This window comes from Mytilus edulis, chromosome 13, assembly GCF_963676685.1.
Source record: "Mytilus edulis chromosome 13, xbMytEdul2.2, whole genome shotgun sequence".
Taxonomy (NCBI): domain Eukaryota; kingdom Metazoa; phylum Mollusca; class Bivalvia; order Mytilida; family Mytilidae; genus Mytilus; species Mytilus edulis.
Genome location: NC_092356.1, coordinates 67,420,250 through 67,564,428, shown reverse-complemented (window position 1 = coordinate 67,564,428; position 144,179 = coordinate 67,420,250). Strand labels below are relative to the sequence as shown.

The 144,179-nt window shown below is 32.8% G+C and overlaps 9 protein-coding genes across 11 annotated transcripts; 1 reads left to right on the top strand and 8 right to left on the bottom strand.

The window, feature by feature from the left end:
* Positions 1-28,876: 28,876 nt before the first annotated feature.
* Positions 28,877-35,431, bottom strand: LOC139501746 (uncharacterized). Its single transcript, XM_071290888.1, has 3 exons — positions 35,321-35,431; positions 34,259-34,400; positions 28,877-29,742 (listed from the first exon to the last, which is right to left on the bottom strand). Exons 1-3 carry the CDS (start codon positions 35,405-35,407, stop codon positions 29,294-29,296), a joined length of 678 nt encoding a protein of 225 aa, XP_071146989.1. The 5' UTR covers positions 35,408-35,431; the 3' UTR covers positions 28,877-29,293.
* Positions 35,432-49,027: 13,596 nt separating this feature from the next.
* LOC139501689 (proteoglycan 4-like) lies at positions 49,028-51,965 on the bottom strand. The gene is made up of 2 exons (XM_071290837.1): positions 51,840-51,965; positions 49,028-50,641 (listed from the first exon to the last, which is right to left on the bottom strand). Exon 2 carries the CDS (start codon positions 50,610-50,612, stop codon positions 49,050-49,052), a length of 1,563 nt encoding a protein of 520 aa, XP_071146938.1. The 5' UTR covers positions 50,613-50,641; positions 51,840-51,965; the 3' UTR covers positions 49,028-49,049.
* A 16,860-nt stretch (positions 51,966-68,825) lies between these two features.
* LOC139501394 (uncharacterized) lies at positions 68,826-77,244 on the top strand. The gene is made up of 4 exons (XM_071290446.1): positions 68,826-68,961; positions 70,080-70,207; positions 74,809-74,950; positions 76,286-77,244. The coding sequence occupies exons 1-4, from the start codon at positions 68,874-68,876 to the stop codon at positions 77,173-77,175; spliced, it is 1,248 nt and encodes a 415-aa protein (XP_071146547.1). The 5' UTR covers positions 68,826-68,873; the 3' UTR covers positions 77,176-77,244.
* Positions 77,245-81,805: 4,561 nt separating this feature from the next.
* LOC139500492 (uncharacterized) lies at positions 81,806-83,866 on the bottom strand. Its single transcript, XM_071289231.1, has one exon. It carries the CDS (start codon positions 83,864-83,866, stop codon positions 81,806-81,808), a length of 2,061 nt encoding a protein of 686 aa, XP_071145332.1.
* LOC139500491 (uncharacterized) lies at positions 83,866-85,929 on the bottom strand. The gene has a single exon (XM_071289230.1). It carries the CDS (start codon positions 85,927-85,929, stop codon positions 83,866-83,868), a length of 2,064 nt encoding a protein of 687 aa, XP_071145331.1.
* A 68-nt stretch (positions 85,930-85,997) lies between these two features.
* On the bottom strand, positions 85,998-86,741 carry LOC139500490 (uncharacterized). The gene has a single exon (XM_071289229.1). It carries the CDS (start codon positions 86,739-86,741, stop codon positions 85,998-86,000), a length of 744 nt encoding a protein of 247 aa, XP_071145330.1.
* Positions 86,742-90,727: 3,986 nt separating this feature from the next.
* LOC139500489 (uncharacterized) lies at positions 90,728-93,348 on the bottom strand. The gene is made up of 2 exons (XM_071289228.1): positions 93,187-93,348; positions 90,728-92,689 (listed from the first exon to the last, which is right to left on the bottom strand). The coding sequence occupies exons 1-2, from the start codon at positions 93,199-93,201 to the stop codon at positions 90,728-90,730; spliced, it is 1,977 nt and encodes a 658-aa protein (XP_071145329.1). The 5' UTR covers positions 93,202-93,348.
* A 1,825-nt stretch (positions 93,349-95,173) lies between these two features.
* LOC139500488 (uncharacterized) lies at positions 95,174-101,808 on the bottom strand. Its single transcript, XM_071289227.1, has 5 exons — positions 101,805-101,808; positions 100,887-101,138; positions 100,080-100,310; positions 96,776-97,027; positions 95,174-95,733 (listed from the first exon to the last, which is right to left on the bottom strand). The coding sequence occupies exons 1-5, from the start codon at positions 101,806-101,808 to the stop codon at positions 95,351-95,353; spliced, it is 1,122 nt and encodes a 373-aa protein (XP_071145328.1). The 3' UTR covers positions 95,174-95,350.
* Positions 101,809-110,175: 8,367 nt separating this feature from the next.
* On the bottom strand, positions 110,176-132,953 carry LOC139500865 (short-chain collagen C4-like). Of its 3 annotated transcripts, none has more exons than XM_071289760.1 (4): positions 132,771-132,908; positions 130,623-131,055; positions 128,461-128,538; positions 110,176-110,920 (listed from the first exon to the last, which is right to left on the bottom strand). In XM_071289760.1, exons 2-4 carry the CDS (start codon positions 131,029-131,031, stop codon positions 110,439-110,441), a joined length of 969 nt encoding a protein of 322 aa, XP_071145861.1. In that variant the 5' UTR covers positions 131,032-131,055; positions 132,771-132,908; the 3' UTR covers positions 110,176-110,438. The 3 variants fall into 3 exon arrangements, with proteins under 3 accessions (XP_071145861.1, XP_071145859.1, XP_071145860.1); XM_071289758.1 differs by lacking the exon at positions 110,176-110,920 and adding an exon at positions 126,907-127,750 and having other exon boundaries at positions 132,771-132,953; XM_071289759.1 differs by lacking the exons at positions 110,176-110,920; positions 132,771-132,908 and adding exons at positions 126,907-127,750; positions 131,562-131,831.
* Positions 132,954-144,179: the final 11,226 nt, after the last annotated feature.

The following is a 144,179-nucleotide window of genomic DNA, read 5'->3' as shown; positions in this document are numbered from 1 at the left end:
TTCAAATAAGGTAAGTAGGAAAAAAAATGAAAATTAAAAAAAACTTTCCATATTCTCGGTTCAATTGTTTTCTGTTTATAGCTATATATAATTGATTTATTTTGATTTAGCAATGGATAAACAAAATAATGGAAAATACTAGGCAGAAACAAACAATGTGTCTTTAAATCTCACTTTGACGCAAATAGATTCTTTAGAAAAACCCATATAAATTGGACCCAAAAAAAACCCCATTTTTTTGTTAAATAAAAGCAGCCAGTAGAATTGTGAAATTTGAAAACAGTTGAAATTGGAACAAAAAAAGAAACTAGAGGCTCTAAAGAGCCTGTGTCGCTCACCTTGGTCTATGTGAATATTAAAGGAAGCAGATGGAATCATGACAAAATTGTGTTTTGGTGAGGGTGTTTGTACATCTTACTTTACTGAACATTCTTGCTGCTTAAAATTATCTCTATTTATAATGAACTTGACTCATTAGTTTCAGTGGAAAATGTAAGTAAAAATTTACAAATTTTATGAAAATTGTTAAAAATTGACTATAAAGAACAATAACTCCTAAGGGGGTCAATTGACCATTTCGGTCATGTTGACCTATTTGTAAATCTTACTTTGCTGAACATTATTGTTGTTTACAGTTTATCTCTATCAATAATAATATTCAAGATAATGACCAAAAGCAGCAAAATATCCTTAAAACTAACAATTCAGGGTCAACAACCCAACAACGGGTTGTCCGATTGATCTAAAAATTTCAGTGCAGATAAACGTTGACCTATTAACAATTTTACCCCATGTCAGATTTGCTCTAAATGCTTTGGGTTTTGAGTTATAAGCCAAAAAATGCATTTTACCCCATGTTCTATTTTTAACCATGGCGGCCATCTTGGTTGGATGGCCGGGTCACCGGACACATTTTTCAAACTACTAACCCAAAAGATGAATGTGGCCAAGTTTGGATTAATTTGAACAAGTAGTTTCAGAGGAGAAGATTTTTCTAAAAGATTACTAAGATTTACGAAAAATGGTTAAAAATTGACTATTTTTCGCAAATACCCCTTCTTAACATGATATATCTGTTAAATATAGTTTAAACAAGAGTGCACATGCCAAAATGTCTCGCCTTCTTTACTAATCATTGAAAATAGGTTGATAGTCCTAAATATAAAGCTTTATTACAAAGTTCTGTTACTTAAACTTAACATTTAGCAAGAAAATAAAACAGTGACAAATGAACCATAAAAATGAGATGAAAGTCAGATGAACCATGCCAGGCAGGCAGAAAGTCGCAGGCTCAACAAAAATCAAGTTATATAGAATAACCATACAATGTCTCGAAATATCAATGTTATTTGTATGAGGCTTAGAAACAGTTAGAAAGCAAGGCTGTGCCGAGCATTTCTACCTGTTTCGAGCCGAGTACAAATAGCATTGATATTTCGAGACAATGTATGGTTATTCTTTATATACTGCAACTTTTAAAACTGTTCTAAATGAAATATTTAGGGTAAAAACATCATTTTCTTATTTGAAGCGGAGGGACGTAAAATTTGCACGAACCTGTATGTTTTATTGACGTCATAAATAAAACTCTACGGAAACCCATTGTCAACTTCATAAAACAGGTGATATACGGTCAGTGACTGTATATCACATATGAATATACAGTCAATGCAATTTGACTGCTCAAACAGGACAGCTGCAGTATATATATCTTTATTAGCCACTTTATGATAGTTTCAATTTACTTTATTAATAATAAATGTTTAACAGGTGTTATTGTATTACATTTTAGGTCACATCTCTGTAAAAAGAAGTCATGATGGCTTGATAAAAAAATCCAGAGGAAGAACAAAAAATGGTAAAAAATTAAGAAAAGGAGATGTAATTTATTACTTCAATAATGATCGAGTAAGTATTCACTGAAAACAGTTATGTGTTTTAACTTTTTTATCATGACATATGAAATAAGCAGTTTAATTGTTTAGATCTGTATTCAATGAATACAAGACCATACATACTATATATAAAACACTAAAGGCTGAGAAAGTCAATTCCCTGAACAGCAGAATGAAGTGACTTCTAATGCTCCAAGAGAGTAATCAATTACTGCTCCTAATTTGGCAACCATCTTCTTACTTAACAGTTGTACTAGTATTGTACTGATATTTGTATGGTTTATTTGATGAAAAAAGCAACATTTGTTAGTGATTGCCTTGCACACGATAGACAAGTTTTTATGAACAGAAAAGATCATGTAATAGTCAAAAACAATCTATTATAATGCAATTATTTTGTAACAATTGTTCTTATTGGATGACAGCAAGCGTAAAATTCTCTATCTCCTTGTATGTAACTAAGGAAGCCGACATTTTGAATTTCGGAATATATTGACATGTTATTTCTACAGTAATAAACAAAAAAGTCACTTGTTGCGCCTAAAAATCTTCTTTTTATTAAATTTTATTACATTCTGAAGCGGCACAAAAGCCAGAAAAGGCCCGGTGTTTATGTTTGACGCCGGAAGCATACCTATGACGTCACCTAGTGAAGGGACCAAAGAAGATAACATTTTTACACTGAAATAATGATTGAAATTTAATTATAAACTTGTTTTGCATTAGAATAGAGATAACTGTATTGTATTTGAAGCTTTTCGGACGTCCATCGGTAGTTTTACTGTTGCGTCGCCAGGTAAACTAAATTTGCGACAGTAAAACTACCGATGGACGTCCTCAAAGCTTCAAATACAATACAGTTATCTCTTAATTGTTTTAGATCAATATTTCCAAAAATTAAGAATCCTACAGGGAAAAATATCTAATATAGATTTATGTTTGTATATTTTGCAGGTCAAATTTGGTGAAATAATGAATATTTCTACTACACTGATAGACATTTCAAGAATGGTTAAATTAGATGATGAAGATAGAGTATTTAATTGTTATAAACTACGTAAATCATCTGATGAATTATCCTTTGCAATTGACGATGTGCAGGACATTGTGTATGTTGTGCATGATTGTGCTAGTTGTGGATGTTGTGTCATTATGACAAGGAATGATGGAAAAATTTCAAGGGTTTTCAAGCACAAATTAGATCATCCTGTTTTTTTAATAAATAGATTTAAAATGAATTTTGACCATAAATTGTGGTGATTTTTGTCTCTTTTTCTTCTGTATAGCATATTTTTGGTTGATAGACACTAGGAATCATTTATCAATAATAACTATCAAAAATATTTGTGTTCTGTCTGTATTATTTCCATAATTGCTTCAAAATTTAATAGTGTTAATTTCTTTCTTTTCACAAATTTGTTTTTTTAACTGAATGAATTGTTAAAAATTTGGTGGTTAAATAATAGAATTGTGATTGGTGATTTTGTCATAAACATAGATTTCCTGTTTGAATGGTTTTACACCAGTAATTTTGGGGCCTTTTATAGCTGTTGGTGTGAGCCAGTCTCCATGTTGAAGGTCGTACATTGACCTATAATCGTTTAATTTTTTAAATTGTTATTTGGATGGAGAGTTGTCTCATTGGCACTCACACCACATCTTCCTATATCTAAGCCTTGGTAAAGTGTTATGGTCACTATTTTTTTATAACCTTATTCATTCAAATATTGAAGATGCTACCAATATTATACAAATATAGCCTTTGTATGAGGTCAATACAAGGATATATTGACCTGAAAGAAGTATATTGACTGAGGACACAATTCTATGAAGACTGATTTAATAAAGTATTTGCATTACATGTATTTATTATAAATTTAACATGTTTTGGCATTGCATATAGTATAGAAATTATAAGAAGAAATATTTATTATATGATAGTTCAATTTTCATTATGTTGAGAATATAGAATTGAATTAACCTTAGTTTCTACAGAAATTTATATTTTTAGATTTGATGTATTGTTGAGGGAATGGCATTTACTGGACATGCTGCATTACAATTTTTCTATAAAAGCATGCATGAACAGTGAAACTTTGAACAGTTGCTTGCTATGTTTTTTAACTTAACTATGTGCGAAGTGAAGATAATTTTCATTGTCAAATCAAATTCTAGTATGACTAAAACTCTGCCTACATTGTGTTTGTAATATAAACAGCCAAACATACAACATGTACATAGCAACCAAGTTGATCAAATTTATCTTGCAAGCATAAATAGAAATTATCAAAAACAATCTTTATAATAGTTGTTACCAACTGTGATTAGGTTTTAACCTTATTGTATCAAGTTTGTACCAGATTAGATCGGATTGCTTGAAAAAAATAATATAGATGATGACCTAAAATGAGTGTACATTTTCAACAGTTCTAAACATCTTTAACATATGTTTGTAAAAAATCATTAATATTTGTTATTCAATGTGATGAATCATCAAACAGATTGTAAATATGATTTCTATAATATATGTATACTAGCATATAAATATGTTCAGTAACAATTGGTGCAGTTGTAAATTTTAAGAGTTCCCTTCATGCAATGTACCAGGATATATACTTCATACATGCTAGCTTTGGACAAATTACAAGTGAAAAGAATTGCAACTTGGTAAATGTTTATATAGAAAAAAGGAAATCTGTACATGGTTTAATCATTAAAAATCTTACAAATGAGCATATAAATGAGGCTGGCATTATGTTATTTTTTGTTATGAAATAATCAGTATTGGCAAAAAATATTATTATTAAAACCACAGAATTCAAACTTAAGAGAAAAACAGTCCCAGTCTTAAGTTACCTGTTCAGGTTAGGTACCACGTCATCTTCCGGATTCACTTCTTGTTGTGATGGCATGTTAAAAAGTTAGCTCGTTAGTGCATATTTGATCAGTGTAGTACAAAATGAGTAGTTGTTTTTATTCTTGTCCCAATCATGCACTTAACTTGCCACTGGATAACAATACATCCACACTAAAGTCGTTTTTAAAGCAATATAATTATACATTTGTAATTTTCAAGTCTTGGTAATTATGTTTTGACTTTACCTAAGCAGGACACAGATAATATGGTATTATCAAATATAATGTAAGTGAGGCATAAAGCCGAAAAAACTATATATAAGAAAATTACTTAAATAGCTGCTGAAGAGATAAACCTGAAGCAAAGCAAAATCAGATATAAAAAAAAAACAGCACAAAAAAATTTAGAATGAATTACAACATACATAAAGGATGGAAACATACAATATGTCAAAGAGACAAAAAATTACCAACCCAAATGTACAGTACAACCCAAGACCAGCAATATCTTGCTATTAAAACATAATTATATACTTTATTGGGTTTTCAGTTTATAGGATTTTTTTTAATTGAGCATCGATTAAGCATTAAAACATTAACATTTGGTTAGGAAATATAACATTGTAAATAACATAGTGATATATTAATGCGTGTACTGAAATGTATGCAGTACATGAACAGTTATGATAAGATTGATAGATTGATACAATAAAACAGAAATATATACAAATATGTGTATATATATATCTTAACTAAAACTACTGATCATAACTAAATAAATCAGTACTGGAACAGTACAAACAAAGTTGGTCAGCAATTCCCTCCTAATACAGTACTAAAACATTACTGACAAAATCAGTACTTAAACAGTACTGAAAATAACAGTACTGAAACAGTACTGAAAAATAAGTACTGAAACAGTACTGAAAAAATCAGTACTTAAACTTTACTGAAAAAATCAGTACTGAAACAGTACTGAAATATTACTAACAAAATCAGTACTGAAACAATACTGAAAAAATCAGTACTGAAAATAACAGTACTGACAATATCAGTACTGAAACAGTACTGAAAATATCAGTACTGAAACAGTACTGAAAAAATCAGTACTGAAACAGTACTGACAAAATCAGTACTGAAATAGTACTGACAAAATCAGTACTGATTTCATTGAAAGTATAACATTATAAGTTTTCAGTCTTTCCTTACAGTACTGATATGCACGAGGGTAGAAATGTACCAAAAAAGTATTGGTAAATTATTGGTAGTGTATAAAGAGCAATAACTCCTAAAGTGGTCAACTGACCATTTCAGTCATGTTGACTTATTTATAAATCTTACTTTGGTGAACATTATTGCTGTTTATAGTTTTATCTCTATCTATAATAATATTCAAGATAATAACCAAAAAGAGCAAAATTTCCTTATTTATCTCTATCTATAATAATATTCAAGATAATAACCAAAAAGAGCAAAATTTCCTTATTTATCTCTATCTATAATAATATTCAAGATGATAACCAAAAAGAGCAAAATTTCCTTAAAATAACTAATTCAGGGGCAGAAACCCAACAACGGGTTATCCGATTCATCTGAAAATTTCAGGGCAGATAGATCTTCACCTGTTTAACAATTCTATCCCAGTCAGATTTGCTCTAAATGCTTTTGTTTTTGCGTTATAAGCCAAAAACTGCATTTTTCCCCTATGTTCTATTTTTAGCCATGGCGGCCATCTTGGATGGTTGGCCGGGTCACTTGACACATTTTTTAAACTAGATACCCCAATGATGATTGTGGCCAAGTTTGGTTTAATTTGGCTCAGTAGTTTCAGAGGAGAAGATTTTTGTAAAAGTTAACGACGACGACGACGGACGACGGACGCCGGACGCCGGACGCCAAGTGATGAGAAAAGCTCACATGGCCTTTTAGTCCAGGTGAGCCAAAAAATTAGCATTAAATAGTACAAGAAGATTATAAATGAGTGTCAATGAGACAACTCTCCATCAAAGTCATAATTTATAAAAAGTGACGTTCTAAATACAATCCTTTAGCTAGATGATCCAAATGATTATTTTTTGTATATACAAACAATATTATTTTTGACGCTTGTTTTGTTGGAACAACAACGTTAGTGTAGTAACTAAAGAAAGGATAAAGCATGTACAATCTCTGGCTTCTAGAAAGTATCAGAAAAACATTTCTTCATTGTGCATACTGGGTTATAAATGCTGTTCTAAATGCATGATCGAAGATATTTGATCCAAATGAAAAAGCGTCCAGTTACGGTTCATCTTTCTCACACTTTATCAAGTATCTGTCAAATTCCGCAGAAGCATGACGTTATCAACCTTGTTGTCAATCTTGGAAACTGATATTTCGGCCATTATGTAAACAAATGTCTAGGCTGTTCATTGTCTATAATGTCATGGTCTTCTCAGTTATTGTATATAAGTCTTACACATATGTTTTCATTTCAAACGAGATTATAGGATCATCATGTTATAAATGTTAAAGTACATGTATATCTGCTATTTGAATGATTTAAGAGATGTAGAAATTTTCGTGCGTTCATGATAACTCCTGGCCAACATCAAATATTCATAAACTATAATAATAATTGTTATTTACATAAACTTTGTTTGTCAAAAAGAATGTTCGTTATGCGATCTTTTTACCTTTTTTTGTCAATAATGAAAGTGATCATTGAGTTCTGATATAAATTGTATGTCATCATTTGTTATTATCCAGATTAAAAAAATATCTTGATGTAATTGATCAAATTATGAAACTGATGAAAAATGTTATTAAGATATGGTTCTCTATCATTATGCTTAAAAAGGTTGTAAATAAAACAGAAGCTTCAACTGTGTTGAGTGAGTATTTTTTTTCTATTCTATCGTTACGAGGTAATACAACCTAATTGACGAGCCGCACTATCAATAAATGTTTCGTAACGACCTCTCTCAACTCTGAGATTATGGTTTCTTAGTCTAAAACCGCAATGTGAATCTTGTAATCAATATATATTTATTCAAGGGTAACTCGACAAATCACATTCTATTTTTAATTTACATAGCCACAATAAATATGACTACAGAACAATTTTACCAAAACTACACAATTATTGAATATATTTCCCCCTTTTCTATGAACTTCCTCTAGGTATTAATGACTACCAAAGAAACACATACAAAACATACACTTTTTCGGTACTTCGGTACTGACATGATTTATAACAAACCTTTATATAATTGTCCGTTTGGAATTGTAAAGAAACTAAGGTTTTAACTTTATAAGGCAAAGTTGACCTTAGATGAATTTGGCTATTTGTTTTAGATATTTTTGTCATATATATATATATAGAGCTCTTCAACTGTTTCCGTACATATACATCCTTCGGATTTTTTTTTTAGAAAAAGATAGATTGCATATTCAACAAACACAGTGAAAAATACAGTGATCAAATGAGCATGCATAACACTATATATTATCTAACATGGTCAAGGCAAATGTTTATTTTTCTTCATATGTCTCTGGTGTACATAGTCAATAGAACGGTCGATTACCGTACTAAAACATTGTATTTACCAGCCAGCAATGTCGGTAATTATTTTAGGAGATCAACATAGGTATTCACATTTGTACGTAACAGATCGCATATGGAAAAAAAGTTAGAATTATAGATTTCACTGCTGGTTCGAAAAAATATGTGTCCCTGTGTAACGAATGCCCAAAAGAAATAGTATAGTCTAACAGACCAATTCGTATTAAGACAAATTATAATGTTCATTCATATGTTATTATAAACTTTACGTGCACATTTCAAAAATCAAGATAACAATTTCTTAGATAAGTTATGTCTTTGATAAAAAAAAAAAACATACCAAAAACAACAGGAATCCTTTCGTAAAAGCTGTAATCAAAAACGTCTTTTAAATTTGGCTACAAAGCAGCCGATTATGTCAATGAAAACAATTAAAACTGTTGTAAGGCAAATGAAGACGACTCCAACATATCCGACGGATGTCGCCGATACACGATCATCTGGAGCTGACATTTTTGAACGACGCATCCGGGTTGTATTGGATTTGTTGACACTCAGTTCTTTCTTCATTAGGTCTAATTCTGGTTTCATTACTTCTCTTAATTGATCAAGAGTAAGATTCATTCCACGTAAGAAATCCCATTTGCCATTTCGAATCGTAGAACATGGACATAGGCATGCTAGTGGTTCAACAGAAGTGACCTCAGGTGTTGTCATCTCTGTAGTTTGCACTGTATATTGTTCAGGTGTTGCAATCTCGGTGGTTGGTACTGTTGCTGTTATAACTTTAAAAATATAAACAATCCAATATTACACAAAAACAAATAAATGTGTTTTTCTTAAATGAATTGTTATGGGTTAAATTCTTGTTGCAGGCTTTGATTGATGTTCATTCATCACCAAAATTAAAGTTATTGAATAATAGTTTTCAAAGATTTGTAAGTCACACATTTGTAATCTTTTATCATAGAAAGTGAAAAAGTTGAAAAGTCTCAGGCGTCCGAAGAGCTAAAATGAAAGCAAACGATGTACAGTACAACATGGGAAAAAGTCTGATAAATCATTAGCATTCTCTTTGTCTGACATTAATGAATTCATGCATTTATTGGTATAGGGGGAGTCATAAACCACGAACTGCTAGAGAAGTTAAATATTGTTACCGACTAGGCAAATAAACAGGAGGACAACCAGGTGGGAAATTTTACTTCCACAGATGGATAATTGTGTTTCATATTTTATGAATAAAACAATTTATGTTTACCTTTCTTTTACCAGTTATCTTTGAATAAGAAAAAAAAATCAAAAAAGCAGGAAACTGCAAAAAAACTAAGGTCATACATTTTTTCATATATATCAAGGATTTTCTCTTTTTTTTTGTCCTATAAATCGATAATGTATTTAGATTATCCAAGATTGTATTTGTTTTTCATAGTTTTATCCATGCATAATAATAACTAATAAGACCCCCATATAAACATTTTTTTTCGTCTTGAAACATGTCCATTTTAGCATGTCAATTGAAGGTAATGACGCTCGGATGGATACAAAAGGAAATCCAGTAGAACAAGGTAAAAAAACATAATTTGTAATCTTGGTATCTTTGATGAGTTTTTTTTTTACAATTGAACGATTACATATCCAACAGATACATGAGATAATAACTATAATAACATACACGATGTATTAACGTCCATTCAGTCCTCCCAGCTTACCACTCTAAAATAAGTGCATTTTACTGATATTTATGTATTTTCAAATGCAAGTTTCATTATAAACCAGTTGGAAACTCTACACCAGCTCCAAAAATGAAAGCAATACGTTATAAAAATGGGACGAAAAATACCAAAGGGAAGTCAGACTCATAAATCGAAAATAAACTGACAACGCCATGGTTAAAAATGAAAAAGATAAACAGACAAACAATAGTACACACAACAAAGAAAACTAAAGAATAAGCAACACGAATCCCACCTGAAACGAGTTGTGATCTCAGGTGCTCCGGAAGGGTGAACAGATTCTGATCCACATAAGCTAGGCACCCGTCGTGTTGCTTATGTTTTAGCAAATACGGTAAACAGTCTAATTCAGTAGGTCACATTCATAAAAGGAATGGGGATTGTAGGGGAACATATCCGATATCATTTGTGAAACGGTTATTCCATAACGGTCAACCAACTCGTGATGGCGTCGGTAAAATTTACGAAGGGATAATTTCAACTTCACCAATTGGAACTCTTGGTTTAATAGCTTCCTTGTGAACAGCGACCCTCTATCAATTAAGTCATGATAGGAAATGCAAGCACGGAAATATCGTATCAATTTGGAGATATATACCCCGTATGCAGGTGCTACTGACATGTTGCTACTTAGAAATGGAAAGTTCACAATTGGAAAGCTGAAATCATCTCTTTTGTCGTAAAGTTTTGTTTTCAACCGACCCCCATTGTCAATTTCTAGATTTAAGTCAATATATGAGGCCGACTTAACTGCATCTGTTGTATCCTTTCTCTCTAGTTCGAATTGATAGATGCGTTCAACATAGTTACCAAATTTTTAATTCAATTTCGTGCGTCCGAAGCGATTTTCTTGATTTACATTCATTAGTAACGCATTAACCCGAATATTTGATAGCCAAGGATGCATAAGGACCAAAAACTTAAAAGAGCTATAAACAAAAAGGACCTAAAAATACACCCCAATCCATTTAAGGCCAACTTTGTCTTTGGGAGTAAAAACTTTAGTTTCTGTATAATCTCTAAATTTATAAACAGTCAATTGTAGTTAATTTGTTATAAATCATGTCAGTACCGAAGTACTGACTACTGCGCTGATGATATCCTCGGGGACCGATAGTCCACCAGCAAAGGTATTGACTCAGTGCTGCAAAACATGAAAAAAACATCTACTGGCTTGCATCCATTGCCAAACTGACGTAAAACCAGCGAATAGATATAGGAAGATGTGGTGTGAGTGTCAATGAGACAACTCTTCATCCAAATAACAATTTATAAAAGTAAACCATTATAGGTCAATGTATACATATTTTTGAAATATGAATGATATCTTATATAGTAATTGCACTGTGATAGTTTTGATCAATAGAGTCACAATCTGATGAACAAATCAAAGACAGCAACATTAGAATTTGTGAAAAACAAGTAGAACAATTATACTGAACTCCAATTAAAATAAGAAATAGTAGAAGTCCATAAAAACAGACATTTTAAACGTTTTCAACCAACAGAAAGAGTTGAAAACAAATGTCGTATTCCTGACATGAACAGCCATATTCCTGACTAGCTACAGGACATTTTAAGAAAAATGGTGGGTTTAACCGGGTTCAATGGCATGCCAAACCTACCGCTTTATGACTTGTAGTATATTGGCATAATAAAAAGTAAAATAACTCCAAGGAAACATTCAAAACGGAAAGTCCTGAATCAACTGGCAAATCAAAAGCTAAAACCCATCAGACGAATGGATACTAACTGTCATATTCCTGACTTGGTACAAGCATTTTCTGATGTAGCAAATGATGGATTGAACTTGATTTTATAAAGATAACTAAACCTCTCACTTGTACAACAGTCGCATAATTGCCATTATAATAATAACAATGTATGAACAAAACAAAAAGACATACCAGGTAACAAAGTACGGGTACAGCAGACAAAATTGTGTTATCGCTATAAAGACAAACAAGTATGTCAACAAAAAAAACAAAAAAGCATACAGGCCGTACGGTGACCTATAGCTGTTAATATCTGTGTCATTTTGGTCTCTTGTGAAGAGTTGTCTCATTGGCCCTCATACCACATCTTCTTTTGTTATATATAGACAAAGCTAATAAGAGCTCTTTACGACCTGTGATAAGTATATAACGGACTTGTAATATTAATCAAAGGTTACATGTTAAGTAGTAATAATTCCGTAATAATTCGTAAACAAATCGTTAACTAATTGTATCAAATTGTTGAGAAAAACATTGTAACGACTCGTTTCTGGATTTTTTGTGAGCAGTTTCGTTGCCTTTAGCGATTTACGATACTTACGGTTTGTCACGAGTTATTTACGGAATAAAATCCGTGGACAATCGCCAGAAGATATTTTCGAACAGTTAAGGGATAGTTACATGTTGCCTCTAACGGTTTACAATACTTATTGTTTGTCAACAGTAATTTACAGTAAATGGAATCAGTGGGAAATCCCTTCACAAATTCTTAAGAGTGCATGAAACTTATTAAGAATTAAGCGTGCAGTTATTTACGAATACCGATGCTTACGATGGACTATGAGTTGGCGGTTTGTAAAGACTAGTTAGAAAATCCTTGCATATGCAGGGAGTTTTAACTGGGAGCGAATGAAAAATTACTTACATTCATAAACAGAATTTCGCCAGGTTCCACCACATATTTGCGACTGATTCCCTCGACATTGTTGAGAACAGTCATCTTCATTTTTCTTTTGGTACCTATTTGAATCGCCAAAAGAATTGCCACAAAAACACTGATAGTGATTCTGTAAAATAATTTAAAAGAAATAGCAAAGACACCAAAATGTTTAGTAAATGTATAAAATTTCGACCTTATTAATTTAAAAAAGTAGCACAAGACGGGTTCTTTTTAAGGAAATAAGTGTAATATGTTCTTTGTTTATGAAAAAATAAATAATTAGAACAGTCATTCCATAGAATTTAATTCTAAAATCCATTTTAAGGAGTAAATCATGAAAAACGTTGATGACGTCAGATTCACATGACAAAAATTATGTCTATAAACTAATATACAAAAACATTTTTGCCAATCAGAAGATGTGTTACATCTAAATTTAAATTACTATTAAGGTTTTTTAATTACAAGATGAGCAATAGCTTGCATAAAAATCTTATTGAAAAAATCACCGTGGGATCAAAACTATATTGTATGCCATAAGGTACAAATTAAAGGAAGTAAAATTTAAAATACCTTGACATGCAGAAGGGTTGTACGTGTAGATACACGTAAAAATATTCTTGAGTTGATTTTTGTTTTTATTTTTGTATTTTTTAAATGGAAATACCGTGAATAAAAAGCACCAGAGAAAGTAAATTGAAGAGAACAAATGGGTTCCGCGCCCAAAATCCCTGTGAAATCAGTTGTTGTTTTTTTCCATAATTGTGTCTGGTAACAACTTAATTGTTATCTAAGGTACCTGTATGTATAACGTGTGCCTGGTAACAACTTACTTGTAATCCCAGGTACCTGTATGTATGACATGCTTGTGTGCACATTTCATGTGTCATTTGGTTACTATGATGGGGAATATCTAACATTCTTTGTGAGTCATCAAAGTAGCAACCACGGTATTTAATTTCTGAAAAAGAATAACACCCGTATACAGTTTAATATGTTTAAGTCCCAAGTTTTACTGTAATATCAATTAATCCGTCTCCTCCTCTCAGTAATCGTGTTCATGATGTATTGTAATATATAACAGATAAAGTATCAATTCAGAAACAACAACTAAAACATGTATGTATAAACAATATAAAATATCATGTAGCGTTGATGCGTTTTTCATAAACTGAGAATCAACTCCACTTAAACGTTATTTTTATGATGCTGCACACGCCGGCTCTATTTAAATCGCTATTTGTTTGTAATTGTAGCTGGCCCACACAATTGGCGTTTTCTTGCAGAATTCTGGTGTTCAACATGTCACTATCGGTTTCATTATCATCTAATATTATGTTCCATATACATTTTATATATGTATTTCCCTATATGGCTAATGCATTAGATATCTGTTCATTTGTTTCGTTTCTCATAAATGATGATCTTGCAGTCTTGATTCTAGGTGTTATGTCTGGATATGATCGATATGTTCTTTAATATTTCCGTTGCAGCACTAACACCTTCGAAAACCGGATGTTATCTCAAGCGCTGTCAAATTGAGAAGATCCTGCTTCAAATGTCAGGTTTGAAAGTCACGGATAGTAAGGTTGTCATATTGAGCATGTCGAACATGAACCAAACCATGACACCAAGTCATAAATGAAAAATGCAACATTAGTATGCCGCTGTTAAAAAATCATAATTCGATTTAGCAAAAACAAATTCCGGTAACAAACTAAAAACGGAGGAAAAACATCATCTTAAAGGAAAACAACAGAACAACAGAGACACTGAACTACAACAAGAGTTGTATGTAATGGGAAATTTTTCTACACATGTAAAATCTGCAACGTTGACATGTTTACAGGACACCTGTAAATATATTCTTGTTGAATCGGGAGTGTTAGTGTCGTAAGATAAAATTTAAAAGTCAGTAAAAAGCCATCGGACTTTCAAATATCATAAAACAAAGATATACCACAATACATTGACAAAGAAAGAAACAAAGGCCACAAAAATACTAAATTGAAGACCCATTGGTGGCCTTGAGCTGTTGTCTGCTCTATGGTTTGGTTGTTGTCGCTTTAACTCATTCCCCATTTACTTTCATAATTTTAGTCTACAAAATAATACATAGATAACTTTTAATAAACCGGGAATGCATAAGTTGCACCCATTTAAAAGAAATACTTTTGACAAAGCTTAAAACTTTTAGTTTATTTTTATGGCCCATCAATGGTCAATATGTTTTCTGATGTGTGCGTTCGTTCGTCTGTCCGTTGGTTCTTCTGTTCGTTCGTTCGTCTGTTCGTTTGTCTGTCCTCCTTTAGGTTAAAGTTTTTGGTAGAGGTAGCTTTTGATAAATTTGAAGTCCAATCAACTTGACACGTAGTACACATGTTCCCCATGACATGATCTTTATAATTTTAATGCCAAATTAAAGATTTACCTCATTGTCTGGGTCAACTAAACATAGAAAATGATAATGCAAATGGGGCATTCGTGTACTATGGACACATTCTTGTTAGTCATATGATAACTCGTAGAACTATCGGATTAGCTATCGTGTAGCACATCATAAAGCCAAAATATTTATAAATAATTGTCTTAAACGTTTTAGCATTCATAGTGTAGAACCAGAAAAAATTTCTAGCCTCAATTTTAAGTTTTGATTTATTCAACAGAAGGCTTTTATATGTGAGAAAATATCCCAATTGTATATTGTAACCTACAATTACTGTGACGGTGTAAAGTGTATCATTATAGAATTCCAAGATACAAACTAAGCACAGTATCAACCATGCACGTTTAACCTTTATTCCCTCCAAAACAGATGATAAGAAACTCGATTTTACTGTATGACTTACTAAACAAACTGGCTACCTGCAGCATGAAACATATCCAATTTAGAAAGTAAATTGAAGTTCTAAAACTTTTAAATGGAATAACAAGCATGACGCTAACTTCAACTTTGTCTCTAAAATTTACATTTTGTCCGTCCTTTTGCATTGACTCATTATGTTTAAAAAGTTAATTTAAATGACTGTTTTAATAGTGGAACCTTATAACCGTTGTTAACATATAATATTCATATTGGAAATAGAATGAAAGCAATCAAATTCTTTTGTTAGCTTAAAGCTTTGATAATGACGAAATGGGACCCATGTCGTTATTTTTACAACATAGCCCTTCTGTTACAAATGATTTGAAGTGACGATCAAATATGTCCCAACTGAGTGTTTAGCATTGTAACAATTGTTTGGCATCGATCAAATATGTCCCAACTGAGTGTTTCGCATTGTAACAATTGTTTGGCCTCGATAATCACTGTCAATAAAGACTATATGATACAAACCATAAAGCATGAATATTATTTGTAATCACTCTACTTAAACGCGCGTCTGGTGAAACAAATGACAAGCCTAAAATCTTTGATGAGGTTTACGTAGACAAACAATAATCACATGATAATCAGAACGATTGATAGTACGGTGGTTAGAATTGCACTGCCCATTGTTGACCAGTACTATTCAATTTTACAGCGTATGAGTATAACATTTCAATAGATCGAGGACGTGTCTACGTCATGTCATCATTACCAATAATCCAATTCTGAGTTGAATAAAAATAGCATTATAAGTATAGACTACATGTGATATATATTTTCCGATCACAGGACTGTATTGGTTTAATGTAAACGATAAAAAAAAAGCATGGAATCAATAGTGATGGTGTCTATAATACTCTGTAAACTCGTTTTAAATGTTTTGTTGTTTTCCGCATAAACAGTTAAATATCTAAGAACCATATTCGAATTTAAATGTGTAACCATCAAAAATTTAACAAAAAAACCACATACATACAGTAATTCATGGTTTACACAAACGGAAAACCTCATAACCAGAAGTTTGTCTTTTTTAACTCTCCAATGAAGACTAATAGTGGGTCATCGTTCATATGATTGAACATTCTAAATAGTTTATAGTTAGACCAGTAATCAGCGCTTTTGACACGAAATGTCATAGATACATTTTTTTTTACTTTGAAGGATCACGAGTTTAGAATTATATTTTTGTTCAGTCTGGCTATAATACTGCACATTTTACAAAGATAAACTTTTGATAAAGTACGTGATACAAGTTACGCTTGCCAAACAACTTTTTAACGTACAAAGTTATGAACTCTCAATAATGTATTATTTTTTATATATATTTTATATCAGTTTCGGATGCAGAATATGTTGGACCGGCTCAGCGTTGGAGTTTGAGTTTCTTTATGAGGGAGATTTATTTTCTTAATTTATGATAATTTCCATAGTTTTATCAGCGAATTTCATTCAAAATAATATGCGTCTTGCAATGCCAATAACGACGTAAGTACCGTTCAATTATAGAATAAGCGTGCTTAACAAAAAATGGCGGATGAAGAGCATACTCGTTTAGTCAGCACCAACCGATAATGTAGCAGAGATGTACAGATCATTGAAATTAAACAGTAAACTGACATTATAATTAGAATTTTAAACGAATATAGTTATTTGAGAATAACAGTGATTTTTTTTATTGCTTTGTATATAATTATATTTACTTAAATATTATTCATACGTCACATTTTTTGGAGGTTGTATTTATCCATTCTTGTGACATGCTGTTTTTGGTGACCCGTGCTGCCGTTAATAGCAGATGTCCGTTGTTATTCTGCGGTTTTTATTTTGTAATATACTTTTACATTATTCGTTATCTTTTTTCTATGTTGAGTATTCATGTGTTTGTTTGATCTGTATGTCTGTCACGTTGTGTTGTCATTTCAGCGTTATTTGTTAACATTACTATATAAGCGGGAGGTTTGCACGCCATAAAACCAAGTTCAAAAACCATTTGTTTCTTTAAATGTCATATACCATGTCAGGAATATGGCAGTTGTTATCAAATTGTCTGTTTCTGTATTTTTTTCTATAAAGATTATATGGTTTTGCTGTTATCTTACAGATTGAAAATTGCATGTATAAATTAGTTAATTTTGGGGGAAAAATAATGTTGTAAATCTTTGTATTACATACCAAACGAACTTATACATGGTGTCCTGTAAAGAATCCAAATAAAAGCTGCCAAAGTAATTCGATCACAGAGTAGAATATCAAGCATGTTTCAGAATACAAAATTATTAAAAAATTAACAGTCTTTTTATCTTAAAACAATGACGTTAATGTCACACAAAAAATATATTTAAATTGTTAATCGGCAAACTTAAGCTTATATATATATAGCGTACATTGTATAGGTGTTATTACAGTTTTGAAAGACATTACGGCTGCATTTTATATGAATAAAAACAATGACTTCCTTGTTTGCAATATTAATGTAATGCAATATTTCATTCTGAAATGAAACTCTAAGATATAATCAAAAAGGGTTCAAAACTCAAATCTCGTTAACTATTTCTAGTGAAATCATAACTTCATAGAAATATATTATACAACAATGATTTAAGTGTAAAAAAAAATTACAATTTCAACGCTGTTATTAGGTCTACAAACATCGCTTTTAATGGTTTAAGGAAGTTCGCTACTCAGTTTCAAAATAACAAGCTTTTCGTAACAATTGTATATATTGATAGGGGTTAAATAAAGAAACCAAATAAGCAAAAATTATAAATAGGTTAATTTGCTGGTTTTCAAGATATTTAATAGCCATTGAAATTTTGGCAGGAAAATGTTTCCTCTTGATTTTTGATAGCTCTATTTTTACGGTCAGAAATCACCTTTAAATTGTAGCCAACAAAAGACTCAAATCGATAATAAAATCTAACAAGATTTATTATACAAAAGTTTACAAGAAATATTACACAAATATTACTGTCTACTTAAATGTCAAAATATAAGTCCAATCTTTTATCTTTATCGGTATCATGAAATCTTCTCGGAATCAAATCTGAATGTTACGTTCACTACTAAGCTCACAATCCAGTATGAAGTTGTTTGTAGAATAAAAGTGTCAATCCAAATGCTGTGAATACTAATTTCTATCGATGTCTAAGTCTGAAAGTTTAACTTCAGTGTCTGTATATATATAATTGTCACGGAAATCTCTAGAACATTCTATAAATAGAAAGTCCTAGAAATCTATAACGGAAGTTTCTGGAAAAATGTAGAGGTTTAAATAATGCATCTTTTCTTAGGATTCTTCGGGAGTCGTTATGTAAGTCAAATGGAAAGTTCCAATCATTCCATCAGTTTCTGTGATTGTTCCAGTGATTTCTAAACTGCACAGTTATAAGATTATTTGTAAACTACTATCAGGCAACACAACAGAAATTAGGCCAACATAAATAAATATAATAATAACAATATCATAACACTATCATTGACAAGTTGTAGTTCTCAAAAACTATTAAAAAATAACAAGACTTTTACAGATGGCTTATAATTATACATATACAAGATTTATGAAAGAAATTATAGGGTCAATGGGCAAATTTTTTAAGGCGTTCATATGGATAAAACTAGTGCATTCCGAAAATCGGACCAAATTCCCAAAACTTGACAATCGAACATCCTTAAATATTGATTTAATTATCAGGAAATAAAAACCAAATGAATGTGCTTGTCCCAGGTCAGAACTCTTGGAGAACCATTAATATGCATGTGTATATTAAACAATAATATCTATTTAAAGCACCGATAAGTTTAACCTTAAGGTTTCAAATTTTTTGGGCTCGGTAAACAACATCTCTGTAAAAGTTTTGATGTGTTATTCTTTTTGAAATAAGCCCCTATCGGTACAGTCAATCAAACAATCAAATCGTTGTATCTTCGGATGAATGTGGTACATGTTTTCAACAGTTTGTGATAATAATAATTTACCAGTAATTCATATATTTTATACATTACGTTTGTCGAAATCCCGAACGTAAATTCAGAAATGGTCAACAGTCTTCATGGTCTTATTCAAATGCATCATTCAGACTCTGGCTCGATCAGTCTTTTTTCTTACCTCTTATTGCTAAATGTAGTTATCTTATGTAGTAATTTAGTCTTCAAAGAGAGTTAATAAGAACATCAAGATTACTTTTTACATCTGTTATGGGTTATTTTCTGTTTGACTGTCAGTATTGTCATAGCAAGACCGGCCAAAGATCCATTAACTGTTGTAATGTACAAACTCTGTTTTTCACACAAACTTTTTGACGCAAATTTACTAGAAAATGAGACGGAAGAAATATGAATTTTATTTGATCTCTTCAAATATATATGTAATTATTTCACTGATTCATAACTGTAAATTGCTACCCTATGGCATACTTGGGGAGTTCAAAATACAACAGTTTAAGACCGTTTATACTAGAAATCTATTATGATTTATATTCTAAAACAAATTCAGAGGGAGTAAACTGTTTTAGAATGACCATTAATGTCAATTATATTGTTTAATTTTAAGAACCTTCCTAAAAATAGACATTTTGATTATATCGGCTTAATTCTTGCTATCGAAGGATTGCGTAATATGTACTAGCATGAGATTTAAATGCTTTGTATGTTTGCATACGAATAAATCAAATTATTGTTTGGCCATGGATTCATGTAAGTTTCTTTTTGGCAAAAATTAATGCATCAATGTCTTTTCTGTCAGAAACTGTTCCCCTTCCTTATTAGCAAATTTCATCATCAAGGCTTTAATACTTAGTATGCAATATATATATAAAATCTACTTTTTGTGTTTAGAATTGGTAATGTTTTTACAATTTTGTAGTTTCAGAGATCTTAATATGATTTGCAAAATTACAAAAAGTTTTTATGATTACTAAACATTTAGGCAGAAATCAGATATTACTATTTGACATTGCACCTTACCTTAAATCTTTTAATGTCGCATTTCATCGTCAACTACTAGCCTTCATAAATAAGTATTATTCAACCAATTTTCAAAAATAAAAGTACAATTTGCTATCAAAACACGGATTATTAATTAAAATGAGGAATGTAAAAAGTATATATGTATTAGTAAGGTATCAATACACAGTTAGGTGTGTGGTTTCGCATTCTAAAAGGTACTGATTACATACATATGTAAAACTCAGAAAGGAAATTGGGAATGTGTCAAAGCGACAAAAACCCGACCATAGAGCAGACTACAGCAGAAGGCCACCAATGGGTCTTCAATGTAGCGAGAAACTCCGGCATATATGACACAAGAGTGGGCTTTATTTGTTAGAAAGCAGAGAAAGGGGTGAGACTACATATATTAGGCTCAATTCTAATTATTTTACTTGTTTATAATTCTTTTCCAAAATTGGTTTAGGAAATTAGCAAATACTTCAAATAAATTTGTTGATTCTTTTTCAAGGTAAATTATGTATAGTAATTTGGTGTAATAGCTATAAATACTACGGCAAAATAGTTCCATTGCTCAGGGAACCGGATTTAATTAATATTTTTCTTGTTTTGATAACCTGGATAATATATTGATCTACATTGAGATTTTTCCTTGAACAACAATATATCAAATTTTATCCATGAAATTAATCCAATCGGAAAAATGATTCAATACAATATTAAAATTTCGTTTCCGTATGTTTCAATTTCATATTCAAATTTCGCTTCCTTATGAATTTGTTAGCTTATATAGCATTCTAGGCCTTGACCTTTGTCCAATACAATCAAATTTATTTTGAATAATATATATTGTTGAAACAAGACAATGCACGTGTGTTCGATTTCACTTTATTGTCCTTTAAATACGTATTTAGATATATATTTATTAACGATTCAGTACAAAAGAAATAAAAAGTTCGAACATTGATCTTAAGGAATTTAATGTACCTGAAAGGATACTCTTTTATATATCAGATTATAAAAATGGCAATTTAGTTAACTGTTATCCGATGACAAATTAGCCTACAAAGAATTTGAATCAAGACCCTAATTGTCTTATACATTGTGAAAAGGGAGACAATCGAATTAATACTTTGTACTAAAAGTTAAATCATTCGTGCATAGGAGCAAATCTAGATTTCTATTTGCTATGAAATGCATAAAATCTATTAAGCATAATATATGTTGCAGGGCCCGATATAAAATATTATGAAATATTCAATACATATACAAAATTTACCCTGACTACTTTAGTAATTAAGCAACTATCAAATAAATCTGGAGAATTTTTTTATTGTGCCCTTTTTATGCAATCTTATATGAAAGATAATTCTAACGTTTAAAAATATCTCTTATGTGTAGCCATCAAAATTTTCATTTGAAGTATATACTATTCTAATGATTTTATTTATGATTTTGTCTCACATTTTTTGTCAGGAATCAAAAATAGTGATTAACTAGAAAAACAGCATAAACTGTGGATTAAATTTGATAAAGGTAAATAAAAAATATCGAGTTTTCCCGTTATGTTATTACTGAAGACGTTAACAATTTATTAAAGATGATAATTACATTGTTTAACTCCATTATAATCTTAATTGATAAGGATTATCAATCTTCCCATCGAAAGTGGGTGGTTCTGTCCGGCCCCTCTGCCTTCTTCCTACTATTAAAGCTTATCTCTACGAAATAGCCGATAGTGCAGCAGCTACTGAGCAGAAAGTGACATTTAGTACCAATCAACTTATATAACAATTACTTGTAGTCTACTTTAAGGGGATTTTACAGGAACCACTCATAGATATGTAGCATGTTCTATAATGCAATTGAAGAGTAATTGAATAATTGAATAAACTCATCATAGATACCAGGATTAAATTTTGTATTTACGCGAGACGCGTATTTCGTGTGCAAAAGACTCAACAGTGACGCTCGAATCTAAAAAAGTTAAAAGTTCCAAAAAAGTACGAAGTTGAAGAGCATTGAAGACAACTCACCATTTAAGTCGCAATTTGTAAAAGATAACAATTTTAAGTCAAAATACGGTTTTCAACAAGGAGCCATCACTCACACCAAACAGTAAGCTATAAAGGGCCCAACAATTGACAAGTACAACACCATTCAAACCGGAGTTCCAACGGTCTAATCTATATAAAAAACGAGAAATGTGAAACATATATGAACCACTTAAACAAACGGCAACTACTGAACATCATGTTCTTGAATTAGTAAAAATACCTGGTCACGTCCACTCTGTGTTTTTGTTATATATATATTTCTCTTTGGGTCCATCTGAAGAGTTAAGACTTTTTCAACTGATTTTTATAGTTAGTTCTTATTCTGTACTTCAACACCACTGTGCCATGTTAATGGAGAGTTGGAAACCCACTAACATGTTTAACCGCGTTACATTCTGTATGTGTGTGCCTGTCTTAAGTCAGAAGCCCGTAATCCAGTGATTGTTGTTTGTTGCTGTGTTACATACTTGCTTTCGTTAATTTTTGTACATAATAAGGTCTAGTAAGGTTTGAATTGTTTGAGTTGCTTTTTGGATTGTTAAGGGCAATACGGATACATATAGATGAAGAAAGATGTGTTAAGAGTGCCAATGAGACATCTCTCCATCCAAATAACAATTTATAAAAGAAGTAAAACATTACAGGTCAAGGTACGGTCTTTTACACGGAGCCTTGGCTCACATCGAACAGCAAGCTATAAAGGGCCCAACAATTAGTAATGTAAAACCACTCAAATGGGAAAAACAACGGTCTAATCTATATAAAAACGAGAAACGAGAAACGCGTATGTACTACAAATTACTAGTGTAAAACCATTAAAACAGGAAAACCAATGGTCTAATCTATATATAAAAACGAGAAACACGTATAAATTAAATACACAAACGACAACTACTGAACATCAGATTTCTGATTTAGGACAGGAGCAAACATTTGCAGCGGGATTAAACGTTTAATGGTACCAAACCTGCTCCCTTTTCTGAAATACTATCTGGGATAGTTGTACCTTTTAGGGTATTTGTTAACAACAAATAGTGCAATAAACTGAAAAATTATTAAAAACAAAATGTCCTTTTTTTCAGAAATAAGTAATGGATGTTGCATTATGCATGTATATAAGATTTGAAATAGTTTTGTTTCTTGAAAATCGACAATTTTGAAGAAAGACCCAGACTGTTTTGAAAATATCATATAGTTTTTGACATAATTTTTCAATGTTAACTAAACTATAAAATGCAAAGAACGACAAAGTTAACTACAAACCATTTTTCAAACAATAAAAATTTAAATGTTATTAGAAAATAAGTCGTTATACTATTTCAATAAATATTTAATAAAAACTGTTTTCTCTCTCATTTGCGTGTATGAACTTCAAAGTACATTAATTGATCATAAGACACCATTTACATGAATACGATGTTGAGGATTCATTATCAAATAATATTCATTTTGTTTTCTTATTTTCTTGTTTCTAATTTTTAATGATAATGGGGTCTTTTAAGCAATATTATCCGTCTGGTTTTTTTCCGCATTGAAGCCGTCCGTTCAGCGACTTGTTGTTGATTTCTACCACTACGTTTCAACTATTGTCTTATTGGCAAGAATAACATATTGCTTCATTTTTGTAACATCTTTTATTCAAAATTCAAAATGCTACAATTTGGATATTACTGTTTTACTTTGGAATATAATACTCTTTTGTAAGTAAATATAGCTAAACAGTCGATCTAAAATTATGATACGATGCTTTTCAAAAAAGGTAAGCAGGAAAAAAATATAAATAATAAAAGGCTTTCCATATTCTCGGTCAATTTTTTGGTTGTTTAGTATAAAAAGAAGATGTGGTATGATTGCCAATGAGACAACTCTCCACATGAGACCACAATGACACAGAATTTAACAACTATAGGTCACCGAACGGCTTTCAACATAATTGTAACACATAAACAAACGACAACCACTACATTTCAAGCTCCTGAATTGGGACAGGCACATAATGTGGCGGGGTTAAACATGTTAGCGGGATCCAAACCCTCCCCTAATCTGGGACAGTTGTAAAACAGTACAACATAAGAACAAACTATAAAAATCAGTTGAAAAAAGCTTAACTGATCAGATGGACAAAAATACAAGTGGACGTGGCCGGGTACTCGTACATCCCAACAACAAAAATACACTTGGAACACATCTGATAGTATTCGCAGTTAATTGACAGCTAGTTCAAAGCCACTAACAACTAATAAAACAATCATGCATCTCAGACTAAATTATCAATCCGTACGTGTCCAACATCCAAATGATTTAGTGTAAAGACGTCATATACAGTCAGAGAAACACATGACTTTGTGCAATGCCAAGATAAAGGTATCGACATATTACTAGAAATATTTAGTTATATTTTAATTTGAGGAATAGAGCTATATCCAATTGATTTATTTGGATTTAACCATGTATAATCAAAATAAGGGAAAATACTAGTCTGAAACAAACAATGTGTCTTTCAATCTCATTTTGACGCAAATTGATTCTTTAGAAAAACGCATCCTAATTGGAACCTTCTTTTTGTGTTAAGAAAAAACAACCATTAGTGTTGTGGAATTTGAAAACATTTGCAAATGTTGTATACAATAAAACAATAACAAAAAAAGAAAATAGATTATAATTAAATAGTGTAAGAAGATGGGATACGAATGCCAATGAGACAACTCTCCATCCAAGTCACAATTTATAGAAGTAGCGGTCTAGTTACAAACCTTAAGCTCGATTGGGACAACAAAAATAGTGTAGTAAATAAAGAAATATAAAGCATGTACAATCTCTGGCTTCTAGAAATATATATCTACAAATATTCATTGTGCATAGTAGGTTTATTAATGCTGTTTTAAATGCATTATCGAACATAGTTGATCTAACTGAAAAGGTATACAGTTACGGTTCACTTTCTCTCACTTTATTTATTGTTTGTCAAATTCCGCAGAGGCATTAAGTTATTAACCTTGTTGTCAATCTGGGAAACTGATATTTCGACCAAATGTCTAGGCTATTCATTGTCTACAATGTCAAGGTCTTTTCAGTTATTGCATTTCAGTCATATGTTTGTATTTCCAACGAGATTGTAGGATCCTCATGTTATAACTGTTATTAAATAAAATTGAGAAAGGAAATGGGGAATGTGTCAAGGCGACAACAACCCGACCATAGCGCAGACAACAGATGGGTCTTCAATGTAGCGTAAAACTCCCGCAACCGGAGACGTCCTTCAGCTGGCCCCTTAAAAAATATGTAAACTAGTTCAGTGATAAAAGAGGGACGAAAAATATCAAAGGGACAGTCAAACTCATAAATCTAAAACAAACTGACAACACCATGGCTAAAAATGAAAAAGACAAACAGAAAAACAATAGAACACATGACACAACATAGAAAACTAAAGAATAAATAACACGAACCCCACCAAAAACTAGGTGTGATCTAAGGTGCTCCGGAAGGGTAAGCAGATCCTGCTCCACATGTGGCACCCGTCGTGTTGCTTATGTGATTACAAATCCGGTAAATAGTCTAATTCGGTAGGTCATATTCATGAAAGGGAAGGGGATTGTAGTTTCGACGTAAGGAACATATCCGATATCATTTGTGAAACGGTTATTCCATAACGGTCAACCAACTCGTGATGGCGTCCGTAAAATTTACGAAGGGATGATTTCAACTTCACCATTTGGAACTCTTGGTTTAATAGCTTCCTTGTGAGCAGTAACCCTCTATCAAGAAAATCATGATAGGAAATGAAGCACGGGAATATTGTATCAATTGGGAGATATATACCCCGTATGCAGGTGCTGCTGGAATGTTGCTACTTAGAAATGGAAAGTTCTCAATTGGAAAGCTGAAATCATCTCTTTTGTCGTAAAGTTTTGTTTTCAACCGACCCTCATTGTCAATTTCTAGATGTAAGTCAAGATATGAAGCCGACTTAACTGTATCTGTAGTATCCTTTATCTCCAATTCGATGGGATAGATGCGTTCCACATAGTCACCAAATTTTGAATTGTTTAGTGAAAGAACGTCATCTATATAGCGGAAAGTAGAGTTAAAGGATATTGCAAACTTCTTATCTTTCTTCATAAGAAGTTCCTGAATGAAGTCAGCCTCATAATAATAAAGAAACAAGTCAGCAATTAGAGGGGCACAGTTTGTTCCCATTGGGATGCCGACAGTCTGTTGAAAAACACGTCCTCCGAACGTTACAAATATGTTGTCAATCAAGAAATCAAGCATCTTGATAATATCGGTTTCAGAGAATTTTTTGTTTGAATCAGAGTGATTCTTTACAAAGTATGATTTATCCCTCCCTAAGACAAGATACTTGTATCTACGTTGGCCATTCTTTTGTATGAAGCAAAGTAATACCAACTCTTTCAATTCGTCTTTTAGTTTGGAATGTGGAATACTTGTGTAAAGATAATGGACGTCATACTTAACTCCGAATTATACACATGAAACTAAATTAAAAATCATACAAGACCTACAAAAGCTAGTGGCTCTTGACTTGAGACGAGCGCAAAATTGCGGAGGGTTAAACGTGTTTATGAGATCTCACCCCTCTCCTATACCTCTGCCAAAGTCGAAAAGTAAACGCACAATAATACGAGCATTAACATTTAGTTCAAGAGAAGTCCGAGTCCGATGTCAGAAGATGTAACAAATGAAAATAAACAAAATGACAATAATACATAAATAACAACAGACTACAAGCAGTTATCTGACATGCTAGCTCCTGACGTCAATTAAACTGATTGAAAGATTATGTCTTCATCATATGAATATCAGGCACAATCCATCCCGTTATGGGTTTAGTATCATACTATCATAAAATATATGAGACGAACAAAACCCGTGTCATGCCAACAACTGTTTTTTAAAGAAATAAATGTGTTTAGTTCCAATGCAAAGACTCTGTAAGTGAATCATTAATAAAGCCAAAATATAAAAAAAAAAATATAACGTATATTTGCTATTTGAATGTTCTAGAAAAGTTTTTGTGCATTCATGACACGGTTGTTGTTCTTAATGATATCTAGCAAAGTCATAATTGGCCACAGACACTTATATTTTATCCATCGGTGTATTTATTGTGATAAAAGTACGTTTATTTTATTTTCTTAATCATAGGACGTATAACAAGTATATCAAGCAAGAAGCAGATACAGATATTTCAATATAAATATGATTATAAATACATATAAAAACAAAAAGTATTTACAAATAAAAAAAAGGAGAGAGTCAGTTCATACAGTATACAAAGAACAATGGTCAACTTCAAACATTCATAAACTATAATAATAATTGTTATTTACACATACTCTGTTTGTCAAGAAAGAATGTTCGTTGTGAGATCGTTTACCCGTTTTGTTTCAATAAAGTATTTACAAATGTATCACTGAATTCTGATATAAATTGGATGTCATCATCATTTGTTATTATCCAGATTGAAACATTATCTTGATGTAAATTATCAAGTTATGAAACTGATGAAAAGTGGAAGAAAGATGTGGTTCTCTATAATAATGCTAGATAAAGCTTGTAAATGAAACATAAGATTAAAATTTAAATATTCTTGCGTGACGAGTTAATACAACATATTTCTGGACTATCAATAAATGTTTCATAACGACCTCTCTCAACTCTGAGAGTATGGTTTCTAAATACACAATCTGAATCTTGTTATCAATATATATTATTCAAGGGGAAATTCGACTAAGCACATTGTATTTCTAATTTACATAACCACAATAAATATGACTACAGAACAATCTTACCAAAACTACACAATTATTGAACATCTTTCCACTTTTCTTTGAACTTCCTCTAGGTATAAATGACTACCAGTGACACACACACAAAACATACACTTTTTTAGTACTTCGGTACTGACATGATTTATAACAAACCTTTATAAAATTGGTCGTTCGAAATTTTCAAGAAACTAAGGTTTTCAACTCCATTAGGCAAAGTTGACTTTAGATGAATTTGGCTGTTTGTTTTATGCATTTTTTCCATATGTATAGCTCTTCAACTATTTCGGTACGTACACATCCCATCGGATTTTAATTGTTTGGCTTTGAGCGTTCCTCATGAAGGTAAATCCAGAAAAGCGCTTCGAACGCATTGTATTATAAAATGTGTTATTATCAATTTCTTGCATGCTGTATTGCCGATTTGTTGCCGCGTTAATGCTTTGTTATACTAAGACCTAATAGATATATAAACAAGTTAAGAAAAAGATAGATTGCATTTTCAACAAACACAGTGGTCAAGGCAAATGTTTATGTTTCTTCATATGTGTCTGGTGTACTTATTCAATACTACGGTCGATTACCATGCTAACACATTGTATTTACCTAACACAAGCCAGCAATGTAGGCAATTATGTTAGTAGATCAAAATATTAGGTAATCACATTTGTACGTAACATGTCGCATATGGAAAATGGTTAGAACTATAGATTACACTACTGGTTCGAAAAAATATGTGTCCCTGTGTAACAAATGCCCAAAAGAAATAGTCTTGTCCAGCAGACCAATTCGTATTAAGACAAATTATGATGTTCATTCATATGTTATTATAAACTTTACGTGCACATTTCTAAAATCAAGATAACAATTTCTTAGATAAGTTATGTCTTTGATCGAAAAACAAACATACCAAAAACAACAGGAATCATTTCCTTAAAGCTGTAGTCAAAAACGTCTTTTAAATTTGGCTACAAAGCAGCCGATTATGTCAATGAAAACAATTAAAACTGTTATAAGGCAAATGAAGACGACTCCAACATATCCGACGGATGTCGCAGATACACGATCATCTGGAGCTGTCATTTTTGAACGACGCATCCGGGTTGTATTGGATTTGTTGACACTCAGTTCTTTCTTCATTAGGTCTAATTCTGGTTTCATTACTTCTCTTAATTGATCAAGAGTAAGATTCATTCCACGTAAGAAATCCCATTTGCCATTTCGGTTCGTAGAACATGGACATAGGCATGCTAGTGGTTCAACAGAAGTGACCTCAGGTGTTGTCATCTCTGTAATTTGCACTGTATATTGTTCAGGTGTTGTCATCTCTGTAGTTTGCATTGTAGAATGTCCAGTTGTTGTCATATCGGTGGTTGGTACTGTTGCTGTTATAACTTTAAAAAAATAAACAATCAAATATTACACAAAAACAAATTAAGGTGGGTTTTTTTTAAATGAATTTTTATGGGTTAAATTCTTGTTGCAGGCTTTGATTGATGTTCATTCATCACCAACATTAAAGTTATTGAATAATAGTTTTCAAAGATTTGTAAGTCACACATTTGTAATCTTTTATCATAGAAAGTGAAAAAGTGGAAAAGTCTCAGGCGTCCGAAGAGCTAAAATGAAAGCAAACGATGTACAGTACAACATGGGAAATAGTCTGATAAATCATTAGCATCCTCTTTGTCTGACATTAATGAATTCATGCATTTATTGGTATAGGGGGAGTCATAAACCACGAACTGCTAGAGAAGTTAAATATTGTTACCGACAAGGCAAATAAACAGGAGGACAACCAGGTGGGAAATTTTACTTCCACAGATGAATAATTGTGTTTCATATATTATTAATAAAACAATTTATGTTTACCTTTCTTTTACCAGTTATCTTTGAATAAGAAAAAAAAAAATCAAAAAAGCAGGAAACAGCAAAAAAACTAAGGTCATACATTTTTTCATATATATCAAGGATTTTCTCTTTTTTTTGTCCTATAAATCGATAATGTATTTAGATTATCCAAGATTTTATTTGTTTTCATAGTTTTATCCATGCATAATTATAACTAATAAGACCCCCATAAAAACATTTTTTTTCGTCTTGAAACATGTCCATTTTAGTATTTCAATAGAAGGTAATGACGCTCGGATGGATACAAAAGAAAATCCAGTAGAACAAGGTAAAAAAACATAATTTGTTATCCTGGTATCTTTGATGAGTTTTTTTTACAATTGAACGATTACATATCCAACAGATAATAACTATAATAACATACACGATGTATTAGCGTCCATTTAGTCCTCCCAGCTTACCACTCTAAAATAAGTGCATTTTACTGATATTTTTGTATTTTCAAATGCAAGTTTCATTATAAACCAGTTGAAAATTCAACACCAGACCCAAAAATGAAAACAATACGTTATAAAAATGGGACGAAAAATACCAAAGGGAAGTCAGACCCATAAATCGAAAATAAACTGACAACGCAATGGTTAAAAATGAAAAAGATAAACAGACAAACAATAGTTCACACAACAAAGAAAACTTAAGAATAAGCAACACGAATCCCACCAGAAACGAGGTGTGATCTCAGGTGCTCCGGAAGGGTGAACAGATTCTGATCCACATGTGGCACCCGTCGTGTTGCTTATGTTATAACAAATACGGTAAATAGTCTAATTCGGTAGGTCACATTCATAAAAGGGAAGGGGATTGTAGGGGAACATATCAGATATCATTTGTGAAACGGTTATTCCATAACGGTCAACCAACTCGTGATGGCGTCGGTAAAATTTACGAAGGGATAATTTCAACTTCACCAATTGGAACTCTTGGTTTAATAGCTTCCTTGTGAACAGCGACCCTCTATCAATAAAGTCATGATAGGAAATGCAAGCACGGAAATATCGTATTAATTTGGAGATATATACCCCGTATGCAGGTGCTACTGACATGTTGCTACTTAGAAATAGAAAGTTCACAATTGGAAAGCTGAAATCATCTCTTTTGTCGTAAAGTTTTGTTTTCAATAGACCCTCATTGTCAATTTCTAGATTTAAGTCAAGATATGAGGCCGACTGAACTGTATCTGTTGTATCCTTTCTCTCTAGTTCGAATGGATAGATGCGTTCAACATAGTCACCAAATTTTGAATTCAATTTCGTGCGTCCGAAGCGATTTTCTTGATTTACATTCATTAGTAACGCATTAACCCGAATATTTGATAGCCAAGAATGCATAAGGACCAAAAACTTAAAAGAGCTATAAACAAAAAGGACCTAAAAATACACCCCAATCCATTTAAGGCCAACTTTGTCTTTGGGAGTAAAAACCTTAGTTTCTGTATAATCTCTAAATTTATAAACAGTCAATTGTAGTTAATTTGTTATAAATCATGTCAATACCGAAGTACTGACTACTGAGCTGATGATACCCTCGGGGACCGATAGTCCACCAGCAAAGGTATTGACTCAGTGCTGCAAAACATGAAAAAAACATCTACTGGCTTGCATCCATTGCCAAACTGACGTAAAACCAACGAATAGATATAGGAAGATGTGATGTGAGTGTCAATGAGACAACTCTTCATCCAAATAACAATTTATAAAAGTAAACCATTATAGGTCAATGTATACATATTTTTGAGATACGTGATATGAATGATATCCTTTATAGTAATTGCAATGTGATAGTTTTGATCAATAGAGTCACAAACTGATGAACAAATCAAAGACAGCAACATTAGAATTTTTGAAAAACAAGTAGAACAATTATACCGAACTCCAATGAAAATAAGAAATAGTAAAAAACAGACATTTTAAACGTTTTCAACCAACAGAAAGAGTTGAAAACAAATGTCGTATTTCAGACATGGTATTGACATTAATTTAGCATGAGCATTCATAGACCTAATATTTGTATTTCTTTTGATTTGATTCAATGACACCACAACCTGCCTCAATGAAGTAAAATTAACATTTTCTTTTGTCAAATATTATTAGTTACACAGTGTGCAATTGTCCTAATACGAGAATTTATCGGGTCAATAAAATTTATATCGGGTGAGGCGAAGCCAAACCCGATATGAATTTTATTGACCCGATAAATTCCGTATTAGAACAACTGAACACTGTGTAACGAATTTATCCTGATTTTGTTATATTACATATTATTATATTCAAATTCTATTTTAGGACAATATCAATAATATATTATAGATATTTAATCTAAAACTGTGAAAAAATAAAAATATTATGACTATAAAGCAACTCAATTTTTTTTATTAGGTCAATGGTATAAGGGAGATAATTCCAATTGACGTAATAAATAAGGGAGATAATTCCAATTGACGTGATAAAAAATTGTACAGAAATTTATTAGGACAATATCAGCCAATCAAATTGCGAGAAATTACTCTAAATCAGGATAATGCCCATTGTCTGCAAAATAAAGGCAATATTAGTATACAGGTGATCTAAAGTCATAAATCGACTAAGAGAAAACAAACCCCGGTTACAAACTAAAACCGAGGGAAACACATCAACTATAAGACGAAAAACAAATGAATAACAGAAACAAACGCCAACATACATAGAAACGAACTACTTGATAATAACAGCCATATTCCTGACTTGCTACAGGACATTTTAAGAAAAATAGTGGGTTTAACCGGGTTTAAATGCATGCCAAACCTACCGCGTTATGACTAGTAGCATATGGGCATAATAAAAAGTAAAATAACACCAAGGAAAAACTCAAAACGGAAAGTCCTGAATCAAAATAATGGCAAATCAGAAGCTCAAACCCATCAGACGAATGGATACCAACTGTCATATACCTGACTTGGTACAAGTATTTTCTGATGTAGAAAATGGTGGATTGAACTTGGTTTTTAAAGATCACTAAAACTCTTACTTGTACAACAGTCGCATAATTCCCATTATGATAATAACAATGTATGAACAAAACAAACAGACATAACAGGTAAAAAATACGGGTACAGCAGACGAAATTGAGTTATCACTATAAAGACAAACAAATATGTCAACAACAAAAACAAAAAAAAGCATACAGGCCGTACGGTGACCTACAACTGTTAATATCTGTGTCATTTTGGTCTCTTGTGAAGAGTTGTCTCATTGGCCCTCATACCACATCTTCTTTTGTTATATATAGACAAAGCTAATAAGAGCTCTTTACGACCTGTGATAAGTATATAACGGACTGTATCCTGTTCTATAATATTAATCAAAGGTTTTTCGTATAAGTTACAACCTGGTTACGTGTTTAACGAATAGTAACAAAGTGAGTTACGAGTACTTACGATCCATTGCGATTTTGCAGCATTTATGCATATCCATAATCATAAACAATACGTTAACTGTTCGTAAAGTTCTCGTAACGACACGTAAAGTGGTCGTAATAACACGAAACAATCCATTAAGGCAACATGTAAATTCGTAATAATTCCGTAATAATTCGTAAACAAATCGTTAACTAATTGTATCAAATTTATGAAAAAACATTGTAACGACTCATTTCCGGATTTTTTGTTAGCAATTTCGGTGCCTTTAGCGATTTACGATACTTACGATTTGTAAGTTATTTACAGAATGAAATCCGTGGACAATCGCCAGAAGATAATTTCGAACAGTTAAGGGATGGTTACATGTTGCCTCTAACGGTTTACAATACTTATTGTTTATCAACAGTAATTTACAGTAAATGGAATCCATGGGAAATCCCTTCACAGATTCTTAAGAGTGCATGAAACTTATTAAGAATTGCGTGCAGTTATTTACGAATACCGATGCCTACGATGGACTATGAGTTGGCGGTTTGTAAAGACTAGTTAGAAAATCCTTGCATATGCAGAGAGTTTTAACTTGGAGCGAATGAAAAATTACTTACATTCATAAACAGAATTTCGCCAGGTTCCACCACATATTTGCGACAGATTCCCTCGACATTGTTGAGAACAGTCATCTTCATTTTTCTTTTGGTACCTATTTGAATCGCCAAGAGTATTGCCACAAAAACCCTGATGGTGATTCTGTAAAATATTTTTTTTTAAAATAGCAAAGACACCGAAATGTTTAGTAAATGTATAAAATTTCGACCTTATTAATTTAAAAAAGTAGCACAACACGGGTTCTTTTAAGGAAATAAGTGTAATAGGTTCTTTGTCTATGAAAAAATAAATAATTAGAACAGTCATTCCATAGAATTTAATTCTAAAATCCATTTTTAAGGAGTAAATCATGAAGAAAACGTTGATGACGTCAGATTCACATGACAAAAATTATGTCTATTAACTAATATACAAAAACATTTTTGCCAATCAGAAGATGTGTTACATCTAAATTTAAATTACTATTAAGGTTTTTTAATTACAAGATGAGCAATAGCTTGGATCAAAATCTTATTGAAAAATCACCGTGGGATCAAAACTATATTGTATGCCATAAGGTACAAATTAAAGGAAGTAAAATTTAAAATACCTTGACATGCAGAACGGTTGTGCATACAATTTGAAAAGTTCAACATACACGTAAAAATATTTTTGAGTTGATTTTTGTTTTTATTTTTGTATTTTTTAAATGGAAATACTGTGAATAAAAAGCACCAGATGCTAGCAACTGATCGATAGCTAATTGTCTTACATTTATGCCTTGTGGAAAATAAAGAAAAGAAGGACAGCATACAAAAACTACTGCTTAAGTAATCACGTATAGATGTGTGGTGTGCAAAAACACTTTAGTCAAATGAAATAAAACAGTAAAATAGTAAAAGAACATCTACTTTAAAATATCAGTAAAAACTTAGAGAAAGTAAATTGAAGAGAACAAATGGGTTCCGCGCCCAAAATCCCTGTGAAATCAGTTGTTATTTTTTTCCATAATTGTGCCTGGTAACAACTTAATTGTTATCCCAGGTACCTGTATGTATAACGTGTGCCTGGTAACAACTTACTTGTAATCCCAGGTACCTGTATGTATGACATGCTTGTGTGCACATTTCAAGTGTCATTTGGTTACTATGATGGGGAAAATCTAACATTCGTTGTGAGTCATCAAAGTAGCAACCACGGTATTAAATTTCTGAAAAAGAATAACACCCGTATACAGTTTAATATGTTTAAGTCCCAAGTTTTACTGTAATATCAATTAATCCGTCTCCTCCTCTCAGTAATCGTGTTCATGATGTATTGTAATATATAACAGATAAAGTATATATTCAGAAACAACAACTAAAACATGTATAAACTATATAAAATATCATGTAGCTTTGATGCGTTTTTCATAAACTGAAAATCAACTCCACTTAAACGTTAGGTTTATGATGCTGCACACGCCGGCTCTATTTAAATCGCTATTTGTTTGTAATTGTAGCTGGCCCACACAAATGGCGTTTTCTTGCAGAATTCTGGTGTTCAGCATGTCACTATCTGTTTTCATTATCATCTAATATTATGTTCCATATATTTCCCTATATGGTTAATGCATTGGATAGCTGTTCATTTGTTTCGTTTCTCATAGATGAAGATCTTGCAGTCTTGATTCTAGTTGTTATGTCTGGATATGATCGATATGTTCTTTAATATTTCCGTTGCAGCACTAACACCTTCGAAAACCGGATGTTATCTCAAGCGCTGCCAAATTGAGAAGATTCTGCTTCAAATGTCAGGTTTGAAAGTCACGGATAGTAAGGTTGTCATATTGAGCATGTCGAACATGAACCAAACCATGACACCAAGTCATATATGAAAAATGCAACATTAGTATGCCGCTGTTAAAAAATCATAATTCGATTTAGCAAAAACAAATTCCGGTAACAAACTTAAAACGGGGGAAACACATCATCTTAAAGGAAAACAACAGAGACACTGAACTACAACAAGAGTTGTATATAATGGGAAATTTTTCTACACATGTAAAATCTGCAACGTTGACATGTTTACAGGACACATGTAAATATATTCTTGTTGAATCGGGAGTGTTTGTGTCGTTAGATAAAATTTAAAAGTCAGTAAAAGCCATCGGACTTTCAAATATCATAAAACAAAGATATACCACAATACAATGACAAAGAAAGAAACAATGGCCACAAAAATACTAAATTGAAGACCCATTGGTGGCCTTGCGCTGTTGTCTGCTCTATGGTTTGGTTGTTGTCGCTTTGACTCATTCCCCATTTACTTTCATAAGTTTAGTCTACAAAATAATACATAGATAACTTTTAATAAACCGGGAATGCATAAGTTGCACCCATTTAAAAGAAATACTTTTGACAAAGCTTAAAACTTTTAGTTTATTTTTATGGCCCATCAATGGTCAATATGTTTTCTGGTGTGTGCGTTCGTTCGTCTGTCCGTTGGTTCTTCTGTTCGTTCGTTCGTCTGTTCGTTTGTCTGTCCTCCTTTAGGTTAAAGTTTTTGGTAGAGGTAGTTTTTGATAAATTTGAAGTCCAATCAACTTGAAACGTAGTACACATGTTCCCCATGACATGATCTTTATAATTTTAATGCCAAATTAAAGATTTACCTCATTGTCTGGGTCAACTAAACATAGAAAATGATAATGCGAATGGGGCATCCGTGTACTATGGACACATTCTTGTTAGTCATATGATAACTCGTAGAACAACTATCGGATATGCTATCGTGTAGCACATCATAAAGCCAAAATATTTATAAATAATTGTCTTAAACTTTTTAGCAATCATAGTGTAGAACCCGAAAAAATTTCTAGCCTGAATTTTAAGTTTTGATTTATTGAACAGAATGCTTTTATATATGAGAAAATATCCCGATTGTCTATTGTAACCTACAATCACTGTGACGGTGTAAAGTTTATCATTACATAGTTCCAAGATACAAACTAAGCACAGTATAAACCATGCACGTTTATCCTTTATTCTCTTCAAAGTAGATGATAAAAAAACACTATTTTACTGTATGACTTACCAAACAAATTGGCAATCTGCAGCATGAAAAATATCCAATTTAAAAAGAAAAATGAAGTTCTAAAGCTTTTAAATGGAATAACAAGCATGATGCCAAATGCAACTTTGTGTCTAGTTTACATTTTGTCCGTCCTATTTCATTGAATCATTATGTTTAAATAATTAATTTAAATGACTGTTTTAATAGTGAAACCTTAGAACCGTTGCTAACATATAATATTCATATTGGAAATAGAATGTAAGCAACCCAATTCTGTTTTGTTAGCTGAAACCTTTGATAATGACGTCTTGGGACCCGTGTTGTGATATATACAACATAACCCTTATGTTACAAATGGCCATCAAATATGTCCCAATTTTTTTAGCATCGATAATCACTGTCAATAAAGACTATATGATACAAACCATAAAGCCTGAACATTATTGTTAATCACTCTAATTAAACATGCGTCTGATGAAACAAATGATAAGCCTTAAATCTTTGATGAGCATTAAGTAGACAATCAATAATCACATGATAATCATAACGATTGATTAAACATCGAAGTCGTAAGCAAAGTAAGTAGTAAAAAATAGTGCGGAGGTCGGAATGGCACTGCTCATTGTTGACCAATATAAGTCAAATTTACAGCGTATGAGTATACACTTTGAAAAGATCGAGGACGTGTCTATATAATGCCATCATAATCAATAATCCAATTCAGAGTTGAATAAAGATATCATGAGATGTATAGATTCCATAAGTGATATATATTTTCCGATCATAGGACTGTACTGCTTTAAATGTAAGAGATCAAAAAGCATCGACTCAATAGTGATGGTCTATTTTGTTGCATTCCGCATAAATAGTTTATTGATTAAGGAGCATATTCCAATTGTCATGTGTGTCCATTAAATAAAGGCAACAGTAGTATACCGCTGTTCAAAACTCATAAATCCATGGACAAATAACAAAATCAGGGTAACAAACCAAAACCGAGGGAAACGCATTAAATATAAGAGGAGAACAACGACATAACACTAAAATGTAACACACACAGAAACGGACCGCAAAAATCTAAACAACATATTTAGGGTAGATAATTGTTAAAACGGAAAACCTTACAATCAGTCATCAGTCCTACGTGCTTTTTATAATCTCCCATGAAGATTAATGTAGGTTATCATTCATGTGATCGAACATTCTAATAGTTTTTTGTGAGCCCAGTAATTTCCAATTTTAACCCGAAATATCATAGATACAATTATTCACTATGAATGATCACGAGTTTATAATTAATTTTTTTTGGACCAAATTTTGATCTCGTTGGCGATTTTTAAGATGAATATGAAATTCAGCCATATTGTGGGTAATGGGAACCTTGCAATTTTTATGAAATATTTATATTATCGAATTTTTAAGAATTATACTTCAAGGAACGGATAGTCTTACCTATATTTTGCTTATCATTTTGAGGTTTTGTTTTGTTTCGTTTTCGGTGTTTTTGAACCATGCAATATATATGATATATGCAACTTTTTGTTACGAATATTTTTGGATGAGCTAAGACCTGAAATCCGAGTTCTTCCTGAGGGAAATTTATTTTCTCTCTTTATTATCATTTCCATCTTTTAACAGCGAATTGTATTGAAAATAATAATTGTATTTCAATGCCAGTACCGATGATCTATTTATTATTCAATGATAGCACAAGCGTGCTTAACAAATATGGCTGATGAAGGAAATGCTCATAGTCAGCAGCAACCGATGACGCCGCGGAAGTTGAACAGATCACTGACATTAAAAATAAATCTGACATTGCAACCAAAATATCATACGGTACTACGAGATAAATAAACTCTGCTACCTGAGTGAATTTTAATTCTACGTCGTATGTCTGCCAAGTAACGAATGTGACCCGTTCCAGATTAAAACTGTTTTGTCAAGTGTGAATTTGCAAAGCTATATGAAGCGTGGCATTTATACCTCCAAGATTTATAATATAGGAAGATGTGGTGTGAGTGCCAATGAGACAACTCACCATCCAAATAACAATTTTAAAAGTAAACCATTATAGGCCAATGTACGGCCTCAAACACAGAGCCTTGACTCACACCGAACACCAAGCTATAAAGGGCCCCAAAATTACTAGTGTAAAACCATTCAAACGGGAAAACCAACGGTCTACTCTATATAAAAAACGAGAAACGAGAAACACGTATAACTTACATAAGCAAACTACAACTACTGTACATCAGATTCCTGACTTAGAAAAGGTGCAAACATTCATGTATTTATTAGATATGATGTTTTTGGTAAAGTACAGTTGGATATAGTATTATTTCTTATCGTTTTAAATTTTGTAATTTCGTTACATTTCACATATGTCTTTTTTTCAGAAGGGTAAGGTTATCTCCATTTTCCATGGATAAAGTATTGTTCTACTCAAATAATAATGACGTCGTCACATCATTAATCTAAAATAGCCAATTTTAAATTGGGTGTTTCCTCGCCATAAAACCATGTTTTGCCAACCAACGTCATATACCAAGTCAGGAAGTTGTCCGTTTCTACGCATGTTGCGTTTGTTTTGTTGCAGTTCAATGTGTATGTTTTTCCACTTATACTTGATTTGTTTTACTCGGTTTTTATTTGTAACCTGGATTTGTTTTTCTCTTCTTCGATTTATGACTTTCGAACAGCGGTACACTTCTAATGTATTTAGAAGCAAATATACTATCAATGTTCTGGACTGATTGTATCTGCCATGAACTCTTAATACTGATTGCTAGTATCTTACAAATTAAAAATGATATATAAGAATTGGTAAATTTTGGGGAAACTCTGAATTTTGAATATCTATTAATTACTAATCAAAACTTACCAAACGAACTTATTAATGTTGTCCTGTAAAAAATCCAAATAAAAGCTGCCAATGGTATTCTAGCACGGAGCAGCATTTCAGGCAAATTGTGTAAATATGCAATACATGAATTAGATGATAAAAATATATTGTAACGCTACAAAAAAGTGTTGATTAAAATAAATTTAAGATTATTCTTTAAAAATGTAGCCTGCAGGTTAAGTTTTTATGTTTTACTAGTTTTAGTGTCTATAATTAGAAACTCTATAGAGCAACAACTTTGAGTAAGTACTCACTCTGTATTTCATTAATGATCTTCTTTTCATCATGGCAGAGGGGTATGTTGTTCTTATACCAGAACAAAGATTTACAAACCAATTACAAGTATTATATGGAACAGAGAAACATATGAAACTATTTTGAACAAAATTAAGATTGGATTAAAAGGACATTCTTCGGATTATTATCACATGCAAAGGTAGATGCATTTTTTCTAATGAGCTATAACTTAAAAAACTAAAAAAAGTACATGATCACATATGAAAACTTCTAATAACATTTATTATAAATACGAAGATGTGGTATGATTGCCAATGAGACAACTCTCATAAGTTGCCTTATAGGCCTATTGAATATGAAGGAAATATTTGCCACTGGAAATTTAGCATGCACCAATTCATTGACAAAACATTGAGACTTTTTGTTTTTCTTTCTTTTTTTCTGCTACTAAATTATTCTTTTAATCTAATTGTATAAGGCCACTATTGAAAAGTTACAAATTAACAAATTTATATACTTTGAAATTGCAGATTTGATGTGTTACACTGTGGTGATGTAGAAAAATTGATTAAAAAGCGACAGTCATTGACAGATCCTATCCTATTTTATGCATATACAGAGGAAATATACAGCATTATAATGAGAGCACATTTGAACACTGGACATGGTGAAAGAGATAAAATGTTAAAAGAGGTCAACAAGAAGTACGCGAATGTGACATGGCATGCTCTGAATTTGTTTAAAGAAACGTGCGAAGAATGTCAACTCAAAAAAAGGAAAATTGCTAGTAAAGGTCTAGTTGTTAAGCCGTTGATAAGTAAGGACTTTAACAGTAGAGCTCAGATTGATCTAGTAGACATGCAGTCTATGAGAGATGGTGGTTTCAGATTAAAGTTTCTTTGTGTGATGGTCCAGGTTACACAAAATGTGGCTGTAGTGCTAGTGGTAAGACTAGATGTAACACTAAACGTTGTCTTTGCAAAATGTCAGGACAAATGTGTAACAGTCACTGTCATCCAAACACAAGGGGTACAATCAAAATCACGTGATGGATATACACACACCGGAAGTTACAGTCGAACTCGCCGCTTGAAAGGTTAGTAGTTGCATTTTCTTGTTTATATCAATTAAATTTTGATTAATAAGTTGGCACACCGAATGTCGGATAGTATGTAGTTTTAAAATACACAATTGTTTTTGCTAGAAAGCGTGCAGATATTGCAAACACTTCGACGGTGAAATTTTGGAACTGTGTCGAAGTGTTCGCATTAACTGCACGCTTTCCAGCAAGGATAATTGTGTATTTCAAAACTAGATAGTATCCTACATTCGGTGCACTACCTTATTTATTAAATTTTATTGATATAAACAAGTAAATACGACTACTTACCTTTCAAGCGGTCTGTTCGACTGTTACTTCCGGTGTGTGTATATCCATCACGTGATTTTGATTGTACCCCTTGAAACATTACATATAGAAATGTAAATAATTTAATTACAATTATAAAACTTTTACTGTTCAAATTTCATGCAATATTTAATGATAGAATAAAATTATCTATTGGATATTTCTAGTCGTTAAATTTTGATTACATTCCATTCAGTTTTAGTCTTTTAGGCATTTTGAAAAATGCCTTACAATTTTTTTATAAAATGCCTGAAAAAATTAGTCAATTTGTAAAATGCCTGAATCATCCAGGCATTTTAGAAAATGCCTAAAAATTTCAGTCATTTTACAAAATGCTTATTTTAATTTAAATTTAGAAAATGCCTGTAACATATATATAGCGTACATTGTAGAGCTGTTATTACAATTCTCGAAGAGAATACGGCTGCATTTTATAGAACTACAAACAATGACTTCCTTGTTTGCGATATTAATGTAATGCAACATTTTATTTTGAATGAAAGGATAAAACTTAAATCTGATCAACACTCAAATCCCTATAACTATTCCTAATGAAAGTAATCTTCATAGAAACAATATAATACAACAATGAATTAAGTGTAAAAGGTTGCCAATTCAAGGCCGTAATAAGGTCTTTAAACATCAATACACGGAAAGCAAAACCCAATATGTATATTTGTTATATACATTTAAACATATGGTTCTACAATTAATCTGTTGATACTAGAATTTATTCATTTAACTACCTCATGTTTTGCCCTGATTAAAGAACCTAAAAATAAGTAAATTTCAACATGAAATGAAACTAATTAGTTTCCGCATATTGTTGAAGATCTCTCAGTCTTCTCAAGTCCTTATTTGTGTTAGTTGTTCAAACAATCTCGCCTCGGAAAAGACAATAGAACCTGTTCGTATACCGCTTTGCAGTGTCAACATATAAGGAATACAGTTGATTAGGTAATTTGTTGATATATCTTTAAACAACTATGGCGAGTGTTTCCATTGCCCAGGGAAGAGGATTTATTTAATATTTTGCTTGCTTTGATAACCAGCTGGATAATGTATTGATCTACATTGTCATATAAAAACGTTCAACAGTTATATATCAAATTATATTCATTGAATTAAAGAGAGACAAAACTCGGAAAATGCTTCAATGTAATATTAAAATTTCGTTTCCGTATGACATTGCTAGGCTTTGGCTTATGCCCAATACAAAATGACAATGCACGTGTGTTAGATTTCACGTAATTGTCATTAATATAAGTGTTTATGAATTAATTGATGATAGATTAACATTGTCCCTAAGGGAGTTTAATGTATCTGAAAGGATATTCGTTTATACCATCAAATTATAAAATGCCAATGTAGTTAACTGTTATTCAAGCAAAATTATCTTACAAAGAATATGAATCAAGACATTAACTGTCTTAAGCATTGATGAAAATGAAACAATCGAATGAATACTTTATACTAAAAGTTAAATCAGTCGTGCATAGGAGCAAATATAGATTTCTTTTTGATAAGAAATGCATAGAATCTAAAGAACAAAATGTATGTTGCACGACAGTGCTATATAAAATATTAGGAAATATTCAATACATTTACAAAATTTTCCCTGAATATTTTAGTAATTAAGCAAGTATTAAATAAATCTGAAGAATTGTCATTGTGTCCTGTAAATGCAATCTTAAACATGTTACATTTGTATATGTAAGATGATTTTAACGTGAAAGTATATCTCTACGGTGTAGCCATATTAACTTTAACTTGAAGATAATACTATTCGAATGATTTTTATCAATGATTTTGTCTCACATTTTTTGTCAGGATTAAAAAAAAATAGTGATTCACTAGCAAAAAAGCATAAAATGTGGATTAAGTTTGATAAAGGTAAATGAAAAATATCCAGTTTTCCAATATGTCATAACCAAAGACGTTAACAATTTGTTAAAGATTATAATTACATTGTTTGACTCCATTATAATCTTAATTGATAAGGATTCCCAATCTTCCCAGTGACAGTAGGTGGTTCTGTCCGGCCCCTCTAGCTTCTTCCGGCTATAATCGCTTATCTCTACGAAATCGCCGATAGTGCATCCGCTACTGTGTTTGACGTGGTATTTAACACCAATCAATCATATAATAATTACTTGTAGTCCAGTTTAAGGAGATTTTACAGGAACCACTCATAGATATGTAGCAATAGATGGATCATTTGCATATTTCATCCTCTTAAGAGGCCTGTCACCAAAATGCATTGTCTTTTGACCTGATCAACTAATAGATGTAAGAAGGCGTGATATGACTGAATAAACTCATCATAGATACCAAGATTAAATTGTATATTTACACCAGACGCCAGTTTCGTCTACAAAGGACTGACCAGTGACGCTCGAATCTAAAAAAGTTAAAAATTCCAAATAAATTACGAAGTTGAAGAGCATTAAGGACAATTCTCCATCTCACAATTTGTAAAAGATAACCATTTTAAGTCAAAATACGGCTTTTAACAGAGGAGCCATGGCTCACACAGAACAGTAAGATATGAAGGGCCCAACAAATGACAAGTATAACAACATTTAAACCGGAGTACCAACGGTCTAATCTATATAAAACCGAAAAATGATCAACACTTATGAACCACATCAAAAAACAGCAACCACTGAACAACATGTTTCTGCATGAGAACAAATACCTGGTCACGTTCATTCTAGGTTTTTGATATATGTATTTCTCTTTGTGGTCATATGATGAGTTTACACTACTGTCCTATGTTAGAGTAGGGTTGGGATCCGGCTAATAACCCCGTTACATTCTGTATATATGTGCCTGTCAGAAGTCAGAAGCATGTTATCCAATGGTTGTTATTGGTTACATACTTGTTGTCGTTATTTTTTTTTGTACCTCAGTGTGGTCTTTAATTTTCACGTTTGATTTATTGGAATAGCTGTATGGGCTTGGCTTATTATTGAAGGCCATACAGTGACATATGACTGTTAATATCTGTTATGGTGTTTCTTGTGGAGAGTTGTCTCATTGGCAATCTACCATATCTTCTTTTTTTAATGTTAAGGACAGGTGCAAATAAATGCAGCGGGTTTAAATGTTTTATGTACAATAGGTACCAACCTTCGCCCTTACCTTAAACAATCGTGTATCATCACAGTATATAATGACACACTATCAAATATCAATTAAACTGACTTATCTCAATCAAAAGACTTATTAACAAAACAAGAGAACATACACTGAACGAATCTATGATACAATGTAAATACAATAGTTATCAAAGGTACCAGGATTATAATTTAGTACGCCAGACGCGCGTTTCGTCTACATAAGACTCATCAGTGACGCTCATATCAAAATATTTATTACGCCAAACAAGTAAAAAGTTGAAGAGCATTGAGGATCCAAAATTCCAAAAAGTTGTGCCAAATACGGCTAAGGTAATCTATGCCTGGGATAAGAAAATCCTTAGTTTTCGAAAAATTCAAAGTTTTGTTAACAGGAAATTTGTAAAAATGACCTCATTATTGATATTCATGTCAACACCGAAGTGTTGACTACTGGGCTGGTGATACCCTCGGGGACGAAACGTCCACCAGCAGTGGCATCGACCCAGTGGTGTAAATAGTTATCAAAGGTACCAGGATTATAATTTAGTACGCCAGACGCGCGTTTCGTCTACATAAGACTCATCAGTGACGCTCATATCAAAATATTTATTACGCCAAACAAATAAAAAGTTGAAGAGCATTGAGGATCCAAAATTCCAAAAAGTTGTGCCAAATACGGCTAAGGTAATCTATGCCTGGGATAAGAAAAGCCTTAGTTTTCGAAAAATTCAAAGTTTTGTAAACAGGAAATTTGTAAAAATGACCACATTATTGATATTCATGTCAACACCGAAGTGTTGACTACTGGGCTGGTGATACCCTCGGAGACGAAACGTCCACCAGCAGTGGCATCGACCCAGTGGTGTAAATAGTTATCAAAGGTACCAGGATTATAATTTAGTACGCCAGACGCGCGTTTCGTCTACATAAGACTCATCAGTGACGCTCATATCAAAATATTTATTACGCCAAACAAGTAAAAAGTTGAAGAGCATTGAGGATCCAAAATTCCAAAAAGTTGTGCCAAATACGGCTAAGGTAATCTATGCCTGGGATAAGAAAATCCTTACAAAATCAATCAAATAACGGTTATTAAGTTTATATGCTTAAGTACAGTGTGAGTTAAACAGTTATGCTAAGTAAATGATATTTGGTGTTTCGTAAGTGGATACGAAATATAACATCTCATTGACGAAAACATAAAAATTGAGAATGGAAATTGGGAATGTGTCAAAGCGACAACAACCCGACATAGAACAGACAACAGCCGAAGTCCACTAATGGGTCTTCAATATAGCGAGAAACCCCCGGACTAGTTGGTTAACACCTTAGTCATGGTCTTTTGACAATGCATTTTTTACCTTAGTTCGCTTATTTAAACACATGGAACCTGGAATCTATGAACACTTGTGGAAAACAGCTAAAAAATAAAAGGTGACTTAGGTCCAACATAACGAAAATGAGAATAAGACAACCGCATACATCATCGTACACATGTTTGCATATTTATGATATGGTGAAAGAAGTTTCCCGCTCGATTTACGTTCTCATATTCCTTCATAGATATAGGAAGATGTGGTGTTAGTGCCAATGAGACAACTCTCCATTCAAATAACAATTGTTAAAAGTAAACCATTATAGGTCAATGTAAGGCCTTTAATACGGAGCCTTGGCTCACACCGAGCAAAAAGTAAAAAGGGGCCCAAAATTACAAGTGTAAAACCATTCAAACAGGAAGCATACATGTGTACATAAATACCATGTGAATATAAACAACAATACGACAACATTCCATCGTCAAAAATAATCAAAACATATTTAGGTGGAGATCAGTTAAACAGTACCAATCAATAGAAAAATAAAAAAGAACGGACAGTTATGGAAAGAAATAATAACATATATTTGTAAATGTGAAATATTATATCGTTCAATTTATTTTAGTAGTAGTTTTAACCTTTATTTCATAGAGCCATGCTTTAATTGCGGCTACTCTGTAAAAGGGCGACATCAATTAGAGAAGCCAATATTGTTCAGACATGTATTGTATAACAACAAAAGAGACGTCTATTAGAGGGATTTATGATTGGTCTTAGATTTGGACGTCGACTTAAGGAATGAATGTCGATTAGAACCCGGAAACCAGTCTAGGCGACAACATAAATGTCGATTATGAATCTTTAAATGCCCTGTACCAAGTCAGGGAAATGGCTATTGTTATATTGTAGTTCGTTTCTGTGTGTGTTTCGTTTTAATGTTGTTTTTCTGTTTTGTCGTAATTCTCTTATATTTGATGTGTGTCCCTCAGTTTTAGTGTGTGACTCGGATTTGGGTTTTTTCTCTATCGATTTATGAATTTCAAACAGCGGCATACTACTGTTGCCTTTATTTATAGACCAGATATATATCTGATAGACTATAAACAATTCGTGAGTTATTGATATTAACAACGTTTCATGAAACTCATCATAGATACCAGGACTAAATTTTGTACATACAAAAGACTCATCAGTACATTTTAAAGCTAAACAAGTACAAAGTGAAAGAGGATTGAGGATCTTGCCGCGCGTGTCGTCTACAAAAGACGATGAAAGGTGAGTTTGAAATCAAAACCGTTTCTTTTTTCATTTGCTGTGATCACCATATGTCGGTTTGATATTCACTGAAATATTATGCCAATAGCTTTGTAGTTGAGATTGTCCTGTTTGATATTCACTGAAATCTTATGTTTATAGCTTTGTAGTTGAGTTTGTGCTGATATTAAAAAACATTGTATAAAAAGTGTACAATCATTGAAAATATGTCCAAGTTTGAAAGATTCTCTCTTTATATTGATATTCTAACCCACATGTGTATATACTGGACATTTTAAGTAAACCTGACGCGCTAAAGAGCCTGTGTCGCTCACCTTATGTCTATGTGCATAATAAACATGGCGGGGCTGGCTCATTGTACACACTTTTAAACTAGATACCCTAATGATGATTGTGGAAAAGTTTGGTTAAATTTGTCTAAGTCGTTTCAGAGGAGAAGATTTTTGTCAAAAGATTATCAAAATTTATGAAAAATTGTACAAAAATTCACTATAAAGGCCAATAACTCTATAAGAGGTCAACTCACCATTTTGGTCATATAAAAAAGAAGATGTGGTATGATTGCCAATGAGACAACTATCCACAAAAGACCAAAATGACAGGGACATTCAAAACGATAGGTCACCTTACGGCCTTCATGTTGACTTATCTGTAGATCTGGCTTTGCTGAACGTTATTGCTGTTAACAGTTTATCTCTATCTATAATAACATTCACGATAATAACCAAAAAACGGCAAAATTTCCTTGAAATAACCAATTCAGGGGCAGCAACCCATCAACGGATTGTCCCAATCATCTGACAATTTGAGAGCAGATAGATCTTGTCCTGATTTGATTTTATTATGTATGATTTCCTTTAAATGCTTTAGTTTTAGAGATATAAGCCAAAATCTACATTTAACCCTTATTTTCCCTATTTAGCCGTGGCGGCCATCTTAGATGGTTGACCGCGTTTCCGGACATATTTTGTAAACTATATTCCTCTATGATGAATGTGGCCAAGTTTAATTAAATTTGGCCCAGTATTTCAGAGAAGAAGATTTTTGTAAAAGTTACCGACGACGGACGACAGACGCCAAGTGATAAGGAAAGCTGACTTGGGCCTTTGGGTCAGATGAGCTAAATAAAGTGGATTCCTCACATAAACACAGCATAACAGAACCATGCATCGTATGTCGCTCGACTTGATCGACGCACAAAAGTGACGTCACAAGTAAATTTCTAAACATTTAAAAAAAAACAGACCCAATAAAATCAAGAAAAACTGTTTTATTTAAACGTTTATAAACTCTTTAAAGATTCCAGAATTCAAATTTTTATTTATGTGAGACGCGCGTTTTTGTATACAAAATTTCTTCAGTGACGCTCAAATCAAAACAAGTTCAAAAAGGTATGTCATTGTAAACTTTTCACAACTCAAAATATTATATAAATAAAATATATAAGTCTGTTATAAAAAAAAACGAACATGAACCATGTTTTTCAGATTGTTATCAAGAACGTCTATTAAATTTGACGACAATGTAGCTGTGACTGTCAAAGAATACAAACAGGGCTGTAACAAGACAAATGAAGACGACTCCTACACATCCTATGAATTTAGCCGATACACGATCATCTGGAGCTGATGTCTTGGAACGACACATCTGCGATGTATTGTATTTGTTTATACTCAGTTCTTTCTTCATTAAGTCTAATTCTGGTTCCAGTAATTCTGTTAATTGATCAAGAGTGAGATTCATTCTTCGCAAGAAATTCCATTTGCCTTTCCCGACCTTAGAACAGGGACATATGCATTCAATCATCATGTTTGTAGTTGTCACCCGTGATTGAGCATGGGTTGTTTGTTTTGCTGTTGTCAATGTAGATTCTTTCCGTGTTTTCATATCTGTAGTTTGCACTGTAGATTGTTCAGGTGTTGTCATCTCTGTAGTTTTCTTTGCAGATTGTCCAGGTGTTGTCATCTCTGTAGTGTTCACTGTAGATTGTCCAGGTGTTGTCATCTCTGTAATTTTCACTGTAGATTGTTCAGGTGTTTTCATCTCTGTTGTTTGCACTGTAGATTGTTCAGGTGTTGTCATCTCTGTAGTTTTCACTGTAGATTGTCCAGGTGTTGTCATCTCTGTAATTTTCACTGTAGATTGTTCAGGTGTTTTCATCTCTGTTGTTTGCACTGTAGATTGTTCAGGTGTTGTCATCTCTGTAGTTTTCTTTGTAGATTGTTCCGGTGTTGTCATCTCTGTAGTTTTCACTGTAGATTGTTCAGGTGTTGTCATCTCTGTAGTTTTCACTATAGATTGTTCAGGTGTTGTCATCTCTGTAATTTTCAGTGTAGATTGTCCAGGTGTTGTCATCTCTGTAGTTTGCACTGTAAATTGTTCAGGTGTTGTCATCTCTGTAGTGTTCACTGTAGATTGTTCAGGTGTTGTCATCTCTGTATTTTTTACTGTAGATTGTTCAGGTGTTGTCGTCTCTGTAATTTTCACTGTAGATTGTCCAGGTGTTGTCATCTCTGTAGTTTGCACTGTAAATTGTTCAGGTGTTGTCATCTCTGTAGTGTTCACTGTAGATTGTTCAGGTGTTGTCATCTCTGTATTTTTTACTGTAGATTGTTCAGGTGTTGTCGTCTCTGTAATTTTCACTGTAGATTGTTCAGGTGTTGTCATCTCTGTAGTTTGCACTGTAGATTGTTCAGGTGTTGTCATCTCTGTAGTTTTCTTTGTAGATTGTCCAGTTGTTGTCGTCTCTGTAGTGTTCACTGTAGATTGACCAGGTGTTGCCATCTCTGTAATTTTCACTGTAGATTGTTCAGGTGTTGCCATCTCTGTAGTTTTCTTTGCAGATTGTTCAGGTGTTGCCTTCTCTGTAATTTTCACTGTAGATTGTTCAGGTGTTGCCATCTCTGTAATTTTCACTGTAGATTGTTCAGGTGTTGCCATCTCTGTAATTTTCACTGTAGATTGTTCAGGTGTTGCCATCTCTGTAATTTTCACTGTATATTGTTCATGTGTTGTCATCTCTGTAATTTTTACTGTAGATTGTTCGGGTGTTGTCATTTTGGTTGTTGAGGGCACTGTTGAAATGACTATGAAAATATAAATATAACAAATTACAAAATAAACCAAGAACATCTGTACAAATTTTTCAAATGAATTATTTTGGCTTAATTCCTGTTGCTGGCTTAGATTGATGTCTATTTATCACTCAATGTATGATAAAAAAAAGTTGGAGACACTGTACAACAAAATAAAAAAATATATAAGGAACACAACACTTTTACAAAGAATGAATAATAAACGTCCGAGGTACTTTTTCTTTTGCAAATATTTTATACCCTTAGGAGGTATAAGTACTTAAACAAGAGTTCCAAATATTAAAATCATCCCTTCGTAAATTTTACGGACTCCATCACGAGTTGGTTGATCGTTATGGAATAACCGTTTCACAAATAATATTGGATATGTTCCTTACGTCGTAACTACAATACCCTTTCCTTTCATGAATGTGACCTACCGAATTAGACTATTTACCGGATTTGTTATAACATTTTCAACAGGACGGGTGCCACAGGTGGAGCAGCATCAGCTTACCTTTCCGGAGCACCTCATATAACCCCTAGTTTTTGGTGGGGTTCGTGCTGCTCATTCTTTAGTGCTCTATGTTGTGCCATGTGTACTATTGTTTGTTTGTTTGTCTTTTTTTCATTTTTCGCGATGGCGTTGTTAGTTTATTTTCGATTCCTGAGTTTGAATGTCACTCTGGTATCTTTCGTCCCTCTTTCATACTGCCCACCGGTAATTGCAATGTATGAAAGTAAATGCATAGTTTGGATAAACGAAGAGAAATAATTCTGAATAGGAAATTCCCTTATCCAACCATATATTGCTTACTGATATTTATTATAGTTGAATCCGAAATCTATATTGACATTATGTATCATTACGCATCAACATTTCATTGATTATTGCTGACAATTGGTTTAAATGAATGATATCACATCCAACGTATGTGATAAAACACCCATTATAGATACCAGGATCAAAATAATGTAGCACAGATGGGCTTTCGTCTGAATGAAAATTAAGAAAATGTCTGTTCGATAACATAGTGTGCGACAGTTAAGTTGAAAACATATAAATCTTGATTATAATTGTGTTGTTGAAACCCCCCTCCCCCCAAAAAAAAACATGTTGCAAACTACATTTGAATTTTAATTCTCTTCATATATTTTGGGTTATAATTAGAGAAAGGATAAGTACCAGAAACACATTAAAAAAAGTTACATTCATAAACAGAACTTCGCCAGAATCCACCACATTTTTGCGACGAATCCCCTTGACATGCGTAATTACATTCACTTTCATTTGTCTTTTGGTACACATCTGAACCGCCCAAAGAATCGCCACAAAAACACTCATAGGAATTCTGTAAAAAAATCAACAATTTGACAAATTATGAAATATGATATAAATGTTTATAATATAAAATTGCCAACTACAGACACAGGGTCGATGATATAAGTGATCATAAGCTAAACACACTAAACTTGTGACTCACACCAACCACTGAAAATTAGTAGCTTAAATTTACACAGATATACAAAGAATGCGGCGAGGTTAAACCTATAAGTGACATGACAGTGGATTAACAGCAACACCAAACAACAAACTGATCCCTTTGAGATTTAACTGCTTCACATTTTACGGCAATCGGCTCATAAACATGTTACATTTGGAGCAGGATGTGCTTATCCTTCCGGAGCACATGAGATCACCCCTATTTTTATTAATGGGATTCGGGTTGCTTATTCTTTAGTTTTCTATATTGTGTGTGCTATTGTTTTCTGTTTGTCTTTTTCATTTGTGGCCATGGCTTTGACAGTTTTTTTTCGATTTATGAGTTTGACTGTCTCTTTTGTATCTTTCGTCCCTCTTTTATGAAGCTAAGGTCTTCGTCGTAGCCGTACGCATCTGGTAATGAAAGTTTGGTACCGTTAATGAAATTGTTACCACTATAAGCCTGGTACCTTTGATAACTATTTTAGGCTTAACATTTTTGGATTTTTAAATATTTTGGCATGATTGAACATGAGATACGTATTGTCGAAATGCGCATATGTTGCACAAAATTTTGTACCGTTAATGTCATTTTATACCAAGTCAGGAACTAGGCGGTTATTTTTCATGTGTATGATGTGTTCTAAAATCATTCATAGAATCATACGAACAAGAACAAGTATCAACTCAAATAATATGCTTGTAATTATAAAGGTTACTTATCTAGAAATTTTAAATTAAACCAACTTGGGCAGCTTAAATTTTGCTATGTTTATTCCTATTGACGGATTAGATTGTGGCAAGCCGTTCTCGTCAAAACTATGTTTAAACCCTTTTTTCGAAAAAAAAATACACACTGAGATTTAAAACCCTAAAATAACACACTGAGAAATCGAAATTACACACTGAGATTTTAAAATTACACACTGAGATTTAAAAAAAATGAAAAACACACACTGAGAAATGGTAATTATACACATTAAGATTAATATGCAAATTACAAATGAATATTCATGAGATGAATAATTCAACAGATTAATATCTTGGTCTCTAGAACTCTTGTCATTATAATAATGCGGTTCCTTCAACCAAAATTCATAATAAATTTCATACCATATCGTCTCATACATATTAACATCGTTTTTTGCTAACTTATAGTCATAAGTTTGTTGTCTATATAATTCAGATTAATATTATTGCTAACGCTGTATCGGGATTGTTTGCTGAAAACTGTTTAAGCAAAGGTCTTTTTTCAAAAGTTTTTCAACTGTTCCCCTGATTTCGCAGAGTTATCTTTTATATTTTTGTAACGTTTATATGCTATAATAGACACTTGGTCAAACATGTCATTGCATTGTTGGTCTTTTTGTAGATCGTTCCAATGTTTTGTATAATTTTGATAAAGTTTTTCACCATTTGATTGTATCAGAGACATTTTAATACATGTCTCTGGTTATATTTTGTAATGTGAGTAAGTGGGTATTTGTCTTGTTCTATCGGTCTTTTACGTTGTATTTCTAATGTATTTTATCAAACATTTGGCGCCAGATTAAAGGACTTCCGAATTCTTTCCCCTAGTTGTTGTAAGCTTGTAATAGATTAAGATTACGTATGCTAATTAGATATGTGCCCATATAAAATGCGCAGAAATCTCAGTGTGTAATTTAAAATTCTCAGTGTTTAATTTCAAATTCTCAGTGTGTGTTTTTCAGTTTATTTCATCTCAGTGTGTCTTTTTGTAATCTCAAATTGTAATTTTCAATTCTCAGTGTGTGTTTTTCTTTTCGTAATCTCAGTGCGTCTTTACGAAATCTCAGTGTGTAATTTCCTATTATCAGTGAGTGTTTTAAAGTTTTTTAATCTCAGTGTGGTTTTTTTTTAAATTCTCATTGTGTAAAATTTTCGATAAATGTTTTAAAATAGTTTTGACGATAACAGCTTGCCATATGAGATGTCAAATACACTCGCTTGCAAAGAAGTCCGCAACAATCGGAAAAAGTTGTCCAGTTATTTACGAACACCAAAATTTAAATAACAGCAGCAGGAATCTTTTGTACATATCTTTTATTCAACATTTATATTATGAAATATGGAATAACCGTTTCGCAGATTATATCGGATATGTTCCTTAGAAATGGGTGCGGTCCTAACCTTGACAAAACTTAACTTGGAGCAGACTTGTTGACCACTTTCTAAGTTTACTTGAGAATTTTTTAGCAGACAAGCAAGATAACCTGTGGACAAGTCTGCAATTGACCAGACCAGAGGACTGGTCTGCTTATAATGGTCACAGATTATCGTGTTTAAGATTTTTGATATCAGACTTGAGCTTAAATTTAAAAATGTAAACAGCATTCGCATTGTTTTTCCCCAGATAGCAAATTTCTTTTCTCGCTAGCCCCTTCTAGATATTATACATATCAACAAAATTCCCTTTTTTATATTCTTATATACATAAAACAATGACTATACAATCACATAGAGCTATCATTAATAGTTCTCCTACAAGAACGTAACCACAATACCCTTCCCTTTTAACTATTGTGACCTACCGAGTTATACTTTTTACCGGATTTGTAATAACATAGCAACACGATGCTTGCCACATGTGGAGCAGAATCTGCTTACCCTTCCGGAGCACCTGAGATCATCCCCAGTTTTGATGGGTTTTTCTATGTTTTGTCTTCTGGATTTTTATTTGTCTGTTTGTCTTTTTCTTTTTAGCCATGGCGTTATCAGTTTGTTTTCAATCTTTATCTTTGATTTGACTGTCTCTCTGGTATCTTTCGTCCCTCTTTTATACATCAACATTAATCACCAGTCATAGTAAGGTACAATCAGATGAACGATAATAAATTGTGCATCTCAGTCACACATTAGTCGAGTTAAATCAGATTAAATGTTAAATAATGTTAAATTATCAATTGTGCACAAAAAAAAAGAAAAAAGTGGTTTAAACCATAATCCCAAACGAAACAGGTGATGCATGTCTCCCAAAAAAAAGGGACGAAAGATACCACAGGGACAGTCAAACTCATAAATCAAAAAAATAATATAAAACGCCGTGGCTAAAAATTAAAAAGACAAACAGACAAACAATAGCACACACGAACCTCACCAAAAACTAGAGGTTATCTCATGTGCTCCGGAAGGGTAATCAGATCCTGCTCCACATGTTTCATTGGTTACCACTTACTTGTAATCCTAGGTACCGGTGATTAATGCATAAGCCTTTGCACTTTTCAAGTGTCATTTGACCAAAAAGAACAATACCATGGCCTTCATCTAACATCCGGCTTGAGTCATCAACGTAGCAACCAAGGTATTTAACTTCTGGAAAAAAATATTCCGAATGAAAAACCTTATCTATAAGTCCGACATGCAATATCAAAATACAGTTAAGTAAGTGGTAGTCCTAAAGAGTAGGGACTACAGTTGCCCAAAATGACATTAAATGTCAACTGTTTCATAAAAGGTAAAATCACAAAAATACTGAACTCTAATCGGAAAGTTCATAATCACATGGCAAAAATAAATTAACAAAACATATAAAAAACGATTGGACAAGAACTGTCATATTCCTGATTTGGTACAGACATTTTCAACTGTAGAAAATGGTGGATTAAACCTGGTTTTAAAGCGCTAAAACTATCACTTTGATGACAGTCTCGTCAAATTCCGTTATATTCACAATGATGCGTGAACTAAACAGACAATATAAATAAAATATTCAAAATATGGGTACAGCAGTCACCATCGTGTTACAATTTTAAAAGGAACAAAATAACAGAACACAAAAAAAACATCTTTATCTACAAACACATTCATTGATTTGCGTGTCTTACGTCAGAAAATACGTCACGAAAATACGTTATACACAAACAATTTAAAAACAAAAATCATGGGCAATGCTAGCATATAGGATTAAAAATGAAAGTATGTATGAAATAATTTCAGAAGTAGACCGAGATTTGAAATAGTCCAAAATAAAGTTATATCGAATTTATAAGAATCCACAAATAGTTCATTCCACTTCGCGATTGCATAATTTTGACGTATGTGGTTCAACGTATTTCCTTATTCATAATAGAAATACATCATAATGATATATTATAGTACAATAACATATTGACGGGATCTTTTAAAGTACAGAGTCACGTTATAAGAACCAAAGAAACACAAAAAGTCGCATATAAAAAGCACACCAGCAAAAAATGAAAGATGATACAAACACATTAAGTACCGAGCCACGTTAAACAGATATCACGTAAAACAATCCAACAGTAACAGTAATATTAATAATAGAAAAAAGACAAATGAAAGAACAATATAATACGTTGTTAAGATGATAAACAACATCAGTACGCAGAATCTACACATCAAGACCATCATGTATTATGTGTGCAGTTGATACGGAATATTTACCAACAAGGTATTGGTACCTTCCGACGAATTTTTTTTAGAAAAAGGACGAGACGTTTTTTGACATTCCCCTGGTTCATCAACTTTCTACTCAGACACTGATGACGTTTCACAAAGTCTGAGTAGGAACTGCAAACTCATGAATATTGAACAAGTTGGGAAATATATATCCCATATGCAGGTGAAGTTGGTAGATTGCTACTAAGGTGGGGGAAGTTTATAATTTTCAAAATTAAAATCGTCTCGTGTGTCATAGATTCTGGTACTGAGATGACTGTGTAAGTCAAATTCGAGATATAAGTCTTAAAATGAGGCGATGAAAACCGTGTCTGTTGTTTCTTTAATTTCTAGTTCTGGGGGATATATTAATGAAACTCAATCAGAAAAGTTCTGATTGTTTATGGAAAGAAATTATAAAAAAAAATGAGGACATTTGGTATGATTGCCAATATGACAATTTTCCAACAAATTCAAATAAAGCAATTATTAGGAAACCGGACGGCCTTCAACAGTGACAAAAACTAATGTCTTATGATCGGCAACAGAAAGCCTCCACATGTAAACTATGAAGCAATTATATTGAGAAAGATTATGACCTCAATTTATGAAAAACAAATATAACCGATCTGAATCAACGACGACAGCCACTGGACTACATGCTCTTACAAATGTTTTTGATTGCCCAACCCATCCTAATCTGGGCGGTGTAACAGTTTGACATAACAACAAACTATAGAAACAAACAGTAGAAAAAGGCTAAACTGATCAGTTGAATACACATAGAAATATAACTAGCATAAACACAATGTGGACGTACACAGGTACTTAAATATCCTCAAAACGAATAGACATTCGGTACAGATTTGGGAGTACTCGCGCAGTTACTGACAGCTAGGTCCAGGGGCAATTACAACTTATGAAACAAACCATTTATTTAAGAGTTTCATATTTATCAGTTCACATCCACGATTCAAAAGATTTAATGAAAAGCGTCATTAACATTCAAAGAAAAACATTATCTTCTTATAATGTGCAGTTATTGCTGTTCATATAAATTTATTTATAGTAATTTCCTTTTGGTAAATTTCGTCAGCATTGTAAGAGAGTTCGTGCTTATTAACAAATAAACTTTATTGTCCAAAACGTATATAAATTTTGTTTTAAAGAACAAAAATAGTGTTTTAATCCTTTCATCACAAAGTTAATCTAGCATATTTCCCTTTCTCATAGAGAAAAAAAATCATTTATGAGTTTTAGCAAATAAATTTTTAAGATTTATATAACGATCATTGACTTAGATAGGAAAACTTTAGTTATATTTTAAGGATGTTTAGTATTAACGTTTGAAAAAATCAAAACGTTCAACCAACATAAAAGGACCATCAAAATAAATTGAGAATGGAAATGGGAAATGTCTCAAAGAGACAACAAATCGGTCAAAGAGCAGAATATAGCAGCAGCCAACAAATGCGACAAAATCCCGAAACCTAAATGCAAGCTTCAGCTGGCTCGTAAACAAACATTAAGATTTGGTTTTGAAGTTTGGTTGTACCTGTAGAAAACTTATTTGAAACGGGATAGCACATTCTCATTTTTACGGAAATATTGTTAACCGTGCCCGGAAATTTAGAAATGATCCATGTAAACTTGTCGCTCCTTTAAATAAACTTGATCTAAAATGTTACCTATTCAACACTGTAATAAGATCATTGAATATTGTTATATTGGTATAAATATTGATTTTGTAATCAGTAAATTAAAAGCAAAATATTACTAGTATGTTATATACATATACAAATTCGTGGATCTACAATCTGTCGATACCTGTAACTTGGCATTGCACAAGGTCATGATTTTCTCTGGCTGTTTCGATCAAAGTCCGTTTTCAGAGACAAAGAGGCCATAAAATGTATATCATCTCTTCATGAGAAGTATGTTGTTGTTCATGCGGACAAAGCTTCAAATAATATTATCTTTGTATGTAAATCGTATTAATACGAATGTCTTGTAAAATAATTGGGTATAAAGGAGCACTTAGGTAATCCCACATACAAAGACATATCATTTGACAAAGATGAGATTTTAGAAAATCATAAGTCCTTCATGAGTTCAATAAACATTACATTGAACACCAAATCGGAGGACTTACCTTGTTTGTATTGGATACCAAAGCTTCATAAAATTCCGTACAAACAACGGTATATTAGTATTATTACTGGCTCATCTTCATGTTCCACTAAAGAATTGTCCATTAGATTGACAAAAATTCTGTCAGCAGTGAAAGAGGGTCTTCAGAAATACTGTGAAACTGTTTACTCGCGTAGTGGTATTAACCATATGAGGATTCTTAAAAATTCTACAAAACTTTTAGACAATTTTAAGTCTTGGTCTTTTTCTAAAATAAGTTCTATCAAAACTTTTGAATTTTTCAACCCTGTATACCACCATTCCCCATTTGAAATTGAAAAATTGCCCTAAAGAAATAATCCACAATGCCTTTCAACATAAAAATTGTAGCATACGCTATAAATTTATTATTTTGGGATTTCATAAGGCATGTTTCGTTTATAGTGACAAACAAAAAGGTAAAACATGCTACATTTGTACACAGAAAAACAAGTGGTCAGTATGCTGGAGTTTCTTATCGACAACATATTTGTTGAGTTTGGGGGTAGACGTTTCCAGCAAATTGTCGGCATTCCTATGGGAACACACTGTGCGCCTCTTCTTGCCGACCTCTTTTTATTTTCATATGCATCGGAGTTCCTCCAGACACTTGTCAAAAACAAGTGGTCAAAAAAGCCAGATTATTTAATTTCACTTTCATATATATTGATGAGGTTCTTTCCATAAACAATCCGAACTTTTCTGATTGGGTTCCATTAATATATCCCCCAGAACTAGAAATTAAAGAAACAACAGACACGGCTCATGTTTAGACTTATATCTCGAAGAAATTTACTTACACAGTCATCTCAGTACCAGAATCTATGACAAACGAGACGATTTTAATTTTGAAATTATAAATTTTCCCCAAGTTAGTAGCAATATACCAACTTCACCTGCATATGGAATATATATATTCCCAACTTATTCAATATTCAAGAGCTTGCAGCTCCTTCACAGATTTTTTAAAACGTCATCAGTGTCTGAGTAGAAAGTTGATGAACCAGGGGTATGTCAAAAAACGTCTCGTCCTTTTTCTAAAAAAGTTCATCGAAAAGTACCAAGACCTTGTTGATAAATATTCCGTATCAACTTCACAAATAATACACGATGGTCGTGACGCCAGATTTCATCAACCATTTTTTGTATAGAAAAATGCATGTATCAAGTCAGTCAGGATTATGACAGTTGTTATCCTGTTTGAGGTTTTTGGTTTTGCAATATGCTAACGAATTTTCCGTTTGGAATGTTCCTTTGAGTTCGGTATTTTTGTTATCTTATTTTTTATTGACATGCAAGCTCCAGATCTCAACTAAACTTATTGTTATTTCTTCATCAAATGAAAATCAAACACAATCAACCCATTTTGGGGTTAAGTATCAACTATACCATAATAAAATATATGAGGGCATAACCCGTATCTTGCAAAAATCTGATTTTAGAATTGATGTGTTTATTTCTGATTCATGTCACCTATCTAAACCCTCAAAAGAATTGTTTTACGCTGCAAAAATGGTTAATTCCACGGTTTTCAAATCTGTTATTACAAAAAATATCAATTAGTTCCTTTGATAGTAGTTTAGGAACTTGTTACACATATAGTACGCATATTACAATTTGATATCAATTTATCGTGGCAATTTTTCAAGCTATATTTTGTATATAATAGCTCAGGTATGCAATGACAACAAAACAAGGTGCATTATTGTTATTTAAAGTTTACTTATTTAGTATATATATAATCTGTTGTAGAGTTGTCACTGACTCAAACGTACATTATATATATATATTAAGATCCATTTTGTTACATCTTGTGATCAATTTTATTTCGCAATCGCCAAAGGCAGTCAGCAGGGTTAAATAACATCAGTTGTTCGACATGTTAGTCAAATGCGTTTTGTTTAAATATACTTTTTCACTTTTTTGGCCTTTTGGAAAATGTTGTTAGTGCTGTTTTTAGACCCTTCTGATGTTCTTTAACCCTACTGACTGCCATTGGCGATTGCTAAATAAAATTGATCACAAGATGTAACAAAATGGATCTTAATACAAATTTAATACTAAACAGAAAAAAATTTACTTGTGGCCACGATGTTATGCCACAAACATAAGGTGTCAATATTATTATAGTAAACCAGATCCGGATTTCGACAATAAATGTCTCGTCAGTGATGTTAGGGATTGAAACGATATTGGAAGCCATATAAAAAGTACCCTCATTTATCATATATATACAACTCGTCTAAACATCAACATTGCTGGTGATCCGATGAATAAATCTGTTGTAGTGTTGTCACTGACTTAGACGTACTTATATATATATATATACCACCTCTGTGTTTATTATATCAAACGGACAGAAAGTCACATATTAAAACGTCACAGGACATAACGTCACAAATTAGATAGGATAAAAAGGATGAAAAGGATAAAAAGTCAAACATAATTCGTTGAAGATTATTTGAATAGATATGAGAAAGATACTGACATTTTTTTTTATTTTTTATTACATATAATCATTTTAAGTTTAAGAAATTGTACATAAGATTTGAAATTAAAAAGTTTAAGTAGTATTAATCATGCAAAGGATATATTTCTTGGCTCAATGACGCCAATATAAGTACCAGGCCACTTTACACTTTGTTTTCATAACAATTATTCGTTCATTATTGAAACTTATTGAATACACTTTAATTACAAAGTTGCTAAAATATAATTGTTCATGAAAAAACAAAACATATTTTTAAAATTAGGGTTTCTTGTTCAAAGAAAAATAATCTCAATACTTTATTATAGATAAAGGAACATTTGGTGTGAGTGCCAATGAAACAGCTCTCCATCCAAATAACAATTTATAAAAGTAAACATTATAGGTCAATGTACGGCCTTCAACACGAAGCCTTGGCTCACATCTTCACAATAATCTATAAAGGGCCCCAAAATTACTAGTGTTAATCCATTCAAACGGCACCTGTCTGAAGTCAAGAACCTATTTTTTATGTGCACGTACTTTTTTTTCATAGATCATGTAGATAAGGGCTACGTGTTGAAGTCCGCACTTTGACCTATAATGATTTACTTTTACAGACTGTAAATTAAATGGAGAATTATAATTATCTCTTTGGCACTGATACCACGTATTCTTATATTGATTTAAACAATCGGCTCGAAATACGAGTAATAGCTCATTGAAAATCGCGTTAAATCTGATTCTGAGCTTCAGACAAATCCTCTGGTATTTAAAGACACTAAACAGTTATTATCTATCAAATTGTATACACTGTAGTTACAGAATGTCAATAAAGGCAATAGGAGTTTATCGATGTTTAGATTCCTATAAAAATATACTTTTGTCGTTTTATAATTTTTATGTCTGAAAGCGATAATCTGGTTTTGGATGTATTTGTTTTGGTAGAGATGAAGTTCTAAATGATTTATTTTTTATAATGTCATTCAAACTTTCCCCATCACATCTTAATATCCATCATTTTTTAATTCTATCTTTTCATTTACTCACTGATATTTTTTTGGTTGACAACATGCTATAAATAATGGAAAAGTTATTAGTATGACAGCAGTTCTAAATAATTCTTATTTATTATGTCACATCGATGCCATTACATCTAAATATCCAATATTCTCTAATCCTATTTTTCCATTCATATCACTAATTACCATCATCATTTTATGTTTCAAAGTTTGGTAAAACGTCTCTTTAACTTTCCACTAAGCTTCATATGTTAGTGCATAACAGTTTATTATTGTCAAATTTTTATATCTGAAATAAAATTTTATTGATCGGCTGCCATTCCATTACTTATGTGAAGTTGGCATTGAATATACTTAAAATTACTCTAAATTCTATTTGTCTGTGTCCAGGATTTTTGTTATTTAATTTTTTACTGACTTGCCTGTTCACTATGACGATACATTTTCACTTCTGATCTTTTACTATGAACTGCTAATTAATTTATTCTGTAAAAACTTTTTTCGTACTCCATGTTATCCTTACTTCCAAATTATATGTATTTAACTGTTTACGTTATTTCATTTATTGACAATGTGTTCAAGGTCGTAGTTGTCTTTCTAGTTTTGTTTAACAGCTCATCCCTTTTTTTATTATTTATTTTGTGTTTACAAATCAATTCTATTTGTTCGCTGTAAATTAACTTGCTTCTGTTAATATTACTTTTGAATGTGTAACGCTATTTCAATTGATATTTTAAATGTTGCCTGTCCATTGTGTTATGTTTCACTACTATTTCAGGATAAAGTGAAAGTTAGTTTCTGTTAAACCCAAAATATTTTTTTGTACCTGTCTTCAGTCAGGAACTTTTTTTAAATGCACGTGGTTGTAGTGGTTGGATATCAATAAAGGCAATAGTAGTATACAGCTGTTTAAAAGTCATAAAATCAATATGTTTTGTTTCCTATCGAAAGTTACTTTTGTCGTTTTGATACTAGTATATATGTCTGTTGATTCTAGTATGCATGTCTGTTGATTCTAGTATGTACGTCTGTTGATTCTCTGATATGTCTGAATGTGAGCAATCTGTTTTTGAATGTTTCTTTTTGGTGACGATATAGTTCAAAATAATTCTATCGATAATGTCAATCCCACTATTCCCATCTCATCCTAATATCCATCATTCTATTATCATGATAATTCTATCGCTTCATTAAATCAATTATATATTTGCTATACTCAATAACAAGTTAAAAGTCGGACAGTAGTTCTTAAAAATTCTTATTTATAATCACATAATATCCAATACTCTCTTATTCTATCTTTCCATTCATATCAATTATTACTATCATCATTTCATGTTTTAAAGTTTGGTAGTACGCCTCGAGCATTTATATTCGATTATTTTAACCTGAGCGTTAGCAAGAGGGGGGGGGGGGGGGGTAAAATACGTATATAGATGTCCAACCCATGGTTAAATGAAAACAAATCTCAGACTGCCATGAATTATTTCGATTCTAATAGAACAAATACGGTAATTTTGTTAACCGTGAAAGCCCTCTACATACGATACTGTTTTGGCTGTTCCGTTTTACCCAATTTTGATAATATTAGTAATATTATATAATTCAATGATTATTTTTATTTCAAATCGCATTTTTAACTTATATATCGTCTTCCAATGTAATTTTATTCGTTCTGACGCGTACTAAGAGCTTCATAACGCCTAGTGTTTACATTTACGCTTTGTTTACGGAATCATACTTGTTACGTCACCACGTTTCGTTGCCATGCAACTAAAATAACATCATTTCGTGGAATTTTACCATGAAAAATTATAGAAATGGACTGATTTGTTTATTTTGCTGTAGAACAGAGATAAATATATGTATCTGAATTTCGGCCTACGTAAACTTGGGGTTTTGATGTCGAAATTGAGAATATCTGGTAGTATGAACAATTGGTCGTAACGCGGAACAGCCGTTTTTGTGTATTACTGCGCTTGCGTTAAAAGTCGATATAGTATAGTGTGATTATACTGGTTGACGATAATAGGTCGTCATTATGGTCATATTAGAATTTAAACTAATTAACCACAGACTACTGATAGAAAGTGTTAGATAGAAATCAATTCAGAGTGATAAAAAAATATGCGAACTATGTGACTTAAAAGATCTTAGAGATGAATTCTATTATGTAATAAGGTGTAAATTTATGGCTATAGAAAAACAGAAGTATGTGGATTATCAAAATATAATTAAATTAAATGAAGTTATGTATATGACAAAATAATCATATGTTAAAAAGTTGTTTACATTTTTAAGGTATAATAAGTCAATTGTGTGTTCTCTCGGCTAAATTCAACTTCTATTTGTGAATAGTGCATGTACATAGTATGTTTTATCATAATGTATAACTGTGATATTCATTACATGTTACTTCTACTATCTGTATACCATTATATTGACTAAAGTTTATCAGAATAAAAATATATGATATAACATACTCTTAGTGATTTAATATTAATCATTGTTATGTATTAATGACAAACGTTATCCCTCATTGCAATAACAAGCTGTTAAGGGATTTCTCAAAATATGGTATACAATATGTACGATCAAAATAAATAAGTGTAGTAACGGTCCCGCTTTAAAGTGTAGCCACTGTTTGTGTATATGAAAACACCGGGCCTTTGTTCAATCTATAAATGCATCAAGTCTGAAAATAATTCACAGTCTATACACATCTTGGAACACTTTTCTATAAAAGAGGGACGAAAGATACCAGAGCGAGAGCCAAACTCATAGAAAATAAACTGACAACGCCATGGCTGAAAATGAAAAAGACAAACAGACAATTAAAAGTACAGAAGACACAACATAGAAAACTTAAGACTAAGCAACACGAACCCCACCAAAATAGTCTTATTCGGTAGGTCACATTCGTGAAAAGGGAAGGGTATTGTAGTTACGACATAAGGAACATATCCGATATCATCTGTGAAACGGAGAATTTATGAAGGGATGATTAGAGGCGAAAAATCATAGGTCTAAAATTACCTTCAACGCCATGACAAATATATGAAAAAATACGACAACATGACAAACAACAGAACATAAAAAAAAACGTTTTAGAAGAATGAATTACAGAACCAAGTGTTATATTAGATGCTCTGGTAGGGTTTGTAAATCCTGCCTCACTTGTGGCACCCGTCGTGTTGATATTGTAAGTACCAACCCGAAGATTAGTCAAAACGGTAGATCATTCTATGATTAGTGGACGGGAGGTCCAACAGTCACATTACGTTATAATTCTTTACGCAAGGTAGATACTATAACATTAACTTGTTAGAATGCTTCTTGTTTTATGCTGTTAAACCGTGATTTATAATGCTATTAGGTAAAATTAAAAAGAGGGTTTAAAGATATACAACGGGAAAATTAATAATCATAAGGGAAGGGTTGAGATCTCATAAACATGTTCAACCCCGCCGCAATTTTGCGCCTGTCCCAAGTCAGAAGCCTCTGGCCTTTGTTAGTCTTGTACGATTTTCTATTTTAGTTTCTTGTGTATAATTAGGAGTTTAGAATTACGCCCAATATCTCTATTCTAGTATACATATTTTTTAAGGGCCAGCTGAAGGACGCATACGGATGCGGGAGTTTCTCGCTACATTGAAGACCTATTGGTGGACTTCGGCTGTTGTCAGCTCTATGGTCGAGGTGTTGTCGCTTTGACACATTCCCCATTTCCTTTCTCAATTTTAAAGTCGGAGATATACCGACAATACCACGACAAGGAACAACAAACGGCAAAAAAACACTTACCAAAATCTACACAATAGTACATAGAAAAAATATTCATAAACTGAAAGTGGATAAATTTAAAAAGTGACAATGAAGAATACTTTTGACAAAGCCCTAATCTTTTAGTTTCCGTTTGATCGTATAGAACCTTATGAAGCTGAGCTTTTGTTTAGTAGCTTACTTATGGTACTTATACATTGATGGCTTCCATATGTTTAATCATTCATGGTACAAGTTTAATGCAAAAGAACGTCGGAGCCTAAATTATTAGTTTTTGATATCTCCAAAAATGTCTTTGGTCAATGTTAAAACATCCCGCGGTAAATTGTGACCTACAATTACTGTTACGACTACAAAGATACAGTATCATTTATTTGTAAATGAAACCAATACTTGGATACAATTTATATATGAGTATCAACAATTTTCGATTAAAATATCATTTATTTGTACATGAAACCAATACTTAGATACAATCTATATATGAGATTAAATAAAGATAATTACACACTTACTTTTTTCAATTTGACTTACCTATTGTATTGACTATCTGTAGCATAAAACATATCCAATACAGAAAGTAAAAAATATGTTTAGAATTGATGAATTTAATAACAAGCATAATGCCAATTACAGCCTTGTCTCTACAATCTACATTTTATTCATCCTCATATTAACTCAATATCTATAAAGACGCAATTCAGATGACGAGTTATTAAGTAAGAAGAATCGTCGATGTGTAAAACAATTTTTAACACATAACATATTTATTGAAAACAGAATATTAGCAACTTACCTATTCTTTGGATGTCAGTTTTTGTGAACCTCCTCTAGGGACCCGTGTTCGAATAAAAACATTAAAGCCTTTCTATAATCAATAATATAAAGTGACGATCTTGTATATCGATCATAATGATATAATGATACAAACACTTAAGCATGAATATTGTTTAATTTTTTAAATAATTATACTTAGACACGGGTCTAGCGAAAACTATGATGAGTCTGGAATATCTGATGAGTTGCATTTAATATGTCAAAAAACTTTTTTTTTTCTAAAAATGATTATCGCATGGTACCAAGACCCTTCTCTTTCTCATTTTTATATATATTAGACCGTTGGTTTTCCCCTTTGAATGGTTTTACACTTGTAATTTTGGGGGGGGCCCTAAATAGCTTGCTGTTCGGTGTGAGCCAAGGCTCCATGTTGAAGGCCGTACATTGTCCTATAATGGTTTACATGTATAAATTGTTACTGGGATGGAGCGTTGTCTCATTGGGACTCATACCACATCTTCCTATGTGTACTTGTTCCGTATCAACTGCACAAAAAATAAAAGATGGTCTTGAAGTATAGATTCTGGGTTCTGACGTTGTTTATCATCTTAATAACGTGTTATAGTATTTTTGTATTTGTATTTATTAATATTACTTCTACTGTTTAGTCTGTTTTAGTGATATTTATTTGACATGACTCTGTACTTTTACATCCCATCATTGTGTTATTGGTTTATGTTAATTTCAGTTGTTTTTCTATTTTTGACATTTTTACCTATTATGTATATTTGTTTTGTTCACACATCGTTATCAGTAAAATTGAATATGATGCAATTGTCATATAACAAAGGAGTTAAGCTAGCAATAAAGACCAGGCTTAATCCACCATTTGCTACTTAAGAAAATGTATGTACCAAGTCAGGAATATTACAGTTAAAATCTATTGGTTTGATGTGTTTGAGCTTTTAATTTTGTAATTTGATAAGGAACTTTCCGTTTTAAATTTTCCTCGGAGTTCAATATATTTTGTGATTTTTCTTTTTACACTACCGATAACCCAAATGTCGTCGTTGAGGTATAAGCAAACTAATTGTGTTCTGTATTCAGAATATTATTGCCTAGTTTGAAAGCATGTTACAAATAAATGTGAATGGCTGTTTCATTTTAAATATACTTATAAACCGTACTTGCATTAAATTTCAAAATAATTGAGGTCTACGCTATGATAAGTTGGTCATATTGTGCATGCATCAATCAACTGCCATGCAAATCAGAGTCAGAAAAAATTTCACGATGAGTAAAGGTTAAGATTTAGTGTAATTCATATCACAGTACTGTATTGGTCTTAAGACCATAAGACAACGAAGACATGTGGCTGTAATTTATCATTTTACAAACATGCGCAATCTATCAGTCGTTTTTTTTACCTTAGATCTCTGCAAAAATGTTTTGAATTTTTTTTCTCGGTGTTATATGTTTATCATTAAAGGAGAATATTTATTATAAACGAAGTTAAGGATTGATACGACTTGTGGTTTACTAAAATGGAAGGGATGATTTAGTGTGAATGGCCTTGAGAGATCTAAAAAGGCATGTTTACAAAATGTTCATTTTGAAGTTTGATGTAAGTACGGGATAATTGTATATTCAAATTGGAACAGCCATTCACAGATATTTGTAACATGCTTTTAAACTACGCAGTAATATTCTGATCACTGAACTGGATTATATTGCTCACTTTAACGTCGACATTTAGATTATTGGTTGTAGTCTAAGTACAACTTATCAAATATTCTGTTTCGCCAGACACGTATCTAAGTATATATATATTATAAAAAGTATTGATGCTGCATGGTTTCACCATAATGAGTATATTAGATTGTCACTTCAAATCATTATTTATATAAGTGCTGTGATGTTTTAATTTGTACACGGGTCCCTAGACGAAGTTCAAAAAGCTTACATCATTCAAACTACAGTTAAATTGCTAACATTCAGTTTTCATTAAATTTGTTAACAACAATTTTACCTTAATAACACATCATTTAAATAGACTTGTCATATATATTATGTCAGTGCTTAAGGCTGGCTAACATATAGATTGTTGAGACAAAGTTCGGCATTATGCTTATTATTAAGTTCATCAATTTAATAACTTCATTTCACTGTCTAATTTGGATACTTTTTATGCCACAGATAGTTAAAACAATTGGTAAGTCAGATTGTAAACACGCAGGGCTTTTTGTACTATATGTATTACAGTGGGAGGTTAAAGATTAAAAGTAAACGGTTAATACTCATATATAGATTTTATTTAAGTTTTGGTTTGATGTAAACATTAATGATACTATATAGTAATTGTAGGTCACAATTTACCGTTGGGATGTTTTCACACTGATCAAAGCCATTTGTAAAGATATCACAAATTCAGAATTAAGGCTCCAACGTTCTTCTGGTTTAAACTTTTACTATCACTAAAAACCAGATATATCTGTAGTCGACTATACTGATGTTTACTCTGAATTGGTCTAAAATTACTTAGTTTAAACATATTTAATTATAATGGATTGGGAAACAAGTTTTGCAACTTATATTAATCCCTTTCCACTTTGCGGGTGCGAGTGCTGCCTTGTAGTGGCATTAGCCTGCTCTTTTTCGAAATCTACAAGGGTGTCTTTAACTTGCAAGAGATATCGCTCTCTCTTAACACGGGTCAGCCTTTTATCGTCCCCTTCCGACGGACTATCATCGTTTCCTCAAGACCATACTCGCAAATACTACTCGACTGTAGTCTGAACCAAACTTAATAGTCTGAATCTGTACTCGACCTTTACTCGACCAGTATTAACTATTTTATATGTGTCTGAACCAGACTCGACCTAATCTGAACCATACTCGACCTAGCCTGAACAATATTTGACCAAGTTTTATCCAACCACTCCAGGTAAGTGGGTAGTCGGGCACTCAAAAACATCTCCAACCCCGCCACATTTTTTTATTTGCCACTCCCAACTCATGAGCCTGTAGTTCAGTGGCTGTCGATGGTTCATGTTCATTATCATAATGAGTCTATTAGATTGTCACTTCAAATCATTAATTATATGAGTGCTGTAATGTTTTAATTTGTACATGGGTCCCTAGACGACGTTCAAAAAGCTTACATCATTCAAATAACAGTTAAGTTGCTTACATTCGGTTTTCAATAAATATGTTATTTGATAACAACAATTGCGTTTAACGGTAAACCATACTCTTCAGGACTTCCACAAGGTAAACTGTATTTGGAAATTACTAGTCATCCTCATAGAAATGTTAAACTTTTTTTTGCAGACGTTAAATACCTTGGTTGCTACAAAGATGACTGGCAGAGAATGTTAGATGAAAGGCATGCTAATAGTCTAATGACACTTGAAATGTGCAAAACAATATGTTATAATCGACGCTACCTAGGATTACAAGTAAGTCGTAAGCAAGGGCACTTTATGAATCACTGGTGTCACAGGGGTTTAGGGCATGGAGCTCTTTTTATCTTTGTATGCCCAATTTTTAAGTAAGGATTCTTAAATATTTTAAAATGTGTATCTGCGCTTCGAGCATTAGCTTTAATCAATAGTTTATATATGCTACTTATTTTCTTATATTTTCCTTTAAGGTAAAAGTAAGATGCAAAATGCTTATTGTTCGTCTGCTTGCACCTTTAATTTCGTCAATCATTTACGAATGGTTAAAGTTGATGTAGAAATATTGTGTAAAACATGTTAAAGATTATCAAAGGTAACTTGAATATAACTTGCTACGCCAGACGCGCGTATCGTCTACATAAGACTCACCCGTGACGCTGACATCAAAATAGTTATAAAGCCAAACAAGTACAAAGCTGAAGAGCATTGAAAGGTGTGTACAAAATATTCATGCTGCTCTTATTTGAATGTTGGTGTCTGTAAACAATTTTTTTTCGATTTTTGTTGACTTTTTGACTTCACGCTTTGCAATCGCTATTTAATTCTGTCAATAAGGATTAAACATAGGAAAATTTACACTACCGAACAGGGTTAATTTAAAAAGATAGTTTTTATGATTTAATATTGTGTAAAATATATGTTCAAAGAATTCCTTCTGCTCTTATTTAAATGTTGGTGTCTGTAAACAACTGGACATTTTTTTCTTCACCTCACGCTTTGCATATGGAGTTTGCAAGCGAGTGTGTTTGACATCTAAATCCGTCAATAAGAATACATAGCAAAATTTAAGCTACTCAAGAGGGTGGCTTCAAAATTTCTAGATAAGTAGCCTATTTAATTACAGGTATTATTTACTAACCTAGAAAATAAACGCAATTAAACTATCTGAGTTTATGCATGGTCTATTTCGTATGATTTAATGGATGATTTTAATACACATCATACACATGGAAAATAACTGTCAATATTCCTCACTTTGTATAGGCAGTTTCCTCAGAAAATGGTGGATTGATCCTGGATTGACAACAAAATAAACCTCGCACTTGTATGACAGTTGTTTCTCAATACTTAGCATTTTCTTATCCGAGACATAGATAACCTTAGCCGTATTTGTCACATTTTTTTTGCAATTTTGGATCATCAATGCTCTTCAACTTTGTACTTGTTTGGCTTTCTTACTAGTTTGATATATGCGTCACTAGTGATTCCTATGTAGACGAAACGCCATATGGGCATACTCAATTATAAGCGTGGTACATTGATTACTATAAGAATGTCTAAATCTACTATTGTATTGTTTATTTCTCTGTCCTGAATTGTTCTTGCATTTATCTTTATTGAGTCCTGTCCTGTCCTGTAGTCTTATATTTAACTTAGCCAAAAAAAAAGCGAGGTTTTGCTAGCCACAAAACCAGCTTTAATACACAATTTTTCTTTCAATGTCCTGTACCAAGTTAAGTAAAGGGCAGTTGTTACTTTATAGTTCATTTCTATGAGTGTTGAATTGTCGGGTTTTTTGGGGGTTTTTTTGCACTTCAGTGTTTCTATTGTTTCGATGTTTTCCTCTTATAGTTGATTGGTTTTACTCAGTTTTAGTTTGTAACCCGGATTTATTTTAACTCAATCGATTTATGACTTTCGAACAGTTGTATACTACTGATGCTTTTGTTTATAGTTTCTTTAAATTGACAATATGGGATGAGCAACACAAACAGACATTATCGGTAATTGTGAAAATAGTTTGGATCCAGCACCTAAAACTAGACATACAACAAAACCGACTTTATACATCAAACAAACATACAAATAAAATGACATTGACAATGTGTGTGCAACAGATGCACATTTCGAAAATACATATCTCTGCAACATGTTCAATGAGGTCAAAATATTTAAAATTCCAAAAATGTTTAGCCTATACGCCAAAAAGACTTTTGTAATACATATAAATTTTTCAATGGCAGTTTCAAATTTCTGTGCTACTAATACTCTCAGGGATTAATATATCACCAGCAGAGGCATCGACCTAGTAATAGTAATTACATTAACGGTATCAACCTTTCTGCACCAGATACGCATTTTGACAATAAATGTCTGTTCAGTGATAAACGAGGCCATACAATTTGTAAATCCAAACTTTAAAAAAAACTATACCAACAAATCAATGTACGTCACATCAAATCGCTGTACATGTCTTCTTTCATTATACTAGATTTTTCCCAAACTTTTGAACTGATTATGACAAATTTGACAGTTATGCTTAAGAAAAAACAGTTTTACATTGGAAAAAAGTCACATTCAGTTTATACAACAAAAAAGTCTTCTTTAGGTGTAATACCATCAAATATAGTACATCGCATCCGGTTGCATACAAAAATAGGTCGACCAAAGATATTCCCTTGAATTTGACAGTTGTAGGTTATTAATCCTACATGTCATTGCAGTTAAACATTTCTGGGTCAAAAACAAATGTCTTGAGTATTTTACAGCACCACTATTTTTTATATTAGGTTGCCAGAGAATATTTGGGAAACTTGAGGTTACTTAAGCTCGCACACAGGTTAAAAGAGGGGAACATTTGATTCGTTATCTTCCAATGATGGTTATTTTCTTAAATGCAATGAAATGTTACGTGGATTTTTTTCTATAGTACGGGACAGGATAAATTTTATCCATGTCAAGTATTTCGTTATTTGAAACAAAGAATAATTCGGATATTTTTTTTATTTTTTTTTTGAAAAGTGCAAATTAAACAAACACTTATATGAAAAAAAAATTGGTGGTGGTATATCACCTATAGAGCTTTAAAACAAAAAGGACAGAAAATATAGCTAAAGTGGGTCTTTGTACGAGGGAGATACATTTAAAGTTTCTTTCAAAATGCTGTAACAGCAAAGTTTGATTACACGATATCTGTATGTCTGGTACTGGCGATTGTGGTTGTTAATGCCTAATGAAACCTCAATTTACATGTTTGATTGCCTTTGAATGAAAAGCAGAAATTTTAAAAAAGATCAGTTTGTTGCTTGCTGTTGCTGTTAATCAACTGTAATGTCACTTATATGTTTAACTTTACCACATTCTTTGTGGATCTGTCTAAAGTCAAGCTACTAATTTTCAGGGGTTGGTGTCAGTTACTGTGTACCATATTTGATTTTCAGTGGTTGGTGTCATTCACTGTGTACCATATTTTTTTTTCAGCGGTTGGTGTCATTTACTGAGTACAATATTTGATTTTCAGTAGTTGATGTCATTTACGGTGTACCATATTTGATTTTCAGTAGTTGGTGTCAGTTACTGTGTAAAATATTTGATTTTCAGTGGTTGGTGTCAGTTACTGTGTACCATATTTGATTTTCAGTTCCTCGGAGTTCAGTATTTTTGTGTTTTTACTTTTTACTGTGTACCATATTTGATTTTCAGTAGTTGGTGTCAGTTACTGTGTAAAATATTTGATTTTCAGTGGTTGGTATCAGTTACTATGTACCATATTTGATTTTCAGTGGTTGGTGTCATTTACTGTGTATAATATTTGATTTTCAGTAGTTGGTTTCAGTTACTGTGTACCATATTTGATTTTCAGTGGGTGTTGTCAGTAACTGTGTACCATATTTAATTTTCAGTTGTTGGTGTCAGTAACTGTGTACAATATTTGATTTTCTGTGGTTGTTATCAGTTACTATCTACCATATTTGATTTTCAGTGGTTGGTGTCATTTACTGTGTATAATATTTGATTTTCAGTAGTTGGTGTCAGTTACTATGTACCATATTTGATTTTCAGTGATTGGTGTCAGTTACTGTGTACAATAAGATATTTTCAGTGGTTGGTGTCAGTTACTTTGTACCATATTTGATTTTCAGTAGTTGGTGTCAGTTACTGTGTACCATATTTGATTTTCAGTAGTTGGTGTCAGTTACTGTGTACAATATTTGATTTTCTTTGGTTGGTATCAGTTATTATGTACCATATTTGATTTTCTTTGGTTGGTATCAGTTACTATGTACCATATTTGATTTTCAGTGGTTGGTGTCAGTTACTGTGCACCATATTTGATTTTCAGTGGTTGGTATCAGTTACTGTGTACCATATTGAATTTTCAGTGGTTGTTGTCAGTTACTGTGTACCATATTGGATTTTCAGTAGTTGGCGTCAGTTACTGTGTACCATATTGTATTTTCAGTGATTGGTGTCAGTTACTGTGTATCATATTTGATTTTCAGTGGTTGGTGTCAGATACGTACTGTGTATCATATTTGATTTTCAGTGGTTGGTGTCAGATACGTACTGTGTACCATATTTGATTTTCAGTGGTTGTTGTCAGATACGTACTGTGTACCATATTTGATTTTCAGTGGGTGTTGTCAGATACTGTGTACTATATTTGATTTTCAGTGGTTGGTGTCATTTACTGTGTATCATATTTGAGTTTCAGTGGTTGGTGTCAGATACTGTGTACCATATTTGATATTCGTTCAGTGTATTGTTTTTAGCTTATGATAACTCACATCCACGACCCTGTGTCTGTGGTTTGTATATTATTTTATTAACATTTATATCCTATTTTGTAATTTTTCAAATTATTATTTGTTTTACAGAATATCTATGAGTGTTTTTGTGGTGATTCAATGGGCGGTTCAGATATGTACACAAAGGTAACTGATACTGAATGTAATCATGCATGTGGAGGGAATTCGTCGCAAATATGTGGAGGACCCTGGCGGAATTCTGTTTATGAATGTAAGAAATTTTTCATATGATTCTAGTTCCTAACCCTTACCCTTACCCTAATCTTAAACCTAAATAGATGAAGGGTATCTATGACTTATTGTCCTTCTCTTATTCAAGATTATTCATTTACAGTCATACAGGAAATACCTAACGTTTCCGATGTTGGACCTGTTGTTAGTGATACTCAAAGTCTCATAGCAAACGATACCGAAAGAAAGAAGGATTTCTGTGCAAATGTGGGAAAATAAAAAAGTTATTAAAACAAGGTTAACGAGTACATTGATTTTTTTTTTTTTAGATTTTTTTAAATTTTTTTTATCGCTTTTCCTACTGCTATAGGGGACTTCGTCCACTTAATATTTACGATGAATTGCAAGCTCAGTAGTCAGTTATTCGATATTGGCGTGAACACACGAAGATCGCTAGATTGAAAATTTTATGTCATTTCAAATAACGAATATTTCTCATTCAAGTCTCAAATGGTTTTTCAAATATGTTCGAGCATCACCAAAGAGCCATTACTTGTAGATACTGAAATATAATTCATAAAGATTTATTTGAATTCTTTGAAAAAGAGGGACGAAAATACCAGAGGGACAGTCAAACTCATAAATCGAAAATAAACTGACAACGCCAAGGCTTAAAATGAAAAGGACAAACAATAGTACATATGACACAACATAGAAAACTAAAGAATAAACAACACGAACCCCACCAAAAACCAGAGGTGGTCTCAGGTGCCCTGGAAGGGTAAGCAGATCCTGCTCTACATGTGGCACCCGTCGTGTTGCTTAGGGGATTGTAATTACGACGTCAGGAACATATCCGATATGATTTATCAACTAGTGGTGGCATCCGTAAAATTTAAGAAGAGATGATTTCAACTTCACCATGTGGAACTCTTGATTTAATAGCTTCCTTGTGAGCAACAACTCTCTATCAAGAAAATCATAATAGGAAATGCATGCACAGGAAAATCATATCAATTGGGAGATATATACAACGTATGCAGGCGCTGCTGGAATGTTGCTACTTAGAAATGGAAAGTTCACAGTTGGAAAGCTGAAATCATCTCTTTTGTCGTAAAGTTTTTGTTTTCAATCAACCCTCATTGTCAATTTCTAGATGTAAGTCAAGATATGAGTCCGACTTTACTGTAATTGTTGTGTTGTGTACATTTTTAAATGTTGTGTGCATAGTGTCCAACTTGTTTATTATCATAAATTAAGTGATAAATTGACATTAATTAGAGCCAGCAACAGGAAATTAACCCAAAAAAATTATTTAAAAAATTATCAAGATGAATTTCTATTTTTGTAATATTGGAATGTTTTTATTTAACAGTCATAATTACACCAGCAGTGCCAACCACCAAAAAGACAACATCTGGACAATCTACAGTGAAAACTATCGACATGACAACACCTGGACAATCTACAGTGAAAACTATCGACATGATAACACCTGGACAATCTACAGTGAAAACTATAGAGATGTCAACACCTGGACAATCTTCAGTGAAAACTACCGACATGACAACACCTGAACAATCTACAGATCAAACTAACAACATGACAACACCTAGACAATCTACATTGAAAACTACCGACATTACAACACCTGGACGGTCTACATTAACAATTATAGAGACGACAACACCGAGAGAATCTACAGTGAAAACTATAGAGACGACAACACCGAGAGAATCTACAGTGAAAACTATAGAGACGACAACACCAAGAAAATATGCAGTGAAAACTACCGACATGACAACACCTGGACAATCTACAGTGAAAACTACCGACATGACAACACATGGGCAGTCTACAGTGAAAACTATAAAGATGACAACACCAAGAAAACATACAGTGAAAACTACAGAACAAACAATCCATGCTCAATCGGAGATGACAACTTCAGTCATGATGACTGGATGCCTATGTCCCTGTTCTAAGGTTGGAGAGGATAAATGGGATTTCTTACGTGGAATGAATCTCACTCTTGATCAATTAGCAGATGTAATGGAACCAGAATTATACTTAATGAGAACAATACTGAGTATCAACAAATCAAATACCACCCGGATGCGTCGTTCGAAGACATCAGCTTCAGATGATCGTGTATCGGCTAAATCCATAGGATGTGTAGGAGTCGTCTTCATTTGTCTTGTTACAGCCCTATTTGTATTCTTTGACAGTCATAGCTACATTGTCGTCAAATTTAATAGACGTTGAACTTCGTTGAAAAAATATCTGTCATGTTGGTTGTGTTTTCCTATCACAGACATATATCATCTACCTTTATGCCATCTTGAGTTCTTAAATGTGCACATATAGCATTCACTGCCATTCGTATAAACATAACATGCAGTTTGTTTTGATTCTAATTAGTCTATAAGACTCAATCATTTAATTCACAATTCTTATACAGGGAAACATATTTCGTTGAACCAGTAATGAATATAAAAACAAGATGTGGTATGATTACCTCTGAAACAACTATTTCAAAAAAGACACCAAATGATACAGAAATTAACAGCAACAGGTCACCGCACGATTTAATATTGTTGAGCGATTGGTTGCAAAACTTATATTGATATATTGCACGAATTATTCTGCAAATAAAATTCTTATAATTAGTATTCAGCACATCCATCTTCAAAGAATTGTGTTTATTCGTAATAATTGTTTCAAATAGTTATCAAAGGAACCAGGATTATAATTTAATACGCCATACAGTGGCAATGCTGCTTCTGTCAGACTATCAATAAAGATCCACAAATAATTAATTCCTTGCAATGCCAGAAAAGGAAAAACCTGATCTAGATTATCTTCTGATAATACTGTTAGGTCAACAGTGAACGGGATAGCTTTTTTGCTTTTCTGTTCCTGTAACATTACATGAAAACCCCAAAGCCTAATTTATCTGGTTGCATGACCAAAGCCAAAGTGTGGTATACAATATGTAGAAAAAAACAGGACGGGAATCAGGAACATCTATACCGCTTCCGAAAACCTTAGAAAGTCAAAAGTATAATTTATCAACATTTTAATCAACACTACCACAATATTAAATTTATTAGAATTCAAAAGCTCTAAACGATCCAGAAACAACAAGAGCAATAACATTAATAATTTGAAGATTCCCGTAAAATTATCTAACTGTCTTGGATTAAACGACTTCAAACCCCTTGGTCTAAATGACAATATTCTTGGATAAGGGAACATATCTACAATTTCTGCTATTGATATCATGAATATTATGGATAAAAGATAACGAAATAATAGGTCTCATATGGCAAACGTACCAATTGAAATGAACGAATAAAACATCGTTTATAAATTATACACTTGGTAATCTCGTATCTACAAATGTATACTTAAAAACAATGTGGGCATCAGTTATTATGTAAACGGGGTCAAATACCAATTAGTAATCAATTACATGATATTTTCAAGGAGTGTGACACCATCTCTTTCGTCAGGCCACTGTATGAATATTGGCGTATAATTATAGCTTTCTGCCTCCATAGGCTGTAATTGCGTATCGACAAACCTGGAGATCATAAACGTCATTTTTTGAAAATTAAATATGTAAGCAGATTATCTAGTATATTTAAAGACTCTACCGTACAAGACTGTATACCTCCCTATTTTGATAACACAGAACCACCTATTATTTCATACCTATACACAAAATACAGCTGAATTTTAATTTTCAATTATATGTCGAAAAATCAGACGTCAATGTAGAAAATAATACTATTCTAACTTGAAACTGTGAATCGTCGAAGCTTAGATACATGTAAGTTTCCTATGGCCATGTTATTACGGGGGACCCCAATATCTTCCTGTACACAAAAGTTAAAAACTTTCTGAAAATAGGACCAACATATTGTCATCCATCTAATATAGATTGGAAACAGTGTCGTCAGGTCACTCATGATGCTCTTTCCTCGTTTTGTAAAAGTTGGTGTGAACGGGACAAATCTGATTAAAAATCTCTTGATTCTTATTTAAATAAATGTATGAGTGTTATGGGTAATAGAATCATATTTTGAAGAAAAATAGAAGTAAATAATAAGTACATAAAACACCTATTTTCAGATTAAGAAATAAACATCAAGAACTTTCAAAGCGGTTTCTGTGTAACTGTAAACCGGCCGATAAAGCAGCCATCACGATGGTTGTGGTATGCCGTAAATACTACATGAACGTTCTTAAGAATGAAATTTTAAATTCATCTACATTCAAGTCCATGCGCTCTACAGAGAGTTATATAGTACACAAACATATCATAACCACATCACAGCTTACGGCTTATTCTGCACATTTGAAGGACCCTACTATGTATTAGTGACATAAACTACACAAAAAAAAACCAGTAAAATATCGTTTCATCTCGGCTTCTAATAGGTGTTATACGACTAATATTTCAGTGCTTTTACCAAGTTCATTAACTACTATCGAAGAGTAAAATCGCAAAAATACTGAACTCAGAGGAAAAACAATTTGGAAAGTCCATAATCACATGGCAAAATCAAATAACAAAACGCATCAAAAACGAATGGACAAGAACTGTCATATTCCTGACTTGGTACATGCATTTTCAAATGTAGAAAATGTTGGATTGAACCTGGTTTTGTAGCTAGCTAAACCTCTCACTTGTATGACAGTCGCATCAAATTCCATTATATTGTCACCGATGCGTGAACAAAACAAACAGACACAATAGGTAAAAATGTCCAAAATAGGGCTACAGCAGTTAACATTGTGTTATCATCTTAATCACTATAAAAACAACAAATGTAACGAAGAAGCACAAAAAGGCATACATGTGTACTGGTGTAAAATTGCGCGTTTGAAATTCACACAGGTAGACATGAAATACTTTTGTCGTTCAAATTATGACGGGACACACAAATACAGACACAACAAAAACAGACTCAAAAGTAAAAGTAATAATAATAAATGAAATAATAGTGTGGGTCAAAGTATGACGAGATACACAAGTACAGAGTCACGTCAAATGTATATCCCAAAAAACAGACATAACAGTAAAAGTAATATTAATAAATAAAATAATTTTGTCATTCAAAGTATGACAATTTACATAGGTACAGAGTGTTATCATAAAATAATTTTGTCGTTCAAAGTATGATGGGATACATAAACACAGAGTTACGTCAAAAGGATATCTCAAAAAACAGACTTAACAGTAAAAGTAATAATAATGAAGACAAATAAAAGAATAATATAACACGTTATTAAAATGATAAACAACCCCAGTCATATACAAAACACACCACCAAAAAATGAAAGACAATACAAACACATTGACGAGATGTATAAGTACCGAGCCACGACAAAACGGACATTCAACAGTAAAAGTAATATTGATAATAGAACAAGGACAAATGAAAGAACTATGAAACACGTAGTTAAGATGATAGACAACATCAGTACGCAGAATCTATACACCAAGACCATCGTGTATTATTTGTGAAGTTGATACAGAATATTTATCAACATAGTCTTGTTACCTTCCGATGAACTTTTTTAGAAAAAGGACGAGACGTTCTTTGACATACCCTGGTTCATCAACTCTCTACTCAGACACTGATGACTTTTACAAAGTCTGAGTAGAAGCAGCAAGCTCTTGAATATCGAATAAGTTGGGAAATATATATCCTATATACAGGTGAAGTTGGTATATTGCTACTAAAGTTGGGGAAATTTATAATTTCAAAATTAAAATCGTCTCGTTTGTCATAGATTCTGGTACTGAGATGACTGTGTAAGTCAAATTCGAGATGTAAGTCTATAAATGAGTCGGAGGCAGCCGTGTCTGTTGTTTCTTTAATCTCTAGTTCTGGGGGATATATTAATGGAGCCCAATCAGAAAAGTTCGGATTGTTTATAGAAAGAACATCATCAATATATCTGAAATGAAATTAAATAATCTGGCTTCTTTGATCCTCTTGTTTTTGACAAGTGTCTGGAGGATCTCCGATTCATATGAAAAAAAGAAGAGGTCGACAGGAAGAGGCGCGCAGTTTGTTCCCATAGGAATGCCGACAATTTGTTAGAAACGTCTACCTCCAAACTCAACAAATATGTTGTCGATAAGAAACCCCAGCATACTGACCACTTGTTCTTCTGTGCAGCATGTTTTACCTTTTTGTTTGTCACTATTAACGAAATATGCCTTATGAAATCCCAAAGTAATGAATTTATAGGGCATGCTACCATTTTTATGTTGAAAGGCATTGTGGATTGTTTCTTTAATACGTGTGTGGAATAAACTAAATAAGTCGTATATGTACTTTGCGTTGTGTTTACTTTGCGTATAATATTTACAATGGCGAAGCCCATACAAGGTGTAAGCAACGTCACAAACGTGTGAACGTAAATACGGGAAACGTAACGTTATAACTTCGAACTATTCTCAACATACTGGGGCCCGCAAAGTGTATTTATGTATAAAACAATAGAATATTACTTTAAATGTTCATCAATAAAGAAAAGAAATTTAATTTTACACTTGCAGGAATTACTGTCTCTTCAAAACACAAAAATAGGAATTTGAATTAAACTTTAACGAGTACATGATTTTATTCTTTCCTTTGCACGAATTGATGCCTTCCGCAAGGGCAATGTTCTTGTCGGTATTTCTTCGTTGTTTGGTTCTTCCATATATTCATCAGATGGTGTTACTTCGTTTATTTCTAGAGGATAGAGTTTGACGATCGGACGTGAAGTTCGGCCACTGTTCATTCTGATTATCGCCGAACGCACTAAACCATCGTTACCAGTAACAACTTCCTCCACTACTGCTGTTTTCCATTTAATTCGCGGTTTATCGTCATGCACTTGAACTACATCTCCTAATGTTAATCTTATTGTCTCCAGTCTTTTTATGAAATTCTCGAAGTGAGGTTAAGTACTCAAATTTCCAACGGTTCCAAAAATGTTCGATAAGTGTAGATAATCTTTGAGCACGTTTTGAAATATCTGAAGCAGTCAATGTATATGTTTCGTTAATGTTGTTCATTTCGGTACGTGGATACGGTAATGTTGTAACTCGGCGTCCATACAACAGGTGCGCGGGTGTTAACGGTTCACTATCAATAATGTCTGTAGAAACATATGTTAGTGGTCGGTCGTTCAGAATTTTCTCTATTTCTGTAACAAATGTCTGTAACATATCCAAATTGATTAACGCACGTCCTAGTGTCTTTTTCAAATTTGTTTTTGTAAGTGCAATTAATCTCTCCCACCACCCTCCAAACCAGGGTGCACGCTTCGGAATGAATCTCCATTCGACTCCAAAAGAAGATAAAGCTTCTTCAATTTTCTTTGACTCACATAGCCGTTTTACCTCCTGTGACGCTGAAATAAAAGAAAGCGCATTGTCCGACATAACGATCTGCGGTAATGATTTTCTACTTGTAAATCGTCTAAATCCAAGTAAAAAAGATTCTTCGTTCATTGTTGGTATTATCTCCAAATGCACGGCTCTTGTCGACGCACACGTAAATAAACATATGTAAACTTTTTTCAATGTACCATCATTTTCCTTGACTTGAAGCGCTGCTGTAAAGTCTATACCTGTAACTGTGAAAGGCGGTGCTTCTTGAAGTCTTATTTTCTGTAATGGTGGAGGGTCTGGTGCCCTGTACGGTTTTCCGTTGACCTTTTTGCAAGTTGTACATCTGTGAAGTAATTTTCGGGTGAATTGGCGCAAAGACGGTATCCAGAATGTTTGACGGATTTGTGTAACGGTGGCATTAACTCCAGAATGCATAACTAGTTCGTGTGAGTTCAACACTATAAGCTCTGATAATCGGTGATTTGCTGGTAAAATATAAGGATGTTTTGCTGATTCGGATAATGGCGCATTATGAATTCTACCTTTACATCTCATTAAATTGTTTTCATCTAAATATAGTTGAAGTTGTCGAAGTCGTGGAAGTTTAGTTTTTTGCGCATTTTTTAATGTGAGTGCGCGTACTTCACCGGGGTATGCCGTCGCTTGGCAACATCGTATCCATAATATAGTTGATTGCTGTAATTCATCTGGTTGTAATTCCCCAGTGTTTCTCATAGACTTAGTTGTCTTACAATTTTGAATAAAACGTTGGACATAAGTTGTCACTCGCAAAAGTTTCTCGTAAGATCCATACCTATAAGCATTTATAATTTTGTCAATTCGAAAATGAAGATCACCATTTTTGTCAGTGTTGCTTTCTTCATCTAATGTCTCCTCATTGTCGTCTGCTAATACGGATAAAGCTGTGTTAATAGGTATATGTTTTTCCAAGTTGGTTGAATTTTGAATTAGGCAAGTCGGTCCTGTTTTCCATAATACGCTCTCCATAAACTGTTTTGCGGTTATACCACGAGTGAGCAAATCAGCAGGGTTACAATTTGTCGGGCAGTATTTCCATTTACATTCTTCCGTTAATTCATTAATCTCTTTAATTCGATTCGATACGAAGCGTTTCAACGGTTTTGACGTATTTAACCATTGAAGTACAATTTGGCTGTCCGACCAAAGTGTCACATCTGTACATTCCAAAGTAGATTTAAGATGTTGTGTCAGGCGAGCTCCTATTACGGCGGCCATTAATTCCAATTGTGGCAATGTCAGCTTTTTAACGGGTGCAACTCGTGTTTTTGCCATCACTAATGCGGCACTATGTCCTTTCGATAGATATATGTATGCTACCGCTCCATACGCTTTCATGCTTGCGTCGACAAATACATGTAGTGATCTTGAGTTTGTATTTCCGGTAAAGTATTGTCTAGGCAATTTCATACTTGTAACGATTCCTATGTCTTTTGCCAGATCCTTCCATTGTAACTGTAGATTTTCAGGTAGGGGTTCGTCCCAATCATAGCGTTCTTTCCACAAATCTTGCATCAAATCTTTGCTCGGATACTAACTGGGCTTAAAAATCCTAGTGGGTCAAATAACTTTGAAGATTCTTTCAGAATTTCTCGTTTTGTAATATTTGACGATACAGACGGTAAAACTCGTTTTGCGTAAGATAATTCATCCGTTTCGACATTCCAACGCATTCCCAATATTTTTGCTTCTTTGTCGGTATCTAACACGTCCTCCTTGATAGCTAGATTTCTCACATTTTCGTTGTTTGAGGTCCATGAGCGAAGATTAAATCCTGCATTTAACATTAATTGTCGCGCTTCTTTGAAATAAGTTACGGCTTGAGTTTCATTGCAAATGCTAGATAAAATGTTGTCAACATATAAATCCCTTGTCAGTATTTTAGTTGTTTCATTTTCTGTTTGCTGTAAGTGTTTTAGCAGGACAGCGTTTAAGATAAACGGCGAACACGTCGCTCCAAATAGTACAGACTTGAACCTATATGTCGCTAAATCGCTTTGTGGATCAACAGGGTTATCTAACCATAAAAATCGTGTGACATCACGGTCCTGTTCGTGCAGTCCGACATGTAAAAATGCCTTCTCAATGTCAGTTACTATGGCAACCGGGTTCAATCGAAATCTGATTAAAATCTTTGTAAGGTCGTTTAAAATCGGGGGTGTGTTCATTAAGCAATCATTAAGACTCGGAAACTGGGATGACTGTCGGCAGCTACAATCGTAAACTATCCTTATTGGTGTAGTTGTTGAATCTTTTTTAACCGGATGGTGTGGGATATAATGTACAATACCTTTACTAATATCGGGATCCTTAACCTTCTCAATAAATCCTCTGCGTTCTTGATCATTGATTATCTGTCCATATACCTTAAGCATTTTGGGATCTTGACTTAATTTTCGAATGACGTTTTCAGTTCTTCGTTTCGTAACGAAGAAGTTGGTAGGCAAGGGTTCATGATCTGGTTTCCATGGCAACTTTGCTATGTACTTATTTTCTCGAAATTCGATTGCTGACTTTTGATATGTTCCCATATAGTCTACCGTTTCAACATCTGTCGTGTTGCTATCTATTCCTAACGACTCTAATTTCCAAAATCTTTCTAAATTCATGAACTCCTCTGGTTTGTGCGATGTCAATATGTTGTACAAACCTACATTACTCTGTTGACGATTAGACGTCGGAATTGGACCAGACAACAAATAACCAAGTTTGGATTTTACGGCGGTTGGACCATTTCCTCTTAATATTGTATCCTCTACGAAATCCCAATAGAAATCAGCTCCGATGAGCAAGGAAATTTCAAAAGAAGAGTTGTCTTCTGTAAACGGATGAGCTAAACGTAATCCTTTCAGGTACTTGAATTCTCGTATGCCATTACCGATGTAATTGCTTAACGGGCTGGCGATGTTCGGTACTACTAGAACCTCAACTGGAATTTTCGTTCTATTTATCGACTCTACGTATACGCGTGCTCTTGACAAATGACGGACTTTGCTGTCGGTACTTCCAAATGCCGATAAATGTATGGTTTCTGTTCCTAGTATTTCTAAATCTATTTTCGACGCTAACTCCTCGGTAACAAAAGAGCGCTGTGCTCCTTCATCAAACAAAATGTGCGTATCAATATATCGATTTCCCCCAACTGGTGCAACGGCAGTTTTTAGAAGCACGTTCGAACGGAATTTTTCTTCAGACGAATGAAAACTTGCGGCGATCAATGTATTTTCGCTATCATCAACGACGGCATTTACTGACGTTTGCTTATCATTAGTACATGTATTTTCATGGCAGAGACTTGTGTGGTGCTTTTTATGGCACTGGCGGCAGCGAAATTTCGATTTACAATCTACGGAACGGTGTGATCCTAAGCAGTTAAAACATAACTTCTTTTCTTTGACGATTGATAGGCGTGTGTCGTTATCTGTAACATTTGGGCATTTTGCAGGGTCATGTAAATTCTGGCAGAATATGCAAGGTTTTTGTCGAATATTTTGTGTTTGTCTCTCACGGTTATCGAATGTAATTTCTTTACTCGGTGTACCTTTTCTATTAGCGCTTGTCAAAAACGATGCGGTCATTGCAGTAGGCTGCATTGAATCCATAAACGACGACGAGCGTTGTCCAGCTTCAATTATAGTGATTTCTTTCAAAATCCACGTCTCAAATCAATCAATTCCCAATTATCGGAACCGTTTTCACGAGCTAAGTGTTGCCGTATTTCTGACGGAAGCTTGTTCAGTATTATCGGAATAAGTAATGCACCATAAGATTCTCCGGAGCGGCCTAACGATTCAAGACCTCTTATGTATGCCTCTAACTTGTCGTAATAACCCCTTAGACTGAGTAGGTTGTTTTGTGGTGCTCTAAGTTCTAGCATAGCTTGCATATAAGCATTTGTAATCTTATGCGATTGTCCGAAACGCTCCTTTAAAAGTTTAATAGCTTCCATGTAATTTGAGTTTGTGAGCGGTAACCCGTCAATAGTTCTTGCAGCATCATTAACAAGCTGGGATTTTAAATAACTAAATTTCTGTACGTCTGTGAGTGTTACATTGTAATGGACGGAAGATTCAAAAGAGTCCCAAAATGTTTGCCAAGTCAGAATTTCTCCGTTAAACATGGGTAGTGTAAGTTTCGGCAAATGGTGATTTTGGTTGCTAGGTTGCTGAACGGGATACATTTGTGTTGTGTACGGAACAGAACTGTGTTGATTAATGTTTTCAAAAGTGTGAGAAGGTAATCCGTGATCATGCGGTGGGATATCATTATCAGTACATAATTTGTTTGCGAATGTTTTCCGTAAATGTCGTATTTTGGTGTTCAAAAAGAATTTGTACTCATCTGCATTTAGAATTTCTTCCTCGATGTCCTCCTCCTTTAAAGAATTCATAATATCTTCGTCCAATGCACTAATAATTTTCTGTTTTGAATTAATGTTTCTAAAAGTTCAGCACTTTCTTCATTGTCCAAGTTTGAATCATCTTCCGTTTTCCGTAAAAGTCTCTTTACTGCACTTTTGTGACCAGCTCTGACTGCTTTTGGCTTGCTGTCCATCTTATCCAATGGTTACGGCACCATAAATGTGTGGAATAAACTAAATAAGTCGTATATGTACTTTGCGTTGTGTTTACTTTGCGTATAATATTTACAATGGCGAAGCCCATACAAGGTGTAAGCAACGTCACAAACATGTGAACGTAAATACGGGAAACGTAACGTTATAACTTCGAACTATTCTCAACAATACGATTTATCTATTTCACATGGGGAATGGTGGTATACAGAGTTGAAAAATCAAAAGTTTTGATAGAACTAATTTCAGAAAAAGACCGAGATTTAAAATTGTCTAGAAGTTCTTTAGAATTTTAGAATCAACATATGGTTAATACCACTACGCAAGTAAACAGTTTCACAGTTTTTCCGAAGACCCTCTTTCACCGCGGATAAAATTCTAGTCAATATAATGGACAATTTTTTTGTGGAACATGAAGATGAGCCAGCAATATACCGTTGTTTGTACGAAATTTTATGAAGCTTTGGTATCCAATACAAACAAGGTAAGTCCTCCGATTTGGTGTTCAATGTAATGTTCATTTAAACCATGAAGGACTTATGATTTCCTAAAATCTCATTCTTGTCAAATGATATGTCTTTGTATGTGGGATTACCTGAGTGCTCCTTTATACCCAATTCTTTTACAAGACATTCGTAGTAATAAGATTTACTTACAAAGACAATTTTATTTGAAGCTTTGTCCGCAGGAACAACAACATACTTATCATGAAGAGATGATAGACATTGCATGGCCTCTTTGTCTCTGAAAACGAACTTTGGTCAATCGTTCACACAGTTTTTCAACTTTTGAATGCGACGTTTTATCAGAGACCTGATAGTTTTAACCCATTTTGACAAAGTGTCAAGTTCAACTTCTTCTCGCTTAGCCCATGCTCTGGCATAGTCCTCAATTGAATCAATAATTATTTTGAAGTTATGGTTCCAATTGATGTGTTTGGGTTCTCTAAACTTAGGGCCATGAGAAATCACCTTTCGAAGATTTTCATGTTGTATTATGTTTAGATCCCCAGTTATAACATGACCAGAGGGGCTGTAATTATAAGGCGAGTGGGAACAGTCACATGTCGGAGGTTTTTTTTAGGTATTGTTCTAAGTCAAGGTACTGCAATGCTTGTTTATAGTTAAATATTTTAGGTGCAATGGTGTTGGTGTAACTGTAGGATACAATAGGAACAGACTGATTTTGAAAATAAATAGGAATTTTAGATGTTACCTTCTTGTGATGCAGTACGTTGCAGATATTGATGGCATCAAATTCTCTATTGGCAAAATCAACAGGAAAGAATTTCCTCTTTTCCTCATGTAAAGGTTCCGATCTTACTGGTTTGAAAAGACGGAAAAGAGCTACAGCACAAATAATACTGACTAGTCTGTATATTGCAGAAAATGTATTGGTGCCTCCTTTGTCAAGTGCATAATCTCTCAACCGTTTTAGAAAATTAACTGGCAGTGAAAAGAGAATATTTCTTATGTAATGTAACCCTAGTGGATGATGAAGATGTGAAAGAAGGTCACCAAAGCTCCCAGAGGGTGATCTAGATTTGGAAGACTTTTTTACATTAGGCCGATGGTAATGTTTTTGCCCATGACTACGTTGTTATCATAAACTACTGTAATAAAATATATAAAAATAGTGGAAGTAATTAGTTTTGGAGTTTAAAAAAATCTTTGGATGTTTTAGATAGATTACGTGCTTTCGATAGTCCTTCTGATTATGTTGCACGTTTTGAAATGTCTACTCTTTACACTACACTTCCACACATTCTTATTAAACAAAAGTGTTCCTTTTTAATTAGATGGTAGTTTGGTAAATCTGAATGCAAAATATTTACTGTAACCCATTTAAAGCCTTCTTCTCTAATGAGAATTGTAATTATGATAGATATACTTAATGGAGGTGTGATAAGACGATTGAAGCTGTTAATTTTTCCCTTGATAATATTTATGTACGATTCGGCAACAAAATTTATCGGCATATTGTAGGTATTTCAATGGGCACTAATTGTGCCCATTACTAGCCCACTAGTTTTTGTACTGTTATGAATCACAGTTTGTGAAAAAAAACTCATTAAAGACCCGTCTAAATTAATTGATACATTCAACAACACTTATTTCAAACGGATAGAACATCCTCATTTTTAAGGAAATGTTATTTACCGTGCTCGGAAATTAAGAATCAATCCTGGTAAGCTTATCGATCCTTTAAATAAACTTATTATAAAAGGTTACCAATTCAACACTGTAATAAGATCATTGAACATTGTTTTATTGGTATTAATACTGATTTTGATATACGTAAATCAAAAGCAAACTAAATATTATTGTTACATACATATACACATTCATTCATATACAATCTATGGTCTCCTGTATCTTGGCATTGCACAAGGTCGTGTTTTCTGTGACTGTTTATGACGTCCTTACACTAAATTCATTGGATATTGGCTGTGTACTGGTTGATAATTTAGTCATAGATGCATGATTTCTTTTTAGTTGGTATTGGCTTTGAACTAGCTGCCAGTAACTGGGAGTACTCTCAGATCTATACTTAGTGTCTTTTTGTTGTTGGATGTATAAGTACCTGGCCACGTCCACTAGGTTTTTTATTATTTGAATTTTTATCCATCTGATGAGTTAAGCCTTGTTAAACTGAATTTTATAGTTCGTTATTATGTTAACGAAGTACTGTAACACCACTGTCCCTGGTTAAGGGGAAGGTTGGGATCTAGCTAGCATGTTTATCCCCGCCACATTCTGTATGTATGTGCCTGTCCCAAATCAGGAGCCTGTAATTCAGTGGTTGTCGTTTGTTTGTGTGTTACATATTTGTGTTACATAAATAAGACGGTTAGTTTTCTCGTTTGAATTGTTTTAAATTGTCAATTCGGTGTATTATATATAGTTGAGGATAGTCGTACGGTGGCCAATAATTGTTAGTTTCTGTGTCATTTTGTCTCTTAGAGTATTGGTTCATAGGCAATCATACCACATCTTCTTTTTCATATTTAAGTACTAACGACAAAAATAGTTGTTCTTGTTTATCCTGCACAAAGACGATCAAAAGACGCTTGTTAAACAAAGATGCACAAAATTTACGAACTTTTCCGGTGAGGGACATAACTTGAAAGTGGTCAATTTACAGTCATAAAAATGAGAAGTGAGCTAGCGATAAATTCAGGTTTAATCCACCATTGTATATATAAGGAAATACAAGCCCCCACGTCAGGAACATGACAGTTGCTTTTCATTCGTTTGGTGTGTTTGAGCTACTGCTTCCCATATGATTAGGGACTTTCCTTTTGAATTTTTATTATTATTTATAACCTTAACTCAACTATAAAGCAATTGAAAAAAGCTTTAAGAAGATATCAAACAGGGGAGAATGTTACCTGGTAGAATACACATATCCTCCACTCCCCAAAGTTCGTCCACCTAACGAATATCGCGGTGCATTTTCAGATACGTTTCCTGTATATTCCCGATAATTTGCAGTAATAAAGATTTAATAAAATTATAATCTTTGGCATGAAAAAGAATCAACAGAAGACCGTAGTATAACGGAAATGCAAAAGTGAACACTTACTTGAAATCAATGCCTGTTCTACTTTCGCCCCTCAAGTTCGTCCACCGGATGTACAACCTCGTTACGTCACACAGGTTAGGCCAAACACATTGCATTTTCGCATTTTTTGTTCAAAGTTAATTTTAAAGGGTAAGTATTGAAAAAAATCAACAAAAATTAAATAATTAACAATAAAATTTTCAACAAGTAATTATAACAAGAAAATTTGGCAAAATTGTCTATTCCATGTCCTTGCAATGCATGCAGTAAAACTGGGTATTTCTCCTCACAACCCTCAATTCTGTACAATATTTCAGATGTGTCCAGTGCATGCACCTATAATTGTCACACTGCACCCATTTGGTAAGTTCAACACCAACCCCAAGTCTAATTTGTTTTGGGGTAAACTGTTTACACACACAGCATAATTCGACTTCTGGAATTTCTTCATCGTCTGTATCGCTGAAGTCCATGGAATCATCAATGTTTATGTGACTAGGTCCTGGTTTTGGAGACTTGTGACTAGGTCCTGGTTTATTAGTTATGTTGCTAGGTCCAAGTTTAGTGTGGCTAGGTCCTGATGTAAGTGATGAAGCAGAAGTGGACGTATTCTTTTTAATTTGTTTTCCAGTTTTCTTACAACTCTGGTTGCTTGGTTTATTTTTTCCTTGGTTTTCAACGTGCTGTTTAACCTTTTCTGCTACCTCACTTTCAGTTATTGGCATACCAGAGACAATCTTTCCAAGTGTTTTTCTTTCTTTCTTGTCATTTTCGGACTTCATTTTTTTTAGTTTGTTTATTCGTTCCGCAAAGAAGTGTGGTACATCAGTATCATGGTCTTGCATATCTTCAACAACATCAGTCACAGTCACAGCACTTTCAACAGCTTCTGTTACTTCTCTTTTCATATCAACTTCGACTAATTCGACTTCTTGCATTTGGATCTCATCTGTTTTTGGTTCATCTGTAGTTTCTGTAGTTTCTTTACATTCCTCATTTCTTGTAAATACCTCTGATGGTTTCAGTTGATCTTGGTTAATGACAGTCTTATCCAAGGGGTATATTCCAGTCTTTCTAAATGCCGACTGAAGGTTTTCTGGGCACAGTGCTTTCTGGTATGCTTTGCAGGCTAGTTCACATATATTATATTTGGTTATTACTGAGGAGTTTTTACGTATGGTTTTGTGACATTCATTATCGTAAATACGCTGCAACGGCCCATAACATCCAACATCCAAAGGTTGTAAAATATGTGAGGTATGAGCTGGTAGGACGTGAATGATGATGTGATGTTCCTGTGCCCATTCAATTATATCAACTGCTACATGTGATTTATGTCCGTCGAGGAGAAGAAGTACGTTTTCATTGTTTCTACCAGGGATGTATTTAAGAAAATGATCTGTTAAATATTGTCTGAATATGTTGGTATTGGACCATCCTGAGTCTGATACTGCACCAACAGCACCAGGTGTTGCACCTTTCATCAATTCATTATTCAATCTTTTCCCTTCAAAAACAAAATACGGAGGAACAGCAAATCCTGAGGCACTGCCACATCCAAGTATGGTGGTAGTACTAGACCTTCCAGATGTTACTGATGATGTGGTACATTCAATTCCAGATACAACATTAGGTGGTTTGTGATTCAGTGTTATACCCTTCTCATCAACATTAAATATGAGATGTGGTTTATCTTGAAGATTGTATTTTAGGACGACTTCCGTTAAGCTTGCAAAGTATTTTTCAACATTAGCAACAGAACCACATTTTGCACGAAGAATCTCCAAACTTCTAGGTTTCACCACTCTAAGTTCTGGCCATCTTTTTATGAAACCCTCAAACCATCTCAAGGTAAATTCTTCACTCCTTGGTTTTATTTTGATTGTGTAGGCAAAATCAGTAGCTAGATCTGTAACTTCTTGTCTAGTGTACCCATATCCATATGAAGCCATGGACTTTACATGTTCCACAATGCGTGCCTCCTCTTCAAGCGAAAAGACAGGTGCCCTTCCAGTGGTGACACAATCTGGACTTATTTTGCCAGTGATTCTATCACGTAGAGTTTGCCTTGGGACATTAAATTGAAGAGCTGCTTTTCTTTGTGACATTTCATTATTCCTTACTGATATGTATGCATTTGTCAAAGCCGTGGGACTGTACAACCTGTACTTTTTATCATGTCTGAGGAAGGTAGGTTTAGCCTGAAATGTAATGAGATGTCTTTTGTTTATTGCTGTATTTTTTGTTGTAGCATTGTGTATGTGTGTATATCTATTTCTTTGTATGTAAAGTGTAAAGTCTCAGCTAGATTTTGAGCCCTTTATTGTAAATATTGGTCTGGAAATGACAAAGCCTTAGCTTTTTTAGCAACCGTGATGCTGTGGAAAAAATCACATTCGGCAGTAGAAGCCATTTTATAGCGATAATTCATCATTTTTCCCGAATTTTTCATAATCTGTGCAAAAAATTCATTAAAATTTCCATATTTGTAAGATACGATTTTTACGTATGCTTGGCCTGACATACTTTTATAGGTCATCAGTCATGATCACTGGAATGTAAACAAATCGGCAACTCAGTTTAGAAGGGATTTCCCCTGTGTTTTACTATTAAAAAATCCATTTAAAGAAAGATAGAAAAGGGAATTAGTAAAAATGGCGGTGTTGACAAAGATTTTTTTATTTTTATGATTATTTACCTGTTTCAATCTCATGTTTTGGTTTCACTTTTCCACGTTGTTCTTTACTATATATAGAACGCTGATCAGCTGGTAAGTGACGTCACGGGTCTTCCGCATGCGCGATAAATGAAAACAATGATGGTGGACGAACTTGCGGGTGGGACGAACTTGGGGGGTTGAAGGATACATTGTTTTCCGAGAAATTGATATTTTATGTCTTCATTTGCTAAAATATAACGAAAACAAATTTAAGATGATGCTATAAAATTTGCTTCAAATTAGATTTGGTCAAGATATGGAAAGGCACAAGAAATTCCATGTCTAATGGTGAGCACAGCAAATGAATAAAAAAACGATTTTAATTTCACACTCAACTTTGAATTTGAAAATTTTGTTAATAATAATACCCAACGAATTACTTATAGTCGCTTTATAATCGGTTTTGTGTATATGAAAACCAACATAAACATTGTGTAGATTTAGACAAAATGACCATAGACTCAGATTTGAGGAATTTCGTCATGAACGAATTATTTATAGTCGCTCCGATGGATATCCGGTCTCTTGTGCGTTTCTTATCGACATTCATTCCTTGAGTCGACGTCAACTTCTAAGACCAATCATATATCCCTCTAATAGACGTCTCTTTTGTAGTTATCCAATACATGTCTTAATAGCATTAGCGTCACTAATTGATGTCGTCCTTATACAGACTAGCAGCAATTAAATCTAGGCTTCATGAAATGGCATGTACAACGTACTATTCTAACATGACGTGTTTCTTCTGCGATGTGGATAAACCCATTAAATCCAATAAAATGTGTTTGCACATGCGGATATTGACTACTGCAGAATAATGAATTTTAATCAAATTGGCATGCATTAAATATATGCATTAACTTAAAACACTTCCAAACTCATAATTAATGCACTTGTTGTTACTAATTTATTTATCATCATTGTAATGGGTTGCAATTCGAAATTGACATTTGTGACCTAGATACGACAACCGTTCATGCCGGCTGTTCAAACTCCTCCCTTTGAACAATCATATTGCCAGTCGTTTGCTTGTTTACCAAAAAAAAAAAAGTTCCTGGAATAGACTACACATACGCTCTTCACATCGGACATAAAAGGTACCTTAAGTGTCCTAGTCAGAATCATCGAAATAATTGATACAAGCTATACTTTATTGTAGTTTTAAAATGGGTAAACATTATATTCGTGTTATTGTAGCTCACACTATCGCTCGGGCAAAATAATCACGAATTTGATATAATGCCTACCCATGTTAAAACTACAATAAAGTTTAGCTTGCATCAATTATTTCTCAACTAAAATAATGTGTGTTAAATATATAATATATATCATTCTACAAATACATGAATTTTTTTTTCAATAACAGTTTGCACTTTTTTTATATATTTTTTATTGATTAACCTGTATATTGAACTATACTTATAATATATCTTTTAATTATTTTTGGCGATGGGTTGTCGCATTGTTGAATAAATTCATATGATATTTATGTATATGAAAATGCATGAAAGAATATGACAACGTAAATCAAAATTCACCAAAGTATTAATATGCATTTGATATTTGACTATTTTTTTTTTAATCGTAACTTACCTTGTTACTAGAGGCTAGGTTCCATGTATTTAAACAGGCGACCTAGACTCAAAAATACATTGTCAAAAGACCATGACTAAGGGGTTGACCAACTAATATCCATTAATGAGATGTTATATTTCGTATATATGTACAACAACATGCCAAATATCATTATTTATATTACCCCTTATTTTTTGCTTAAGTTAAGTGGGAATATGAAACGGAGTGGACCACAACTACAGAGTCATCGTACGACCATGTTGTAAGTAGTTCAATTTCAACTTATTTGTCACTGTAAAATATGAACACTGTAAAATTGATGTATAGCTGCAAGTAATATCTTTTTTTTAATGCATTGCATTTATATGCATTGTCAATTTAATAATTGTAGTTTACTGTTATATATTTATTTCAGATGTTGTGATACATAGGCTTAATCAAAATTCACACAAAAAACATGTTTATTTCAGTATAGCATTTGTATAATAGTTCTATACAAATAACAGAAATTCTTGGAGTTCAGCTGTATACCAATAACAACCATTCCTTTTGTTTAGATTTGTACATCTCAATTCCACTGAGCAAACCAGTTCATAATATCACATGTGATTATAGATATAACTGGAACTGCAATAATACCACTGCCAATAACACCAATACAAATGGACGACAAACGTGTGTCTCGTTGTGAGGTTTTAGATCTCTTATATTCAGATGTGTTTTTCTTATCAATTGTTAGTTCTTGTTTGATTCTGGTTACAAGAATATCTAATGGAGTTATTTCATTCGCGTGAACATCCAAATGAGTATTTACGTTTGTTTGCTGTTTTTGTTCACAAGAACAGAAGCACCGAGTGTTATTTTGTGGAGGAATTATGACCGATCGTTCTTCCTGTCCTGTTAAAGATGATGATATGGTATTTGTTGATTCATCACAAGTAGCAGCTGTTGCTATGGTAATAACAGATAATATTATTCATAACTGTTGTTATATTGATTGAACATATTTGATATTAAAACATGTTTGTGAGAAGTTCATAAGTTAACGAAGCCTTTTTGTGGGTTTCAAACTTTCAATATGTTCTTGTAAATAGTACACTCTGGTGCCCAGTGTAGGGATATACAGTCGAACCTCGTTCAGTCGAACTCGGTTGTGTCAAACACTCGGTTCGGTTCGACTGTATTTCCTTTTGGTATTTTCGTCAAAAAGCTGTGACAGAATTTAGTATCAACGTTAAATTGAAATAAATGCATTTAAATTATCAACAAAAAGTGATGGCGACCTTGACTACAAGGGACATGCTGCAATGTTAACACTATTTCCTTTTAGTGTAATTATTAATAACTATATCGATCTTATGATAAAGTCAAATGATTCGCAACTGTTTGTCATTGTTATTATTAAGATCAATAATTTGTGTTTGCAATCGTTGGAACTTGTCGTGACGTGATCAGAAACGGTAAACAGTTAACATTTGTTAAAGTAATTGCTATAATGAGAACCCATATTTTAATCTTATTAACTGCAATATGTCAATGGTAAGGAATCTGAAAAAAGGAATATAAAAATAAAACACTGAAAAGTTTTTTTTTTTTTTTTATTTTATTTTATCCTATTTATGAAGTGTCATATATCTGTAAATAGCACGTGTAAGTGAAATTTCCATATTATACTGATATTGTGTTATTAAAAATTGCTGTTTCAAAATATATCTTCCTCGTGCAAAGCTCTGATTCTGTGGTCCGGCTTTTTGGCTATACTTATGTTCTTCCTACTTTATAAGCTTTTCATTTTTTGGATTTTCGTATTTCTTTTAACACAAGCTTTATATAATAGACATTAAATGGCGGAAGACGCATTTGGTACAGAAAAATTGGAACCGTTAGTATTGATGTTTAAAAGTGAGCAACACATTTTTTGGTTATTTCCTAGGCAAAAAAATGCTAGACCAATCAGAAGACGTGTTACATCCAACATTAAATTATAACATACACTTAGTGTCATCAGATACGTTAACAATTGTTCCATGAACCTCGACTTCACATAAGGTTAGATATTCCTCTGTCAACTTGTGGATTTGTATTCGCACATATCTACCAATGGTGTCCAGGCGACATCTGTGTTCTGCATATATTGTTGCCTCATCTTGATAAGAACAACGTGTGGTTAAACTATTATCGAACCATCCAGAATGGTTGTTGCATGGTCGTATTGCGTCAATGCTGAAGTTTGACAAGCGTTCAACTGAAAATATACCATATAGTTTGGATAATGCTCTTGTTATAACTAAATAATTAGTATGTATACATATATAATGTGAATAGTTGAGTAAACGTTGTACTTGTTTATATTTGTACTTACTTATATTTGTACTTACTTATATTTGTTCTCACTTATATTTGAACTAATTTGTATTTGTACTTACTTATATTTGAACTAACTTATATTTGTTCTTACTTATATTTGTATTTACTTATATTTGTACTTACTTATATTTGTACATAATTATATTTGCACTTACTTATATTTGTACATACTTATATTCGCACTTACTTATATTTATGGTTACTTATACTTGTACTTACCTATTTGTTCTCGTCTATATTTGTTCTTACTTATATTTGTAACTACTTTTATCTTACCTCCTATACATTTCTAGGAATATGATTGGTCATGAAGCGTCCGCGTGCAAACCGTGCATATTTGATGTTAGGTTAGTAGGGAGGCGGGGCTTATCTCATACACGGTTAGTAGTGGTGTTACGTCCCTTTATATTCTAAAATAGGTAAGAAGGGAGGCAGGGCTTATTTCATACACGGTTAGTAGTGGTGCTACGTCCCTTTATAAAAACAAAACGGTACTGAGAAAAATCTTAACGGTTTCAACAGACGAAGAAATTGATGAGTACGATGGAAATAAATTCATAAAACACATTTAAACCTAACAAGATGTTCATGTTTGCATGTGTTTTTGTAGGATCAATGGAAGTAGTTTCTTATTAAATTCTAACAGTATCGAAGACTTGCTCATTCTGATAGGTCACTAGTCTAAATTTCACACGTTAAGATAGTCGGTAAGATAAATTCGTTACATAATGTGCTAGTGACGTAATACGGTATATATGTGGTCAGTAAATCCCACATAGAATTTACTGACCCCATATGCACCGTATTTGGTCACTAGCACACTAGTAACTAATAATATTTGTACTTACTTAGATTTGTTCTAACGTTTATTTGTACTTTTAATTGTACTAAATTTTATTTGTTCTAACGTTTATTTGTACTTATAATTGTACTAACTTTTATTTGTTCTTACTTACATTTATACTTATTTATATTTGTACTTACTTATATTTGTACTTATATTTGTACTTATATTTGTTCCTACTTATATTTGTACTTACTTAATTATATTTGTTCTTACTTATATTTGTACTTACCTATATTTGTACTGACTTATGATACTTACTTATATTTGTACCTACTAATATGTGTACTTACTTCTATTTGTTCCTACTTACATTTGTACTTATATGTGTACTTACTTATATTTGTACTTACTTATATTTGTACTTACCTATATTTGTGCTGACTTATGATACTTACTTATATTTACGGTTACTTATAGTTGTACTTACTTATATTTGTTCTTACTTATATTTGTTCTTACCTATATTTGTAACTACTTATAATTGTTTTTTCTTTAATTTTGTACTTACTTATATTTGTTTTTACCTACATTTTTCTTACTTATATTTATGGTTACTTATATTTGTTCTTACTTATATTTGTTCTTACTTATATTTGTTCTTACTTATATTTGTTCTTACTTATATTTGTACTTTAATTTAATTGGTAGGGGATTAATTGATCATTAAAGCAAAGTTTTAGTATTTTGAAATTTTTTGCTGCTCGCTCTAATAGAAAACTTCCAGGGAACTACTAATAACAACACCAATAACCCACAATACATTTTTAAAAATGACTTTTCTGAGAACTCTACTTTCGGGGCTTATATTTTTACCTGTACTGTCCTCTTGAATTTTGATTTTTTAATTTTGGAAAAGGAGGGGGTCGTTTGTCTTGAAATTTCTTCTTTTGAATGTCATTTCTTTGTTTGTTACTCTGGTATGCTTTGAAGCCAAATTAGGACCTCCCAAAATAGGGCAAGCAATTTGTATGGCTAACACAAATATTATATCTACTATAACAGTGCACCTATCTAAATATCGCCACAACACTTACCACTCGTCCTACTGATATTATTACAGCACACGTTTCAAAGGTCTTCCCAAGCAAATAGGATAACAAAACTTTTTTTATCAAACTGTGTAGCCGAGAACAAAAATAGATAAATGAAGGCATCAGTTGTATACTGCACTTCACATTTCTCAATCAACTGAGAGAAAACAAATCCGGGTAACAAACTAAAACCGAGGGAAACACATCAACTATAAAAGGAAAGCAACGGAACAATAAAAAACACAGAGGTGCAACAAAAACAAACGCCAATACAAACATACACAGAAACGAACTATAAGATAACAAACAATTGCCATTCCCTGACTAAGTAAAGGATATTTCAAGAAAAAATGGTGGGATGACCCTGGTTTTATGGCTAGTCAAACCTTGCGCCTAATGGCAATGTTAAAACTAATAATTTTTTCTACGTATTTATACATTCCTAACCTTCATATATTTGATTTGGGCGTTCCTGATAAGGTTAATCCAGAAAAGCGCATCTGACTTATTCACGAAACTCATTTTAATTGCACCGTCAACAGCTGTAATCACGAACATACACCGTCACAAAATTAGTCTAAAAGCTTGCGAAGACAATTTAACAATATCAGACGACCTTTTCAGTTCTTACTTCAAAAGTATGTTTGTTTCAATACCACAAAGAGGCTCACAACCGCAGCACATCGAATTTGTTACTGAACGCTTAATACAACAGTGAGTTTGACCATTTATAGCGCGTATAAACACGGTATGTTTAAAAATTGGGTATTAAAATGTATAGAGTCAACTATTGTAAATCCTTGTATGTATGTTGATTGCTATAGGAAGATGTTGTATGAGTGTCAATTAGACAGCTCTCCATCCAAATAACAATATATAAAATGAACCATTATAGGTCAATGTAAGGCCTTCAACATGGAGCCTTGGCTCACACCGAACAACAAGCTATAACGGGCCCCACAATTACTAGTGTAAAACCATTCAAACGGGAAAACTAATTTTTATACCTATTACAATAATAGCCTTGCCTGAATTAATTTGAAAAGACGTACCACAGCAGTCTGTTCTCCCAAAGACTACTACGGTGTGAATACTGCAAACAGCTCCGAGGTCAACTGCCCACCAAGGCTGAAGCTCAAGAGATGTATGTGAACACCGTGCATCTAATTCGTCAAGGTCTTGTTTGTAAATACCATCAACTACCGTGTTAGCTATAAACCTGCTTTGGTTTTCAAATAAACTCGACTGTTGTGTTTGTTTGTGCTGTGCAATATTTGGAGTCTCTGAATAGAAAAAGCGTTGTTACTTAACAGTGTATCTGCGTAGTTATAAATGAAAAGTCATAAACTAAATTATATAATTATGCAAACAAAAAATTATAAATGAATAAAAAAATTAATAAATATACATATATATGGAATTAGAATAGTTTATTTGAATACACTAATGATTTTGGAAACTTACTATATACACCTTCATTGCGCTACTTTGTAGACATATGATTTAAAGCTATTTAAAATTATTAGAATGTCTTATTGGAAAGATGATCAACTACATATGTGTTATAAAATAGGGCAGCAGATTAGATTGTACCGATTTAATATGATATAAGTATAATGTCTCGAATTTCATCTGGCCTTTTGTTATAAATAAGAAAACATATTGCAATCCCTATGTTCGGCTCATATCATGTATATCATATATCTTATACATTTTAAACAGTTTCCGTTTTCCGAAATTTCATCCACATTTAAGCTAATCTTATACTTGTTTTATACTTTTTTGTCTTTATATTGAAATATAATCTAAATTTAGTCTAAAGGAATGATGCATAATTTAGTACATTTCATATACATTACTTTTGAATTGATCAATTGGGTTGTCATCTGACGTACATGTAGGTGTAGAACGTACACTTAATCCATTTGATGTTGGATGTGTACTGATTGATGTTTTAGTCTTAGATGCATGCTTTTTATTACTTGTTATTGGCTTTGAATTAGCTGTCAGTAACTGCGAGTACTCTAAGAACTCTGTTTTGTGTGTTTTGTTGTCAGGATGTACCCTGCCACTCTGTGTTTTTGTTAGATGTATTTCTGATATGTATCTGTCTGATGAGTGAAACCCTTTTCAACTGATTTGTCTAGTTCTTATGTTGAACTGTTACAAAACTTAACCAAGTTTGGGGAGGATTGGCGCATGTTCAAACATCCTTAACCCTCCAACATTCCGTGTGTGCCGGTCCCGAGCCAGATGCCTGTTATTTAGTGGTTGGTGTTTATTAATGTGTTACATATTTGTGGTGGTTCATTTTTTTACACAAATTAGGCCGTTAGTTTTAATTGTTTGACATTCGTCATTCTGTGGCCTTTTATCGCTGACTATGCGGTATTGGTTTTACTTATTGTTGTACGCCGTATGCTGACATATAGTTATTAATTTCTGTGTCATTTTGGTCTCTTGTAGGAAGCTGTTTCATTTGCAATCATACCACCTCTTCCTAAGTTTATATATAGATACAAAATCAATAGCTATTTCAAGTCTCAAATTTTAGGAGTCAAAGAAACAACACAAAAATACTGAGTTCCGAGGAAAATTAACTGTCATATTCCTGTCATATTAAATTTTAGGAGTAAACACACATAATCTGTAGCATGTTACAACTTGCCTTATGGAAACCTAAAAGATGTTTCTACACCAAAATGAAAATAACATTACGTTGTTAATGATTTTGTAAACCAATCAGAACGTTTTGGTGTACGCTTTACAAATAATACCCATAATGCATCATATTCTGAAAATGCACATTTTCCAAACGTACACATTTCTTTTTTATTAAACTCTCCATATTAACTAAACAAAAGTGGTACCATATTTGTCAACTAGACATGCACAGATACGCTTCCTGAGATTACGATCGAACTTGGCCAATAATATTTACAATATAAAAATTGTGTTACTGAAACACGAAAAATACAAGTCTATACCAACTGAACTCCAAAGGGTTGGTGAATATGGCTACTTCAAGTCTTCTTCTGACCGGCAGTAAAACCCTTGCCAAAGTGGGGCTTCTGTTTGAATGTGTGGGATGTATAAGTTCGGTCGGTCAATTAGGGACGTAACATTCAATACCTCGTGAAGATAGAGTGTCACGCTCTCTTTACGTTACAACCTTTTATAACAGTTCTTTCGATGGTCCATAGTTGGCCTGTTGCAATGTTCAAATTTAGTCTCTATTTAATTTCCCCCTTATTTACCAGTGGCTAACTAAATTTCCCCGACCTTCATCCCGGGTGTTCTCTAATACAGGACCTACCTATTGTATTAACTGTTAAGTTGTACTCGTTCTTAACATGCATGAAATATTTACCACTGAACGTTAACTACCAATCAATCAAACAATCAATCTACCAACTAAGCACATTCTACTCTTTGTAAAAAATATAACTTTATATATCCTGTACATTGGTTAATTATTTTACAGAGACAAGGCTTGTGCGAGTCAGGTTCTTTACCGTTCTTATAGTAATTATAGTTTCACCGCGTTTTTGATTTTCTTTGTCGTGCGTCTCTAAGCAGAACTTATTCCTATACGGTCTTTAACCTATATTGTGGGTAAGGTAAGATATGATTTCTCAACAATATTGTTTAAGCATTTCAATTAGTTTGCACACTTACCAAAAGAATGCATTAAACGTATCCTTTAACAAATTTAAATTTAAACGTGAAATAAAATTGAATTCATGAACATATAAAGCATGTTTCAGAAAGCAGTTTGGTTCAGCTTAAAGTATTGGCTAACTTTGAATGCAGACACAATCAATTTTAATTGTATAACAATAACATACATATTTACTGTATGGATACGGTAGATATAAAGTATAATTTGAGACAGAAAAAGAGTCATATTCGTTAATTATAAACGCACAAAGTTACTTTTTTGTTTGCACATTGTTATTGTTTTTTCTTCAGTGAAATATACTCTTAATTATATTGATAGTAAGAATCCATAACATTGTTATATATAATTATAATATTGTATCATTCAAATAAAGGCAACAGTAGTATGCCGCTGTTCAAAAGTCATAAATCGATTGAGAAAAAAAACTAAATACGGGTTACATACTCAAACAGAGGGAAACACATAAAATATAAGAGAAAAACAACGAAACAACAGAACAAGTGCAACAAAAAACAAACGACAATGCAACATACATAGAAACGAACTATTAGATAATAACTCCCATATTTCTGACTTTGCACAGTACTTTTTAAGACAAAATTATGGGTTGAACCTGGTTATTTGGCTTGCCAAACCTCCGCGCTTTATTGTAATGTAAAAATATACCGCTAAAGATGAAGACACCGATATAATTAAACAAGACTTATGATAATATTGAAATCTCTTTCATTTAAATAAAAACACCGATATAATTAAACAAGACTTATGATAATATTGAAATCTCCTTCATTTATCAGTATGATATATATTTGACAAGTGGAGAAGTCCAATGAATTAAAATACCCTATGTAGGTTCTTTTATATTTACTCACCACTGGCTAATGGACACACTACTTTTCTTAATAGTTGTTTTATTTGGATCTGTCTAGTTTAACAGTTCACCTTTTTACTGTAATTTTAACTATATCGTCAATGCAAAATAAGTAACACCAGATACAACATTACGAGCCATAGCCAGCATTATTAGTTTTTTACATCTCAGGTTTTTTTCTAATTAATCTATGGTTAAATATGATTGTCTTAAATATTTTATTTAGTTTCATTTACTTTGCTAATTGCATTTCAAAATTTATATTTTCTTATTTACCTGTAATTAACTTTCGAATGAATGAATGATTTTATTCTCATAAACTAGTACATAGCTACAGAGATAATAACAGTTCATATATAATACATATCTTTGTTTCGCATGTGTGAAAATAAATAACATTATAATAATATTACAGTTCCTCTAACCAGGAGGACAGACTTTCAATGATATATATCGTATAAATCTACACAATTTTTCTAGTTCTACAACTTTTTCAGATGAGAATGCATTTTAAAATTTACTAATGTTTGCATTTGTTACAATAGTGTGGTAAATATTTTTCTCTTTCTATGTTAAAACAATTGCATGACATAATGTAGGGAAATTCAACGCCAATATATTTAGAGCTACAGAGATTACAAGACCTTTCCGATCTCGGAATAGTTTGCCACCTTCCTGTCTCCACTGGCAAATGATGATTTCCGCATCTAAATTTACACAAAGTATATAAAAAATTAAAAGGCAAAGTCGACAAATACTTTTCAAATTTAAATTCAGTCTTGAAAATTTTATAACATAAACCTTTTGAAGATTGGTGTAAATCTGCACACCAATTTTGTCGAAATTGGTCATTAAGCTTTTGCTCAATACTTAATTTTATCCATTTTTTGTTAAAATAATCTTGGCAATGCCATACATTTGACATGCCACATTCATCAAAAATTTTCTTAATACATAAAATCCATTTATTTCCAATACCATAATTGTTATAATTAATGTATAGTAATTTATATAGTATACAGGATAATTTATTTTCATTTGTATTATCAAGAAGGCGACACCTAAAATTGATCATTCGTAATTTTGCATATAAAGAAATGGGGTATCTCCCAAGTTCTCCATAAATCATAAAATTTGGAGTCGAGTTTTTAAATTTTAAAATGTGCTTACAGAATTTCAAATGAACTCGCTCAAGTATATCAAAATTTTCGTATCCCCAAATTTCAGCCCCGTATAGAAGAATGGGTACAACAGGTTTATCAAACATTTCTAGTTGGCATTCAATCGATAAGTGATTCAATCTGGTCTTCTTGATAACACTATACATACCCTTAGTTGCTTGGTCTCGTCAATATTTTCTAGTTTCGAAAAAAGATGCATTTCTAGAAAAAAATAACACCAAGGTATTTATAATGTTTAACTATCTCTATTTCTTCTTTTTCAATACAAAATTTCAAATTATTGGATATTCTTCCTCTTGTAAAAACCATCACTTTGGTTTTGCTAACATTGATTCTTAATTTCCAATTATTACAATACTGTGAAAAATTATTTAAAATTCAAAAATAAAGGAAATATTTTCGACGCTAAAAACTATAGAGGAATAACCATCACTCCAACCATATCTAAAATTATTGAAACCATACTAAAATTCCGTATTAATCCTCAAATTTTAGATCAACAAAACCCGCTTCAACGAGGATTTACCGAAAATTCTGCTCCACTTATTGCTACACTTATGATAGATGAATTCGAAAGAGAGAACAAGGATCTAAAGAAAACAACTATCCTAGGAATGCTTGATGCAAAGTCTGCCTTTGATGTGGTTCGTCACTCCAACATGATACGGAAATTATACCATCTCGGACTATCGGAACAATCAATACTACTTATAGATAGTCTATATACAAATGCAACTACCAAAATTAAATGGAATGGACAGCTTTCAGAATCTTTCAATATCGAACAAGGTGTACGACAAGGTGGACATTAAGCGCCGACTTATATAAAATATATATAAATCAACTACTAAACCTTCTTGAAGATTCTAACCTTGGCGGAAAAATTGGGTCTATATCATGCTGTGCCCCCACCTGTGCCGACGATATAGCCTTAGTAAGCGATAATCCGTACAACCTACAAGCCATGGTCAATATCGATTACAGCAAGCGTGAAGGGTACCATTTACAACCAACAAAGAGTGTCATCCTCCCTGTTAAAACATCAAACAGATTATTTGACGATATGGATCTCGATTTGAATGTTGGGCTGATACCAGTAGTTGACAAAACCCCACATATTGGCATTCAGAGAGCTTTTAAAGATTCTGCATCTGCCACAATTGAAGAAAACCTTAAAAAAAAGCAAGGAGATCTCTATATAGCTTAATGGCATCTGGCCTACATGGCGAAAATGGATTAGATCCAGTTACAGCAATCAGTTTAGTTAAAACATATATCATTCCAGTTATGCTATACGGATTGGAGACACTACTTCCTAATGGTAAAAATCTGGATCTAATCAATAAGCAATACAAAAAGATGCTGAAGCAAATACTATCTTTGACTACAAATGTAGCAGATCCTGCTGTATATCTCATATCAGGTCAACTACCAGCAGAGGCTGAAATTCATAAAAGGGCATTCACTTTGTTTGGCAATATATGTAGATCAGGGAATACATCAATGGAATGGAGAATTGCAGAGAGACAGCTGAGTATTAAAAATATGAATAGTAATAGTTGGTTCATTGAGATAAAAAAGCTTTGCCTGAAATATGACATTGATGATCCTTACAGTTTTATTATTACTCCATTATCCAAATTTTTATGGAAAAAATTCATATCAACAAAGGTTAATAGCTATTGGGAAAAACGCATTAACGATGAATCTAAGTTATATTCAACACTGTCATATCTGGAAATGATTTATAAGATACGACAATGTCATCCTATAGCAGGAACTGTAGATGCAAACATCAGAGATATTGCAAAGATACCAGTTCGATTAAAAATTGCAACTGGCACATACATTCTCCAAACAAATAGAGCCGCTTTTAATCAGAACAAAATAGATGTTGTCTGTATGCTATGCAAATGTAGTGAAGAGACACTTGCTCATTTTCTGCTAGGCTGTACCCGGCTTGAATATGTACGTAAAGATATTCTTGAAAAGATCACCAACACTTGTAGCTTGCTATTTGCTAAATATAATCTGGCTGTAGAAGTAGATCTTCTCACTGTCGTAGTGAATCCTTATGCCTACTGTATCACCTCGGCACATTTAGAGCTTACTAATGACATTAACATTCATTTAGAACCGCTGTGCAGACATCTTATATACAGACTGCACCATAAGCGATATGAATTATTGAACATTATGCCTAAGAAGAAGAATAGAAAATGCGGCATTAAATATAAGACATTTTAATAGTGCTGTCAGATCACCTCTATGCAATGTATAAATATCTAAAATTCAATTTTACAATATAAATTTTAGATTTTAAATCATACACAAGTTTTTTTGTGTGGATAAAGAACTTTTATCAGTGTCTAAATTCTTACGGATCTACTGTAAATATTGGTGGAGGATATTCAGTGTAACATTTCTTATATACCGTACTCCGGGTTCCAGGAGGTGTGTCTTAATTGGCAGAAGATATATACAGATAGATAGATAGATTACCAATAAGCCAGGCTCCCGGCAATATACCCGTATCAAAAATAAGATTAAACAATTGTGTGTATATATCAATCATACTGTCTAGAGATGAAGCACTGTATTCATTAATGATTTGATCTGCCCCAGGCGATTTATTATTCTTCGCCTTTTTAACAGCTTTTAAAAGTTCTTCTCGTGTAATTAAAATTCAATGTTGTATAGTATTGTATATAGTCGAATGGTCAACTTACTTTAGTGATTAATTGTCATTAGTATTGATTAACAAATTGTTTACATTCAGAGTTGTCATTTAACTGTTTTTATTTATTTGCAATAGTGTAATTAAACATGATATAGATAATTTGCCACAAAATGAAATATTTATATGCATTTATATGTAAATTTGTATTTATTCTCATAATCTGTATATTTCAGATCTGTCGTGAACTAAACACTTTAGAAATATCCCAGTTAGTATAGATATTCACCACGCACTATACAGGTTGCTAATTTACTAAATAATTCAAAAGTGGTAATTATATAGAATATCGGGGATGAATTTGTGAGACTAACTATCTATGAAAGACTAAAGGACAAATAAGTGATCTACCAATAGAAGGTCGTCGTATCCAATAAAAATTAAGCTAAATCATACCATTAACAAAGGTTCCCGGTTGACACAAAATTATGTATAAACAACTGTCGACGAACAGCTTTTGAGGTTCAACCGATTCCCTTGTTAGTCTGTTTTTCAGAATTGAATGTCGTTAAATTACTGTTGATTAAATTTGGAACCGGCTTATTAATAACGCACCATGATTTTACAATTTTGTGAGCGTTTAAGCTGACTTTTTTACTTTTACATCTCAGTCTCAGTCATTCTGAAGTAGCATTGTAAATAGCAAAATAAGCTGATGTACGGATATTTAAATACCGGAATTCCATGGCTGAATGTTTCAATAATAAAGTGAAATCAGGTTACTAGTATTAATTTTTAAGAAGTAGTATACTCGTTTCACCCGTTAGACAAAATCAAAAAGGTGATAATGATAGATCTCTTGCTCATTTTCCTGTTTTCTTATCTAACACGCTCAAAATGACGCCTAGAGGTGGCCATTTCGAAAAAAACTGCAAAAATTAAAGGGTAAAACTATTTATTTCGCTCAAAAAGACAAAATGTAAACTTCTGAAAAAGTTTGGTGCTTGTAATATCAATTAAAAAACATTTCGCTACAAATATAATATATAATTTAACATTCTGCATAGTACACGTGGTCATCTTGAAAGACAAAACAATCCAAACCAACTTGTTTAGGGGCCAGCTGAAGGACGCCTCCGGGTGCGGGAATTTCTCGCTACATTGAAGACCTGTTGGTGACCTTCTGCTGTTGTTTTTTTCTATGGTCGGGTTGTTGTCCCTTTGGCACATTCCCCATTTCCATTCTCAATTTTAAAGACTCATAAAACCAAAAGACATTTACATCAACAGTTACAAATAATAGATAAGAAACAACACGAGCTTCACAAAAAACCGGGAGTGAAATTAGGTGCTCCAGAAGAGTAAGCATTTCCTGCACCGTATACGGCTCCCGTCGTGTTATTTCTTTGTTCAGTTCGGTAATGATGGAAGGTTATTATGACTGAGAAAGATATGATTTCTGACACACTTTTGTCATAATGGCCAAAGTCAGGTTCACAACTTCAACTTGTGGTTAACATTATTGTAAGATTCCATCAATATTGGTCCATTCATCAATATCGATGGAACCTTATAATGTTATGAGTTATAAAACTAGAAAATGTAGGTTTAACTTAAGAGCCCCTTTTTGGCGATATAAGAAAATGACATTTTACTCCTTTATAAGTCATTGTTGGTCTGTTGTCGGAATAAAAAAAGTATCCTGGGCTCCTCAAATAATACAATTATTCTAAGAATGAAATATAATAAATGCGTTTCCAGCTATTCTGTTCCAAGTCAATGTCCGACATAAAGTTTCCTTAAAGAATCCTAATTATTTCATGTATCATAATTGCATACTATGTCTTGATTAATTTGCATAACATATTGTTTAAACTGAAGTTTTCATCCTTTACTGCGAGAGAAAACAGTTAAACTAAATCTGATTCAAGAAAGTGGAATAAGAATTAAATCTTTGTCCTACTGAACTTACCCTTACAAACTCGTATTTAAAGTATCGAAAAACAAGAAGCAGTTGTCCAGTAAGAAAACTTGTGAAATGTATGCCCTAAACAATTACAGTTCATTCAACATATTGGAAAGGTATTAACAAACACTAGATAGTTATGCCAACGACAGAAAAATAATCAATCAATTCAACGTACTATTAAAATTGTCTAGCTGCTGGCCAAATGTGTTAAGTACTTCTTGAGTAAAGTTTGAAATATTTGCTGCATTAACAGACAAACGTCCTAAGTCAGGAGCCTGTAATTCAGGGGTTGTCGTTTGTTTATGTGTTACATATTTGTTTTTCGTTCATTTTTTAAAATAAATAAAGCCGTTAGTTTTCTCGTTTGAATTGTTTTACCTTGTCGTATCGGGGCCTATTATAGCTGACTATGCGGTATGGGCTTTGCTCATTGTTGAAGGCCGTACGGTGACCTATAGTTGTTAATGTCTGTGTCATTTTGGTCTTTTGTGGATAGTTGTCTCATTGGCAATCATACCACATCTTCTTTTTTAAACGTATGGACTAACGGACAATGTGAATGCAACACAACTTAATTAGAAAAAACGAAAATTTCAAGACAAACAATGTTGATGCATTGCTGTTTTTTATAAAAAAAATGTTGCATTCAGGTAAAACGAAACCAAGATGAAGTATTCTAGATTTTAATAACAATATACAGCTTTATGACTATGGTTAGGATTGTCTTATTTTTCGTTTATATAATTAAAAATAAAAGATAAAAAGCTATATTAGATATCTTATAATTGTTTTAACACAAAAAAAGCTTGATGGATACAATAGCATATTTTCTTCTCTTATATCGAATAATTAAAAAAAACATACACAGTATCAAGAGCTTAGATCAGAGTACTTGCAAAATACATCTTTATTAATTTGATCAAATCATGTTAAAAAAGGTACTTATATGTGTTTATCAATAATTCTAACATGATTTAAATATGTGCAATACGATAGACTACCGCTTGAGATCAGTACTTGGATCATTTTATTTACTTCGAACAGACGACACAGGTAAGCTCTCTGCCACCAACATAAGGTGGGCACTTTAAACTTCCACATACACCTTCAACCAAGTAAACATTTCCCTGGTCGTTATCGGCCTTATTACTGTCAACGGCATCTAAATTCTCATCCACACAAATATATTCCGAAGGTTGACGATTACCCGCGATGGCCTGGGACATCAAATATCCTGTATACTCCTTGGTCCATCCAGTAGAAAATGTGACTTTCCCAGGCACCATTAAAGAAGTTGATTTTTCTGTTATAAGACATACTGAGCATGGCATTTCTTCATCATGGAACGAGGTGGAATAGACTGTGTTGTCCTTTATCTGATATTCAACACCAAATACACGTCCTATATAAGTTGCTTTACTATCCGAATAACTGCGCCATTCGGGGTCTTTCGGAAGGCACAAGAAATTAGCTCCACCTCCTTTTTCGTATTTAGCATTTCCTGCTGCATATCCTAATAAAAAAGACATCGGAGAAATTAAACAAAACATTGAAACAGTATGAGTTAAAAGAAGTGATCTGTTTTTTTATGTATATCATATTAGACCTTTCTTACATTTTAACGAAAGGAACGTACGCTTGACGAATCATACGTAAAACTCGGTATAGGGATCCTTTATTTTGACATATTTACATAATCGTCGTGGAACTTCTATGTAGTTTTACCCTTATGTTTGTCTATTACGGATCGTACGATATGTAAAAATATAGAACCACTAGATCGAAGGAGATATCTAAAAATTTCCTAAATATAGGCTTGTGAATTGAAAAAAAATATCCCTGAAACTAATACAAAAAGATCAAACTCCTTTGCATAATTTTACCAAAATATTTTTATAACGTTATGAATAAGAATTAAACCGCATTGTTAGATAAACGAAGATAGAAATGAGAAACAAGTTACAATGTTAGATGAACAAAGTCAGGTTAAGATTCAAGCAATAATTATAGATGAATAATATGAATAAAAATCAAGCGGTAATGAAAGATAAATAAAGATATGAATAAGAATCAAATGGTAATGTTAGATGAACAAAGATTCGTGTCGGGTGAGATATCACATGAGCAATAAAGATAAATATACCAACCTTCATACACAAGACCGGCAGTTGATGGGCATAATGTTTTACCCCATCTGGTGTATGTATTTCCTGATTCAGATTTACCTAGAAATAAACATCGTTCATTATAAAAAGCATATCAAACATATTCAACTGATATAATATGTTCAATAAAAAAAGGGCAAAATAATATCATATCAAATGTTGAAATCGGTTTTACTTGATTTGTTGGGTTCGTGTTGCTAAGTCTTTTTATATGTTCTGATTTGTGTACAGTTGTTTGTATTTTTGCCCTTTTTGCCATTATGTTGTCAATGTATTTTCAATTTACGAGTTAGAATGTCCTTTGGGTATCTTTTGCTTCTATTTTTTCAAGCATGTTCATTATTCAAATTATATGCTTGATGTTTTAAATACTAGTATAACGCATGGTCGATTATCAAACAGACTATTTTAAGGCTTCTTCAAAACTTAAACGATGACAAAGCCATATGTATGTCCCCCCGACGATGCCTTATCATTATGTGTAAATAATACCTTGTCTGCCTCCCCCAACGATGTTTATGCCTTATAATTATGTGTAAATCATACCTTGTCCGCCTTCCCCCCGACGATGTTTATACATTATAAATATGTGTAAATCATACCTTGTCCGCCTTCCCCCTGACGATGTTTATACATTATAATTATGTGTAAATCATACCTTGTCCGCCTTCCCCCCGACGATGCTTAAACATTATAATTATATGTAAATCATACCTTGTCCGCCTTACCCCCGACGATGTTTATACATTATAAATATGTGTAAATCATACCTTGTCCGCCTTCCCCCGACGATGTTTATACATTCTAAATATGTGTAAATCATACTTTGTCCGCCCTCCCTACCGACGATGTTTATGCATTATAATTATGTGTAAATCATACCTTGTCCGCCTTCCACTCGACGATGTTTATACATTATAAATATGTGTAAATCATACCTTGTCCGCCTTCCCCCCGACGATGTTTATACATTATAAATATGTGTAAATCATACCTTGTCCGCCTTCCCCCCGACGATGTTTATACATTATAAATATGTGTAAATCATACCTTGTCCGCCTTCCCCCTGACGATGTTTATACATTATAATTATGTGTAAATCATACCTTGTCCGCCTTCCCCCCGACGATGTTTAAACATTATAATTATATGTAAATCATACCTTGTCCGTCTTCCCTCCGACGATGTTTATACATTATAATTATGTGTAAATCATACCTTGTCCACCTTCCCCCCGACGATGTTTATACATTATAATAATGTGTAAATCATACCTTGTTTTCTTCCCCCGACGATTAGGCGAGTGACATTTTCAGAAAAGACGCTTAGTTAGTGACTTTAATGCACCCACCTAACACACAGCTGAATTTTTTATATGTTATAGTATAATATCTGAACTTCCTTTTTTGGTCGGTCGTAAAAAAAAAGTACGGTGCAATTTTTGTAAAAATTGAATTAAAATAATAAATATAATAATACAATAATAATTTCAAATTGAAAAATGACCAACAGTGTTGAAGCGTGAAAAATTAACATGTAGCTTTATTTTCTGTTGTCACAATGCAAAAAATATGTATGTTTAACATGTCAATGTATAAAAAAATACTTTTCAAAAATAAAAGAAGTAATCTTTGCGAAAAAAAAAGGTTTTTGTAACAATTTTGGATTTTTTTTTATAAAAATGGTGCCAATTTTCATATTGTTTTTTCATTTCTTAGATATTTTCGGCTTGATACCCAAATTAATGATGTTTGTATTATTCAAAAGTTCATTACTTGTTTAATACATATAGTTATCACTGTATTATTCTGGATTTTATACATTTTTACACACTCCCCCTTTTCAATCAAATTTCCGAAATCGCTTTCTCTGTTAATTTCCCTCAAGATAACAGACCTAAACGCTTCGAAAAAGAGTATGAATAACCATGAAGGCAATTGTTTTGGTACTAATATTACGCAAAGTATAAAAAAATAAAGAACCATACGGAGGCTGAGATGGTAGAAAACCAATATCTTATTGTTCTTAGTCAATTTGCACTTACAAAAAGCAGAGATTATGAATAACTATTGAAAAATACTTCTTAATCAATTGGATCAATGCACATTTTAGTTTTGCAACTAAAAGTACGCTAAAAAGTGTCAAATCTGATATTTTCCTCATGAACTTGAACGTGAGATATGTCAACCTTTTAAATTTCCTACCGTTTTAACTATTGCATACGGTAGACTTATTGTCATGTTGTGTCATGTGTGCTGTTGTTTGTTTGTCTTTTTCATTTTTAGCCATGGCGTTGTCAGTTTGTTTTAGATTTATGAGTTTGACTGTCCCTTCGGTATCTTTTGTCCCTCTTTTATTGATGGTGAAAATTTGGTCAGTATTTTAGAGGAAGCATAGCGTATGTGCTAGGGCCACGTCAAGAACCTATATGTTGACATGCTATAAATACTTAAATATATGGAGATATCTATTCAGGGATCTCCATGGCCTGTTTAACGATGGCGCCCCGCCATCGTTCAAATGTCTTGCGCCATCGTCAAATGACTCGCGCCATCGTTAAATTGTCTTGCGCCATCGTTAAATTGTCTTCCGCCATCGTTCAAAACTTCATCGTTTTGTGTAGCCCAACGCCATTTTTTATCAATTATACATGTTATAATCAAATGCATGTAATTGCATAACCCTTAGGCTTTTTATGTTATAATCCAATACAGTTCTAACGCCTGAGGGATATCCGGATTAAGATCGCTAATCACTTGTACCTGAGCTTGTACAGGTAGATCAACAAACCAGACAGGAGAATATTATCTGAGGATAGACGATCCATTTGTCGAATTAATCAACATAGTTTCAGCAAATGATTATGATAATAAAGATTAAATAAATAATTCAAAATTGTCAACTGAATGAATAGACTATTCATTCAGTTGACAATTTTGAATTCTTCGTAGATATTTGAAATACAATAAATATTCTACCTCAGGTTGTATATATTTTAAATAGGATTACGTGTTTTTAAATATTCTTCGAAGTTTTACTTGGTTCGAGCGTCACCGATGAGTCTTATGTCTAACGTAAACAATCGATCATATGCCTTATATCTTTCAAATTGATTTGTTATTCATTATGGTTTTCGTTTTAATGATTTTTGCTTTTGTTTGTAGTTTTGAACATGAATCAAGCTTTTGGGTATCTAATTAAAATTGTTTTAGAACCTTTATAGCTTATTATACAGTGTTAGCTATTGCTTCTTGTTTTAGGCCATACGATAAGCTATAGTTATATTGTTTACCTCAAAGCATTTTTCTCTGGTATACAGAGATCATAGTGTCCTTTTAATCATACTTATTAAAGGTACCGGGCTTATAATATGATATCATCAGGCTTCTAAATACGGATTAACAATTTAAGAGGTGTAATGTCAGAGGGTCAACGATGACCTGACACTTCGTTGTATTCTAGACATGAACAACTGTGTGCTGTTTATGAGTTTTATAACCAGTAGGAATTATGGTTGGCGATGCACCATGTTTATTGTGCATGTATAGTTTCTTTTATTAAATATATGTACCTTTACCAGCAGTTCATGCTCTTACAGGTTATATAGCTCATCATCTATCTTTGTTTCTAAGAAAACTCTCTTTTAACGCTTTCAAAATCGTCAATAGATTGCGGGTCTATCACAAATTAAACAAAATTCATATTGACACGTAGATCGGTGCAGCACGAAAACAAAAAGTAAAGCAAAAGCTTCACAGGCTCATTTTTAAAATATGAATTTCGACTGTCTTATATTGTTAAAAATCACAAAATAGAAAATTGCATTATTTGTTATAAATTAGATTTATTTCGTTTCTTTTAAAGAATAGATTAGTCACAGAAACTCCTCCAGAATGACAAATAAAACTATATATAGGTTTAGCCGAACTATATCCCGCAAATTCATATTAGTTGATAAATATCTATATGTATCTCAGTTTTGAATACTGGTAAGACATTAATACTTGCATTTTTAATTGCAAACCTTTTGACTGCACAAACGTGAGTGAAAATAAATGCAGTCGTAATAAAAAAAAACACGTTAAGAAATTAAAGTGTTTGTAAAGTATATAATACTAAATGTCAAAACAAAGGTCACCGTGGGACCTAACTTTAGTTTCTAAATCACCGCATTTTAATTTTGCATCTGCGGTCAGTCTCACAACAATTCTTACGACTTAAGCTGGTCGTAAGTCATGAATAGTTCAGTTTACTTGCGATTAATCTTGTCTTCAGTTTTTTTGTGAAACCGACTTCTGTATCTGAAGTTTGGTAAATATTAAAAAAAGAAGATGTGGTATGTTTGCCAATGAGACAACTGTCCACAAGAAACCAAAATGACACAGACATTAACAACTATAGTTCACCGTACGGCCTTCAACAATGAGCAAAGCCCATACCGCATAGTCAGCTATAAAAGGCCCCGATAAGACAACGTAAAAACCTTAGTTTTGCAGCTATATCTGTCGCGGACAGGATTCCATTATGATTGGATCCATATCATAGTGACCTGAGTTTAGGTTATGACTATCCCCTATTATATGATGCATATGCATACTTAGTTTGGAAAACCCAGGTTCAACGGTTCAAAAGATATGGACCGGACACAAACCAGACAAGAACGAATCAAACAATGTTTGAAAACTTGACGGATCAAATGTCAATGCCAATGTCATTATGAACTGATTTAATCTATGAAGAACCACGTGCCATCCCATAATACATCTCTGAACTAAGTGTGTTTAACATCAGTTCTATAGTTCAAGGCAATGCATTTCATATTTGAAATCATTGGTTTTTGGATGAACTGTATATCTGTATACAAGTATAAGTTAACTGATTTAATTCGACACGGGCCGCAAACAAGTGGGGACTGACGGACGGACAGACTTAAAATGTGATTCATATATCCTCTTAAACTTTGCTTGTGGTTGTATTAAATATGTAAGATAGTGATTTCCGATCTTGACACGGTTTGCAGGCTGTTAACAAACATGAGACTATTGTTACTATTGATGTGACAAAGACGTCTACTTTTTACTCTCTTTATTGCGTTGTTGTCTCTCCCTTTTACTCGTCCAACTTACAAATATTTCATCATATTTTTTTTATTTTGCATTGCACACCATCAATTATAGTAAATATTAACACATTTAAGGTCAAATATTTGTTATTATACGTCGTTTTTGTAGAAAGTACCGTTTTACCTGTAGCAGAGTGAAAACGTCAAAATGACGTCAATTATCGCCAAACCATGAACGATATGCAACTAAGAATCAGAGAGACGTTATCATAGTATCGTGTAAAGTGAAATTTGAATTAGCTATATTACCAGCTGCTTCAAATAAAACAATATCACTACAAAAGTGTTATTCTTTCATTTTTTTAAGAATGACCTTTGACCCAAATTTAAAAAAAAATGCACCATATTTCACTTTTACGACCGGGAAAAATGGAATCTACACATTTTTTCCTTTCGAATGATATATAATATAGCTGTGTGTTAGATAGGTGCATTAAAAATATTTTTTAGGTATGAATGTCACTCGCCTAGATGTTTATACATTATGATTATGTATAAATCATACCTTGTCCGCCTTCCCCCCGACGAAATTTATACATTATAATTATGTGTAAATCATACCTTTTCCGCCTTCCCCCCGACGATGTTTATACATTATAATTATGTGTAAATCATACAATGCCCGCCTTCCCCCCGACGATGTTTATACATTATAATTATGTGTAAATCATACCTTGTCCGCCTATCCCCCCCCCCACGATGTTTATACATTATAATTATGTGAAAATCATACCTTGTCCGCCTTCCCCCCGACGATGTTTATACATTATAATTATGTGAAAATCATACCTTGTCCGCCTTCCCCCCGACGATGTTTATACATTATAATTATGTGTAAATCATGCCTTGTCCGCCTTCAACTTTCTCATATAATTCATCGAGAGCAGTTTGAATATGTTCAAATCTGTGATCAATGTTATTATTTTGTCTCTCTTGTTGTTTCTTGAATTCGTCTAAGACTCCAAGTTGATATCTAATGTTATTAATCTGATCCTTTATATCTTCCCCTGAACTGGTACCCCCTGTTGGTGTATTGTTATCTATCGCCTCATAAACCTCATTCAATGCATCTTGGATTGCTTTGATAAACGCGAAGTTCTGTGTATCTTTCTGTAGCTGTTTATCAAGATAGTCTGGCGCCTACGGAGGTTCCTTCTCTTTGTTGACAAGGTTTCTTAGATAGTCTGTCCACCAGTGACACTGACACGATCCAATATATAGGAACAGTAGAACAAGGAACGTGACTTTCGCCATTCTTTCAAGATTTATGTCTTATACCTTGAAGAACAAATGAAATTATTTGAATTTTTGAATACTGATCCGTGGTGCAAAAAGACATTTGTTAAATACAAAAGCTGTTGGACTGATTAAGTCTGAACCTTTCTTTGATTCTATCTAATTATTATATAAAATTAAGTTTAACCAGAAGTCTATTACAATACTAATAGTAATTGACTTCTGGTTTAACTGAATGCATGATTTTTAAATGTACACACAATTGTATATGAATACAAATATATACAATATACACTGTCCAAACTTTATTATGGTGTCCTAAATCATTCCTAATAACCAATCAATTTGCTTTTATCAACCTTCAAAACAGTTTGCCACCACCTATGGTTTCGAATCCAAATATACCAAGATAATTGCATCCTTTTCATTCTTACTCCTTCTATAAACTAAAGGAAAGATAATTCTCACTGTACTTTGTATATGTTTTCAAATTAAACTTTTTATAACATTGCAACACAACATTAGGAAATATTTACATGTCCAACCACTTACCTTTTTATGTTAATGCAGCTGTAAGCATAAAACCTTATAAAACGCTTCTAGGATGCATTCATTACTTATACTTAGTGTATCAACCTCAAATATTCTGTTTTATTAACGACCATCCTGTTGACATCCCGGTGCACTCAGCAGAACAATGTTATCAATTATTATACAGGCAATTTTATATTGATCAGTTTCCGATCGATCATGTTTGAAAGATAACTAACTATAAATAAAGCCTTCATTGTTACTATAGTACATTAAAACATGAATGTGTCCCCAGTACACGGATGCCCCAATTGCACTTTTTTGTCTATGTTCAGTGGACCGTAAAATTTGGCATTAAAATGAGAAAGATCATATCATACGGAACATGTTGACTAAGTTTCAAGTTGATTGAACGTCAACTTCATCAAAAATTTCCTCGACCAAAAACTTTAACTTGAAGCGGGACAGACGGACGCACAGACCAGAAATTATAATGCCCATAAATGGGGCATAAAAAAGAAGGTTCATCAGTTCAAAAGTATTGCAAAGAGGGTAACAGACCAGAAAACATAATTCCCCTCTTCTTTCGTAGGTGAGATATGAAAATTAAGGGCCTTTATGTTTATTGAAATGATTAAAATACACTATTGACTTTTATCCAGTTTTACTAAATCTTTTGAGAACAAAAAGGAGCAGTCAAACAAAGTTAAAAAAAAAACAATAACAGAAAAAAATCGGTAGAAGTAGGATCGATCCAGAACAGTGAATTGTAAAGCCCGACATGCGTACCCTTCAAGAACAGATCGTTGTTTTACAAATTAACGTATTTGTTTTAAATGAACGATGAGTGCGCATTTAGTCAGATTTTTCAAAAATTAAACTGCACTACAAGAGGGAAAATGTTCTGCTACCTAACCCAAATGCTTTTTTTTTAAGATTGATTGAAAACAAATCTAGGATTTGAGTAATTAGCAATATTAGAACTATACACAAGATTCAGATATATCAACTATTGTAGAATTCAGCTGAACATTGTTATTACCTTATTCAAAAGCTTTTAAGAAAAGTTAAATATAGACTTAGATTTTGTATTTTGTGTTGTTAAATGTATCCATATAAAATAAGGAAATGTGGTAAGATTGCCAGATATTGTAGTTCAATTTTAAATCAAGCCGCTTGTTTACATCATTGGAAATTAAAACCACAATTTAAATTGGAACAATAGATGCATAAATCTACGTCAACTGCAATAACATCTGTATAACTTGGTCATGAAAATAAATCATCATTGATATCTGGATTTAAATTTTGTTTCTGCGAAAAAAGGGTCGTTTCGTCTACAAAAGACTCATTGGTGACGATCGAATAAAAATGTTAAAAGTCCAAATAAAGTACGAATTTGGTGAGTAATGAGGACCAATAATTCCAAAAAATTTTGCCAAATAAGCCAAATAAAGCTACGGTAATGTATTCCCGAAATAAAGGCCTTGTAAGCGCAGGTAACGGAATAAGATTGCTGTTGACAAGCAAATAAAAAAGGTAGCGTTCTACGTGTGTATGAAGAAACAAAACATCAGTTGAAAGGTTAGACCAATACTAAGCACAAATAATAAAGCAAGAAACAAAATATTCTAATACAACAAAAAACTCGATTATTTCAACAATTGAAAATACGTTCACCGATACCTTGAATTTCGACACTAAAACAATATGTTAATTCATGGAATTCCAGGTAGAACCAGATTTGATCTGACATTAAGAAAATTCATGTACCAAGTCAGAACTATGACAGTTGTTGTCTATTCGTTTGATGTGTTTGAGTTTGTTTTTCTTTTCTTATTTTACTTTTATGTGCATTTTTTAATTAATTACAAAAGCATTCATAATTATACATAAAATATTGTTAACAGATTAAACAATTTAGAAGTTCTTCTAATAAACTTTTGTAGTAAAAGTAAAAGTAAAATAACTTATTATGCTTGCTGTTCTTTTTTATATATATTTCAAGTCAGTGATATGTAAATTATGCTTTTTGATTCGCAGTTTAGATTTAACCTTTCACCCTTTTCATGCAAATTTGTTCATGTGATACAACCTAAACCGCAGATTTAATTTAAAGAAATGATTTCAATATCTTTTTCTTTCCATTTACCTGTGTTATATTTTTAGTACTTTTTTATTGTTGCTAATGAAGTAATGATTATATTACGGATTAGAATAGAGAAGAATTCGGATTAGATAAACTTTCTACAGGACCAGCTACTTGTTAAGCATCTACTACTAGGTAATCACCACTCTACAGGAAACTTCAATGTCATACTCGTCACAGCGAGGAAAATGACAAAACCATTAGTATACATTGTACCAAATATTTATTAAAGGTACAAGGCTTAGAATTTCATACGCCAAACGGGCGTTTCGTCTACATAAGACTCATCAGTGACGTTTAATGTCATACACCAAGGTCGTATCTAAAAGCAAGAACGAGGGCGTCTATTTGGGCACCAACAATCATCTTTGCAATGGCAAGGAAAACAAGTAATCCTGTGTTAGGATGCTAACACAAAAGTCACCAAAACGGACCCAATATCATTGTTCTGCGTATCCATGATGCCAGATAATGTGTGTGTAAAGTGTTATTTAATATGAAGAATTTTGATTTTTTTTACATTTGAGCTATTTCCATGGTAACGGCAGCCATTTTGGAAATTTCAAACTCAAAAGTCAAGTCCAGATATACTAGGCAACATTTGTTTTAAGTTTCATCAATTTTGAAGCATTTTGAAATTTTTGGACATTTGTGCTGTTTCCATGGCAACGGCGGCTATTTTAAAAATTCCTAACTCAAAAGTCAAGTCTACATAAACTAGGCAACATTTGCTATAAGTGTCATGAAATTTGAAGCATTTTGAAGTTTTTCATATTTTTGCTGTTTCCATTGTAACGGCGGCCATTTTGAAATATCCAAAGTCAAACCCCCGCTGCAATTTGTTCTCTCCATAATTATATACCATCATATACCATTTAATGTCTCTAGAATAAATTTAACATTGATGTTCTGGAATGTTCTATGAAAATTCACTCCCCTAAAATTATGCCAAGGAGACCCCCTACTGAAATAAAATAAGTTCCCTATTGGAGCAGACATGTGTCTCTAAATATTCATAATAGTAATCATAATTCCATCTACTCTACATACAAAACAAAATTTAGGAAATGTAAAAAAAAATGACCCCACCCATCTTTGAGCCCCCCTAATTATGCCAAGATGACACCCTGGTATCATGGACATTGGGTTCTGCTGACAAGGACAATAACAAAACCGACACTATACCGAACTCCCACGTCGTATCTAGTTACAATTGTTCTGGCCAGGACATTGAAAAAAACACCACTTTACATGTTCAACATAAGGAATGTTCTGTAGCAAGTGAGGGATATGGCAGTTGTTTTCGATTCGTGAGATATGTTTGAGCTCTTGATTTTGCCCTTTGATAAGGGCCTTTCCTTTTTCAAATTTCCTTGGAGTTTGTTTTTTGTTATTTCACTTTTAAGAGGACTTCAAATCATAGGTAGTATTTATAATTGTTTTTGTTTTTCATTTCTGTCTGGAAAACAACAACAAAAAAATCTTTTCACCTAAAGAATGAAAGGAGAAAATCTTGGTTTACTATACAAATATCAGGCGTCGGATCTAGACCATAGAAAACAAAACAATTTGTTAAAAATTACTCATAAAGTTGTTTACAAACACAAAAATTGTAAACCGTATGATCGTAACAAAATCACCTGTTAAGTAAAAAGTACTATTATTTCATTATTATTGACACAAGAAATATTACATAATACCAACTTGTTTGTTCTACAATCGCACTAAACGTTCCTTTAATAGATCCGGATCTGCTTCCCACGCTGAACTTTAAATCAACAAAATAGTTATCTTAAATTGCTAAATGTGCATAAATCCCACACAAAGCAACTGTTTTTTGAATATATTGACCGACAAATATAGCATAAAATAACATCTAGAAGTACTTGTGATATGATTTAAAGGTAAAAACAAAAACAAAAATATAAAATTTAATTATGTACAAATGTTTCCCTTGAAATATATAATGCAATTTATTCTATCAATAAATAAGAACATTTAGGGGCTCAACGTGCCAATAAACAAGACAGAAGATACCATGGTTGTTGGTACAAAGCAGAATTTAAAAAAATATAATAGCTTTAAGAATATAAATGCTAAATCAATCTTAAAATACACAGATTTTGCAAAACACCTGTCCTACATCTATGGCAAATATGTTTTGTCCACGCAGATAAAGGCCCAAACAACATCTTGTTTTTATGTAAATCAAAATACATAAACTTGACATTAAAGCTTGATAAATTAAACGAATTGACTTGTAAAATCAAAATATCCCCCACGACAATTACCAAGGAGGACAATCAAAGGTCTTTTTAATGCTGGAATTTCAATAAAACATAAATAACTTCAACGTGTTCGATATCTTAATTACAAAGGTATCATTTCAAACAACATTATATTTACTGTGTCTCCGCGAATCCTCTTTCTTAATTATAAACACCAACGAAATCTACAAAGCCAAACTTTAAACTCATTGAGAAACTACCTTTTCTAGGGGCTGCTTGGATCAGATATGTATACTGAAAAATTACATAGATGTGTCAGAGAGCATACAATCTAAAAGTCTTTCTACTGGCAAAAGTATCAAATCATTTTACTTTTTTTACACACTTCACAAATATCCCGCATTTCGAACTAAATGATAAATTAAAAGAAATGGTCCTGCTTTGCTTCATAAAAGAATGGCCAACGAAGATACACGTATTATGTCTAACTTTTGGAAGACGTGTTTTTCCAACACCCTATCGGCATTCCTATTGGAGCCAACGTTGGTCCTCTTTTTGCCTACTTGTTCCTTTATTCATATGAGACTGACTTCATAAAAATGTGTCTCGGGGAGGACAAAAAGAAACTAGCAGTATCCTTCATCTTAATGACATTAACGGTACCAATTGTCCTGCACCTTAACTTGCCGCTATATAGATGATGTCCTCTTAGTATTGTGAATATGTTGAACGCATCTACCGCATATAACTTGAAATAAACGATTGAACAGATACATTTAAGTCTGCCTCATAACTATAACTTGCACCTAAAAATTGATAAAGAGGGTCAGTTCAGTACAAAACTTAACACTTAATGAGATTATTATAGCTTCCCAATTAAGAATTTATAATTTTCCATTCTATATGGCATCATTCAAGCATAATGGAGCCTGTAAATGGAGTATACATCTACGAGTTGATACGATATTCAAGGAATTGCGTGTCATATCAAGCCGTTTTACTACTTATTAAAACAAAAATTATCTCTTTTAATATATAATATATCTCCTATAATTTATAAGATATCTCCTATAATTTATAAGATCTCCTATAATTTATAAGATATTTCCTATAATGTATAAGATGTCTTATCAAGAAAATTTTTAAGATATCTTATTAACTATATAAAATATCTTATAAACTATATGAAATATCTTATAAACTATATGAAATATTCTATAAACTCTGTGAGATATCTTATAAATTATATAAGATATCTTATAAAAAAGACTTACATAAATATCTAATATAATATATAAGATATCTTATATGATATAGCTTTTTAACATATTTTATATATATTATATAAGAAACCAGTGAGTGGTGAAAAATAATGTTTATCCAATTATTGAACCAATGCATGTATATATCATAAACTTAGTCCTCTGTGCACGATTTTATCATTTTTTACGCACATGTATCGTATAATCGTCATTTTTTGTTCTCTGTCTGTTATGATTTAACAAATATGGCTGCTCATTAAATGCCGTGTTTTGAAGCCGAAGTTTACCGATTGTCACAATAAAGGTTGTATTTCTGTAAATATTGACAATGCAATTTCCCATAGGAACTCCTTTTACGGCTAAGACTGTACCACATTTACTATAAAGTTTTGAAAAAAATCTTATCCTAGAAATGAAAGTTCATATGCACTTCAATTTTTTTCAAAGGTCAAAATATAGAGTTGTGCCGCATATTTTCAACGTTTATATGCCCTGAACTTTTCACAGTTTAAACTAACACTAATTTTCTTAACTACCCCTACCTTAAATGAAGGGTTACCGCAGATTTTTATGTAAACAATATGCACATGTATATTTACTGGTAACATTCCCAAGTTATGTCTCTACGAGATGAAACACAGAGAGCATAACTGGGAACCAGTATGTAAACAAAATTAATTTTCTATGAATATTCTAAATATCCCCAAAAGAGGCGTGGCTTGAGAAACAGCTGTATTTACAAAGTGCAACCTATAGTAAACAAATAACAAACAGCATGGGTATTGAGCACGTGTTTAACATGTACAATTAGATAACTGTTTATTTTAATGACAGATTCATGCGTATTGCGATCACCGGATTTACACGGAGGGTTACACTCAGGTCGCTATGCATACGGCAAATTTGTCGGCGAATGCTTCCTGGAAGCAAGCAATTAAAAAAAAGTAAACTTCTTCTAAATGTGGACAAATTAAAGAACTTTTCTCAAAAAGTATATGTACATAAGTTGTTTAATGAAAACTATCTATTTAGTTATAAAAAACATATGCATTATATGTTCTAATTTGAGGTTCCTTGTGACTTTAACAGAGCGAGCGGAGTAAGAAAGATTGGTATGAAAGTGTGAATGCTCGTGCTTAATTGTGTACATTTGTAATGCCTGAAAGAGCCCTGTGATTAAGAAATAAAGAATTTGAATTTGATTTTATAGAAATCCATAAAAAGAATACAACTTTTAGAAAACTATATTTATTCAAGAATTATTATCGAGTTGATTTTATGCCACCATTGAAATACAGACTACATAGCTAATAAGTCTCTCGGAATATTTGTAGTCCACCAACAATTATGTCGGCTTTTTTTATGTTTTTACTTAGTTTTTTTCTGTTTTTTCCAATTGGATCCTGATTAAACAAATTATGCAAATAATAGTCATTTGTGTTTGTCATTGAGCTAGTTTTGTTAGATAAAAACATATTATTTGTTTCTTAAGAGGAAAAATTGTAAGAGGTTAGAAAGCTGTGGGCGGAAATTCCTCCTACACATGAAAATTTGTATTTATGACTTTATTTAAATGCAAAACTGAATTCATGGCATGCAGGTAGCCTTAAAATGTACTCTGAAGTAAATTGTCACATCATCAAAAAATATCGGAAAACATTGTATTTGACTTGATGTTTGAAGGGTAAGCATTCCCTGCACCGTATACGACACCCGTAGTGTTATTTCTTTGTTCAGTTCGGTAATGATGGAAGGTTATTATGACTGAGGAAGAATATCAGATATGATTTCTGACACACTTTTGTCATAATGGCCTAAGTCAGGTTCACAACTTCGCATTGTGGTTAACATTATTGTAAGATTCCATCAATATTGGTCTATTCATCAATATCGATGGAACCTTATAATGTTATGAGTTATAAAACTAGAAAATTTAGGTTTTACTTTAAAGCCCCTTTTTGGCGATATAAAAAATGAAATTTTCCTATGTATCATAATTGCATACTATCTATTGATTTATTTGCATAACATATTGTTTAAACTGAACTTTTCATCCTTTACTGCGAGAGAAAACGGTTAAACAATATCTGGTTCAAGAAAGTGGAATAAAAATGAACTCTTTGTCCTACTGAACTTACCCTTACAAACTCTTATTTAAAGTGTCGAAAAACAAGAAGCAATTGTCCAGTAAAAGAACTAGTGAAATGTATGCCCAAAACAAATAAAGTTCATTCAACATATTGGAAAGGTATAGACAAACAATAGATAGTTATGCGAAGGACAGAAAAATAATCAATCAATTCAACGCACTATTAAAATTGTCTAGCTACTGGCCAAATGTGTTAAGTACTTCTTGAGTAAAGTTTGAAATATTTGCTGAATTAACAGACAAACTTCCTAATTCAGGAGCCTGTAATTCAGTGGTTGTCGTTTGTTTATGTGTTACATATTTGTTTTTCGTTATTTGTTTTACATAAATAAGGCCGTAAGTTTTCTCGTTTGAATTGTTTTACCTTGTCTTATCGGTGCCTATTATAGCTGACTGTTCGGTATGGGCTTTGCTCATTGTTGAGGCCGTACGGTGACCTATAGTTGTTAATATCTGTGTCATTTTGGTCTTTTGTGGATAGTTGTCTCATTGGCAATCATACCACATCTTCTTTTTTAAACGTATGGACTAACGGACAATGTGAATGCAACACAACTTAATTAGAAAAAAACGAACATTGTTCAAGACAGACAATGTTGATGCATTGCTGTTTTTTATAAAAAAAATGTTGCATTCAGGTAAAGCGAAACCAAGATGAAGTATTCTAGATTTTAATAACAATACACAGCTTTATGACTATGGTTAGGATTGTCTTATTTTTCGTTTATATAATTAAAAATAAAAGATAAAAAGCTATATTAGATATCTTATAATTTTTTGAACACAAAAAAAGCTTGATGGATACAATAGCATATTTTCTTCTCTTATATCGAATAATTAAAAATAACATGAACAGTATCAAGAGCTTAGATCAGAGTCCTTGCAAAATACATCTTTATTAATTTGATCAAATCATGTTAAAAAAGGTACTTATATGTGTTTATCAATAGTTCTAACGTGATTTAATTATATGCAATACGATAGACTACCGCTTGAGATCAGTACTTGGATCATTTTATTTACTTCGAACAGACGACACAGGTAAGCTCTCTGCCACCAACATAAGGTGGGCACTTTAAACTTCCACACACACCTTCAACCAAGTAAACATTTCCCTGGTCGTTATCGGCCTTATTACCGTCAACGGCATCTAAATTCTCATCCACGCAAATATATTCCGAAGGTTGACGATTACTCGCGATGGCCTGGGACATCAAATATCCTGTATATTCTTTGGTCCATCCAGTAGGACATGTGACTTTTCCAGGCACCATTAAAGAAGTTGATTTTTCTGTTATAAGACATACTGAGCATGGCATTTCTTTATCATGGAACGAGGTGGAATAGACTGAGTTGTCTTTTATCTGATATTCAACACCAAATACACGTCCTATATAAGTTGCTTTACTATCCGAATAACTACGCCATTCGGGGTCTTTCGGAAGGCACAAGAAATTAGCTCCACCTCCTTTTTCGTATTTAGCATTGCCTGCTGCATATCCTGATAAAAAAATAGATATCGGAGAAATTAAACAAAACATTTAAACATTACATCTATGAGTTAAAAGAAGTGATCTGTTTTTATGTATTATATCATATTAGACCTTTCTTTTGACGAAAGGTACGTACGCTTGACGAATCATACGTATAGCTCGTTTTCGGGATCCTTAATTTTGACATATTTACATAATCGTCGTGGAACTTCTGTGGCGTTTCACCCTAATGTTAGCCTATTAAGAATCATAACCCTGAATAACTTTTGACGTACAATCGGTAAAAATATATTACCACTATATGGAAGTAGATAACTCTACAAAATTCCGTAAATATAGGCTTGTAAGTTGAAAAAAATATCCCTAAAACAAATACAAAAATGCTCCAACTCCTTTGCGTAATTCAAGCGAATTATTTTTATAACGTTGTGAATAAGAATTAAACCGCATTGTTAGATGAACGAAGATAGAAATGAGAACCAAGTGGCAATGTTAGATGAACAAAGTCAAGTTAAGAACCAAGCGATAATAATATGAATAAAAATCAAGCGGTAATGAAGGATAAATAAGATATGAATAAGAATCAAATGGTAATGTTAGAAGAACAAAGGTTTGAATAAGAATACAATGGTAACGTTAAATGAACAATGGCATTCTCAATTTAAAAGACTCATGTCGGGTGTGATATCACATGAGCAATAAAGTTAATTATACCAACCTTCATACACAAGAGCTGCAGTTGATGGGCATGATGTTTTACCCCATCTGGTGTATGTATTCCCCGATCCAGCTTTACCTAAAAAGAAACACCGTTCATTATATATAGCAAACCAAACATATGCAACTGATATAATATGTTCAGTAAAACAAGAAGGGCAAAATAATATCATATCAAATGTTGAGATCGGTTTTACTTCATTTGTTAGGTTCGTGTTGCTAAGTCTTTAGTTTTCTATGTTTTGATTTAAGTTGCTTCTATTTTTTATCTCTTTTTGCCATTATGTTGTCGCTTTATTTTCAATTCACAAGTTAGAATGTCCTTTGGGTATCGTTTGCTTCTATTTTTTCAAGCATGTTCATTATTCAAATTATCTGCTTGATGTTTTTAACTACTAGTATAGCGCATTGTCGATTAACAAACATATCATTTTAAGGCTTCTTCAAAACTTAAACGATTAAAAAGCCATATGTATGTCCCTCCGACGATGTTTATACATTATAATTATGTGTAAATCATACCTTGCCCGCCTTCCCTCCGACGCTGTTTAAACATTTTAAATATGTGTAAATCATACCTTGTCCGCCTTCCCCCCGACGATGTTTATACATTATAATTATGTGTAAATCATACCTTGTCCGCCTTCCCCCCGACGATGTTTATACATTATAATTATATGTAAATCATACCTTGTCCGCCTTCCCCCGACGATGCCTTATAAATATGTGTAAATCATACCTTGTCCGCCTTCCCCCCGACGATGCCTTATAATTATGTGTAAATCATACTTTGTCCGCCTTCCCCCCGGCGATGCTTTATAATTATGTGTAAATCATACCTTGTCCCCCTTCCCCACGGCGATGTTTATAATTATGTGTAAATCATACCTTGTCCGCCTTCCCCCCGACGATGCCTTATAAATATGTGTAAATCATACCTTGTCTGCCTTCCCCCCGACGATGTTTATACATTATAAACATGTGTAAATCATACCTTGTCCCCCCCCCCCCCCCCCCCCCCGACGATGCCTTATAAATGTGTGTAAATCATACCTTGTCCGCCTTCCCCCGGGGATGCCTTATAAATATGTGTAAATCATACCTTGTCCGCCTACCCCCGACGATACATTATAAATATGTGTAAATCATACCTTGTCCGCCTTCCCCCTGACGATGCCTTATAAATGTGTGTAAATCATACCTTGTCCGCCTTCCCCCCGGCGATGCCTTATAAATATGTGTAAATAATACCTTGTCCGCCTTCCCCCCGACGATGCCTTATAAATGTGTGTAAATCATACCTTGTCCGCCTTCCCCCCGGCGATGCCTTATAAATGTGTGTAAATCATACCTTGTCCGCCTTCCTCCCGGCGATGCCTTATAAATATGTGTAAATCATACCTTGTCCGCCTTCCCCCCGACGATGTTTATGTCCTATAAATATGTAAAAATCATACCTTGTCCGCCTTCCCCCGATGATGTTTATACATTATAAATATGAGTAAATTATACCTTGTCCGCTTTCTCCTGACGATGTTTATGTCCTATAAATATGTATAAATCATACCTTGTCCGCCTCCCCCCGACGATATTTATAGATTATAAATATGTGTAAATCATACCTTGTCCGCCTTCCCCCCGACGATGCCTTATAAATGTAAGTAAATCATACCTTGTCCGCCTCCCCCCCCGGCGATGCCTTATAAATGTGTGTAAATCATACCTTGTCCGCCTTCCCCCCGGCGATGCCTTATAAATATGTGTAAATCATACCTTGTCCGCCTTCCCCCCGACGATGTTTATGTCCTATAAATATGTTTAAATCATACATTGTCCGCCTCCCCCCCCCGACGATGTTTATACATTATAAATATGTGTAAATCATACCTTGTCCGCCTTCCCCACGACGATGTTTATGTCCTATAAATATGTATAAACCATACCTTGTCCGCCTTCCCCCGACGATGTTTATACATTATAAATATGTGTAAATCATACCTTGTCCGCCTTCCCCCGACGATGTTTATGCCTTATAAATATGTGTAAATCATACATGTCCGCCTTCCCCCCGACGATGCCTTACAATTATGTGTAAATCATACCTTGTCCGCCTTCCCCCCCCCCCCCCCCCGACGATGCCTTATAATTTTGTGTAAATCATACCTTGTCCGCCTTCAACTTTCTCATATAATTCATCGAGAGCAGTTTGAATCTGTGTAAATCTGTGGTCAATGTTATTATTCTGTCTCTCTTGTTGTTTCTTGAATTCGTCTAAGACTCCGAGTTGATATTTAATGTTATTAATCTGGTCCTTAATATCTCCCCCTGAACTGGTACCCCCTGTTGGTGTATTGTTTTCTATCATCTCATAAACCTCATTCAATGCATCTTGGATTGCTTTGATAAGCGCAGCGTTCTGTGTATCTTTCTTTAGCTGTTTATCAAGATAGTCTGGCGCCCACGTTGGTTCTCTACCTTTGTTGACAAGGTTTCTAAGATAGTCTGTCCACCAGTCACACTGACACGACCCAATAAATAGGAACAGTAGAACAAGGGACGTGACTTTCGCCATTTTGTCAAGATTTATGTCTTATACCTATAAGGATAAATGAAATTATTTGAATTTTTGGATACTGATCCGTAGTGCAAAAACAATTTGTTAATTACAAAAGCTGTTAGACTGATTAAGTCTTAACCTTTCTTTGATTCTATCTAATTATATAAAATTAAGTTTAACCAGACTATTACACGACTAGTAGTAATGGACTTCTGGTTTAACTGAATGTATGCATTTTTATATGTACATACAAGTATATGTGAATACCAATATATACAATATACACTGTCCAACCTTTATAAATGTGTCCTGCATCATTCCTTATAATCAATACATATACTTGTATCAACCTTCAAAACAGTTTGCCACCACCTATGGTTTCTAATCCATATATACCAAGATAATTGCATCCTTTTCATTCTTACTCCTTCTATAAACTAAAGGAAAGATAACTCTCACTGTACTTTTGTATATGTTTTCAAATTAAACTTTTTATAACATTCCAATACAACAATTATGAAATATTTACATGTCCAACCACTTACCTTTTTATGTGAATGCAGTCGTAATCTTACAACGTTATAAAACATTGCTAGGATGCATTCATTACTTATACTTAGTGTATCAACCTCAACTATTCTGTTTTATTTACGACCATCCTGTTGACATCCCGGTGCACTCAGCAGAACAATGTTATCAATTACTATACAGGCAATTTTATATAGATCAGTTTCCGATCGATCATGTTTAAAAGATAACTAACTACCAATAAAGCCTTTCATTGTTACACTATAGTACATTAAACAAATATAATGGAAATGGGGAATGTGCCAAAGAGACAACAACCCGACCATAGAAAAAAACAACAGCAGAAGGTCACCAACAGGTCTTCAATGTAGCGAGAAATTCCCGCACCCGGAGGCGTCCTTCAGCTGGCCCCTTTCAGCTGGCCCCTAAACAAATATATACTAGTTCAGTGATAATGAACGCCATACTCGTTTCCAAATTGTACACAAGAAACTAAAATTAAAATAATACAAGACTAACAAAGGCATGAACATTTAAAACCTTTGTGTTTATACTACTTCATTTAACTAATTAATAAAGGCAACAGTAGTCTACTGCTGTTCGAATTTCTTTGCAAACCCAAAAATGATTATCTGTACGTTTAAACAATATTTTATTCAAATACATTGAATTGCATTGGACAACATGCATAGCCTATGTAAGACCTCGCCACAAAACAAGGTACAGTACATTACATTCAAACAAAGCAACACATACACAAACATAATGACAAAACAGAATTACTTTTTCAAAAATACCTCTTAGCTGACTGGAATGATGTTTCAAATAGTTTACTCAGATCAAAAGTATGACTATTTTAAAAATGCTTCAAATGTTAACTCGGAAAAATTAATAAAAATTAAATTATGAAAAAAAGTTTTTATATTCTAGGTAATAAACTCCAACATTGATTTAGAGGTCTCACGTTAAATTAAATGGTCTCCAGTCAGCTATATAAAATAATAATTTTAATAACTAATTTTTAAAACAACATGTTTGATATCATGTACTTATTTTTACTAAAGTATTGCACATGAGGAAAAACGACAGCGAGTAGTAACCATATTGACACATTAAAGAATTATAATAATATAAAAAGAATTTAGAATGTTAATAATAAAAGAAGAAAAAACTAGATTTAAGAAATTAAAGATATACAAATTGAATATATAAAAATCTGTACTTACAATTTCCTCGTTACCTATTCTTTCCACCAACGCTGAAAAAGTATAATAACTTATTATGCTTGCTGTTCTTTTTTATATATATTTCAAGTCAGTGATATGTAAATTATGCTGACTTTTTGATTCGCAGTTTAGATTTACCCTTTCACCCTTTTCATGCTAATTTTTTCATGTGAAACAACCTAAACCGCAGATTCAATTTAAAGAAATGATTTCAATATCTTTTTTTAATTTCGATTTACCTGTGTTATATTTTTAGCAGTTTTCTTATTGTCGCTATGGAAGTAATGATATATTCACGGCCGACACTCGGCTAACCGAGAGATTGGTCGGTTAATCTATATTGAGTATGCGGCAAAATGGCCGCTTGGTCTGTTAATCGGGTTGGCTGACTGAGTCTGTTAATCAGTTGTTATCGAGAAAATCATTGCAAGATCAGTATGTTTCATTGTATAACTTTTTAAATATATTTGTATCATAAAAACTATTCATGTCTGACAAAACTATTCAGTGCACTGAATCCAGCGGTGTTATTTTTTTTTCTAGCGTCGATAAACGATCTACAAAATGAAAAGGCGGATTACTCATCAATAAATTTATACACACAAAATGTACACAAAATGACAAGTTTGTTGAATTTACTTGCATGCAATATTTTGAACATCGAAAAAAGACAGGCATTTGGGGCTGCTTCGTTTGTTCTAGGTCGGGCTATGCCTGGTTCGTCCTATCACGTGACGGGGTTAAATATGGCTGAAAATAAAACGAGTGGAACCGGCTGATTTAAAGATGGCGACAGAAGTTCAAATTTACACCTTTTTGCTTTCTAAGCTAGGGAATATAAAAAATGAACCTGTTAACAATAAATATAATATATTTTTTAAATGCAATCTTTTTTGCTTAGGCCTTATTCATCATAAAAACATTTCTCCGAGATGATTTTATAAATTTGAAAATAAAGTATAGCATGGCAATTTATTATCGTCATAGTAGACCAATGCAGTATCATGTAATATAGTCTGATTAGAAAAAAAATCAATCTTCACCTTTCAAATTCCGACAATTTATCTAAAATTGCGCTTCCCGCCATACTTTTATAACCGGCTGATTGCTTGCCGGTAAGTAAAGACCGGCGAGGGCGGCGTATGCCTATTTGCGCCGGCGGTTGATTTTACAGCAAAACAAGCGATTGTGCCTATACCGGAAGCGTCGACCGGGCTAACCCGGGTTAAAGCCGCTGTGGCAAATGAAGTACTACCATTATTTTTGTTAACCATATTAATATCATTATGTAAAAAATCTACACGAAAATCTGTATTTTGGTGACATAAATCAATGTTCATTAAAAACCTGGTCAGTTAATGGGTCGGATGTATAAAACCCGGTCTGTTAATTGGTCTGTTAAGAGTTATGAATGGCGATAAAAGTATAATTTGATTGCTATATATGGGGTGTTATCGGAACAAATGGGTAAGCTCAAGATGAGTGGCTAAAATATACTGAAACAACAAACGAACAATGAAACATAAATTAAGACAATGGAAATTGAAAATTGGTTTCAAAAAGTGTTATATTAAAAGTAATATTGCATCCAAGAATGGTCGCATATGTCATGTGAATTAAGGAATAACAGAACTGTAGTTGAAGAGTTGCCACCGTCAATTGTAGATTTGACGGTCGGAAATGCAGTTTTACTGGCGACGCGTAGCGGAGACAGTAAAACGAAGATTTGCGACCGTCAAATCAAAATTGACGGTGGCAACTCTTCAACTACAGTACTGTTATTCCGATTATAATGCATTCCAAAAAGAAAAAATACGATAAAACACGAAAAAAATGTCTAAATTTGACAAATAGAAAAAATCCGCGAAATTTCATAAATGATTTTGATACAAAGACGTCATGGCTAAACGTGACGTCATACAAATTAAAACTTACAAACTGGAGGTTATTACGTTACCTGTACGCTTCAAATTCGGATAAAATTAAATTAATACGGCGAATTTGAGGTAGGTGTTATTTTATTTTCGATTATATTGTAGTAATCGAACATTTGTTGATTCAATCAATTCAAAATGGCGGGTTCCTCCTTAGTTACGCCTGGTCAACTGTGGATTTGACAGCAATTTTTAGCCAATGAAAAAAATTGTTACATCCAAATTGCATTAGAATTCTGTTTCATTGTTATGAATGACACCAATCATTTTGTCATCTACACTGGTAACCAGCTGGGAATTCATCGTCCCTGTAATAACTATTCTAATGCAATTTGAATGTAACAATTTTTTTCATTGGCTAAAAATTGCTGTCAAATCCACAGTTGACCAGGCGTAACTAAGGAGGGACCCGCCATTTTGAATTGATTGAATCAACAAATGTTCGATTACTACAATATAATCGAAAATAAAATAACACCTACCTCAAATTCGCCGTATTAATGTAATTTTATCCGAATTTGAAGCGTACAGGTAACGTAATAACCTCCAGTTTGTAAGTTTTCATTTGTATGACGTCACGTTTAGCCATGACGTCTTTGTGCTAAAATTATTTATGAAATTTCGTGGATTTTTTCTATTTGTCAAATTTAGACATTTTTTCATGTTTTATCGTATTTTTTTCTTTTTGTAATGCATTAGAATCGGAATAACAGTACTGTAGTTGAAGAGTTGCCACCGTCAATTTTGATTTGACGGTCGCAAATCTTCGTTTTACATGCCTGCTACGCGTCGCCAGTAAAACTGCATTTGCGATCGTCAAATCTACAATTGACGGTGGCAACTCTTCAACTACAGTTCTGTCATTCCTTAATTATATTGTAGTTATACAAATCAGTATACTCTCAGTCTAGTTTGTTCTGAGGGTTAGTTGTTATAATTATATTACATTTGTATTTTACACTGAGTTACCTGTATATATGATGTTCATCCATTTGTATATCATTCTATTCTACTCAGTGGCGGATCTAGAAATTTTCATAAGAGGGGGTCCACTGACTGCCTAAGGGGGCCCGATTTCGTCACGCTTCAGTGATTCCCTATATAACCAACCAAAATTTTTCTGAAAAAGGGGGGGGGGGCGAGCCCCCTGGTCCCCCCCCCTAAATTCGCCTCTGCTACTATATAAATGATAGTGCAATGCAAGTACATGGTGGATACTCTTCTAATAGATTTTATTTCAGTAAGCATTCATATTTTCCCGCAAAACGTTCAATATCACATGCAGAGTTATCGGTCCTTGGGAGACTGCAAACGTTCCGGCTTGAGATATTCTTCCCCATGCGTTATAACAATTTTTCTGTTCGTGTGCATAGATATTAAAATGATTGTTGACTTATATTTATGTCGTGTACAAGTTGCGATTTTGTACAGGTTATAACATGTACAAAAATATTGTACATGTTATAACTTATATAACGCAAAAATACAAGTTATAACATGTACAAAAGTACCTCATACATGTTATAACCTGTACAAAATATTGCTTAGAAATGGTTTTAACTCATACAAAATCGAAAAATAAGGATATTTTTCTATTATCGCAACCGATGATATTGACCTCAACAACATTTTCATAACTTTTTTATTATTCCTTCATGTTAGTGTGTTTTTTCCTTTTTTGAGACAGTTAATGTACAGGGGTCGGTATTACAAAGCATTCCTAAGACCTGTCATAAGATATATCTTAGGACATGTCTTATGATCCTCTTATTACTATCTATGGACATATCTTTATTTAATGAATTATAATTGTGAGTGTCCACATTGAAGGCAGTAGTAAAATACTTTCATTCTAGTTGACACTAAAAGACATAAGAGGATAGCCAGAAGAGATGTGTCTACAAATAAAATTGGGAATTGAAACGGGGTATGTGTCTAAAAGACAACAACCCGCCCATGAAGCAGACAACATCCAAAGGCCACAAATAAATGCTTTTAAAGTAGAGGATATATATTTAAAACAATCAAAATGACATTTGTCTCATGCAATTATCTTATATTTTATAAACAAAAATTGAGTTATAAATTTACATAAGTCATGCTGAATGCCAAACATATTGAAGAGTAGATCCAAAGATATTGATAATGAAGCGTGGTCCAATGAAAACTATTTCCTCTCTCTCTTGCTTTTACATGGTAAGCATATAAGACATTGTTTTAGTCTTTGCATGCTATAAAAACGAGAGGGAGGAGTATTTCCCAAAGTTATTAGGAATCGTTCTTAAATTTTTTTGGAAGAATTAATTACTAGTATCTAATGTAATTGTCATTGAGGAATGCAAGCTTTTAGTAAATAGTTTCACACTTATTTAAGCCATAATGGATATAAAACATACAATTACACGAAAACACATTTTGCCAACATAAGTCATGAAACATATATTTCTGAAACTTTTTGATCATTGTCCCCTACAGAAAAAGACAGGTTCTGGCCTATTTATTGTTGTTCATTATGCATGTTATGCATTGGTGAATTTAAATGTATATTTTACTTCATTAAGATTTATTTTAAATTTTGTACAAGTTAAAACCATTTTTAAGCAATATTTTGTACAGGTTATAACATGTATGAGGTACCTTTGTACATGTTATAACTTGTATTTTTGCGTTATACAAGGTATAACATGTACAATATTTTTGTACATGTTATAACCTGTACAAAATCGCAACTTTTAAAATGTATAAATTGAAGAAATTAATTTATAACAAGTGATAAGGAATGTTATTTTGCACTAGACAATGTCCGCGTATTTATAGATTATAGATCAGTTACCAGCCAAACACGAATTTACGTAATGAAAATCTCTCTCGTAACAATACATCGGAATGCCCTCACGGTCATCGCGATGTAAAAATGACAATAGGGTGCAACAGTATCCTTCTAGTAAGATCATTTTTATTTTGACTTTCTTTGCATTTTATTGAAGGGTGTCCATATAGCGTGATATGACACCTAAAGAATGAAAGGAGAAAATCTTGGTTTACAATACAAATATCTGGCGTCGGATCTAGACCATAGAAAACAAAACAATTTGTAAAACATTTCTCATAAAGTTGTTTACAATCACAAAAATTGTAAACCGTATGACCGTAACAAAATCACCTGTAAAGTAAAAAGTGCTATTACTTCATTATTATTGAAAAAAGAAATATTACATACTACCCACTTGTTTGCTCTACAACCGCACTAGGCGTTCCCTTAAAAGATCCGGATCTGCTTCCCACGCTGAACTTTACACCAACAAAATAGTTATCTTAAATTGCTAAATGTGCATAAATCCCAAACAAAGCAACTAGTTTTGAATATGTTGACCGACAACTATAGCATAAAGATAACATCTAAAAGTACTTGTTATATAATTTAAAGTTAAATTATGTACAAATTTTTACCTTAAAATATATAATGCAATTTATTCTATCAATAAATAAGAACATTTAGGGGCTCAATGTGTCAATAAACAAGACAGAAGATACCATGGTCGTTGGTACAAATCAGAATTTAAACAAAAAATAATAGCGTTAAGAATATAAATGCTAAATCACTCTTAAAATACACAGATTTTGCAAAACACCTGTCCTACATCTATGGCAAATATGTTTTGTCCACGCAGATAAAGGCCCAAACAACATCGTGTTTTTGTGTAAATCACAATACATAAACTTCTTGATCCCTCACGACACTTACCAAGGAGGACAATTTTTATGCTAGAATTTCAATAAAACATGAAGAACTTCACCGTGTTCGATATCTTAATTAAATAGGTATCATTTCAAACAACGTTATATTTATTGTGTCTCCGCGAAACCTCTTTCTAAATTATAAACACCAACGTAATCTACAAAACCAAACTTTAAACTCATTGAGAAACTACCTATTCTAGAGGCTGCTTGGATCAGATGTATATACTGCAAAATTACATAGATATTGTCTCTTGTTGAGAATTGTAAAATAAAACCAGCACTTATTAAAGTGACGGACCACCAAGGGGTAGTAATTAACATTCGGGTTTTAGATTCTGAAAGAGGGAATGGGTACTGGAAATTGAATAATTCTATTTTAAAAGATATTGAATATCAAGATAAAATCAATAATGTGATAAATAGGTTTAAAGGTCGTATAATCAATAGTGACAGCAGTGATATACGTTTACTATGGGATAATTTAAAAGTCGAAATCAGGGACGAATCTATACTTTACTGTAAAAGAAAAACAAAATTATCAAGGGAGACAACAAGAAAGTTAGAAAACGAATTAGAGCAACTTACGAAATTAAGAGATGAACAATTAAAGGAAGATGAAAAGTTAACACAAGATATAAAACAATTAAAAGAGCATTTAGAAGAAATTTATGAATATAAAGCCAAGGGGGCTCAAATTAGATCAAGGGAAAAATGGGTGGAATTAGGGGAGAAAAATAACGCTTATTTTTTAGGGTTAGAAAAACAGCGACAGGTTAAAATATCTATTAATAAGCTTAGAAACGAAAGAAACGAAGTAACAACAAACCAGGATGAAATTTTGGAAATGATAAAGAATTATTATAAAGTATTATACACTACAACATGCCCCGATAAAAATTTGTTACATTCATACGTTGCTGATACTATTATGGAAAAAGATATAAATATTAATGACTTTAAAGAATGTGATGGGGAAGTAACTATAGATGAATGCACCAGTGCAATAAACACGATGAAGCTAAATAAATCACCAGGTCTTGACGGCTTGACTTTGGAATTTTATAAGACTTTCTGGGAAAAATTAAAACTAATGTTAGTTAAAGTTCTTAATAAGGGACACGAGGAAAAACTTTTATCGTATACCCAACGAACAGGTGTACTATCTTTATTATTTAAAAAGAATGACCCATTATCTTTGGACAATTATCGTCCTATATCATTATTAAACGTAGATTTAAAAATACTATCCCATGTTTTGGCACAGAGACTTAAAAAACTGCTTCCTAAACTAATCAATGAAGATCAAACTGGGTATGTAAAAAATCGTTTTATTGGATTCAATTTAAGGCAAATTCAAGACATTATGGACTATGCAGAATCATATGGAATAGATGGGGCTATCGTATTTGTTGATTTTACTAAAGCTTTTGATTCTTTGGAATGGGAATTCATGTTAAGCGTTCTAAAACATTTCGGTTTTAATGAATCATTTATATCATGGGTGGAAACTTTATATAAGGGAATACAAACATGTGTAATAAATAATGGATGGGTATCTGAGATTTTTGAAAACTCTAGAGGAATCCGTCAAGGATGCCCTTTATCTGCTTTAGTTTTTGTTTTGTCAGTAGAAATTATGGCTTTGAGATTACGACAAAACCCCGACATCAAAGGTATTCGAATTACTATTGATAAAAAAACACATAGCATAAAAATATCTCAATTGGCAGATGATACAACTCTTTTTTGTAGTTCAAAAACCGACATATCAAATGCTATGAATATAATAGAAACGTTTGGTTCTTTCTCAGGTCTGAGATTAAATCGTAGTAAAACAGAAGGAATATGGATAGGGGCGCTTAAACATAGTAAAGATAAAATTGAGGGAATACGCTGGACGGACAAACCAGTTAAAGCCTTAGGGATTTATTTTGGTCACAACATAAACGAATGTGAAAAGTTAAATTGGGAACCTAAAATTGATAAAATGAAATCCTTACTGAAGGCATGGAAAAAAAGAAAATTAACAACAATTGGAAAAATATTAATTATAAAATCTTTGATCTTACCTAAATTTACATTTTTGGCTACTTCGTGTATTGTTCCAAACAAATACATAAAAGAGATTGAAAGTTGTTGTTTTAAATATATTTGGGAAGGTAAGAATGACAAAGTAAAAAGAAATACACTTATTGGCGATTATCAAAAAGGGGGGTTAAAAATGGTTGATTTTGATAGCTATTTTACATCACTGAAAGCTTCATGGGTTTCCAAATTCAATTCAACCACTATGCCGAACTGGAAGATTATTCCTACCAAATATTTCAACAATCTGGGAAAAAATTATCTTGTCTTTAACATGAATTTAGATAACATTAAATCACTAAAAGAATTTGAAAATATACCAGACTTTTATTTGCAAGTAATTTCAAGCTGGGTGAAAACAGGGGGAGGTTTTACAAAATTTAAAGATCATTTTTCAAATATAAGAAAACAGATTATTTGGGGAAATAGATACGTTAAACATTGTAACAAAAGTTTGTTCTTTCAAAACTGGGTAGCAAGTGGGTTGATTTACATCAACGACATACTTGATCGTGAGGGAAAGTTATCAGAGGGTTTTATTTTAGAAAAATTAAGCAATAAGTCTAATTGGATTGCAGAGTTTACAATATTAAAATCTTCCATCCCAAAGGAATGGCAGCAAATTCTAATTAAAGAAAACTCTTTAAAGAGTAAAATTAGTATTAATAAGGATAATTTGAGATGGGGAAATAAACAAATACAAGCACAAGATATCTTTAATAAAATGTTATATAATAGTCTAGTAGATCAAAAGTATACACAGCCGATTGGTATCAATATTTGGACAAAAAATTTAAAGCTAGATAGCAAGTCAAATATGTCATTCGTAAACGATTTTATATTTAAATTTTTAAGAGAGAATAAGATGAAAATGTTTAGATGGAAACTGCTAAATTATATTATTCCCACAAAGCAATTACTATTTAAATGGAAAATTTCTACTAATAGTAAATGTAATTTTTGTCAAACAGAAGAGGAAGATTACTTTCATTTCTTTATAACATGTTCTTTTTTAAAAGACTTTTGGGATAAAGTGGAACATCTTCTTGCAAAACTCAATTTCAAAAATAAGATATCAGTTAAACAATTAGTATTTGGATACAAAATATCAGATAAAGGTTATTATGGTTTTAACTATTTTTTGACAGTTTTAGGTTTTTGCATTTTCAAGTCATACTATGTTTTAGAGCAAAAATTGAAATATATAGATGTGTATGAATTGTTTATAAAGGAATTAAGAGGGTTATGAAGGAAAGCAAAATAATTTCTCAAAATGTATTTTTCATAAATTTGAAGAAATTGATTTAATAGAATAAGTTGAAAATATTGTAATAGTTAATGTAATATTGTTTATTATATTCTGAGTATGTTCCTGGCAACTCAGAAGTTTTTTCACAGGAATACTCCACTGGCGCTTGGACAGTGAAGTATAATTGTAACAAGATATCTTTAGAATAAAGACTATATTTGTTGTTAAAAAAACAAAAAAGATATGTCAAAGAGCATACAATCTAAAAGTCTTTCTTCTTGCAAAAGTATCAAATCATTTGACTTTTCTTACACACTTCACAAATATCCCCCATTTCGAACTAAATCATAAATTAAAAGAAATGTTCCTGCTTTGTTTCATAAAAGAATGCCCAACGAAGATACACGTATTATGTTTAAATGCACACTTTGAAGGAAATCAATCCGATTCAAACAAAAGTTTTCTGAAACTGACATTATTAATGACAACATATTTGTTACGTTTGGAGGACGTGTTTTTCCAACACACTATCGGCATTCCCATTGGAGCCAACGTTGGTCCTCTTTTTGCCTACTTGTTTCTTTATTTATATGAGACTGACTTCATAAAAATGTGTCCCGGGGAGGACAAAAAGAACCTAGCAGTATCCTTCATATTTACTTGCCGCTATATGGTTGATGTCATCTTATTATTGTGAATATGGTGAACGCATCTATCGCATATAACTTGAAATAAACGATTCAACAGATACATTTAAGTCTGCCTCATAACTATACCTTGCACCTTAAAATTGATTGGGAGGGTCAGTTAAGTTCAAAACTTTACACTCAATGAGATTAGTAAAGCTTCCCAATTAAGAATTAAAAATTTTCCATTCTATATGGCATCATTCAAGCATAATGGAGCCTGCATATGGAGTATACATCTCCGAGATGATACGATATTCAAGGAATTGCGTTTCATATCAAGCCGTTTTACTACTTATTAAAACATAAATTTTCTCATTTATCATATAACATATCTCCTATAATTTATAAGATATCTCCTATAATTACTTAGATCTCCTATAAAGAGAATACAACTTTTAGAAAACTATTTTTTCAAGAATTATTATCGACTGAGTTGATTTTATGCCACCATCGAAATACAGACCACATAGCTAATAAGTCCCTCGGAATATTTGCAGTCCACCAACAACACAATGATATCGGTTTTTTTCTGTTTTTACTTAGTTTTTTTCTGTTTTTTTCCAATTGGATCCTGATTATGCAAATATTGTGACATACACCTAAAGATCATTCATGTGTATCATTGAGCTAATTTTGTTAGATAAAAATGTTTTATTTGTTTCATTAAGCGGGAGGTTAGAAAGCTGCGAGCGGAAATTCCTCCCACACATGAAAATTTGTATTTATGACTAGTCTTTATCTATCAAAATACATAACTGAATTCATAGCGTGCAGGTAGCCTTGAAATGTACTCTGATGTAAATTGTCACAAAAAATGATCGGAAAACATTGCATTTGACTTGATATAAAACCGCATTGCATAATTTTCTCTTCAATAATACCAATGATGTTATATGAGACGACATAAACTTCTATGATAATATTTTTTTTATTATTTTCATTCAGTTCATTTAATTTTTCATGTTAACTTTTAAATGGTATCATTTTACTTGTTTGACATTACATTCGAAAATGCGCTTGAGTTTTTGATTTTGCCATTTGATAAGGACTTTCCATTATGAATTTTCCTTGCAGAGTTCTGTTTTTTTTTCCATTGATATTGAGAATATCAATATCATTATAATAAAACATTAAGGTTGGTAAAATTATTTTGAACGGTACATTTGTACTTTCACAACATTGGGTGTCATTCTATTTATCGAAAACTTAGACCGTTGAAAGATACAAACGAGAAAAGTCCGTTGGAAGCTACGTGCGAAAAAAGTAATTTGGTCGAGTTGGTTTCTGAATTATTAGCAAAAATTAAAAACAAATACAATGCATGCCGAAATGACCAATTTTCATTTATTTGCGAACTTTTGAAAATAATTTTATGCGGCAGTGGCTATTTAGCCAGCGCCGGCAAAAATTATAAAAGTAAGGTATTTCAATGCCAGCTCTGATTAAAATATTCCCTTAATTAAAGCTGGCAAAATAGCACATGTCTATAGCAATGGCTATTTTGCTGGCGTTGGCAATATATAGTGAAGTTGTTATTTTACCGGTCCTTTGTTGAGAGTGAATTTTGATTTTTACTGAAAATGTTTTATGTGAATTAAATGATTAATTTAAAATTACTCATGCACATGTAGTTATTAGATAGTATCCAGTTGTAGCAATGAAATCATATCAAAACATGTTGCTGAAATTACATGAACCTCTAATATTTAAT

What these genes read in the sequence shown, in the direction of transcription:
- LOC139501746 (XM_071290888.1), bottom strand. Translation starts at nt 35,407, where the DNA reads ATGTTAGATTTTCCCCATCATAGTAACCAAATGACACTTGAAATGTGC. An exon ending in ACAGGTACCTGGGATTACAA is followed by an intron (nt 34,401 to 35,320) that starts GTAAGTTGTTAC and finishes AATATTTTACAG; the next exon opens with AATCACCATCAGGGTTTTTG. An exon ending in GCGAAATTCTGTTTATGAAT is followed by an intron (nt 29,743 to 34,258) that starts GTAAGTAATTTT and finishes ATTTTTTTAAAG; the next exon opens with TTATAACAGCAACAGTACCA.
- LOC139501689 (XM_071290837.1), bottom strand. Translation starts at nt 50,612, where the DNA reads ATGACAACACCCGAACAATCTACAGTAAAAATTACAGAGATGACAACA.
- LOC139501394 (XM_071290446.1), top strand. Translation starts at nt 68,874, where the DNA reads ATGCTTATTATTAAGTTCATCAATTTAATAACTTCATTTCACTGTCTA. An exon ending in ACAGATAGTTAAAACAATTG is followed by an intron (nt 68,962 to 70,079) that starts GTAAGTCAGATT and finishes TTTTTTTTGCAG; the next exon opens with ACGTTAAATACCTTGGTTGC. An exon ending in GCGGAATTCTGTTTATGAAT is followed by an intron (nt 74,951 to 76,285) that starts GTAAGAAATTTT and finishes TTTATTTAACAG; the next exon opens with TCATAATTACACCAGCAGTG.
- LOC139500492 (XM_071289231.1), bottom strand. Translation starts at nt 83,866, where the DNA reads ATGCAAGATTTGTGGAAAGAACGCTATGATTGGGACGAACCCCTACCT.
- LOC139500491 (XM_071289230.1), bottom strand. Translation starts at nt 85,929, where the DNA reads ATGACCGCATCGTTTTTGACAAGCGCTAATAGAAAAGGTACACCGAGT.
- LOC139500490 (XM_071289229.1), bottom strand. Translation starts at nt 86,741, where the DNA reads ATGAATTCTTTAAAGGAGGAGGACATCGAGGAAGAAATTCTAAATGCA.
- LOC139500488 (XM_071289227.1), bottom strand. An exon ending in CCCAATTGATCAATTCAAAA is followed by an intron (nt 100,311 to 100,886) that starts GTAATGTATATG and finishes TTTTCTATTCAG; the next exon opens with AGACTCCAAATATTGCACAG. An exon ending in CGTATCTGATGACACTAAGT is followed by an intron (nt 95,734 to 96,775) that starts GTATGTTATAAT and finishes TTATTACCATAG; the next exon opens with CAACAGCTGCTACTTGTGAT.
- LOC139500865 (XM_071289758.1), bottom strand. Translation starts at nt 131,031, where the DNA reads ATGGCGAAAGTCACGTCCCTTGTTCTACTGTTCCTATTTATTGGGTCG. An exon ending in GAAAGTTGAAGGCGGACAAG is followed by an intron (nt 128,539 to 130,622) that starts GTATGATTTACA and finishes GTTTCTTTTTAG; the next exon opens with GTAAAGCTGGATCGGGGAAT. An exon ending in TGCAGCTCTTGTGTATGAAG is followed by an intron (nt 127,751 to 128,460) that starts GTTGGTATAATT and finishes TTTTTTTATCAG; the next exon opens with GATATGCAGCAGGCAATGCT.